The following is a 121,896-nucleotide window of genomic DNA, read 5'->3' as shown; positions in this document are numbered from 1 at the left end:
CGCAGCACTAACGGCTGACTTTTTATTTGCAGTTAATAGAGGTTTCATAGACGCTGCAGCATTTTATAGAAGTTAGGCAAAATTATTACAAACACGTTTTTCCCAGATCGCCCTTTCCCGCAACTGGAAACGAACAGAAGGAAACAAATGCTCTGAATAAGATTGATGGACGTTTTCTTCCCACAATCTAAAGAAGGCGTCGCCGTGAGGTACAGGACTGTTACACGGGGAAACTGTTGCCACTACAAAAGAACTACAACTCCCGAGAGCCCCCGCGAGGTCTAGGAGAACGTTAGCCCGGGCAGATCGAGCGCGCGAGGTTTTTTTTTTTTTTTTTTGCTGGGTTTCCGGAGCTGCGGCAAATTTAACTACATCAACAAAGCTGAGCAAGGGAAGGCGCGGGAAAGCAAAAGCCGAAGGATCGGAGATCCCCGTTCTTCATGCATCATCACCCTTTTGAGCATCATGCACAGGTAAAGATTAATGGATGCAGCTGCAAAGAAAAGATTAGGAGCGGCGGGATTGGTTTACGCGCCTTGTTTGCGGGGTCGTTTGGTGTTTCGGCTAAACGCGGAATGCAATTCACAAATCGGGCATGTACTTTTCAGGTGATAACCGCACATCTATTTACTGCAGAGGATCCCCAAGGAATCCGCATAATAAATATTTGCATGAGAAGTGCAAAGAAGTTAGGAAAGTTAGGAGACTGGCGCATTCTCCATATGCACCCTTGGCACAGGTGGATAGGTGTGCTTAGCACATGGATTTGAACAATGCCTGAACAGACCTGTGCAGGTGTGCATATGGACTGAATATGGGGACTCTTTGTCTTTGAATGCAGTTAAAAAGGTACATACTGATGGGAAATCGTCTCATAGTATTGCAAGGGGTGTTGCTAAACTGTATTTGGAAATGCTGTATTTGAATGCAAAAGTGCTTTATACCAAAGGCTGTTGCATCTATGTACAATGATGCAACGTGTCATTTAGATATTGTCAAAGGTTCAGACTTACAAAACTGATCAAGGATAAAAGAGACTCAGATTTTTATGGTAGTTGAAATATGTGGTATGATTGGACCCAGAAACGATGGGAGAGAGACAAAGGATAATGTTGGATTATAATTTTAGATGATTGTATATTTATGGTAATCAATAAGTATTGGAAAGATAAATTTGTATACAAGAATCTGTAAATATTTTCTATTTTTACTCTCTGATTACTCGTGTATATATATATATGGATATTTGGCAATGTTACACTGTGATAGAAAAATTATTATACATTTGTTTTTGATTTTGATTTTTAATGCTCTAATAAAAAAATTATTAAAAAAAAAGATATTGTCAAAGGTTCCATTGAGTGCAACGACATCAACTTGTCCATTGATATTCTTGTAAACAGGATCCGAGGGTTTGTAGTTGCCATCATCTGGCTCTCTACATAGGTAGTCTTCAATTTACAATCACAATTGAACACAAAATTTCTATTGCTAAGCAAGACAATTCTTAAGTGAATTTTGTCCCATTTTGCAACTTTTGTTAAGGGAATCACTGTAGTTGTTAAGTTAGTAAGATGGTTAAGTGAATCTGGCTTCCCACCTTTGACTTTGCTTATCAGAAGGTTGCAGAAGGTGATCACATGACCTCAGGGCACTGCCACTGTCATAAATATAAATGGGTTGACAAGCATCTGAATTTTGATCACATGACCATTGGAGATGCTGCAATGGTCGTAAGTGTGAAAAACAGTCATAAGTCTTTTTTTCAGTGCCCTTGTAACTTATGGTGACTAAATGAATAGATAGAAGCCAAAGACTATTTTAGTCTTCTGTTGAAACAGGGTGTTTTATTCTTCCATGCAGGACTTCCATCCATCCAAACAATTTCTGATGATAATTATAACAAGCTGTCAGTCTCCCAATCCAGTATATCTTTTTCTTTCTTTCTTTCTTTCTTTCTTTCTTTCTTTCTTTCTTTCTTTCTTTCTTTCTTTCTTTCTTTCTTTCTTTCTTTCTTTCTTTCTTTCTCTTTCTTTCTTTCTTTCTTTCTTTCTTTCTTTCTTTCTTTCTTTCTTTCTCTCTCTCTCTCCCTCTCTCTCTCTCTCTCTCTCTCTCTCTCTCTTTCTTTCTTATCTATCTATCTTATCTATCTATCTACCTACCTACCTACCTACCAGAGGTGGGTTTTACTTACCTTTACTACCGGTTCGCAATGGGGCTGCGTGTGCTCTCTCGCTTCATACATATGCGTGCTCTTCTGCGCCTGCGCAGAAGCGTTTTCATGATGTCAGGGTCAGTGGGCGGAGCCACCCGCCGGTTTTACTATCAGTTCTATAGAACCGGTGCGAACCGGGGGCAACCCACCACTGCTACCTACCTATTAATCTAATCTAATCTAGCTATCAGTCTGTCTATCTAGCTATCTAACAATCAATCAAATCAAATTTATTCACCGCCCATCTTACCACAGAATACATTTATGTACTTGGTATGTATTTTGATGGTATTGTTTTGGTTGTAGGGAATCTCCTTGGCTTAATTCATCCATCACACAGCAAGCCTCGGTTTATTCAAAAGCCGCAATTATTTTGATTTACTCACATTGTTAAATAATACATCTGTTTTCTAAGTTATAGTGTTTGACTCCATACAATATGTTGAATAAAAAATAAATTTGAAATCACAACATATGCCAAAAAAGGTACTTGTGACCAGGTTCAAAGTTCCAACAGCTGCCCCCACCCTGCCAAGTGATCAAATTTTGAGTGCTCAGCAACTGGCCTGCATTTACAGGCATTTGCAACAGTCCATGGTGGTGACTGCAATTATTTACAATTTTTTTTTTTTTTTTTGGTCGGAAACCAGCATTTACTTTCTCTTTCTGGCAATAATCACCTTTTGCAAACAGTGACTGTACTTGATGACAATGTTTGCTTAATGATGATGCTGTTTGCGTTAGGACCACAGTGTTTGCTTAATGACAGCTGCAAAAAAACAAAAAATTGGACATGATCATAAGCTGATCTTAACGACCAGAACAACATTTGACTGTAATTCCAGATTCAATTACGGTTGTACATCAAGAACTAGTAGTAATGTACATAGTAATGTATGAAGGCATCCCAGTCAAGTAAGGAATAAACGTATCGGGAACTTTTAGCTCTCTTCTTCCATAATAATAATGATTCTGAGTCTTAACTACTTCAATTATTGACACTGCCTTACTAGGGCAGTGTTTATTGTACCAATTATGCAGTTTTCTGGGAAAACAGCTACTTGCTTTGTGAATTCCTAGTACAGGATCTATTCAAGCAGAACACAGTCTTAGCAGGCTAAATTTCTAGCAAGATAATTTTGGGCATGTCCAACTTGCATAACACACACACACACAAATCATTCTTCCTAGATTGATATGCTTGTCATTTATTGAAATCTTTGACCAATCCTGTCAGGATAGAACAATCCCTGGCCTCAGCAGTTTTCTGGAAGAGAAGCAACTATCTGTGCCTCTCACATCATTTTTTAAAGGTGTAATTTTTAAAGGTGTAAATTCTGAGTGGCTCAAGGTTGACTCAACCTTCCATCCTTCCGAAATCGGTCAAATGAGGACCCAGATTGTTGGGGGACAGTATGCTGACTCTAAATCGCTTAGAGAGTAAAGCCCTGTGAAACCAGGGATGAAATGCTACCGGTTTGCTCCGGTTCAGGCGAATTGATAGTGATAAAAACTACTGGTTCAGGTGAGCCAATAGTTAGCTACTGGTTCGGTTGAACCTGTAGTTTAAAAAGCTACCGGTTCCTCCGAACCAGTATTTCCGACAATCAGCTGTGCCTCACTGTTTAGCCTAAATCATGCGGCACAGCTGATCCCTCCCCTTGCTGTTCTACTTACCTTCCCAAGTCTCTTTTTGGTGTGTGCTGTGCATGCACGCGTGCAGCGCGTGTTTGGTGCGCATGCACAGCGCACGCTTGAAGTGCATGCGCAGCCAGCAAACCAATAGCCAACCGGTTCAGATTTCACCATTATGTGAAGCAGTATATAAGTCCAAGTATTGTTGCTATTGCTATTAAGTCTCTGTTCCTGTGTTGGCTGAAGAGCTATTATGGGTTGCATGTAAAATGGTAGCTGTGAGGCCTTTGTATCCTTGCAGGAGACATCTTCAGGAAATTCCAGATTTGGGGAGCAACATCACTACAAGTGTCCCATGGACCTGGCATCCCAACAAGACTTCAGATCTCCTTGCAGGCATGGGAGTGTCTGCTCTTAAACTGGACAGTGAGAACACCCCCCAGGATCTGTTGATGTGTGTGGGTCCACCCACCAAGCGGCAAAAAGTGAGGGAAAGCAAATTTCTGATTATCCACCAGCCTAGACTGCTTCAAGAGATAGTAGCAGGTAAGACCCTTTCTTGCTCCCTCCCCACAAAAAAGCTATTCAAAATTCTACCTTAGGATAATGATAAAGTCCAAATTGCTAGTACCATTTTAATTTTTTTTAGCTATAAAAGCAGGTTGATTTATTTACGGGACCACCTACTACCACAAACAGCCTCCCACCGGCCGGTACGCTGTCATAGAGAGGGGCTCCTCCGGGTGCCGTCAGCCAAGCAGTGTTGACTGGCGGCCCCCAGGAGGAGGGCCTTCTCTGTGGGGGCATCCACTATCTGGAACGAGCTCTCCCCGGAGATACGGAGGATCCCGGATCTGTGCATTTTCCACCGTGCTCTTAGACCCTCCTATTCCAGCAACCCGGCCTGGCCTAATTTTCTCCCCTTTCTTTTAAATTTTTAAATTGAAATTTTAATTTGTTTTAAATTATTGGGATTTTTAATTGTCTTGGGCTAAATTATTTAATTTGGTTTTAATTATGTTTCTAACTTTTGTATTTAGGTATTTTATTTTGTGCCTGTTCACTGCCCTGAGTCCTTTGGGAGTAGGGCGGTATATAAATTTAATAAAACAAAAAACATAAAACAAACATTTGTTGGATTCACCTATTATAGATTAGTTTTCCTTAATCTTGGTTTGTTGCCAAGAAACAGTTGCCTAAAGTAACACAACAGACTTGCTGTAAACCATAATTTGCAAATCAGAGTGACTGAATTCATTCAGCACACTGACTGACTGCAGGGTATGAGCAGGGCAGGGGTGAAATGCTCCCGGTTCGGACCAGATCAGCCTATCCGGTAGCGATGGCGGTGGGTGGTTTGGAGAACCAGTAGCAAAAATCCCTGGGCCCCTCCACCCATGCACACCCGGTCGCCCGCTTGCTGCTTCTTTTAAAAAATGCTTTTAAAAGGTTAAAAAAAAGGCTCTGACGATCACAGCTGAGCCGTGTGATCGTCAGAACCTTTTTTTTTTTTTTTTTTTACTTTTAAAAGCAGGGTGGATAAAAATCAATGATTTTTTTAAAAAAATCAAAAAAATCAGATTTTTTTGATTTAAATCGGATTTTTTTATTTAAATCAGATTTTTTTGATTTTTATTGAATTTATTTTAATAAAAAACTTTTGGGGTAAAAATCTATCGTAAGATAGTTTTCTATTTTAGATACATAAATAATTTAGTTTATTCAGCATGAAATGGAGCTTAGTTATGCAGCACAAGGCTGTATATTCTGCAACACTGGGACTATCGGTGAGTCAACAGTGGGTCAAAGGAGTAGCAGAGATGACAGTTGCTCTTTAAAAATTATGATTTAAATCGAGTTGATTTAAATCAAGCCTTTTTACTAGTGATTTAAATCATGATTTAAATCGACTCGATTTAAATCAAATCCACCCTGTTTAAAAGTATTTTTTTTACAACCTATTCGTCCGAATAGGTTGTAAAAAAAATGCTTTTAAAAGTAAAAAAAAAGATCGCGTGCCACAGCTGATCACACCCCCCCCGCGCGCGCACTGTTGTATTTACCCCATGCCTCCTTTTGGCGTGCACTGCATGCGCACACCTCGCATTTGATGCGTGGTGCGCACTGCACTTATGCACGCGCAGCACGCATGCACAGCCAGCAAACTGGTAGTAAACCGGTTCAGATTTCACCACTGGAGCAGGGTATTTCTTAAACTGGCTGACCCCACATCTTCAAAATTAGATTTATATTAGTCACTATTTGCAGATAAATATATTTATCAGTTGGGAATATTGAAAAAGGCAAGTTAATTTAGTAATTTAATACCCTGGCTAACATTCAACTGTTCCATTTTCTGAAAACCATGTTTCATTTTTTCAGACTAGTTTGCAATCCCATTGTATTTACCTTGAAGTGAGTTACATGGAACTCTGTAAACTTTGATTGTTGAAAGCTGTTTTGGATTCTGTTGTATGTGTGTGTTACTGTGGATTTTTGTTTCAAACCATGTAAGATCCAAAATTAATGATTTGAAGTCAGTGCTTCAATTTGTTTTATGAACAATGTTTATAGGCGCTCTAAAATAGATTTTTGAAAACCTGACCACTAAGAGTACAACATTCATAGTTTTGAAACATATACTACTTAAGAATAAATTACTGCAGAATCACAATGTGCATAATAAAAACAAATTAAGATTAAGCAGCCCAAGAAAATTGAAACGGTTTTCCCTAATGCTAAAGTAAAACATGTTAGGCACCAGACATTTCTCCCACCTGTAGTTTATTTATTTAGGAGATTTATATTGCCCTCTATTCACACATGGCGACTAAAGACAGCTTACAAGAATATAAAAATATATAAAAAAACAATAAAACCAATAAAAGAGAGAATCGTATATAATAAAATAAAATACCCGCCCCCCCCCCCCTTCGCAACGACAACACATCATATATCCAGGAGCCTGGATAGCTCTGCAGACTAAAGTACTGTAATTTAACACCAGCTGTCTGCAATTAAAGTAAGTTCGAATCTTGCCAGGCTCAAGGTTGACTCAGCCTTCCATCCTTTCTAAGGTAGGTAAATTGAGGACCCAGTTTGTGGGGGGCAATAAGCTGAGTTTGTATAAATATACAAAAGTATGAAGGCTATTGCACTGTAAGCCGCCCTGAGTCTCCGGAGAAGGGCGGCATATAAATCAAATTAAAAAAAAAAATAAAATGAGCCATTTTATGGGCTCCATCCTGTTCTGGGTTTCCCAGGCCTACTGGCAGAACCAAAGAGTGGGGGCCATTCTAATCTCTGCGGGAATGATGTTCCAGAGACACTTGTGTGACAGGTACATTCTTTGCTGAAAGGAAGAAATACAGTGTTCTCCATGAGTTGGAGACCACAAGCTGGCTTTCCAGTGCAAAAGATGCTGGAAAAATGTGGTTTATCAGTCAATGGACCAGTTAAAGCAATTCTGAATCTTGGCAGCTTCAATGTGTGGACTTCAACTTTCAGAATTCCATTCCAGAATGTGGAAACCCACACATCTTGAAGCATCAAGCTTGACTCATAATAATTCTTTCCTCTCATCCCCAAAAGGTACCAGTATTTCTTGGGATACTTTGCCAGATGAACTGCTGTTGGGAATCTTTTCCTATCTAAACTTGACCGATTTGCTGAAAGTTTCCCAGGTTTGTCAGAGATGGCATCGCCTTTCGTAAGTGGCTGTCGATTTCTAAATAAAAGTGTATATATACAAAAGCATTCTCCTTTCCACTATTTGCTGAATTGGTTTCCTTTGAGCATTGATATGATTTATTAATTTCAGTAGGAATTCAGTGACTTAGGAGTTTCACTAGTCATATCTGAGGCAACAATACACCGCATTCAAAAATAATAGCATGATATTGGGATGGAATTTTAGAATAGAATAGAATAGAATAACCGAGCTGGAAGGGACCTTGGAGGTCTTCTAGTCCAACCCCCTGCCCAAGCAGAAAACCCTACACCACTTCAGACAAATGGTTATCCAACATCTTCTTAAAAACTTCCAGTGTTGGAGCATTCACAACTTCTGCAGGCAAGTTGTTCCACTGATTAATTGTTCTAACTGTCAGGAAATTTCTCCTTAGTTCTAAATTGCTTCTCTCCTTGATTAGTTTCCACCCATTGCTTCTTGTCCTGCCCTCAGGTGCTTTGAAGAATAACTTGACTCCCTCTTCTTTGTGGCAACCCCTGAGATATTGGAACACTGCTATCATGTCTTCCCTAGTCCTTCTTTTCATTAAACTAGACATGCCCAGTTCCTGCAACTGTTCTTCATATGTTTTAGCCTCCAGACCCCTAATCATCTTTGTTGGAGATGGAATTTTAATTGCAGGCTTTGGAATTGTTGTAATATTTTCTGTCTCAGATCTGAACGGATTTATCACTTTGGCTCTCTCTCTGTTTTTTTAAATGAGGTTCTGTGCAGATTTTGCCCAACGCACATAATATTTATTCACTTTTCATAGTGTCTGTACTTCTTGACACCATTGTTTCCCATATATGTATAAACATATGCAGGGGTGAAATGCTACCGGATTGGACCGGAGCGGCCGATCTGGTAGCAATGATGGCCGGTAGTTCAGAGAACTGGTAGCAATGGCAGCTGGAGGCTCTGCCCACCCACCCACTCCGGAGCCGCCGCCTTCTCGCCGCCTGCCTCAACCAGGTCGGGGAATGCACCATTCCCCAATACCAGCCCTGCCCTGGAGCCGCTGCCTGCTCGCCCTTTGCCATGCGGTGTATCCTACTGCTCACCTTTCTCCCGTGGCTGGCTGTCAGGGAAGACAAGCACCCAAAAGTTACCGAAGTCGCTCACTCTCCTTCTTGAATGTGCCGCCACCATCGCCGCTCTGGTCCATGCGCCGGCTGCACAAGCGCACACCGTTTATTTAATTCACTCATCAGTGGCAGGTTGGGTGTGTGCTTGCGCAGCCAGCATGTGGACCAGGGTGGTGATGGTGGCGGCACATTCAAGAAGGAGAGTGAGCGACTCTGGTAACTTTCAGGCGCTTGCCTTCCCTGACAGCCAGCCGGGGGAGAAGGTAAGGACACGCCGCTTGGCGATGAGAGAGCGGGCAGCGGCTCCAGGGCAAGGCTGGTATCGGGGAATGGTGCATTCCCTGACCTGGTTGAGGCAGGCAGCGAGCAGGCGGCGGCTCCAGGGCCCCAGGGAATGGTGCATCCCTAGGCCCTGGCCCCTGACCCAAAGCGAAGAGAGAGCGGGTGATGAGTGGGTGGCAGAATAGAAATTTAAAAAGTTTTCCTACCGGGTTCTGTGGGCGTGGCTTGGTGGGAGGGGGTCTTGTGACTGAGTGGGCGTGGCTGTGAGTGACATCGAATTGGCCACGCCCACTCAGTCACAGGACAACCCACCCCCCCCAAGTCACACTCACAGAATCGGTAGGGAAAAATTTTAGATTTCACCCCTGTATGCATGTACAGTATGTCAACTTACAACCACAACTGCGACCAGAACTTGCATTGGTAAGCAAGGTGATTAAGTGAATTGTGACTGATTTTTATGATTTTTTAATGAATATTGTATAATAATTGGCTCATGACCACCTCAGTTATGCTAATATTTTTGCTTCAATTGCTGTTAAATTAATTCCTTCCCCCCCCCTTTTTTTTTCTTCTTTTTTAAAGGCTTGATGAGTCGCTCTGGCAAAGTCTTGATCTTGCAGGTAAAAATCTTTTGCCAGGAGTGATTGGCCAATTGTTGCCCTTGGGAGTGATCGCCTTCCGCTGTCCAAGGTCCTGCATTGCGACACCTTTGTTTAAAACAAACAGGTAAATGCACCAAACTGAGACAATATCCTTTATTTTTACAGTTCCTGTCTGACTACTAATACTCTGTTGTATGTTTTGCAAAATGAAAAGAACAATTTTCAAGTGAACTAGGAAACTTTGTCAGCTGACCTAGACTTTGGCACTGGACATCAGTGCAGTGCAATGTGTGAATAGACAATCTTTTTTTTTTTTTGGCTGAGAGCAAAAAATGTTCACTCTGGTAGAGTTGTCTACTGAAAAGACAAGCTGTCGTGATGGGCGTGGTTAGGCACAAAACAAAATAACATTGCGGCTATAGACTGATGCTTTGTTTTGGATCATCTAGCCTTCATATATAAAGCTATTCCTTGATTTACGACCATAATTGAGCCAAGAATTATGGTTGTAAGTCATTGTAGTCATAAATTGGGGCACCCATTGACCAGAAGTAATTTTCAGATTCTTTTCGTGGTGATCATTAAGAAAATGCCTCGGTTGTTAAGTGGACACCGTGGTCATTAAATGAAACCATTCATTTGAATAGGTGTTTTTTGTTGGAAACTGGGGGGGGGAATCGCGAATCACAGTCATGTGATTATGGAACATAAAGCTGACTCCCCTGATTTGCGATCACATGATGAAGGGAGGGTGGAGCAACCATTTATGACAGATGGGAGGGGGGTTCTTTACATGCTGTAAAGTACCCATTCTGTCACCATCGTAATGTTGAACTGTCATAGAATGACTGGTCATTAAGTGAGGACTCCCGAGCTCCGTTTTTGGCTGACACAGCCTCCTGCAACCCTCTGCCAGTGAAAATGGAGCTTGGGAGGGCCGCCCGAGCTCCATTTTCACTGGCAGAAGCACTGCAGGCCGGTCCTTCATTGTTTCCAGGGTGGTCCTGTGGGCCAGATTTAAGCATCACGCAGGCCGGATCCGGCCCTCAGGCCTTGAGTTTGACACCCCTGCCTTAAACTATATAATTCAACAATTCTATGATTTTGCTAGCACTGTATTTTGTTTTGTTTTGTTTTAAAGAAATGTATTCCACTGTTTTCCTCACATCCTTGCTTGTCTTTTCTTTCTTAGGGCACTTTGTGTGCAACATCTGGATTTATCAAATTGTACAATAAATGTTCTAGATCTCGAAGATATCCTTGGCAGATGCCAGAGTCTGCAGAATCTCAGCCTAGAAGGTCTCGTACTTTCTTCTGATATCGTTAGGTGAGCAATTAAAAAATGTGTTAATTTTTGATGTTGACTTCAAGAAGAAAAAGTCGTAAGAAATCCTTGACAGAGTTCTTGCTCGGTTCACAGACCTGGAGTTCATGTGTTGGTGGAAGCTCATTGTTTTGATTGCTAGGATTGTATTTCTATGGACTATTATCTTTTATAACTGGGTTCCCGATGTTTCTAGCTTTGCAGACTGGCGCGGGGGTGGTAGTAGAGGGGATGGTTCCGTGCGAGTGGCCAGCAAGCGTGTGCGCACGCACAGATCCATTTGCTCGAGCACGTTGTGTGTTCACCCACTGCTCACACTGAGGATGCGTACTCACCGGCCCTTTCCACGGCCTGGCTGCAAACTACTCACGGTCCACTAATAGGCCGTGGCCAACAGGTTAGGGACCACTGCTTTATCAGGCTTTGTTGTGTTTTTGTTTTAAATTATATTTTGGGTGTTGTAAGTTTTCCCAGAGTCTTTGGAAGTGGGCTGGTTATTATAAATAATAATAACAACGTAAGGTGGAGGTATGTAGAGGCAGGCTCAAAAGCTTTGCAGATTCACAGAACTGTTGAAGATCCTGTGCCCCTCAGCTGTAAATCACAGGAAGTATTGTGTTTACCTCCTCATCAGTTTATTTCCTTCCCCTTTGTGTCAGTGATAAAAAATGTAAGAAATAAAATAGTCCCCAGCTCAGCTGCAGAATCAAAAATTAAACAATTTTTGCATACAGGTAGTCCTTGCTTGAGGGGATGCGGTAGCTCAGTGGCTAAGGAACTGAGCTTGTCGATCAGAAAAGTCAGCAGTTTGGCGGTTTGAATCCCTAGTGCCATATAACAGAGTGAGCTCCTGTTACTTGTCCCAGCTTCTGCCAACCTAGCAGAAAGCACGTAAAAAATGCAAGTAGAAAAATAGGGACCACCTTTGGTGGGAAGATAACAGCGTTCCATGCGCCTTCGGCGTGGAGTCATGCCAGCCACATGACCACGGAGACGTCTTCGGGCAGCTCTGGCTCTTTGGCTTAGAAACAGAGATGAGCACCACCCCCTAGAGTCAGGAATGACTAGCACATATATGCGCGGGGAATCTTTACCTTTACCTTTTTAGTCCTTGCTTAATGACCTCAATTGAGACTGGCAACTCTTTATGACCAAGGGACATGGTTGTTAAATCGGACATTATGTGACCACGACTTGTGAGTTTACTGCCGGTTTCTCCATTAACTTTTTGGAAACTGGTTGTGTAGTGTGCAAATGGCAATCGTACAGCTGCAATTGTAAATGCCTACCCAGTTACTCCCAAATCTTAATCACATGACTGCGGGAATGTTGTGACACGCAAGGTCAGGTCATAAAATTACTTTTTCACTGTTACTTCAAACAGTCATTAAACAAGGAAGTCATTAAGCAAGGACTATCTGTACTCATCTTCTGTCCTGTAACCTGTGCCAAAAGAGTTTTATGGAATCCTTTTTTCTACCTCCATTACTTCCTTGTCCTTCTCTATAGAATTGATCTGTCCATTCATCAACTTAACAAACTTTTTAGTAGTAGATCAATAATAACTCATTAATCAAGAAGCAATATTTTAAAATTTTCTGTTTATTTTGAGGGTAAGGACATAAAAGGCGGTTTTCTCTTTCTTTTTTTAGAAGTATAGCACAAAACCCCAATTTGGTCCGGCTAAACTTATCTGGATGTTCTGGATTCTCTGCAGATACCGTGGAAGTGTTGTTGAAAAGCTGTCTAAGGTAATATGATTTACATGAGAGATTACCTTGAATTTAGCACTAGTGTTAAATATTCTAAACTGGATTTGTTGATGGAAACTCTTAATAACAATCCGGAGTTCAGGTTAGAGGGACAAGTTGCTGTGGGGTTGAGTGGTCATCTAGGCATTCACATGTTGAGTTGTGCACAGGTGAAAGAAACTAATAAATATGATGCATAACAAAAAATATCTTGGAATAAAAAGAAGTAGCACAAGTAGCTAGGTGTGGATGATGTGTAAGGGAAGCCATAGATCAAGTTGTATCATTTTTTACACCATGGTACCAAATGGGATGGCTGTGGAATTTCCTCTAAGATATTTGCCAATTTTCTCTTTTTCTGCAGACCTGGTACTGCTTTCCCTCTTGGTCAAAGGTTGCCCAAAACCCCACAATAGATTTCAGGGACATTAGAAGAACTAAAATTTTTAAAAATCCATCACAGCCCAGTTCTGCTAATAGAAATGCTGTTATGGAGAACAACAAATTTTATACATAAGAACTGGGTTCACATATCTTGCTAATCTGTAGTGTTTATTTGAATTTAGTTTAGCATGTTAATTTGAACCCAGTTGTTGTAGGATGTAGCCACAATTCAATGCAGTTAGTGAAGCCAGCATTCTGGTTTAACAAACCTACATTAAATTATGGCTTAGCACAGCGAGTGAAACTTATGTATTGTGATTGATTTTTCTTTTTCACTTCTGAATCTACTGGCCTTCATTGCCATAGTGTTTCGTTGTATAAAAAATTAAATGAAGGTGAGACATTATATGTTCGAATTTCAAATTAGAAGTGTTTTACATTTGTATTTTTATACAATTTCTAGATATTTTGATGCTTTCAAAACTCAGTTGATATGTATTCATCAAATTTATATCTCATGACAGATGATTTTGGGAGGCGTACTATAATTGGTAGATAATTATTAGAATGTATTCTTTCTCAATTTAGGTTAGAAGAATTGAATTTAGGCTGGTGTGACTTCACAGCTGAGCATTTGAAGATCGTAGTCAGTCATGTTCCTTCCAAACTATTGCAATTGAACCTTAGTGGATACAGACAGAATCTCCTGATCCCAGGTGAGTTTTCTTTTGAAACAGTGGATTCAGGTAACCTACACCATTCCTCTTGTGATAATTTGGGTTGAGGGGGGACTCCACTGTAATTGAACAGGAGTTCGGTTACACACCCGTTTTTCTCCTTAAAATCTTAAAACCACCTGTTAAAGAAATTTTAATATGCTTTTTGTACTGTGGTTTGACATGCCTCTCAAAGCCAGGTATAGCGCTAATGTCAACAAAATTTTCAGAATCCGAACCTGTGCTGAGACTTGGATACTGCTTTCATCCCGCTTCTACCATATTCAGAATAAATACTACCGTTTACTTTTGGATTCCCACATATACTGTGCCAATACAGTACAACCTCTCACATTCTTGGGGAAAAACTCGATGCATATAAAGGCCAGCAACAGCTATGATTTCCATTTTTTTTGGTCTATATAATAATTTCACTTGAACTCAGTCACATTGACAAAATCACCATCAGTCAATTGCAAAAGGCAGTTTTACTTGGAATATTTTACATCCTTTTACAATACCTTTTAACGGCATTAAACAACATCTGCCTGGTTTTGCAAGATACCATATTTTTCGAAGTATAAGACGCACCTTTTTCCCCCCAAAAAAGAGGGTGAAAATCTGGGTGCGTCTTATACTCCGAATGTAGCCCCACCCAGCTTCTCAAACGGAGGTTTCAGAGGCTGAAAAAAGCATCAGAAACGAAGCTTCAGAAAAAAGCCCCCAAACAGAGCTTCAGAGGCTTTTTTTTCTGAAGCTCTGTTTCGGAGGCTTTCAGAGGCAGGAAAAAAAGTTTTTTCTGAAACAGAGTTTCAGAAGTTTCAGAAGCAGAAAAAAAAGCAAGGCACAGAGCTCACAACCAAGGAACCTGTTGCTAAAATTCACCTCTGGGAACAGCTGATTGGGGGCATTACACCTGCCAATCAGCTTTTTTCTTATTTTCCTCCCCAAAAACTAAGGTGCGTCTTATACTCCGAAAAATACAGTAATATTGCATTGGTGCTTCCATTGCAGTGAAAATTACTGAGACTGACTGTATCCTCAACTTGCTACCATAATTGAGCCCAATATTTCTGTTGCTAAGTGAAACATTTGTTAAGTGAGCTTTTGCCTCGTTTTATGATCTTTCTTGCTGCGGTTAACGGAATCATTGTAGTTATTTAGTAACATGGTTGCTAATGAATTTGACATAGACTTTGCTTGTCGCAAAAAGGGAGCACATGACCCCACAACACTGCAATTGTCATAAATATGAATCAATTGCCAAGTGTCTGAATTTTGATCATGTGACTAGGAGGATGCTGCAACAGTCACAAGTGAAAAACAATCATAAGTCACTTTTCAGTGCCATTATAACTTCGGTCACTAAATGAACAGGTTTATCTGTAGATGTTGTGTTTTCTAGTATGAAAAAATGTGTTAAAACTAAAGTAGCCTTTTCAAATCCTAGTAGAAAATATACTTCTGACCCAAGTAATTTATGGCATTGTTGTAAGGTCATATACTGGACAGTGCCATTGAGTAGGTATGAATGACAGATTATATTTCATTTTTTCATTTTCAGATGTTAAAACATTACTAGAGAGATGCTCTGGTCTAATCCATTTAGATTTAAGGTAAGTACTGCAACTGAATACTAGTCTGCATCTTTGAAAGCTTTGTGCTTTTAATAAAAAAAACAATATTATAGAATGAATTAAAATGCATCATATGCCATGTATAAGCGATAGATTAATATTGGATAATAATACATTTAAGTGCTTAAATCTGTATTAAAAGTATACTATTCTGAATTGGCCCTTTCAACTAAATTACCCATTGCTTGTTAAGTATCTTTGCCACAACTGTAAATAAACCTTGTATCTCTCCCCCCTCCCCCCCCCCCAAATCTTCCCTGAGTCTTCATGCCGCAGGGTGTTGAGTTGGCATTCGGGACTCAGGACCCTGGACAGCACCCCCTGGGGTTCGGGGTGCTGGTTAAAGTTTTAGAAGAGCTTTGGGTTAATGTCAGGGTTCCAAGTAACACCTCCAACGAAAGAAGACTGCGAGGCTAGAAGTTCCTCAAAGTTCCATTTTATTAGAGATGTCATATTGGCACATATTGGGAAAACCCGAATCTGAGAGCTTCCAGGTTTTCCCCACCCAACAGAAATTGCAGGTCCCTGCCCCAGCACCCATATGTCCATCACATGGTCCAATTAATACACCTTCCCAACTGAAGATGCCTCCCAGTCACACCACTCCAGGTGCAGGGCAGGATGTCCTTGACTCTCAAAGAAAAGAACGTTATTATGGCTAGATATCTTTCCACTCCATACAATCCTCCCTCCCAGTTTCCCGCAGCACTAAATGTGGCAGCCCTGAAGATCCAAAGTAAACGATGGCCTCCAGGGCTGACTGTCGGGTCCGGCTGCGACCTCCGCTCTGGCATCTTGCCAAACTGAAACATCTTATTATCTACATCAAGCATATACTCTGAGAACCATTAGCGAGGAGCTGTCTTCACCTTCTTTCTCTCACACAAAGTATCTAGACTGAGCTGCCTCTGGAATGCACTCCCTCCCTTCTGGGAATCCTGCATTCCATCACAAGTACTTAGTCAAGTGGAAGGCTTGAATATGCACATCCAGAATTAAATAAAATATAAGTTTTATTTTTATAAAGACACTCAAATCTTAAATAAATGCAAAATAATTTTTTCTTAAATATTTGCGTTACAGCGACAGTGTTATGTTGAAGCCTGAATGCTTTGCTTGCTTCCACCAACTCAAACACCTTGAACACCTAAGTCTTAGTCGATGCTATCAAATACCTCCCTCTGCTTTACTGTAAGTAATTTTTGATATCCAATTGTTTTTTGTGCTAAAATTGAGAGCTACTCAAGCAAAAGCTTGAGGCCTGGTGGCTCAGCAGACTGATAACATTGTGATTAACACCAGCTGTCTGCAATTACTGTAAGTTCGAATCTCACCAGGCTCAAGGTTGACTCAACCTTCCATCCTTTCTAAGGTAGGTAAATTGAGGACCCAGTTTGTGGAGGCAATAAGCTGACTTTGTATAAATATACAAAAGTATGAAGGCTATTGCTTAACGCATTGTAAGCCGCCCTGAGTCTCCGGAGAAGGGCGGCATATAAATCAAATTAAAAAAAAAAAAAAAGCTACTACAGGTGAAATGTTGTACTGCATAGTGTTTCCTTGTGAACATAAACAATTGTGATAAGTTATTGTCGTTTTTAAAAAATGCTATGTGATTGTTACAAGCTCTTTTAGCTTTATTCAAGTGGCACTTTTTTGTGCTTTGTGATGTGTGGTGTTGTTTAAAAACAAAACAAAATTCTGTTCTTGGTACCAAGAAAGGTTTTTTTCAAGTTGGATGGGGTACAATATAAAAAAGGGGAAGGATATTTGTGAGAAACTGACTAAATGCTACCTTTACTCAAGGATGGGGCTGTGCACGCTTTGAAAATGATTTGAAATATGTACTTTGGACCAAGCACCCATAAGATCCAACACTTCTATTTGGAATCCTCTAGAACAGTGTGAAATGTAAAATTTGTTACTACCGGTTCTGGTGCGTGGCTTAGTGGGGGGTTAATATGACTGAGTGGGCGTGGCCAGCTTTTTTTTTTTTTACTTTTAAAACCATTTTTTCTACAACCTCTTCGGCTGAAGAGGTTGTTAAAAAAATGGCTTTAAAGCTTCTGACGATCCCAGCTGAGCTGCGCGATCATCAGAGGCTTTTTTTTTTTTTTTTTTTACTTTTAAAAGCATTTTTTCGGCCAGAGGTTGTAGAAAAAATGCTTTTAAAAATAAAAAAAAAGCCTCTGATGATTGCGAGGCTCAGCTGGGTAATGGGGGGGGGCAGGGACTTTTGCTACCAGTTCTCCGAACCACCCACCGCCATCGCTACCGGATTGGGCGATCGGTCCGAACCGGGAGCATTTCACCCCTGCTCTAGAGTGTGTGCATGGTCCTACTCGAGTATATTTGTTGTTCTTGTCCCAAAGGTGTTTTTTCAAGAGGCAGCTGGACTTTCTGGGTTTTTTTCTTTCTTTCGAAGATGTTTCATTTCTCATCCAAGAAGCTTCTAAGGTGCTTTTTCAAGAGGCAGATGGACTTTCCAAGTTTCTTTTTTTCTTTGAAGACATTTCGCTTCACATCCAAGAAGCTTCTTCAGAGCTGATGGAAATGGAGTAGCTAATCAAGTAGCTTATTTATTTTTTAACGGTTTTATTATATGATAGGTCCTTTAAATTTTTTAATGCTGTAAACTGCCCGGAGTCCCACATCTAAATGGATATTGGAATGAACACTTTTGCAAACAACTTAGTACTTCTAGAATGTACAGGAGTATTAAATTATTACAGGGTTTTCAACATGCCCTTGAATTTAGAGAATAGCTAAGTCACAACTATGAGGTGTGCTGCCAATCATTCAGTACTAAACACATGAAAAATCAGACTAACTAAATTAAAGGAATTCTTTTGTTGTATTTTTTCTTTTAGTGAACTTGGTGAAATTGCTACGCTCAAAACACTGCAAGTTTTTGGAATAGTGACTGCCAATTCCCTACAGCTCTTAAAGGCGACGCTTCCTCATATAAAGATCAATACCTCCTATTTTTCACCTATCGCAAGGCCCACCATTGGCTGCAAAAAGAACCAAGAGATTTGGGGAATCCAATGCAGACTGAACTTGAGAAATCTGGCTGGGGTTTAATACATCTCGAAAGACTCTGACTTCTACCAACAGCAACATGAGTTCCTCAAGTCTTCACTGTGGAATTCTTGGCATTCCGTTTTAATCTCACAATTTGCAGTTACTGACCTGGTTTTATCAGTTTATGACCAAATGCTATCAAGTATTTTACAAGTTGTATTTTTTTTAATGTTCCACGACTTATACTGAGGCCTATCCAAGAAACGGTAATCATGCACAAATAGTTGCCATGCAATATGCAAGCTCTCCTTGTGGAAATATATATTTTTTAAAAAAGTAGCTCTAGTTAATAAAACTTGTCCAAATGTTCATATTCTGTTTTATCCATGCCAGTTGTTGTTGTTGCAGGGAGTAGGACCTATTTGTGCTGATATACTTAAGATTCTGGCCTTTATCTCACAACTCCTGGAAACATCATAGTTTAATTCTCCATTTAGATCACAGCCCTGGAATTTCTGGTCTTGTATCTCAATGTTCATTGAATACAACCAACATAGCTAAATGTCGCTAATTGTTACAGATATCCCTTATAATAGCATTTAGGATGAATTTACAAAGCTAAGTGATGTTATTGTACAGCACAATGTCACATGATTGCATTGCTTAGCAATGGCGACCCCTGCAGACCAGGGGTGAAATGCTCCTGGTTCGGACCAGATCGCCTAATCCGCTAGCGATGGCAGGTGGTTTGCAAGCGGTAGCAAAAATCCCTCCCCACCCCCATGCCCAGCTGAGCCGTGCAATCATCAGAGGCTTTTTATTTTATTTTTAAAAGCATTTTTTTACAACCTCTTCAGCCAGAGGTTGTAGAAAAAATGGTTTTAAAAGTAAAAAAAAAATGGCCATGCCTCTTAGTCATATTACACACTCCACCAAGCCACGCCCACAGAACCGGTAGTAACAAATTTTACATTTCCCCACTGCTGCAGACCTTATTGCCTCTGTTAAGCGAAGACTGTGGTTCATTAAGTGAGCACCTCTTGCAATTTCCTGATGGCTTCCCACAAGCAAAGTCAGTGGGCTAGTTGGCAGGAAGGGATAAGTCCCAGGGGAATCACAAGCAGATTGGCCGACGGTAAGTGGCTGTCGCTGGGTGAGACAGGGAGTGGGGTAATATGTGGATGACTGGAGAGGCACAGCACAAGCACAGTTAGCCAGCAAAGCTTGGGTCGAATACGGAGGGGCTGGGGGAAAGTGCACAGATGGGTATACTTGCTGGAGTAATTTGCAACATTCTCTGCTGGCTTCCCCACTGAATTTACTTGTGGGAAGCCAGCAGGGAAAGTGCAAATTGTAATCATGTTATTGCATGACACCACAAGAAGTTGGTTGCCAAGGACCTAGATCACGATCACTTGATAGCAGGGCTAGTAGGATGGCTGACCATAACCACCATTTGTTCAACACCATTTTAAGTTTAGACAATGAACAGGAAATTAATAGAGGACTGTCAGTACTACATATAGAAATGCAAATTAAAAAGTAAAGGCATAATACAAATAAATACATCCTAATCCTGCTGTTATTGACCATCTTGTCAAAACATTAAAAATAACTTACAACCAAACCATAAAAATGTGTTTTTCAAAGTCTGCATGTTTCCCTGCATACCTAATTTTTTTTCTGCTGAGAAGATAGTAGCAAGATAAAAGTGTCTAGTTAAAATATAACTAAATTGCCCTTAAAAGAGAAAACCAATAAGGGAAATCCAAGGAGCAAAACATAATTGCAACCTGATTTTTTTCATGAAATAGGATATTAATTTTGCGACATGAAAGACTCAAAGGGCAAATATAGTTGCATTAGTTCTAAATGCACTATGAGAAATTACTATGACATATCCTTTTTCCTAATTCTCTTGTGGCCCTAACAGTACAATATTTAAGAAGAAAATTAAGTCCTATTATCTACAAGATTTTATAAAGATGTGCACGGATTATGTAATAGTGCAAAGATTTAACATTCTAAAATGTATTTCCTGTTATGGTAAATGTTAGTGACATACAAAGCAGTTAAAAAAGCAAGAAAAATTCATTTATTAATTTACTAACCACAGCATACATTATTTTAAATAAAACAATTTTGAAAAAAGGCATAGTTGTATTGAGTTTAATTTGTGCACGTTCAACTATTTTTGACACAGCAATGTTTGCTTTTTAAAAGAAATTTTGGCTTAAAGGCATGTTCTTAAGATAAATCTTTTTAAGGACTGTCTTGTTTCCACCCTATTTTCATTACTGTTAATTATCATGGCCAGAAAATCTATAGTTTGTCTCTCAATTGTTTCTTTGATGCTCATTTAAAAAAAAATGCATTTAGCACGTTTAATTGCATCATTAGGAAGATCCAAAATGTCAGCAAGTTGAAGATTACGAGAGTTTTCTGTAGCCCACAAGCACCTTTCCTTGGTAAGGCATACTGTGCAAACACAGAAACATTTTTTATCCTCTCAAAATGTGACTGAAAATAAAAGTTGACCCTTTCAAAATCTACTAGAGTCTAAATGCTAATTGCCTACAGTTCACAAGCCCTTCCCACTGCTGCTTGACTGGCCAGTAGGGGGACAGATAAAATGAACCCGATAGCACCCTTGTGGTATAGACACTGATGTGATATCAGACAGGTTTGACATTTAGTGTAGATTTTGTATTCCCCAAAATGTCAGCTCCTGGCCCAGATGGCATGAGCCAGATGATAAGGAAGGATGTTTGCTTATTCCCAAAGAGCACGATTTTTTAATTTTTGGCAGGACTCCAAAAGCCCACTATGATATCCTCTGCTTTTTCTTTAAAAAGGCATCTAAGAACACTGCTATACAAAATAGCAAGTAAAACCCAAATTTTAGATCACATCATTTCAAAGGACAGCTCCTTGCATCTTTTATTGTCTTTTTATCTAATGGACAACAGTACTATTCTTAACCTTTCATCACTGGCATAATTTAAGAAAATGGGACATAAATTTTCAACATGATGATCCACTTGCGATGAAAATACAGTACCATTTAGATATTTATTAAGTCCTATCAAGATTCTGCCGTGGGCCTCTCCCTTAGCACTCAATTCCGGCTGGTTTAATTTTTTGTTTTTAATAAAAGAGACACCAAGAAAAGTTGCAAAGCAAAGAGTCAACCTTGACTATCATCTTTACATACTCTTAGCAGCACAGAGTCACATAAGCAATCTGGAAAGTGTGCAATTGCAGCCAAGTGTTTCCTTAGAAATGTCTATACACCTCCACAAGAAACTTGGGTCAGTTTGCCTTCTTGTAAATGACTGGTTAAGGTTGTCAAGGCAGCATTTTGTGAACAGTCACAATCCAAGGCAGATGTTGGTATGGCCTCAACATTCCATATACTTCTTCTGTGGAAACCCACCAGAGACAACCAAGAGTTAGACACAGATAGTTCAGCATGCTGGGGAAGAAAAACATATTCATGTTAAATTACTCCCAAATTAACAATGCCAACTTTAGAACTTGAAGATCACAAAACAAACACTGAGTACATTGAACCCATTTTACATCTTCCTTAATTTCAATTACAGAACATATCCATCTTGGTTTTATTTTGCTCGTGTTTTAAAGATATTTACTTGAAATAGTCCATTTCAGCTTCCCAATAGCTAAAGTCACAGTCATGTAAACAGATAATCTCACATTTTCACTGAAAGACTTAGAAGCTTTCCATGATAAAAGCCTGACATATATATTTCAGTGTCCCCCCCCAGTTACTTTTGTCTTTTAAAGGGTTTATGATCTTTGATATTGCAAATTCAACACAACCTTTGTAAAACTGATTTTCAATTTTCTTAACTCTTCATGTTAAGCCCTGAAGATATAATTTACAATACTTTGTAATTAGAAAAGGGATTCATCATTTATTTCTCTCACATTGCAGGTTAATTATCATTATTTCAAATATAAGCAGCTAATGCATCCTGTAACATTTTCAAAATGTCATTAAAACCAGCAAGAATGATTCTTTTTAGTGGCAGCCAATCTGCAAAGTATCCTGGTATAAGTAATGTAAACTAATATACAGCTGAATACTATCTTTGTAAAGACTTTTGCATTCAACAGCTACCTGAAATAAACAAAGGAAAAGAGGCTGGCAGTGGTCACACACTTCTGTAACTTGTCAAGTAAAATGTGAAGAGGGGAGTTCAATTCTGTATGAAAAACAGTTTCTATGGATAGAACCATGAAAGGGTCAAATAAATCTCTCCATTCTGCACCTCCCAGGCACAAAGTTCTTGGGGACTAGGGGAAACTTCTAGAAATGATTTGGGAGGAATGCAAAGGAGAAGATTCTATCCCTGAGTGGAAAAACACTGTTGGACTTGTTTGTATAATATTGGGTTTCATACACTATTGTGAACAAAATGTTCCCATTATCTTGGAACTGTTCATACATATGCTTTAGAGACTGCAAAGTAGTTTTCAAAATGCATGAATATTTCTGCACTTGATAGGTAAAGATTATTATACTCCTAACACAAATACACAGTTAACTTTTTAAGGAATGATATTGTGTATTTTGCTATCTTAGGACCTACTTAGTGGAGCACCTGTCCTTGGGAGTAGAACAAACAATTAAGCTAGCCAACCCTCAGCTGCATCATTATTTCTGCTTGTGGTAGGCCTATCCAAAGCACAGGCAGGCCAGTTAATTATATTTAAGTCTACATGCTTGGTGCTCGTATAGGATGGGGGAATACTGGGAATTCAATAACCAGTTTGGTACAATACAAGAAAGGCAATGGTAAATAGAAACATGGTTTGTGGATAGAAGTATGAATATTAGACTGTAATAGAAGAACAGTAACGAATCCTACTTCAAACATGCAGGATTAAAAAAATTAAAGTTCTTTCTGAATACAAAAGTATGATTAAAAATTCTTGGATATCACACTGAAGTATGATCAAACATTTTTATATTAACTTTTATATTATTTGCTTTAAAAACTGAAAGAGTTCCAAGGTATTTTGCTGAATCAGTAGTATACTACTTCCATTGAAGTTTACAGTTTAATATTAATACCAATTGTATTTGACTCCACCTTCATTTAAAAAGCATTCTGTGGAATCAAGCTTTTAAGGGCCAATAATTTTGTTGGTCTGAGATACAAACCAATTATATTTCATATTACAAGATGCAATAAATGGCAAAACACTGATTTTTCCAGGAGTTTCTCATTCAGAAGCAAAAAAAGAAGTCATTTCAATCTTTGTTTCCCAAATATCTGTAAAGAGCTATTTCACATTTGAATTGATGCATCTCATTTCTTTGTGAAGAATTTTGAATATTCTCAATGGCATCTTCAGTCTTCTAACAAAACAGTACGCAGGGCATCTTCTGTATTGATTAATATTGATGCTATTGCTCCATCATTAAATTCAAATGAAGTTCCTCCATCTACTACCATACAGGCATCCCAACAACGAGAGCGAATGCAAACTCTGAAAATACATTAAAGAAAAATATTTCTGACAAATAATCAAGTGAATAATTTCAAATGCATAGAATACAGATTAGAAGCAACACATACTTGATAAGACGTTAAAATGGAATAATGTGGTCATTTAATCTGGGGGATGGAATGATGTTGCTAAACTACAGAGAACCCTCAACTTATAACACTTAACTTAATAACCATTTGAAGTTATAACATCAATGAAAAAAGTGATTTATGACCATTTTTCATACTTATAATGGTTGCGGCATCCCCATGGTCACATGAGCAAAATTCAGAGGCTTGACAACTGACTTGTATTTGTAATGGCTGCAGTATCTCAGGGTTATGTAATCTCCTTTTGCAAGCTTTTGACAAGAAAAATCAATGAGGAAGCCAGATTCACTTAACCCTGTTACTAATTTAACAACTGCAGTGATTCACTTAACAACTTGAGCAAGAAAGGTCGTAAAATGGGGCAAAAGTCACTTTAAAAATGTCTCGCTTAGCAAGAGAAATTTTGGGCTCAATTGTGGTCATAAGTCAAGGACTACCTGTAATGGAAAGTCTTCTACTGAACTTCTGGTTTTGTTACAGTTAGGAATGCCTAAGAAAAGATTCAGGTTGAGAGACATTCTTGAGGGAGGATTTCAAAATTCTGTAATATTACAAAAACAAGCAAGCCCCAAGAGAAACGAGAACCGTACTCAATTATAAAAGAAAATTTCTTCAGAACATACTTTTTCCTGTAAATTGAAAAGACGCACTTAATTGACCAAGATTATAATACTATTTTTACAAAACCCATTGTCATTTTGAAGGACATACTTTTTAAAAAACTTTAAATAGTTTTAAATTGGGGTATTTAAATTTATTGGGGTTTTAAATTTGAGCCATTTATTTAATTATTTTAAATTTTATATCATTGTTTTGTTTGTGTTTTTAAATAGGCTGTACACCGCCCTGAGTCCTTCGGGAGAAGGGCGGTATAGAAATAAAATTATTATTATTATTATTATTATTATTAACGGCTATTAGTTTTGTTTCCACTGGAAGAAATAACCTTTGATGCATTTTTCTTGTTTGCTCTCATTTAAGTCAACTATATTTTGCTTTTTGATAAAAAGTGCCCTTTGTGAAGGTCTACAATGCCTGCAAATTTCTTACATTTCTTATACTTATAAAGTGATAACAATTTGCTGAATGCACTTTGCATTCAATTCCAAAACTGATCATCAATGGGCACAAGAGAACGAATATAGCACCTGTCTGTAAGCTTTTTAAAGCAGCTAAGTCTTTTCCATGGTTTGTGTAGCTACCTCCCGCAGCTCCACGTGATCCAATAAAAGATGCATCTGCTTTATTTTTAAAAGTTGCAAACAGGTGCTATATTTACACTAATGTAAACTCAATTTTTTTTTTTGGTATTGGTCAGAACTACTATCCTGTCTTACTGATTTTAATAGTTAATAAAGACAATCAGTTTTGGATTTCCAAATTAAAATTCAGATTCCTATATTGCATTCAATGACCTAGAGATCAACTGAAAGCAATTACCTTCCAGACCTGAATCTAAAATAGCTGCTGCTCAAATTATAGTTAGATAAACACTTACTATTAATACTTACTTTGAAGCAAAGCCTCGTTGCCGACTACTTGAAAAAACACGGTTTGAAATGGGTTCTCGTATACTAAAAAACAACCTGGGTTCCTCTGGACTATAGAGCAGTGATTCATTATATCCATTTGTTACTGAAAAAGCAGAAGACAATCAATCAGGTTCTTTTAAGTAGCGCACTAAGAGTTAGTGCCTAATCATCTTTTTTTATATAGTTAAACTTTCTGATTTTTTTTAAACAGTTTATTTATATATTTTCACATTACATACATAAGTGCTTAATGAACAGTGTATTGTCTGGGTCAATTTATTTATATATTATAATACTTTCCCCACTCCTAATTTCTACCTCTACTATCTAACCATTGGACAGATTGACACAAAAAATAAAAGAAAAAAAAAGACAGAGAGTACTTTCGAACTTAAGCTTTCTGATTTTATGTAACACAGAAAAGCTGTGAAAAGCTTGTGGAGATTATTCTTAAAATCTTGTGGAAATTAACTTGTTTATATCTGTTATTTTGTAAATTACTAAATGTTATGTTAGCCTGTCCCATCAGAGATTGTGGAAATATGACATATTTGAAGAAGCGCTTGATCTACATTCAATTTATTTGATTTCTATTTACAAATGTAAAGAGGAGTCCCTGTAAATTTTAGTCTGCTAGTCGTTGCTGACTATAGAGGGTGGTGCTCATCTCTGTTTCAAGGCCACTGAGACAGTGCTGTCCAAAAACATTTCTGTGGTCATGTGGCCAGCATCACAGTCACATGGTCCAATCAAGGTGCTCTCAGGTTGCCTGGTGACATCATTTTGGTGATGGTGGTGACATTGCTTGGAACCCTGACAATCACGTCATGGAGTGCCGTTGTACTATGCTTTCGAAGGTTGGCAGAAGCTGGAGCAAGAACAGAAGCTCATCCCATCACATGGCACTCGGGTTTTGAATCTGGGCTGCTGGCTGCCATCTTGAAGCCTAGCACTGCCCATTTTTACTTACAGATGTAAAACCTTCTAAATTAATGCATTATATTAATGCTTGTAAGTTAAATGCATGAAATAATGTTGATTATTTCTGTAACTCTGAAATCCTGAGCAAAATGGAAGAAGAAAACAAATTGGTAAACCACAATGTTTAAATATGCTAAAAATAGGCCTCACCTTTCTGTATTAGTTCCTTGTTCAATGGAAGCTTTAAATTCTCATAACTTTTAGCTATTAAACCAAAAGAAAATTGTTTGTTATAGAAAATTATATTTTGCATTTGCATTTGCTAGACAACATGTGACAAAGAACAATACTCAGTTACTCTTACAAAAAAAAGAAACAAAATTCTAAAAGACACTTCCATTTCTGACCAGCACCTGACCAAACAATAAGGGAAATACATACAATATATACTGCCACTTTTACAGGATAATCTCATCTAAATCAAAAGTAAATATTTATGATGGTTATAAATAGGAAAATGGGAAAACAATAGGTTTCCCACCCCTGATAAATTTAAGGGCAGTTTCCCAAAATACATCTTTTGTTCTGATTCAAGATTATTTGTTAAGCAAAATAATCTGGTTTGGTTTAATAAAAAATATAATAAAATACAGACTTTATTTTCTAAAGCCATCTACAGTTCTTTAAAAGCTTTTCAAGTCTTACAAGTGTTCAACTTATTTTCTGTTACAGATATTAGACTCCTACAATATAAGCACAGTTTTAACAGGGATATAACTTTTATATCATTTTGATAGCATTTCAAAATGGTGTTATCGCTATATAAGTGATATTTAGTCTTGAAGAAAGACAATGTACTTTTAAACTATGTCAAGTTCAGATTAAATTAGTCAATACTCTAGACATTTCTTTACATCATTTTCAATGATGAGCATGTCATTAGGAACTCACCAATCTTAAGAATTTCTTCCACAGCCTGATTTGCTATTTTGTTGATATTAAAAGACCTAAAAGAGAATTTAAAAAAATAATTCCTAGATCAACTCTAGTTGGGAAGCCTTTCTCCCTGTCTCTATAATTTTTTTTAATTATTTTAATTAATTAATATTCTAGAAACAAATGTTTGACTTGGAAGCTGAAGAAAAAATAATAATAAAAATGTTGGCTAATAAAGTTTAACAGTAGCTTGAATAAAACAGAAATTCCCAGAACCCATAACGTTGTTCAACCATACAACAAAGTTTTTGATTTAAAGGCTACCTAAACACTGGGAAATCCTAGAAATTATCAAACCAAAAGGAATTTACTTTTAGTTTGTTTTCAGCAAATTATAAATATTTCTTGGGATAATATTAAGCATGCTTAACTCTTTATCTAGAAAAATTGGGGGAATAGTAGAATTTCAGTCAAGTAACCCAGCAGGTTAAAGAGAAATTATGTCTATTTTTGAATGCTTACAGAATGTGTTCTAGAAAACGAACATTCGCTTGAATTCTACAATCATAATATTCCATAAGGATAGTAATGTATGTATTTTACAAGTATTAAAATATGTTCTTAGTACATGAAAATTTATAATCAAAAATCATTATGTACTTAAAGACTAAAATAACAATCCAAAATTCTCTCACAATTAATTGTTGGAGTTCTTTTTATTCTCTAAATAAATATTCTATGATGTATCTGTACCACAAAAGCCTGCTGCAATGCATCCCAAACTTAAAAAAAAAAACAATTGGAAATTTTCCAAAGGCTCCTATAACTCAAAGTAAGCCTACTGACAAATGCAAAGGCATTTTCAATACCAAAGGCTAACCATTTAATTCTATTTATTCAGAGCCAGTAACATGAAGGATGTACAATTAAGTATACCACATATTCATATTCAAAAATGTATAAGGGTTTTAATTTTTACTGATTTGAAAAAAATATTTTATGCCAACCGATTTATATTTTAAGATGTTCAAGTTTATAGCCTTCCAGAAACATGTAAAAATGAGGGAAGTTTCCCCCCCAGAAAGCGTTTGGGGACAGGTGTAGAGCTGATTATCTATTTTCTTATAATCTGATATAAATTATTTTAAAATATATAAAAGGAGGCAATTTGGTGTAGTGATTAAGGCAGAGGTCTTCAAACTTGGCAGCTTTAAGACTTGTGGACTTCAACCCCCAGAATTCTCCAGCCAGCTGGCTGGAGAATTCTGGGAGTTGAAGTCCACAAGTCTTAAAGCTGCCAAATTTGAAGACCTCTGGATTAAGGCATTGGACTAGGAACTAGGAGATATGAGGCTTAGTCACAAAGGCAGGTGGGTGACCTTGGACCAATCATGCTCTGGCTCAGCACTAGGAAGGAGTTAAGAGAAAACCTCTTCTGAAAACTTTCCAAGACAACTGCAGGGTCTTGTCCAGGCAGTTGCCAAGAGTCAATGTTGATTTGAAGGCATATAATTATAATAATTACTGAATTTCTAAAAAAATATTTTATTGCTATTTTAATCGGTAAACCACCTCATAAATAAGCAAATGAACTCTTGTGATTTAACAAGAGTTAAGACTGAAATATTTACATTGTTTCAGATTTATATTTTAGTACATTTGTTGGAAATCACCTTAAATGAATGTTTCTCAGAAAAAAAGTCCCAAACATTAAAATAAGTTCAACAGAGCTTTGTTCCCAAATATTTTTTTCCCCAAATACATAAACAGGGTGACCTATAAAATAGGTAAGGCTTAAAATAACTCAGTAAATATAAACCCTCTACAACTTACTTCTTGTAACAGCCGTATCGCATATTGTATCAAATAAATGTCCTATATATTATGCCTTTTGGAAGAGTTCCACAGATAAGTGATACGACGTAAGCACACCAAACTTACCAAGCTTTTGATCCAGTTCCAGTGCATATATTGAGACCTGAGCTCTTTTGTTTCTCCCATGGACCATCATCAACTGATATTTCATAATAAGAAGCCCTATGAAGGGAGAATTTAAAACTGGGTTTGCAGGACTTATAGTTCACCCTGAATAAGACAGAACACAGCCCGACATCAGGCATGTACCAGTCTAAAAAGGCTAATTTCAAACATGGCTGAAAATTTTACTACTGAATTTGTATGCAGCAGTTTTAAAAAGCAGATTTTAAAGAATAAAGATGTATTTTTGATGGATAGGGTTTTTTAGATCAGTTTTCAAAACTCCAGCATGTGGTTAGTATAAGAGCAAGCCATTTTGAAAGCCTTTTAGAATTTTCTAGTAATTTTGTTTGCAATTAGCAGGAAATCTACTAGTATTGAACACAACAGAAACACATACTAGTTTCCCTTCTACATAATTGTCCCTACTGTCATCAAAATTCAAAATGAAATTCTGAATTCAAGCCGCAAGTGAGCGAAATCCCCTTGTTCCTCCAATCTGTACAAAACATGTCCTCTTTCAGATCATATTGCTAGCAGAACAATGAATCTACAGAACAAATTGAACTTGTTAAAACCATTTTCTTAAATATACTCAGCTTTATCAACTACAACTATTTAGTTTATGGTTTCATGTTTCCTACTATTACATACGTTCCAATTCCCTGATTCATGATCTGACATATCTTCTGATCTACTATTCTACCAAGCACTTCATTCACAGTTCTGTTCCACTGTTATAATTAAATCATTTTTACAACATCGTTTTCTTACATCCTACACTAATGCTTGTGTAGCTGCTCCATGTGCATACAATACGCTTCTAGGAATCCTACATCATATCCTATGTACTTTCAAAGCAACCATGCAAGCTTTCCAAAACATGTGGTTAATTGGAACTCAGTTGAGGTATGCTTCACTAATACTGGTGGTTTGAAAAGTGTAACTTTTGAATGTTTTGTATAGCACTAAAATCTTCTACAGTAAGAAAAAAAGTGTTTCTGTAAATTCTTAAAACAAGATTACTCTAACTTATTTTTATTTCAATATGAAGTTCTGTTAGACAATGCCGGAAAAGGCAATTTTTACATAGCTAATATAGCCCAGTCAGTGGAATCAAAACTCCAATACCAACACATAACATGCAAGGTGCAAATTAAGATGCATTAAAGACCAGCTAATGGTTTTTCTTTCAACAACTCATAATAAAATGAACATGTAAGACTTCTTGAAAAATATAGCACTTAACTGCTTTCTCACAGGCTTCAAAAGCAAAATATTATCATTTGGATTCAGTAATCAAGTATGAATGCAATTCCATAGATTAATCAATAAGAAAGCAAAAGAATATAAAGATTGATTGAAGAGATTATTAATCAAGGTAGTATGGAAATGTTTTAATATAAATAAAAGTATTATGTTTACAGGCTATGCCAAACAGTAATGCTTGCAAGTAGATGTTTAGCATACCTGGATGAGAGAGACTCTCCAATAAAGACTTCATTTAATGATCTTACAGGCAAGAGGTGTGGTTCAGAAATCTGAGATCCTGCAATCACGGGCAAATTACATGGGTGAAATATAGTGCCAAGCAGATGTCTCTAAAAACACACTCAAACATGAAAATGTCTCTGAACTAAAATTATGATCCTTATTTTCAGACTTGATATGAAAACATTTATTTTACACAAATCTGGCTGAATCTATACATAGGAGCTCTGCACTTAATAGAAGCATTTGATTTCTATTCTGAGTATGTTTTCCTACTCTTTTGAGATGGTAAAGTTAGAGCTGAAGATGACGGTTTAAGATTGGGTACTATTAATCATCAATCAGAGTTGAATGCATTTTTGGAGAAAAACAGTACTCACTTTGATCCTGAAATCTTCCATTAACATGGGCCCTACTATGCTGTTCTTGACTCAGTTGCTGTTCATGTAAATCTACAGGGACTGGGTTAATGCCAGTTCCTTCAAGGTACAACCGGATTCGTTGCCTCCATTGCCATCTTTAAAGATGAAGGATAACACAAAAAGTAAAGCAGCTGAAATGGATGACAATTTTTTTCATGAATCACCACTACAACTGACCCATACAGCGTTCAGAAAATTATTAACATTACTTAACTCATAAAGAAATTTAGTTGATGGGAATGAAATTCATACTCTTATCACAGTCTAAATTATTAAATAATTTCTGAAAGTTCTAGGGCAATTTAACTTAAGTATCCCAAAGAGAAAATGTTCTTTTTCTGGTTTTCTGGTGTTAGAAGAGATGAATTTTCAGAATAGCACAAGTTGATTTAGTGTGAAACCAAACAACCTAAATATTATACCACCTATTTAAGGAAAAGAAAAATGCAATTATTGCTTTAACACTTCTCAAAAATATAGTTAATGATCATATTCCTATTACACTCAAATTATGACTTGCTGAATTCATTATTTTTGCCAGATCCATTGTTACATATGTATACAATATTTAGAAGATAATCCTGTAGGTATGTTACCAAAATATAAAATAACCAATTCCATGCATTCCCTTAGGACCCGGGTACCTTCGAGACCGACTTCTGCCACCAATAGCCTCCCACCGGCTAGTCCGCTCCCACAGAGAGGGTCTTCTCAGGCTGCCATCAGCCAAGTTATGTCGGCTGGCAACACCCAGGGGGAAGGCCTTCTCTGTGGGAGCCCCTGCCCTGTGGAATGAACTGCCCCCGGAAATGCGTAAGATCTCCGACCTCCGTGTATTTCGCTGTGCCCTCAAGACCCTGCTGTTCCACCAGGCTGGGCTATCAATGTAATGATTTTAAATTAGGTGTTTTAAATTTGGGGGGTTTTAAATTTGAGCCGAAACTATTTAATAATTTTAATTATTTTTAATTGATGTTTGTCTTTGTGCTTTTAATAGGCTGTACAGAAATAAAATTATTATTGTTGTTGTTGTTGTTGTTGTTGTTGTTGTTGTTGTTGTTGTTGTTGTTATTATTATTATTATTATTATTATTATTATTATTTAATCTTTAGTGAGATTCACAGCCTTTGAGGCTGGTTAATAGTTCAGCAGCTCGAGTCCTAACCAAGGACCTAGGAACTGTTAAGGTATCGTCGGAGGATGTAAGCTGTTCCGAGTAAGATGGTTTTTTGTAGAGTCAAAATGTTCAAGTCAAATTTAGAATTTCTAAATAGCGGGGTAGCCCTTTGGGTATTGCTCCAAGGGCTCCAATTACAATCAGGACAACACATGATTTCTTCTTCTTCTTCTTCTTCTTCTTATTAATAATAATAATAATAATAATAATAATAATAATAATAATAATAATAATAATAATTTACTTTAATTATTTTTAAAAATATTAGTTAGCCTCTCTAACAAATATTAAGGAGAATGATAATATACCAGCTATTGAAGAATGACTGAAAGATTTGACAATTATTGCACACAATGATTGGGAATTTATTATTATCTTAACAGAATTAAATTTCTGGTTGAGCTACAGTATATGATCAGCCTTAACAAACATACATATCTTTTAAAAAATGCTACTCTGATTATTCTATTTTCTTCTAATATTTATAGAGCCTTCTCTCATCATACTTTTCAAAATAAGGAACTCGGTGAAAAAAAAAGTGTTTTCTAACCAATTCCCCATTTCAGAACCTATATGATTTGTACCACATGTAGGAAAATATGATGGGTGCTACCATGTGAAATAGGGAAGGGAAGAAAGGATTCACCATTATTTTCAAGTTTATTCATAATTAAAACCTGTCTTAACATAATTACATGAATTGTCCGTACTGAAGATTCAAGCCAAGCCCATTCCTCCCACCATTTTTCCCGCTCTGACAGACTTTTGGCATGTTGGATCCACTGAGTACATTCAGCTTCTTCTGGCTGTTGTAAGAAGAGATATGTGTGCCCCATTAGATCTTTGTCCATTTTATTCAGTATTTCTGCAACTCTGTAATAGCTTCGTCAGACAGATTAGCACCCTTTTATCTCTCAGTGGCCTTCTTTTTTAATGCCGGTACTGTTACCACTCTCTATTTAAAAAATAGTGAGTTTCATCATTAATTAATTATAGTGTTGGATTACACTGATTTCTCCCAAATTATATTAGTCGTCATATCATAGTTCCTGCCCATTTCTTGACAATATTTTGAGTTCATTTAAAACTGACTTCAAAATATGTATATAAGTGCAGATTAATCATTATTTTGCATTCAGTGAGTCCTATACTTCTACATTTATATAGGATGGGAAAAAATAATCATTAGGTTTTATCCCCAATACATGTCAATGACACTTAGACAATATTTGTCTAAAATCTAAAAATATTTTTAAAGACAAAGTTCTCTAGAGATTTAAGTTTATATTACCTGAATTCACCACTATAAAGTTTCTGCAAAGCATCTGGAAATGAGTGCGTATATCGTACAGGTAAACACAAATGGCCCTCAGATCTGTATATAAAATAACAATGGAAAAATAAAACATTGTATTAGAAAACTCAGTACATTTTTCAAGCAAAGATTTATTCCCTCTCACCCATTCTAAAAGAGGAATGTGTCATATAATAATGGATTATATTACTCTGTATTCTGATGCATTTTAATTGGCAAATATGAGGAACTGAGCAATTTATCAACTATTTCTCACAGACATGTCAAATACACCAAAATCTTTTATTTCATAACAATTTTTGTTCATTACTTAAATTTAAGTATTTAAATTTAAGCAGTGAACAAAAGCAACAACTCTCAAAAACAAACACACACACCCATCCCACTATTACCTGCTGAGGTATGCAGTGTTAGCAAACACAGAATGGTAATAGGAAATAGCAAGCAACAGAAATTAAAGGCATGAGACATTTCTAGAAAAAAAAACCAAAACAGCAAAATACAGCAATATCATTTAATTCACTATTTCTTTTCATAATGTTCCACCTCTCAGTACTAAAGATGCTGCAGGGTTCAGAATGAACAGATGCACACTGAATACAAAAGTGAGTGACAAGAAAGAAATACATAGAATGCAGGGGGTGCAAAGTAATTCATGTTTGAATTCAGGCACCAACTGAATGTCACATGGTATTTTGGAGTCAGCATCTTATTTTCCTGCAATTGCGAGTCCACTTTCCTGTCCTGTTCTACTCCACTTCTTAAGTATTCCATTATGACTGCATTCAACTTATTTTGATATTTCTCTAGACCAGGGCTGTCAACCTCCCGGCCCATAGGCCGGATGCATCACACACTGGCCACGCCCATGCCTGGTTTAGCGAAGGGGGGGAAGTTCCTGATATGTCATGTGACGCCGCGGTGATGACTTGAGTTTAACACCCCTGCTGTAGACGAACTAAACCCCCTGTTCCATATAACAAAGACGGTAGCAACATGCTCTTATACAGAAGCAGTTTTGCAAATAGTAGAACCTCTGGTCACAACCATAATTCGTTCCATAACTTTGGTTGCAACCCGATTTGGTCGTGACCCGAACCTAACCAAAATTAATGCAAAATTAATGCAGCAGCCACACGAAGTCACTGTTGTTTGGCACTTACAAAAAAAATGGCACAGAAGGGGAAATCGGCCACGGCGTATCTGATCGTCACCCGAGTATGCATTTGTGACCAGATTCAAAAATTTTGTGAATTTTTTGGTTGGAACCCGATTTGATCGTGGTCAGAAGCATTTGCGACCAGAGGTTCTACTGTACTTGGCAAATATTCATTCCTTATAAAAAGTCACATTTTTATAATATCAGCAATTTAGGGAAATACATCTATATCTTCAGTGGAATAAGTACTACTATCTAATACTACTTGCTCTCTGAGTATATTTTTACAACTATTTTCCTATAGTCTTTATCTCTTCCTAATTTTTGCTGCAAATATTTGCTTATATGCTATATAAGCTTACCCATTACAGAGGCTCGCCATTCCACCAAGCACCCTTTTTTTCAATATTACCTATTAATACTTCTCCAAGCACTTCAGTGGCACCTCGTGACATAATTCTTTTCATTTTATTTCATCGTCTTCCCTCACATCCACTTTTCAATCATTGTTTGGAGATTAATTTATCTTCTAATATTTATTCATACAGGATTTTCTCCTCCTGCTGTAGTTGTTCTTCCCCTCTCATTTCTTTTACTTCTTTTCCTCTTCCTCCATGTCCATTTTTCCCCAAGATTCACTCGACACTACCAAAGTGAATCAAAGCACCTCATCACCCAAGCATCTTTCACCAATCCTCTTAATTTTTCTTCATAAAAACAACTAACAATTTTACATGTGAACTGATTTCTTTATGTTTACATATAAGTTATGCACAGACCACTTACATCATGTTTCTCTGTATGTATCTGCCAATTGCACAAAATCACTCAGATCTATTACATCACACCCTTTTCTTTTAGTTTCATAGATATGTAAAACACGTTTAGGTTCATTTTTATTGCACACCATAACAACTAGACACAAGGACAGTTTTCCCCCGAATACCCATCACTCTGCTTAACAACTAATTCCCATAACACTGTCAAATAATTTACTAAGACTGTATTACTATTATTCTTCCTTCCTTACTAGTATCTATCTCTTCCCACTTATTATTATAACCATGTTGCTTATATCTTTCAATTATATTGTTTTTATTTGTTTCCTAGTACGATTTGATAGCTTATTAGTAACCTTGACTATCACTAAGTGTTGTATCTTTTTATTCTTGATGAATGCATTTTATTCTCCTTATATACACTGAGAGCATATACACTTGACAAATTCCTTGTGTGTCCAATCACACTTGGCCAATAAAGAATTCTATTCTATTCTATTCTATTCTATTCTATTCTATTCTATTCTATTCTATTCTATTCTATTCTATTCTATTCTATTCTATTCTATTGCAGCCAAAGTCAATTAAATGAACTTTTTACAAGTAGAAAAAGAAAATATGATTTCTGTCATTTGCTTCTCCTGCATAAGCCATGGTTAGCACCATACCGGTCCAAAGATATTGATCTCCATTATCCATCATGGCTTTGATCTATCAAGGCTTTCATGTAATACTTTTAATAATATAGAGAAACTGAGACTAAACTATCATCTTAATTATATCTATGCCATATGCAGCTTTCTCTGCTCATACTAACAATACTAGTAAATTTTGACACATTTTGGACAGAACATTGTAAGCAACTAATAACCAGCTTTGCATGGTATTAAAAATACATAAGTTTTTAAAATAGATTAATGTTACTATTTTCAGATTAGGTGTTGCTGATTAAGAGAGCCAGTTTGGTGCAGTGGCTAAGGCTCCAGGCAAAAAACTGGGAGACCATGAGCCCTGCTTTACACACAACGTCAGCTATGTGACGTTGGGTCAGTCTCTCTCTCAGCCCTAGGAAGATGATCATGGCAAACCATTTGTCAAGAAAGGAATCAAAACTGATTTGAAGGCAACCGTCCCAATCCCACAAATTACAGCTTTAGAGACAAAAAAAGGGAGGAGAAAGTAGTACATGATAAATATTTAAAAGTGAAGACTTTATAGTCTAATGTAGCAACATACAAGAGACAGAATTCATTTTGCTTAAAATGAAATGCCATTTTAATATATAATCAATGAATGGCAGTACATTGGTTAGCATTAGGTGTACAGCCAAGTGGAAAGTACCACTACTTCAAGATAATCAAATGCTATAATCAAGTTTAACACTAATTTACTCTTAAATAATAAGATTTAGGTAAAAGCAAGATTCACAAGCATACATTAACTCCAATTATCCCTGAAATCTGCAGTGAGAATTCAACTATTACAATGAAAAAACTACTAAAGTTATAGCATTAAAAGAAGAAAAATTTTAAAAGGCAATAGTTTTTGTTTTGTTTTTTTTTTAAATTTGATTTATATGCCGCCCTTCTCCGAAGACTCAGGGCGGCTTACAGTGCGTTAAGCAATAGCCTTCATACTTTTGTATATTTATACAAAGTCAGCTTATTGCCCCCACAATCTGGGTCCTCATTTCACCTACCTTTGAAAGGATGGAAGGCTGAGTCAACCTTGAGCCTGGCGAGATTCGAACTTACAGTAATTGCAGACAGCTGGTGTTAAATTACAGAGCTCTGTCTGTTGAGCTATCCAGGCTCCTGGTGATGTTGATTTTAATCAAAAGACTCCCAAAAGATGACAATGCAATGTTTACATTATAATGGACTCAGGATATATAATTCATGAGCTAAAAATGACAATGAATGCACTTCTAATGAGAATTATATTAGCTATCAGATGAAAATTTCTTTTGATGCCGATGAATACTAGTGTAGTATTACTGTTGGATTTGGATCAGGAAAACAATATTCATACTTAACCATGGAGTTCATTAGCAATTTTGGGGCCTGTTACTATCTCTCACCTCAACCTATCTTACAGACTAATTGTGGAAAAAAATGAGAAAAGCAGGATGTAACTCTAGTAAGTAAATAAAATATATTGATACTAGAACTCGTAGAACTCAATTTAGAACATCTGATTTATTTAGGCATATAGATAGACCCAGTTTGGTTTAACGATTAAGGCATCAGGGTTAGGTTAGGTTAGGGTTAATAGTCTAGTAGCTAAGGCACCAAACTAGAAAGCGGGAGATCATGAGTTCTAGTCCTGCTTTAGCCATGAAAGCCAGTTAGGTGACCTTGGGCCAATCACTGTCTCTTAGTCCAACTTGCCTTACAGGGTTGTTGTGGTGAGGAAAATAGAAATAAGAAGGAGTACTGATTATGTTTGCCACCTTGAATTATTTGTAAAAAATAATAAAGGTGCGATACAAATAAATAAATATTTGACATTTAGATTTTAAAAGTTACATTTATGAACCTACAGTAATACTTTATACACTTGCAGAACAATTCTGTTTTTCCCAGATTAGCATAATACTGCTACTGAATTAAGCTTTGACTATTTATGTTTCTGAGGACAGGTAAAAGGTAAAACTAATGTGGGGGGAAAGTTGAATATAAGATAATATTTCAGAAGTATCTATGGGGCTCAAATTGTTATAATGTGTAAATATAATTTATTTATTTGGCTACTCAACCTCATCATAAAATGCCAGCAAATCTTAGGCTCACCTATCTGGATCTGTATTTATTCCAATAACTGGTTTTAATTGATCCAGCACCTTACTGGCCGCCAAAAGCATTGTTCCATCACCTAGGAAAAATATAGGGTTTGGTATCAGAGCATGTTTATATAAGAATTTTTTAACATTCCAAAATGAAGTATTGGTCAAACATCTCAAGGGGAAAAACGGGACTGGTATGTATTGATATGTGCCTCAATGCATCTGGGGCCTACTAACACATCTTTGAAGGTAATCACCTGAAAGAGCATACAGTATGTACATGCTCTCCTGAAGAGGATAATTCTTGATTCAGGATTCAGATTCAGTTAAACTGATAATTAATTTTCATTTGGTAAAATATTCTGATGGATGATTGTTAGATTCCCCTGGATGGAGAAATATGCATCTCATAGTCCTATCAGAGATACATATATCAGGTCTCAGCAATGTTCCACAGCACAGTATCTTTCTGACTACCTACAAGATTTGGAAGTCAGAGGTATTATTTTGCAAAAGTGCATTTGAACAGGCAACTCCAGTCAATAATTATAAGGGAAAGTCATCAAGCCTGTGGTTACTCCAATATGGAAGATTCAATAGTCCTTTTGCCATATTTATTATTTGATGTATTAAGTGGTATACAGTTGTTGAAATCACAGTATAACAATAAAAGACAGTAAGAAATTATAGTAAGAACAATAATCCATTATGATTTTCTTTAATATAGTAATTTTTTGTATCAGTGGCCGTTGGGTTAAGGTATTCTCGCCAAATAATAAATTCACCCATAAAACAATCCAAATACACTATTAAATTATACAATAAAGTACAAATATATCATCTAGCAAATTCAAATATTCAATCAGAGCATAACCTCTCTTCCTATACTTAATGGAATAACTGGATCTTTTCTGAAACCCAGGAGATAAGGATTAAACCAAATGTCTGTTGAGAAGGATTTTTGGAATATTGGAGAGGTAACTGAAAATGCCTACTTTTAAAACCTCATCAGGTGGCATATTTGTATAGATGGGACTTAAAAGGAAGTTGACCCTATTTGACTTGTTCGCATGGGCAGATAAAAGTGGACGCTCAGATAACCTGGTTCTGAATCACACAGGATCTTAAAAGTGACAACCAGCATCCTGGCAACTGGAACTATTTTCCATCGCTAGGCAATCTGGCTGTAAAGCGCAGCTGCATTGCTTAGCAGCAGCAATCCCTGCAGTCCAGTTGCCATGATTAACTGAATCCCCCAGTAACTGAACAAAGCAACTTCCTGTGGACTTCCCACAACCAAAGTAAGTGGAAAAGTCAGTGGGAAGTTGCAAGTCCCAGGCTGGCACACAGGTTGCTGCTAGATTGGAGAGGGTGCATAAGAGTACACAAAGCTGTAATAGAGTCACAATGCAAGGCAGGTGTGCAAGAGGTGCAACAAGGTCAGGGAAAGTATGTATGAGTCAGGGAATATATGTGAAAGGCATGACAACGTCCGGGAGGGTGGATGAGGGTGTGGCATGCATTGAGAAGTGTGCACAAGGGTGTATCGGAGGCACATGTCAAAGAGGGTGTGTAAGTGACTGGTGCAAGCTGGGAGGGCTGGGAGATGATGTGAATTTGGGAAAACGTATCCCACAGGGAAGAGCAAGAGGTTCAGGGTAATCACACACTAGAATTTCTCAGGATATATCAGTGGGTAAGAAAGTAATAGTTTTAGTTTGGCAATATTCTGTTAATTAGTTATAAGAAAATAAAGGATTGGACTTGATTGGATCTTGCAGTCTCATCAGTGCCTGGCAATTCACCAACATTTTAGCTTAGACTTAGTTGTATATTGGCAAATTTGGTTTTAATATTTCTGCAAAAGTATTTATTCAAGTTTTCAATAACTCAAAATACATTTCCCCACTCACAAGTTAATACCTCCTGCTGCTATAACAGCATCTGCCCACCGAACAGTCTCTTCGTCATAGTCTCTCCGTTTCACAAGCTGAACTTCAATCTTCTCATTTCTACAGAGAGATATTGAAAAGCAAGTGATTGTTTTGGTTTTCATGGTTAAGAAACGCAAAAAGTGAGGTCAGTCAATGCCTCCTAGGAAAAAAAGAAAGTGAAAAGTAAAGCCTATACACTGACAAAATTTATATGAACTACTGACAATCTTGTGAAACAGATCAAAGCTGAGTTATCAGTTGCGTGAAAATATCCACTTATTGCATTCAACTCTCTCACATGTTAAATCCATGTAATCCATGCGTCTGCAAGGATTAAACAACAGTATCAGAATTTTGTTGCTGCTTTATTAAGGTGAACCCACTTGGAATCAGAAAAATGTAGAAACCAGTTTGGTTAAGGCACCAGGCTAGAAATCAGGACACCATGAATTCTAGCCCTGCCTTAGCTCTCATTCCTAGGAAGAGGCAATAGCAATTCACTGCTGAAAAAACTTGCCAAGAAAACACCAGGAGCCAACACTGACTCAAAGGGACCAAAGAACAACAATAACAACAGATATATTACTATACATAACATGAAAGAAAGAGCAAAATTATCTATTAGGACTTCAGATTTTATCTGCAGAAGTGTTCCAAAGCATTCAGGATCTCAGCAAAGACATTTCGGCTTTAAGATATTGCATCTGATACATTTGTGTTCCCATCCACTCAGAAGTAAAAGTAAAAGAAGTAAAAGAGCCTTGGTGGTGCAGCGGACTAAAGTGCTGTTAAGTGCTAGCACTTAGCTGCCAGCTGCCTGCAAGTAGTGCAACTTCGAATCTCAACAGGCTCAAGGTTGACTCAGCCTTCTATCCTTTCGAGGTAGGTAAATTGAGGACCTGGATTGTGGGGGCAATAAGCCAACTTTGTACAGAACAACACCGCTTAGGGGGCCCCAAAAGCCCTAATAAGCAGGTATATACAAAAAAGTATGCAGGCTATTGCTATAATACATTGTAAGCCACCCTGAGTCTACGGAGAAGGGCGGCATATAAATTGGACTAATAAAATAAATAAAATAAGTATCTTTTGATGCTAAATCCAATTTGCTTTATAATGTTCATATACAGGTATTCCTTGACTTATGACAAGTTGCTTAGCGACTGTTTGAAGTTACGACTAACCTCCCCAGCATTGCTTATAATCTGAGTTTGAAGTTCTAATGGTCACACACATCCCTGCAGCTATGTGATTGTATTTTGGGTGCTCAACAACCAGCCTGCATTTATGGCTGCAGTATCCCACAGTCACGTTGGCAGTTCAAATTAGGTGTTGCTGATTAAGAGAGCCAGTTTGGTGTAGTGGCTAAGGCTCCAGCCTAGAAACTGAGAGACCATGAGTCCTAATTTGTGTGCAAAGCCAGCTACATGACTTTGGGCCAGTCTCTAAGGCCTAGAAAAAAGGCCATGGCAAACCACTTGCCAAGAAAGCTATAGGAACTTGTGCAAGCAGCCACCAGGAATCAAGACTGACTTGAAGGCAATCCCCCCAACTCCCACATGATAGCTTTAGATGTGATCACAGGTGATCACATTTTGGGTGCTCAGCAACCAGCCTGTATTTATGGCTGTTTGCAATATCCCACGTTTATATGACCACAATATATGAGCTTTTTGCTGAAAATCGGTGTTTACTTCTGGTTTCTGGCAAAAAAACACCCACTATGAACAATGGATTTGCTTAACAATTACTGCAGAAAAAGTTATAAAATTGGGAGTGGCCTGCTTAACAATTGGCATGACTTATGACTGTAATTCCAGCTCAATTATAGTTGTAAGTAGAGGACTACCTGTACTACTGAATCAGAGTCATTATCTAATATTTTTAAAACAGGGAATATAAGAATAATGTATAAATGTTCAGAGCCTCTGCTCACTGACATTATTTCAATTATAATCAAAATTCTTGATATATACCCTTACCTTAGACTATTTACAATATGTTCCACATTTTTGGTATGAATCCGATGCCGCTCTAATAGACCACTATAATTAGATCCTTTTAATGCAAGCTGTGAAAGAGAAAATTGGCAAAACAAATTGAAATAACACAGGCATTTTAAAAAGGTAGAATGCAAAGAATTAGAAACTTGAAAATTATTTTCCACTAATTGAAGTACACTGGTAAAAAATATTTTAAAATTAAAAAACTGTAAGAATTTGCAACACATTACCAGTTTAGGCTATAAGCCTACAGACTTTATATATAAACATTAATCGTGTTAATCAAATTTTATCTTAATGAACTGATCACTATGCCATCACAAATAACTGCCTCACATCTGACCCCCCTAAGTTTCCCACCTTGCTCAAACTAAGAAACGATGGTTAATAACTTCAAAGCAAAATAGGAAATGAAGCCATGATTTTAAGTGGGCTTCATATTCCAGTTATTAGGAAGCTATCATCTACAGTTTCCCAGTTCAAGATGATATGTTTTCCTCTGTCTGAATTTTATTTTCTGACTTCATTTTTCCTGAGTTTCAGTGAATATGACACTACTGTAAATATGTTTTACATAGAAAAATACAACCTAGAACAATCATGTTAGTTACTTGGATCATCTCTATATTCCTAATGACCAGGCTTTTAATACTAGTATGAAATAATTTTCTGAGAACAGTCTATTAATCTCCTGGACAGATCATTCTTATAGACTTCCCATCCTGTAGAGAGGAGTAGTGGATTAAGTCTACCCCTCAAGACATAGTTTTATCATTACAAGAGAATAGTTGCAATACTTTTGCATACTAACTTCCTACTACCTAGTAACTAATACACAAACTCACATTAGACCCAATTTCATGAATATGGCTGTCAACAAATTGGAACAGCTCCAAAGCTGTCGTGTAACCACACGTTTGAGTTATTTCAATCAGGTTACCAAACAGAAAATAGAATTTAAAATAAACCTAGTAAATCAATGAAAATATAGAACAAATGGGAAAACAGAATCAGCAATATTTTTAACAGGCACCATTTTCAATAATCACTTCATTACAATTCTCTACAGCCCTCAAAATTTTGGCTGCATTCTCTGTATTCATTGTCAGACTATTCAGCTGATTGAACATATTTTTAAAGATGCATAGAAGTGTTTGACTGACTAAACTGAAAGAGTATTGTCTGAACATAGTCAATGCTGCATGTGTAGAGATAAACTAAGTATATTCTTAATATACAACTTGTGTATATTATAAATTCACAACAAAGTGAGCAAAAAGCTAGAGAAACAATGCTACATTTCATTTAATTTTAATTTAAGTAGTCAAGTTAATACAATGATGCATCAAAAAAGGAATTAGAACATCAACTCTTTACAAAATTACTCAATATACCAGACTATAGTTGGTCAGAAATAACAAAAAAGATATAGTATTTCTATATTAATCCGTGCTCAGAGCACTTCTCAATGGATGTAACACACATATTACATTGTGAATGCTGTGTGTGTTATTTACCTCCAGGAATTCTGAAAGACCATGTTATTTTTTTTTTAAAATCAGGACATTCGAAACCTTTAAAAATAAGCATATCAGAAGTCTAAAGTAAAAGACCTTCACACCAGGTCATAATTAGAATGGCACAATTGCTGCTATATCTTAGTTTCACAATAAACTCATATGTACATAAGTCACATTGCAAGTGAACTCCTTATCCGAGCTAACTGAAATGCTCAACTCTGCTCTACTTAATAACAACACAGTTTAATATGAGGTATTAACCTGTTATGATTCTAGAGCCTGATGTGTGACATCCTTCAAAAAAAATAATCTATTGAAAAGTTGATGATTTATGGATTTGCTTATAAATAAGGAATGGTTATAGGAAGAAGAGATATGTTCAATTTTACAGGGGGTGAAAAGCTACCAAATTTGTTTATACTTGTGATGAGGAGTGGAACTAACTTCTTTATATGTTTATTTTCTTTTTCTTTATTTCATTTTTTTCTTTTTTCACCTTTACTCTTTTCTTTCTTTCCAAGTTTACTTTGCATTAGTTTTAATTACAGCAATATATCTACCGGGATATATCCATCCTATTAACACCTATTAACTACATGTATCAAAAGACAATGTTTCAATCCAGTCATACAATGAAACCAACTTAGTTCACTGAAAATGTTTCTTTAACTAAAGCTAATGTGTCCAAATGTCTGACCTTTGGATAATGCTATCAGAACATGTTGTAAATACTCACTATCGGAGTCTTTTTCAGAGAGACTGAAAAAGTCAACAAAACCAATCTCATTGGGTTAAGAATGTCCTACCAAAACTACATTCCAGGAATAAAAAACTCTGAAAAAGATACTATATAGGTGTTTCAGTCTTTATATTCTAGTCTACAATTTATTTTCTTAATGATATTGATAACTGGAAGGGTTACAAAACTCCCTTAAATATGAATTATTCTAGGTAAAAAATAAAATTTACTATTATCCTATTACCCTGAAGAGATATTGAGGGTGTCTAAAGAGCTGCAAGAAAGAGAGGGAAATTATTTCTATGACTGTCAGATACAATTCTTCATCTATGGTAGATTACCAACTTTATTTAGTTCCAATTTCTTAATTTAAACACACGAAATGAACATTTCAGCAAAACTGGACCAACCAAAAAATACAAGTTATCTAGTTTAATTTTACTAGCAGTTAAATTTATTTAGTTATCAATAATGTGTGTGTGTGTGTTTGTGTGTGTGTATACAGATACACACACACAAGTAAATCAGATTGACAAAGTGGGGAAGTGTGAGTTTTGCAAATAATTTCTGCCTGTGTTTCTAATATTTTTCTATCTAATCTCCCTTTTCTTTCAAATTCAGGGTCATTTTTGTTTAGAATAAATACAATAGAAAGAAGCAAAAACCATAACAGTGTTTAAAGAAGTTATTTAGTAACTATTTTATCACTACTGAATAGACAAAAGTGTTTCAAATGAGTACCAACATTTCTAAATCCTTGGGAAAAGACTGAAATGTTTTGCTAATTAATAGAATGAATACAAGTGATCAGGAAGCGTTGCTTCCACAATCAAAGCATCCTGTGCACATAAGATCAGAATCAGCAGTGACACCACTTTAAGGAGCCACCACTGCTGCCATCTGAAAAACAGAACAAGACTTGAATGATAAGTAAGAGCTTAACAGCATTATGTTCCATAGACAAAATCTGGCTCTACTCTATTCCCCAACAAATCACTGATGATTGTGTGAAAGTACTGCTCTACAGTAAACCACTTATTCTGGAGAAACTGTTTTGAAGTTTAGGGGGGGGGGAAACAGTAGTCTAGCAACTGTAAACAATACATCCACATGGCTCTAAAAAACTGCTGCCAAGAAAAAGTAAGCTGGATAGAATGGGAATAGAACTAAAAAAAAAATGTTTACCCAGGAGCAAAACAAATGCTTTTGGTGGAGTATATTTTCTGTCTGCATTGATCCAGTCCACTTCAAAGCGTTACAGGATGCTCAGGACAGATCTGGGGGACCCAAAAGTACCGAATTTTATGTCATTCATAACCCCACCCACCCACCCACAAGTACAGAATCTACTTTTTCTTGATCAACCAAATGATAATCCATTGGTTGCGCAGGAATTGACCAACAAGCCAGGAATTGTCACCTGAGCCAGTCATTGTGGGCTGAGTGAGTGACTGGCCCAAGGTCACCCAGCCAGCTTTCAAGCTTAACCTCTACACCAAATTGGCTCTCATTTTATTTCATTGATATTTATTTACTTACTTGCTTTACAGTATGCATGTATTTAAAATTAATTAAAATTAATCACAATGGCTAACATTGCATTTCACATAAGCATTTTTTAAAAAGGTAATTTCAGCATGCTTAAGAAAGAAGAATTAACAACTACAGTAGATAACTGAAGTATCTAGCCAAGATTCTCCAGTTTGGACTACTACCTGGAAGTGATAGAAATTGAAATCAAACATACTTAAAGCCTCTAGATTATTGAAGACTGAACCAGCCGAAAACATGATTAAAGATTGAACATCTGAAGAATGTAATGTTCCATGTTACCGCTTAACTGCTTATCTTTAGCTCTTCATTTGCATAATTCTAATACTATGAAAGAATATAATTTCTTTATTAATGGCTGAATGGAATTCATGAACTTAATGGAGAACAAGTATGCTAATTGGTATGTCATAAGAGCTATTTCTAATATCAAAAGTGGTATGTTTCTAAAGGCCAGTTGTTCTGGAACAAGTAAATGTTATTGAGATAACATTCTGCTTACAGGAACATAATGACCAACTAGACAGAACTTTAATTTGATCCTGTGAAAATGTTCTAAATATTGCTGAAATAGTTACAGCATACTGTACAACTCTGAATAGAAGTATGAGCCAAACTCATGTGCTTCAACAGTCTTCCCTAAATGACCCCTGTGCTACAATCTCAGAATTATTGTATCAATCATCATAACTGAATTCTGAAACCTGGGCTTCCAAAACATCAGAAGACTGTACTGTACCATTTGTAGTAAGACCAATGAGCTGCTTGGAAGTGGGTAGGTGCTATTTCTAATTGATATTTCTTGGACAATAAAAAGAGTTTAGCAACCAAACCTTACAATAAAAAAGGGGCTGGTTTTTCTATGTCAACTGTTGCTGCTCTGTGTAACTGAGAACAGATAAATTATAGTTGTCTCTTCCCTGAATTAACTAATTACATTGTAAAGTCATCTGATTTAAGTACTGGCTACAATATATTGATTAAAACGTAACTTCTTTAACTGTAAACTGGTTAAAGAAAGCAAGTTATGTGAGAAGAACATATGTAGCCCAACTTTCTTTCTTGTAGCCCAAGGTCTACTGGATCAGCCTCCATATTCAATCACCAAGCAGTACGATATGAAATAGATTTGTTTCATCTCTATGCTATCTAATCATACCTGTGTATATCAAGGCCTAAGGAAAAGCAAGATCTGGATGTACTACTGCAAAGAGAACAAATCTTATACCAATATTGAGATTTGTTTTGGTGTAACTTTTGTAAAACTTCTTCAAATGCAACCAATGGACTTGGACCAAGGATTTATTTATTCCACAATAACCAAAACTGGCTCTAGGATGTTAAAACAAGCATCCTTTGTTTGCAACTCCTTCCTCTCCAATAACCCACTTTTCTTCCCCCTGGAACTCAAGGCAGCCTGGATAAAAACTCCAGAACTCAGATCAAACCTTTATTAAAATAGCTCCTCCACGTGCGTGCATAATATGCAGACATTATCAAGCCCTTCCTTTTTTTTTTTTTTTGTCCTGCTACAAGATCCCTGCCATATATAAAAAAAGAGACACACAGACCAACCAGAGATTGTTACGTTTCTCTTAAGTTTTCAAACGATGCAAAGGACCAGGTCTGGGAAGCTTTTAAATGAAAGCCTTCCTATAGCCTGAGGCCGGCCAGGTATGCTGCAGGACGTCTCCCTCGGGGCCCCCCAACCACATCGCCTGGGATACCTGGTGAGGGGGGGGGGAGAAGAAAGGTCGGCAGTTCGGCGGTTCGAATCCCTACTACAGGTCTCCTGCGTGAGCAGGGGGTTGGACTAGATGACCTCCAAGGTCCCTTCCGACTATGTTACTGTTAAAGAGCCCCCCCCCACCGCCACACCTGCACCCCCACCCCACCCCACCCGCCTCTAGGCTCCTCCGTCTCCTTTCCCCGTTGTGGGGGGGGGGGGGACGGGACGAACCCACCCGAGGCGCCTCAGCCGCCGTTGCCGCCGCTCACCAGCTGCTTGAGATCCTCCTCGGAGAGCCCCGCATAGCGGTACCGCTGCTGCTCGAACTCGTAACGGGTCGTCTTGGCCACCACCACCACCCGGGATGGGCGGAAGCCGCTGCCGGCCTTGGAGGACAAGCTGGAGCGGCCGCCGCCACCACAGCCGAGACGCCGCCGCGAAGGGGAAGGAGAGGGAAGGGGAAAGGAGGGCGGCGGCGACGAAGAAGACGACGGCTCTTCTCCCGCCAGTGCCAGACAACGCAGGGGGAGCCCAGCTGTGGCGGCGGCGGCGAAAGAAGCCGCGGGCTCAGCCAAGCGGACGCGCGGGACGGCGAGCTGCCTCCTTGGCGGCGGTTGCTGCGGTAAAGATTTGAGCAAGGCGCGGAGGGTGGCCCCGGGATTGCCGCCACTCACGTAGCTTGGGAGGCAGGTCATAGCCCGGGCTCGGGAGAGTCCTCCGGGTCCGGGAGCCACCGCCGCTGCCGAAGGCTGCCTTATAGTGAGAAGGCGAAAAGAACGGAGCGGCGACCTTCCCTCACGGTTGGTGGTTTTTTTTTTTTTGTTTGGGTTTTTTTTTTTTTTTTTTTTTGCGCCTCAACGGCGCGGCTCGTGCTCCCGTGGCGGAGGCAGCGTCCCTACGCGCACACGCCTTCGCTCCTGCGTGCCACTTGACACCCGCGCGCACAGGTGGCTGCGTGCGCGCTCGACTAGAGCGCTCCAAACCCGCGGTGGGGGCGGGAGGCGGGGCGGAGAAACAGCAAGGCACCCTCCGCGCACGCGCGACTCAAGCCCCTCCCCTACCTCACCGACTTTTCCCTTTCCCCCTCCCCTCCCATCGGAACGTCCCGTTCCTACTCGTCCGCAGACTGTCATTTTGCCTTCTGCGCCTGTGCGGACGTTTGACCAATCGGGGAAGGAAAGAGCTTCCCCCCCCCTCTCTCTCCGCGACTTTTGTGCGCAAGCGGGAGTGTTGCGCCGCTCTTTTAGCGCGTCGTTCGGCTTTCCATACCTTCAAGCCCGTTTTAATCGTAGTGAACTGCAACTCCCAACGGTTTTCAGGGAAGAAACTGCATGGAGTGCGGTCTTAATTCCGCAAGACTCATCTTTGAGTCTGTGTGTCTGTTGGCCGGACTCATATTTATGTACTAATGAAATGCATAGCCTTAATATTTATTTATTTTATTTTATTTTTTTTTTCAATTTATATACCGCCCTTCTCCCTGAGGACTCAGGGCGGTGCACAGCCAGAATTAAAAACATGAAATACAAATATTAAAAACAATTAAAATCTATATAAATTTGGCCCAAAATTTAAAAAACCACAAACCAATTAAACATTTAAAAATTTTAAAAAATTTCTTCCTAAGCCAGCTTGCTGGAAAAAGTGGGTTTTAAGGGCACGGCGGAATATATTCTTCCCAAGGTAGTTGATTGCGAAATATCCAAAAAACTAGACTATCCCCAAGATGAAAACTTGTTTGCTTTTGTCAATTAAAATCCATTTCCAACCCTCTTTTAATATTTGCACTCCTATGTGGAACTACCAAACTCCATATAGGAGGTTCCATTCAAACATAAGTTGCTTTTTAAATGACAAATGAACTCTCTTGTTGAGAAGGCTATTTAAATGATAGAGACATTGAATTGGAACATATCCTGGGAGATTCTGGGAGCATAGAGGAATCCAGAAGCACTTAGCTCTTCAAGAAGCCATAAAAAAAAAAAAAACCAACCTCAGGCACGTTTTTAGATTTGCTGTATTTTTATTAGTATTGTGTACGCATATAAATTTATTATTTATTTATTAATTCAATTTGTATGCTGCCCCTCTCTGAAGACTCAGGCTCACAATGCATTTAAAATCATTATAAAAAACATTCGGATCTTTTAAATTCCCAAGTCACACAGGACACACACAATGCCAATTTTCAATGAAGGAAACTGGTTTATATTGAATCTGGCCATGGGTGTATCTAATCCAGCATTCTTAGTTTATGCTGATTGACCAGTGGCCCTTTAGGATTTCAGAGAAGATTTTCTGCTGGTGTACTTGGAGTTGAGAAATGCAGTTAACTAGTATTTATATGTGCAATGTATTTGTTTTCCCACTGAATCCCCACCCTATCCATTGCATCACTAAAATCACTTCTTTCATCATTTCAGAGACTTTTTTTAAAAAATTTGATTTATATGCTGCCCTTCTCCGGAGACTCAGGGCGGCTTACAATGCGTTAAGCAGTAGCCTTCATACTTTTGTATATTTATACAAAGTCAGCTTATTGCCTCCATAAACTGGGTCCTCATTTCACCTACCTTAGAAAGGATGGAAGGCTGAGTCAACCTTGAGCCTTGGAGAGATTCGAACCAGCAGTAATTGCAGGCAGCTGTGTTAATAACAGGGTGCTTAGACCACTGTACTACCAAGGCTCTGTACTATCAAGACTTATTTTCCTTTTCAGCCTAGCAAATTTTCTTAAAAGGCTTGTACATCAACAGATGCACAGACTAGGATGCACAGAATGATCTAGGATTTCAATTAGTCAGGGGGAGGAGAAAGGGTTACTGGTTATGTTGATTACAAATGAGATGGGCTGCAAGTACCTGAAATGGGTTAAAACCTGGTTGTGTTTGTACTTTAGATCTTTTGAGATAGCCCAAAACCCCTTTGATGATTCTGCAATCTTTCAACCATGCAGCTTTCCCCCCCCTCCCCCCAAATAGTCCCTTTGGGATCTGCAATAGAATTTTCTTCAAGACTGAAATGCTTTGACATTTGTTGGTAACAAACCCTTTCTGATTTTTGGCTACCACAGTACGCTCTCCTCCTACAGGACCTTGGCAAAGGTATGCTAACTGGATAATCCAATAACCTGTATTACAATATAATACAAATAAGTCAAATTGTCTTACTTATGAGCAATATTTTCTTTATACTATATGCTTTCTACTTACTGCAGAAAGATAGTTGATGAATGTTTATCCAGAAATTTGATAAATTAAAGAAAATAAGTGCTATACACTAAACTAAACTAAACTAAATGTGCTATACACTCAATAGTCCCAGGAGGCTGTTTAAGAGATGGTTCTGATTGGCAACGCTTTGTACTCGTTAAAGCAAATTCAAAGTGTCCATTACTGAACTTCAAAAAATTAAGATATAAAATTGCTGGCAGGTAAATATTGAGTTGCTCCTAATTAGTGCGTAATAACTGAACCAGGGCCTCATGTGAGAAGCTATTTAATTTAAAGTTTATGGTATAAAATAAATATTTTTTAGTTTGTACACGTTTACGTCTTACAGATTTTGAAGCATCACTGAAATACTGCCATACATAAAGGTTAAATACAATTATGCAGAGGAAAGGAAATGTACATAGATTGATGTTAACTCATTGTAATTCATAGAAAATGTGCAGATGTTGAAGTTAAAAGATATTTATTGGTGCAAAGTAAGATTCATTTTAGATTCATTTATGATTAAATAAATTTGGTAAATATGCACTGAGGAAGAAACTGCAAATGATCCACTAAGATAAAAAGCCAATAAATACAGGAAATTTTATTTCTTGCTCTATTTAGTACACAATAATATTTAAAGCACCTATATATGAAATACATATATAAGCAGTAATATGAGAAAGAATACACTTTAGGTTTTTTGAATCTACATGATAGTGCAGTAATAATACATTATATAAAATACAAGAATATAAAGGATAAATATTGATTCTAGCAAAGTCATATGCCCTTTTCATAGTGTTTTCCCCATTTAATAAAATAGGAGTAAAAATATTTGTATTTACAGGCAACAGAAATAGCTTATTTGTACATCCTTCAACAGCTAAAATTATTTTTAATAATTTTAACGTATCTGAAAATCTTTTGAAATCTATTAAGGTCAGTTTAGATCACTGTACACATTTTATGCTTAAAGATTTACATCATCATTATTATATATTCTGCTTTTTCTCAGAGAGCTCAAGGAGACTGGCAAGGGATCTCTCTTAATTTTATTTCCACAATACCCCTGTAGGATGGGATGGTGTGACTTAGATTTATTAGCCCAATGTTACTGAGTAAATACCATAATTTAAATTTCGGTCTCTGAGGTCCAAACTTTTAATAACTACTCATCTTAAAGTGGAAATTGTGGGATTTTTAAAATTTTTCTCTCTGAATAGTGAGCCAAAGTGCTACTTTTAGAAAAAAAAACACTTTCATTTTAAAAACAATACAAGACCATCATCCTATGGACCATCATCCATAGTATTTTGGATCTTGCAATCTGTAATTCAAAGTAAGATTACCCAGGATCTTGATTGTGTAATCAATACATTTTCTCCCACAGGAATAAATGCTATTATGTGAATTTTAGAAAAAGAAGACTCATCGTAACCTTATTGGGAATTATAGTTAGCAGCCATCAAAATTATATCTGTGACAGTGCATCATTATAACTAAAGGAGCTGAAATTTGTAACGTCCCTATGTTTTTAGAACATTTATTTTAAGACATTTTGCTCAACTAAAAGACCTTGAATTGGACTAGATTATAGTGGAGCAATAGATCAAAGAGAAAGACAATCGGTGGGACTCATTCTCAGTACCATCAGTTGCTAAATAATTGACTGTTGCACTTTACAAACAGATAAGCAGTATTTAATAACTTACCCATTTGGTAATGTGTTCAAACTTTGTTCTGGAACTTACTTGCTTATTATGGGTGCATTTGTAACTGACATGGATGGCAGAATTATGAGAATTGAAGTCCAGTAAATTTAGAGCACTGTTTTTAAAGTTCTGGAAAAATTCTGGGAGTTAAAAGTCCACACATCTGAAATGTGCCAAGTTTGAAAAAAATGGATTTAGAAGAGGATAGGTTGGAAAAAGTTGATTTAAGATATAGTACACAGGTCTTTTAGTATCCAAGGACTTAAAAAAAACAAAACAAAAACTTGTTCAGAGTTTCCAAGGATGGCAAGGGGTTTAACAGTGACTTCCCTCTGTTGGAAGAAATGTCCATCTGGGTTCAGTTCCAAGTGGGGAAAAAGACACTGGATTCATAGAAGTTGCTTGGAAAGAAGGTTTATTGATGAACAGGATCACATGGCTTGAGATCCTGGGCAAAAAGGGCAGAGATGCTGAGATTGCCTGGGTTTTATCCTTCTGTTGGGTTTTGAATTTGATCTTGTGTTCTGATTGGTTGTCAGACTCTCATGGGGCCATGCAGGTGTAACTTTGTAGGTTGTCTTTTGAGTACCAGGCTTGGTTGACTCTTGCTGGGTGATGATGTAATGAAAGGGATTTGGGCAATTCCTACTATGGTTGTGCCTGAAGGAGGTAGATCTTTTTTTAAAAAAAATTTTTTTTTGATTTATATGCTGCCCTTCTCCAGAGACTCAGGGCGTCTTACAATGCGTTAAGCAATAGCCTTCATACTTCTGTATATTTATACAGAGTCAGCTTATTGCCCCCACGAACTGGGTCCTCATTTAACCTACTTTAGAAAGGATGGAAGGCTGAGTCAACCTTGAGTCTGGTGAGATTCGAACTTACAGTAATTGCAGACAGCTGGTGTTAATCACAATGCTTTTAGTCTGCTGAGCTACCAGGCCCGTTCTTTGTTATGTAGATCTTTGTTATGTAGAATAGTCTGGCCCAGGCCTTAATGGCCCATTGACAAAGGTGGAGGGGTGTGTGTGTGACTTTCTGTCTCCCTTTTAGGGGAAATATTCTGCCCTTTTAATATTTCCTAAAATATCTCATTTTCCTAGGAGAGGGGTGGGTGCTAACTTCCTACACCTGGAAGGAGCCCTTTTTAAACTTTATTTTATGTTGGGTGGGTTGGTAAAGGAGGTGCCTCCAACTTAATGCACCTATTTTATATTTTAAAAAACAGGAAACTTGTCGTCTTAGAAGTAGAGAGTTAGCCATTCTCTTGGTAGAAAGGGCATAGTTGTAAAATCTGACAAATTCCATTGATAGGCTCTGAATTTATTTTTCAGTCTAATGATGCTATTCTTTTATTAGTTGGAGATTATCAACGGAGTTGAGTGCTTTCAGAAACTGAGGTTATTTCATTGTTGCCAAACATGATCACTGTCACAGAGTTGCCTGTCAAATATTTCATTAGTTTACATGTATAATATCTTCAAATGTAAATGAGAACCACAACATCCATGGGATCCAAGTGGGTCAGACTGACCAAAGCATCATTATGAAATTGTGGTACAAGCTCTGCCCTTTTTCTGCCTACGCTGTGACATTGGGCATGCAAACTTGCAACGTAATGCTACAATGCTGCCTTTTAACATTCTAGTGAAAAGCATCAAAATCCCACAGAGGCCACTGAGTAACAGAGCTTCAATAATTTTGGTTGAATTATATCTAGTTATGAGATCCCAGTTTTTAAGCACTTCTTTTCTGTAATCTGCTATAACTTCTTGAAACCTTAACAAGGGGGACTTCAGATTCCCTCAGGTTCCCTTCATCATTCAGATACAATGAAGAAGCTACTTCGCAGAGAAGTTGTCCTAGGTACCTGAAGTATCTCTTCTGAATGAATAAAAAATGCTGCTCTTGGCAGTGCAACTTTATGAATTTTCTAGATTAATTTAACTTCAGCAGATGGCAGCCCTTTCTGCCAGAACAGCCCTGGTTCATATTTGGATGGGGTACCAACAAAGGATTCTGGGACTGTTGGCTAAACTGGGAAATTGAAAAAAAAAAATATCCCAGAAGCGGTCAATGGCAAATCACTTCCATAACATTGCTAAGAAAGCTGCATGGATGCATTCACCAGGAGCCAAGTTCTGCTCAAGGGCACCTTTATGGATCTTCAAGCAGATTTGTACAATTTTGTGACAGCATTCTTTAGATCTGGAGAAATATTGGGCCTCATAGATTATTAAAGGATTCACAATAGTCCTTATTTGCCTAGCACATACATCCCTTAGCAGGAAGAGGAGGGAGGGGTAAGACATATTTAGTAGGCATTTAGTATTCAAGAACCCAAGCTGGAGGCTAAATAGCATAAGTATGTTCCTTTCAAGAAAAGACAATTTTAATAGGATTTTTCTCAAAAGATAAAGCCTCAAGACAAGTTCAGCAGGGAAAGATCTATACATTTTTCTTGTAAGTAATGCGGAAGTATTGCCATTGCCTTCTTCTGAGACTAAGAATGATAAAAGGTGTTGAAACAGTCTATGAAAAAAAGAAGAAGAAAAAAGTGATGTAGGAGAGATTTGAAGCTGTATATTAATAGGCTTAATATGATATTATTAGGCTTAATCCTACATCTGCTTGATAGTTGGCTAAGAACTGCTGAATATAGTAGGATTTAGTTCCAAATAAATATTCCAAGGATTACATCATACAGCCCACAGAAATTGTATAATATTCAATCATACTTATATAAATATGGGAAATAACAGCATGTTTTTCTCCTTTAAAATGATTTCTTTTCCATCCACATTTGATGAATTCATTGATACCACCTGTTAACTTTGGAAATACTCTTTGGACTGCTAAGTGTACTGTTTTGAGAGATACACCCTTAGCAAACGTACTAGCTTTTAGTAGTTAATAAAACTTATCATCTTTGGCAGTAAAATATGTCACAAAATCATCAGCAAGATCTCAGAAACTTTTCTGTCACATCTTTTAAGGCATACAAGAGAAATTAATCTTCAATCTACAGTAAACTTAGTATCTGCTGGAGGCATAATCCTAAAATAATGGATGATTGTCCAAATGAAAATATAAAAAGACAGGAAGTTGGCAAAATAAAAGAGGGAAAATGTACTCACATTCAAGAATCATTAGAGTACCATAATAATTAAGATGAAGGACTCCATTCTTTAAAAATATTATGAACTGGAAATCAGAAAAGGAGGCAGACAGACTGTTGGATAACAAGGAAGTTAAAGATGTACTAAAGGAAGATGCGATTACAAAGAAAATGAATGAATTATTTGGCTTAATCTTGAAAGACACAAAGCAGATACTCATTCCAAAAATAAATAGGACATTCTGAATCAGTGTAGCATCTGCAAACATAAATTTTGTCTCACTATTTTGTGAGCTTTGTGATAACATGGTGCCATCATGTTTTAACCATGGTTTTAAAATAAACCAAGGAACTATGACCCATATATAAAGTATAATTTTCTGAGGCATAGTGGACCATGAGTTCTACTTCTGCCTTAGGCACAAAGCCAGGTGGGTGACCTTGGGCCAGTCACTTTCAGAAGGAGACAAGCCACTTCTGAATTCTTGCCAAAAAAACTACAGGGATTAATGTAGACCAGGGCTGTCAAACTCCCAGCTTGCGGGCCGGATGCGTCATGCGCTGGCCACGCCCATGCCTGGTTTAGCGAAAGGGAAAAAAGTCCCAATATGTCACATGACACTGTTTGACACCCCTGATCTAGACAGTTGCCAAGTGTCAACAGTGACTTGAAGGCACCAAAAAACAAAACAAAACCCACCAATCCAGTCTTTGCCTACTTCTTTTATGCAGCCACTGGCTTTATTCCCCAAATCCTCTGAAACAGTCTCATGCTTTTCCTTCCTGAGAGCTCTTCCCCAACTATCCAGCATTCCCTCCAGCCAGCTAATCTCCCAGACATAAAAATTTGCCGCTGCCAATGAGAAACCGTCTAACCATCACTCCAGAAGAAATGCTAACATTGCAGCCAGACAATGCGGTGGCGATTGAAAGAAATGTGCTCCCAGATCAGTGCAACCTGCTAGCGGAAAGAATAACAATGAAGTGATGACCCTTGGTGTAATTTTCCTGGGATGATATAAAAATCTGTTTTTTTGGGGGGTGGGGGAAGTTGTTTGCATTTATGAATCCAACTCGCATGCAAACAGCAGGTCTGGGAAAGCTTGTATTACCTATCTGTTTGCAAAATTTTTGTTTATGTTCAAGACTGCATTCATTGCGTAGAACTGGGGAGATGCAAATATCCGCTTACAATATTAAGCTATGAAGATTAATGCAAGTTTAATAATAGACCTAAAATAGATTAATATTTTATACTGTACACACACGTATATATACACATACATACACATGCTTTGTAAATAATTACTGCTCTAAGTAGATGGAGCAATCATTCGTAAAGGATGAATACCATCATGGATCAGAATTACTGTTTTCTTTAAAACAGTTCTTAAAGCTGTTCATCCCCAAACTGAACTGAAAACTACTACTTCTGAATAATTCGAAAAGAACTGAGGCCGATTTTGGATTCCTGTTACAGGTACTGATGTCGGGAACCTTTAAAGTGCTTCTTTCACATGTTCTCTGCTTTGTTCCTTAATCATATACCACATCCTGTGTGGTGTCTTCATTCCAACATGGTGTGTTGTCTCTAATGTCCCTTTAATGGGATGTAGTGAGTTGTCAGGAACAGACCACAGGTTGTCTGCGAATCCATGGAGAATGCTCTGGAAGAGAGTTTGTAAAGCGTTACTTAATTGCCTTAAGCAAACCAACATTTATTTATTTGTATTCCACCTTCATTAGTTTTACAAGTAACTCAATTTGGCAAACCTTCAGTACGCCTTCCTCCCACCTATTTTCCCCACAGCAACAATAATCCTATAAAATGAGCACAGTAATTTGCTCAAAGCTTAGTCATGGCTAAGACATGGTTAAATTCAAGTCCTGTCTTAGGACTTGAACTCAGGATCTTCTAGTTTCTAGCCTGGTGCCTTAATCAGGCTAAAAATTCTTTAAATTCTTTTTTTTTTTTATCCTTAAAACTTCGGACTTGTTACACTTGTCATATTCAATCATTATTTGTGAAACATGATGGACAAATAATATGACTGTTCACCCACCTAACCATTTTTAAATGCTTATTTTGGTCCTCGTTAAGTTTTGTTTTGAGCAGAAAGGGTGATATAAATTAATAAAGTAAGGTTAATAAACATTTGGGAACAAGAGCAAAATGTTCTTTTTCCTTTGTTCTCAACACCTTCATGATAGAAAAAAGAAGACTTTTTTCTGCTATGTATTAAAAATGGACTCTTATTAATATACATGTGTGTGTGTGTGTATCTTAAGAAGTTTTCAACCAAATGTCAAAAACTTCTGTCCAGTTGGGTTTGAGATAAACTGGGGCCATCTTCAGCAATAGGAACAGATACAACTTTTTCCTAAGCTAAAGTCTCGTTTTATTGTAAAGAGGGAATTCCTTAGAGAATTATTTGACCCTCATCTAGATAACTGCATGGCCTTTAGCATATTCTGTCCATACCCAATGAAATCTATCAGTTGGTGTTGGAGTAAATAGCCCACCTACTCTTAAGTCCATTGGGTAGAAGTTGGAGATCTCAAATTCCTTCCTCGGAAGCCTTCAAGGTCTTTGCATTCTAGCCCTGCCTCTTGCTTTGGGAAAGCAACACCTGCTTCCTGCTGTACCATCCATCTTCCAGAGGTATCTTACTTGGTGGCTAGCTACTTAAACCTGGCACATGAGAAATAGAACCTGTGCTTCAATTCTGGTGATTAAAAAGTAAAAATGAAATAATTCCTGAGGCGTCAAGAAGCATTGCAAAATGAGGTCAAATGGACCATATCTCTGGGTCAGCTGTGAAAATTTTGGGAGATTCCATTTCTGTTCTTTATTGATAGGAATCAAGTGCCAGACAAAGACACCAAGCCAAAATGTAGTGTGTTTGTTCATATGCTCTCTCTCCCTCTTCCTCTCTCCCTCCCCCTCTCCCTCTTTCTCTCTCTCCCCCTCCCTCCCTCCCTCCCTCCCTCTCTCTCTTGCTATTTATCTAAAGCAAGGGTGTCAAACTGGCAGCCCACTGGCTGGCTGCGTCACATGACATGCAGGCCAAGCCCACCCCAGGCCACACCACTCCGCAAAGGGGAAAAACATCACAAAACATCACGTGACGGCAATGTTACACTAAGACTTTGGCACCCATGATTTAAAGGCATCACATTTGTAATTTGTTTTCCATGCAAATACATTATCAAAATCCAACCAAGACTGCCTTAATTAACCATGTCCTGCTTAAAGGTACCAACCTAGGCAAACAATAGTTAATTATAACTATGAAACAAGGCAACACCATGCTACATTTTTGGGAATAGCATTTAACTAACAATAGGTAAGATCTCAGTTTAAGCTTCAGACAACATACAAAAATGTGTTTAATCCAACAGGGAAATAGAGCTTTCAGATTTTGAGTCACAAGAGGAGAGAGCCATGCCAGCGAAGGGTGAAACTATGCTTGTTCTCATAATGCTATAAATAATAATTACAGAGAAATAACCACAATCCTTTTCAAGTTCAAGGCACAATTGAATATTTATCTTGAGGAAAATTTGACTTCTGAATACCACTAACATTAAATGAAGTGAAGGATGATTGTTTATACATTTTTAGGAAGGGTGTTTTGCAACTAAATGCCTGACTGATTTTTCTGTGGGAACTTCTAGCAATGAAAGAAAAATATATGATCCATTTCCATATTGCTGTCAAGATGGACATCGCCATATAGTCAAGCACGGTTTACTTTGTTTCAGTGAAACCTTTGCTTTTTAATGAAAGTTACAGTAGTCTTTATGGATTCTCATTGAAAATGTCTGCATTAAATTCAAAGAGATGTATAGCTCTTTCTTGAGATCCCACCCTATCCAATGATACGGTATAGCAGGGGTGTCAAGCTCAATGTCAACTTGCAAAGCTTTCAAGTTGCCATGAGCAGGAGGGAGGGAGAACTGAAGTGAATTCCATACATTTTTCTGATCGCAATCAGAAGGAGGGTGTTAGGTTTCACAGCCAGCCAAAGTGGTTAATTGGAGAATGTGATTTATGACATGGCCAGGGGGGAGGGGAGAGACAGGGTCATAGGGGAACGTAAATCTATGTGGGGTCAGTCCTGACTGCATCCGAGTATTGCCGGAATGGTGCTCCTAATCACTATATTTCCTTTGAAGTTTGGATCATGGCTCATGAATTAATTAGGGCATCTTTCGGAAACTTGACACTTGATTTCATTGAGGGCCACATCGGGATTGTGTTTGACCTCGAGGGGCTGGAGTGGGTGTGGCCAGGGTGAGCATGGCCAATTTGACGTCACTCGTGTTGGTGGTGCCTGTGGTGGCCTGAGCGCTCTGCCAGCAAAAACGGGCTCCCGAGCTCCGTTTTCGGCTGCTACAGCCTCCTGCAACCTGCGTGCGGCCCTCCTGAGCTCAGTTTCTGTTGGCAGAGGCAACATGGGCCAGTCCTTTGTTGTTTCCAGATCCGCAGGCCAGATCTAAGCACCCTGTGGGTCGGATCCGGCCCCTGGGTCTTGAGTTTGACACCTCTGCTATATAGGTTAGGAGTATAGATTTAGCTTACTTGGCCAGAATGAGGTTCCAGTCAAAAGGTTTAAAATGGGCCTGGTGGGAATTTGCTAATTGCCAGAAACTGTAATACTTTGCTAGCAAAAATAATGAGAATCCATCCAGCAGCTCTTCTGTGAACCTAATTTCTGGATTCTATCTCCAGTTCCCATACTACCTGATCTAGTACGGCTGACATTACCAGCTACTAGGATTTTTATTTTAACCGTAGCCAGAAAGCCTAGCCTGGACCTATGTTCACAAATGGCAAGCTCAGTCTTGGTATGTGGGTTATGTCATTCTCAACAAACCAGAGGACACCAAGAGGCCTTTATATACGGTACCTGATGGCCACATTTAGACTTTGAGAGCACAATGTGAGTGCTCATATAAAATGGCAGTTGTGGAGTCATAAAACTGCCATTTCATCAAGAAGGAATTTGAATGGGCTTATTCCGTGCCAACCCTAGTAAACTACTTTTTATTGTCGTCTGTTATCATTGCTTCCCTTTGCCTTTTTTGGGGAAGGGAGGAATTGATAATATTTCAAATCAAAGCATTGGATTTGGGTCACTCTGACTCCCATTGTCTAATAATGTTTGGTGAACCATTAAAAGAAAAAAAATCAAGTGAGCCTAAGCAAAAATTAAGGCTGGAAGGCAAGGATTACTGACACTGAATGATACAGAGAATCTGATGTTTGCCATCTTGCCTTTGTCTATGATAGATATGATGTGTGGCAATAAAGAAATCTGTGGTTGGCCTATATTCATGCCCCTTTGGGAGAGAGCCTATAGTCTATATCCATGATGGCGAACCTATGGCATGCATGCCACAGGTGGCACGCGTAGCCATATCAGTGGGCATGCCTTCTGGGCTCACCAGAAGTAGGGAAACAGGCTGTTTCCTGCCTCTGGAGACCCTCGGTGGTGGTGGTGGGGAAGGCCCGTTTTTCTCTCTCTCCAGGCTCCAGAGCCTTTCTAAGAGTCTGGGGAGGGCGAAAATGGCATTCCCCACCCCACTGGAGGCCCTCCAGAGGCTGGAAATGGCCCATTTGCCAACAGGTGAGTCCCAGAGGAAGTTGGCAAATGGGCCATTTTCGGCCTCTGGAGGGCCTCCGGGGGGGTGGGGAATGCCGTTTTCGCCCTCCCCAGGTTCCTAGAAAGGCTCTGGAGCCAGGGGAGAGCAAAAAATGGGCCTTCTGGTCCCACCGGAAGTTGGCAAACGGGCCATTTTCGGCCTCTGGAGGGCCTCCGGGGGGCCTCCGGGGGGGGTGGGAAAGGCTGTTTTTGCCCTCCCCAGACTCCTAGAAAGGCTTTGGAGCCTGGGGAGAGAGAAAAATGGGCCCACCGGGCCATTGTGTGCCAGAAGCGGGGGGAGGGGGGGGTCATGCGCACATGCGTGGGGTGGGGCACAGAATTATGGGTGTTGGCACACACGTGTGACCTCCCCCCCGCACTCCTCCCACTCCTGGCACGCGATGGCAAAAAGGTTAGCTATCACTGGTCTATATTATCTTCTCCATAGCTTATTCACATGACCTATGCTGTAATCATACATATATTTCATAAAAATAAATAAAATGGTGATGCCTTCAAAAGAATTTTAACAAAGAAAGTAGTTCCTTCTGGAGCATGGGCATTTCTTGAATCAATCCCTGGAGGTGGTTCAAAACTTTCCAGTTGGAAAAAAATAATTCTTGAAGGAGACTATTGTGAATATGCTCTCCTGCTAGTTTTTCCAAAGATGTTCATTCATATATTAGCATTTTAAAATAACATAATTATTATAACAAATACTGTACATTTTAAGGCAAAAAAATATTTGATGATCACACGAAGACGGCATCCTGCTCAACTGATAAAATTAGCTTCTAGTCTGATACAGATTATGTCACAATAAATCAACTAGTCTGTAGGATGATGTGACCCGTTCTTTTTGTTGTAACAATCAGACACATCGATCACAATGGAAGCTGTTTTAGGCGAAATCCTCTAAGTTCTGATCAATCAAATCAGCTGAGGAACAGCCAGCATCAATATCATGATCTAGAATAAAATGTAGGGCTATTTTTCAAAGTCACTGCTAATGTATGATTAGCTAAGCAATGGATCACTTCAGGCTTCTAAAAAAAAAAAGAACTATATTGAGAAAGAAGGAAGGCTCAAACAATATCTAATACTGATCCTTCTTTTAAAATAGAAAGTGAGTATGCAGCTAATTCAGCAAATAAGCATATGTCCTAATTATTTGCCTGTTAGATTTATAACCTGGCTTTAATTTAGGAGCAAAATAGCATGCATAGCCCTCCCTCCTTCTATTTTTATCCATAATAAGTCAGCGCATTGTGGAATTTTCTGAAAAAGAAAAGGAAAAATTACAATGGCCTTGTGCCATTCAGAGCAGTACAACAAACAAGAAATTCAAGAAATGCAGAGAACATGCAGGACGAGAAGAGCACCTACTGTACTTAGTTCTACCTGTCACACCACTGCAAAAGTCACAGTACGTAAATTAGCCATTCAGAATGACAGGAAAGAGTTTTGCAAATTCTTGGGAGCAAGAACAGCAAGACTGAACTACAAATCTTTCAAGGATCAATCCAGAATCAACCTACATGGAAGATGACACTTCCAACTCTGGGAATTTTTAAGAAGAGATTTGCACATACATTTGTCTATTCGCCAAAGCACCTGAAGGTAGGGCAAGGAATAATGGGTGGAAGATTAAAGAGAGATCCAACCTAGAAATATAGAGAAATTTCCTTACAGTGAGAACAATTTGCCTCCAGAAGTTGTGGGTGCTCCATCACTGGAGGTTTTCAAGAGGAGATTGGGCAACCGTTTGTTCTGAATGACATAGGGTCTCCTACTTGAGAAGGGGTTGGACTAGAAGACCTCCAAGGTCCCCCCAACCCTGTTAGTTTATGTTCTATGAAATAAATAGAATGAAGTGAACCAGGGGTGGGTTCTAACATTTTTTACTACCGGTTCTGTGGGCGTGGCTTATTTTGTGGGCATGGCTTGATGGTCATGTGACAATTCTTTAGGGTTTAGCAGAGGTACTGGTCTACCAGGCTTTTAACTGCTTGCAGAGCTGTACTGGTCTACTCATTTGTTTTTGGAGGCCCCGGTCTACCCATTTGTTTTTGGAGGCCCCGGTCTACCCATTTGTTTTTGGAGGCCCCGGTCTACTCATTTGTTTTTGGAGGCACTGGTCTACCACCACACTGCCTTTTAACACTGATCAGCTGTAGGGCGGCCCTTTGAAGCCCCGCGGCAAGAGTTTAAACAGTTTTTTTCCTTCTAGCCGATCAGCTGGGACTCGGGAGGCAGCAATAGATTGGGGATGGGGCCAAATAAAAGTAAGAATAACGTGGGGGGCGGGAGGGCCCAGCTCCCGAACAAAGAGAACCGGTTCGGTGACGTCATATCGTCACCACTACCAGCTTGGCCGAACCTGGACGAACCGGGAGGAACCCACTACTGAAGTGAACCAAGTCAAAATAAATGAAGCAGAAACTGTCAGGAGGTCTGCCAAAGTGCCTTCATAAGACATGGGGCTAGCATAATGTCAGCAATATCCTGGAGACAAATGAAAGAAGAGTTTAGCTGACAGACTTCAAGGAATCCACATTTTTTATCTTGAACACCAATTGCAAATGTGCGTGCTTATGTGTGCATGAACACCCATGCACACATACTTATGAAGCCCATCAACAGAAAAGAAGTTGCACCACAGCGTGGAAGATTCCCAAGGACTGTAAACTTAGCAATCATTGCCCAGTAACCCTTATCTCTTTTTCCCAAATCTGGGTCAAGGGCCTTTGCTTGTCAATGGATTGTTTAACTTGCAAATCAGCACACAGATTGGATATTGCATTCAACTCGATAAACAGATTTGAGCCTTTTATTATGTTCCTCTGCAAAGTCACACAGAATTTCGGAGGAATGGTTCGGTATGAACACTGACTGAAGTGGACATTGATTAAAGAAAAGAGTGAATTCCCCAATCTGATATCCCCACAAAAGGTTGGATTATAGCTCTCATATTTTTCTACAAACATCTGGGAATAATGCAGGTTTTAGTCCAATCTATCTGAACGGCATGAATCTGGGAAAGATCAATCTATCTCTACCGTTTGAAAATCTAAAGCCCAATTCTCCATGCTTACTGACACAACAGTGCCAGAATAATTATCTTCATGTTTATGTTGAAGTAAATTCTACCACGGTCAATACAATTTACTCCTAAAAATAAGTCGGTAGGTCATCAATATTTAGAAGTGTTCCAAAATCTGCAAATTGCCTCTTCTTTTCTTTTGAAAATGACATTAATAGCAGGTGGAGCTGCATGTGGATTTAAATGCTTCAAATTAGACTCAACATAGTTAAACAACAAAGAACAGAACCCCAGTTTCTGCCCCAAACAACCACAGAATGGCCTTTCATTCTGCTAAGTGGAATGCCAACTCCCAAAAGTAGCCAACTTGTTCTATCTGATTTTGTAAAACCTCAAATTGAAGAATATTGATTCAGAACATCTCAATCTCTTACATACTTTTTTCCATGGAGCAGAAACAGTTTTTTCCCCGAACGCCATCACTCTGCTAAACAAATAATTCCCTCAACACTGTCAAAGTATTTACTAAGTCTGCACTACTATTAATCTTCTCATCCTTCCTATCACTCATCTCCTCCCACTTATGACTGTATGACTGTAACCTTGTTGCTGGTATCCTTACAATTTATATTGACCGTTTCCTAATATGATTTGATTGCTTATTTGTACCCTATGAGTATCATTAAGTGTTGTACTTTATGATTCTTGACAAATGTATCTTTTCTTTTTATGTACACTGAGTGCATAAAAGACAAATTCCTTGTGTGTCCAATCACACTTGGCCAATAATGAATTCTATTCTATTCTATTCTATTCTATTCTATTCTATTCTATTCTATTCTATTCTATTCTATTCTATTCTATTTAGATATATACAAGTAGGCACATTCTAGCCAACCAACCAGCTCTCCACCAGAATGATTGGACTTCTTTTCAAATGAATGAGTGGGTCTCCATTCCAGTCTATTAGGACTGAAGCCTCAGACCATTATAATTAATAAGAGAGTTTAATAAATAAACTCTCATTTAGTAGCTTAATAAATAAAATATTGTTTAAAACAATTGGTTGTTTGCATAGATGTTCTCCTCCCAAATATGTTTCACTGTTTCACATATATTTAAGACAAAGGATGTTTATGACAGAAAATTCATTAAAAAATGCTGTCCTATTACACAAACATTATATGATGTTTAGAGAAAAAATTTCTAGAATGCTGTTAGAAAGCTCAAAAAGAGAGGACAAAGGTCTTTATTAAATGAAAGCTTTTTGTTCCTGTTCTTGAGCAGCTCCCAGATGTTTCAATGAGGCTGATGCCAAAGAACGTTCCAGAAGATTGTCTCCAATTTGATCAGACCAAAATGAATCAGATGTGCATGCACAGAGAATGAAAAGGAAGTTAAACTTTAGCACTGGAACACAATTCCCTTTATCTCATTTGTGCAGCGTTTCTCAAAGTAAAACAAACGGACACAAAGTTCAGTTGCATTACACTCAGCATAAATGGAGAAAAAATTACAACATGCCAAGATAGTGAAGGTTGTAATGCAATGCACACTTTACATGGGAGGACATTTGCAGTGACTTCAGCTTTTTATAAGTTGACATATAACAGTTGTAAAATGAAGGTGCAAATTAAATACAAATGAGGTAAGATTTGTTGGAATTATTTGGATGAGAACATGATGGGAATGGATATCAAACCTGCAGATGTCACAAAATTGGTGGGATAATTAATACTCTAGAACAGGGGTCTCCAATCTTGGCAACTTTAAGCCTGGAGGACCTCCAGGCTTAAAGTTGCCAAGGTTGGAGACCCCTGCTCCAGAAGACAGAAATAAAATTCAAAATTCATAGTAGGTTTGCAAAATGGGTGTGAACAATAGAAAGAAATTTGACAGACAAAAATCAAATGCACATGTAGAAGGAGGGATATGTGGACTGGCAACAGTACTTGTTAAAAAAAATCCTGAAGTTGTAGTTGATTATAAGGTGAATGTTGTCGGCAGCATTGTAGCTGCAAACAAGGCAAATGTAGTTACGTTATATCACCATAATACACTAATTGATACATTTTATTCTGCTTTGGTCAAATCCTACTCAAGTTCTGGGTGCCAACATATCTTAAGGATTCAACAGTCTGGAACAGTTTCAAAGAAGGACAAAGAGAGGGAAGGAATTTTTTTTTTAAAATTTGATTTATATGCCGCCCTTCTCCGGAGACTCAGGGCGGCTTACAATGTGTTAAGCAATAGCCTTCATACTTTTGTATATTTTTACAAAATCAGCTTATTGCCCCCACAACTGGGTCCTCAATTTACCTACCTTAGAAAGGATGGAAGGCTGAGTCAACCTTGAGCCTGGTGAGATTCCAACCTGCAGTAATTGCAGGCAGTTGGTCTTAATAACAGGGTGCTTTAGACCACTGTATTACCAAGGCTCTTTGAGAAATTTGAGAAAACTGAAGAGAGAGTGACAATCAAATGACATCTCTCTACATCTCCACTTGAGAGTCAGAGAATTAGGAAATGAAAGATCATCTTCCCATCCTGATCATAGTTATATTGATTTTATTGTTGTTGTTATTAGTCACATAGTCAGCCAGGTGTTTAGACTGGATTTGATTTTTTTAACCACCTATCAAGTCCTTTCCAAGGACCTGGGATAGGCTGTTGTTTGATGGTATTAAAGCAGGGGTGTCAAACTCATGGCCCGCAGGCCGGATGCATCACATGTTGGGCATACCCACCCCCAGTTTAGCGAAGGGGGGAAAAGTCATGATACGTCACGTGACAACAACATGGCGCCACAAGTTTGACACCCCTGATCCACACAGAGCCTTGGTAGTACAGTGGTTTAATGCACCCTGTTATTAACACAGCTGCCTGCAATTTCTGCAGGTTCGAATCTTACCAGGCTCAAGGTTGACTCAGCCTTCCATCCTTTCTAAGGTAGGTGAAATGAGGACCCAGATTGTGGGGGCAATAAGCTGACTTTGTATAAATATACAAAAGTATGAAGGCTATTGCTTAACGCATTGTAAGCCGCCCTGAGTCTCCGGAGAAGGGCAGCATATAAATCTAATTAAAAAAAAAAACAAAACAAAAAAAAAAACAGTCCATCGTCAGGAGATGTAAGCTCTTTCCAAGTAAAGCCACCATTTTCAATTGACTGGTGGTGATTTCGTCAATGCCAGTGTTGTTATTATTAATACTATTATTCTATGCACATCCTGTTGCAAGGTACTTCAACACTGCTCTTTTGATGCTCTTCTAATTGTTTAAGCTTTCTGTTGTGGTCCCACTAAATCCAGGGTATCAGATCAGGGAAGACAGTACTAATGCATCTTGCGCAGTGGTGGGTTGCCCGCAGTTCGGTCCGGTTCTTGCGAACCGGCAGTAAAACCGGTGGGAGGCTCCACCCTCCCACCCAGATGTCATTGTGGTCGATCTGCACATGAGCAGAAGCGCGCAAGCACGCAATCTCATTGCAAACCAGTAGTAAAGGTAAGTAGAACCCCCCCCCTGATCTTGCGGCAAGGAAGAAGAAGGTTTAATTGCATTGCTCTCTGGAAATGCTCATTCTGCTAGGAAAACTGGGGCCAATATCACAGGGAAACATTTCAACATATGAGGTTTTGCAAGTATTTCCTTCAAGCACCACAACCTAAGTATTTCCTCAGTTTCCTCGTTCTTCGTGCACATATAAAAGTCATTGCATAATCATAATTTAAGCTATTAAATTGCACAATGGGTTTAGTGTGATTGTTTGATTGATGGTCACATTGTCCATAAGACACCTTCACTATAAACACTTGTAAGAAGGTATTACACCACAGAGGGCTGGATTTTGGAGCAAAGTTTAATTGGAACCACAGTATAAATTCTCCCTGTAAGTGTTCTGAATGTTAGGCTTCACCAGGGGTGAAATCCAGCAGGTTCTGGAGAACCGGTAGCAGAAATTTTGAGTAGTTCGGAGAACCAACAAATGCCACCTCTGGCTGGCCCCAGAATGGGATGGAAATGGAGATTTTGCAATATCCTTCCCCCAGGAGTGGGGAGGGAATGGGGATTTTGCAGTATCTTTGCCCAGGAGTGCGGAGGGAATGGGGATTTTGCAGTATTTTCCCCCAGGAGTAGGGACAGAATGGGGATTTTGCAGTATCTTCACCCAGGAGTGGGGAGGGAATGGGGATTTTGCAGTATCTTCGTCCAGGAGTGGGGAGGGAATGGGGATTTTGCAGTATCTTCCCCCAGCAGTAAGGATGGAATGGAGATTTTGCAGTATCCTTCCCCTGCCACCCCCACAAGCCACACCCACAGAACCAGTAGTAAAAAAATTTGAATTTCACCCCATTTGGGAAAGTTCACAAGAAATTAAGGAACTATAGATAGAAAGGATTTATTGAAGGTAACAGGAAGCCACAACCCAATTTCATCAATTACAACAATTCAATAATATATCTTACATAATGAAATAATGTTCATCCCTCTTTTGTTTTGTTTTCCTTTCCGCCTATGTGATGGATGACTTGGTACAACTTTCTGGGCTTCCTTCTGCCCTTTGCAGCCATCCCATTTCCTATCATAATCTTTTCTCCTCCATTTTTGTTAAATAGTATCCAGTGAGCAGTCAATTATATTTATACGTCAGCAATTTTGCTATCCGTAAGAACTATTTATAACAGGCAATACTCAATGCCTAGAACAGATCGATATAGCCATAAGTGCATAATGGATTCTAATAGAAATGACCTTTAAAATAAATTCAGGGTAATTAAAAAGTTATTAACCTGAACATTGCACTTTAAAAAAAAAAGCAAACTTCTGAGTATGGTGCATGAAAGCAAAAAAGCAGATACTGAAGTTATGGAATCTCTTAGAAAAGTCCTGATTTAACAGAGATTAACAATCTAAATATTACTGGTAATCTAATCTCAGTTATTTTGCCAAGAGAATTTAAAGAATTTAAAGTAATTTTGTTATATAGAAAACCCAATTATTGAACGGTAAGAAATTCCAGGGTTTAGCACACATCCAAGTCAGGTTTCTTTTACAAAGGGATCCTTGGAAATGTTATGCCATATATATCTGTTATATATCTGTTTATAGGTACAGCAGCTGTGCATAGTGGAGGCCAAAAACCGGGTGTTAAGGCATGTGGCTATCATAGGTGCTCAAGAATCCGATTTCTAGAGATAGGAGAACTCCAACGATACTTTAAGGCTTAATGAGACTTTTTCATTTGCATGGGTACATGCCAGAGGTGGGTTTCAGCAGGATCTGACCAGTTCTGGTCAGATAGCATCTCTGACTGGCCCTGCCCCCATCTATTCTCTGTCTCCCGAGTCCCAGCTGATAGGGAAGAAATGGGGATTTTCATTTTTTTTTTCATTTATTCGAATTTCTATACCGCCCTTCTCCTTTCGGACTCAGGGCGGTGAACAGCCAGATAAAAAACATCTATACAAACATCACAGTTAAAAAATAAAGTTAAAATAATTTATAAATTTGGCCCATAATTTAAAACTTGTCAATTAAAACAAATATTAAAATTTTTAAAACTAACCCTAAAATCAGGACAGACCGGCTAGCTGAAAAAAATAAGTTTTTAGGGCCCGACGAAAAATCCGGAGGTCGGAGATCACTCGTATCTCTGGGGGTAGATTGTTCCATAGGGTAGGTGCCACCACAGAGAAGGCTCTCCTCCTGGGGGTCGTCAGCCGGCATTGTCTGGCCGACGGCACCCTGAGGAGGCCCTCTCTGTGGGAGCGAACCGGCCGGTGGGAGGCTATTGGTGGCAGAAGGCGGTCCCGTAAGTACCCTGGCCCTAAGCCATGGAGCGCTTTAAAGGTGATCACCAACACCTTGAAGCGCACCCGGAAGTCCACCAGAAGCCAATGCAGCTCGCGCAGGAGAGGAGTCACATGGGAGCGCCCCGTCGCTCCCATAATCCCCCGCGCAGCCGCATTCTGCACCAGTTGGAGCCTCCGGGTGTACCCCAAGGGGAGCCCCATGTAGAGAGCATTACAATAGTCCAGACGAGAAGTGACGAGTGCTTGAGTGACCATTCGTAGGGAGTCCCGGTCCAGAAAGGGGCGCAACTGGTGTATCAGGCAAACCTGACAAAAAGCCCCCCTGGCCACGGCTGTCATATGCCCTTCTAAAGACAGCCGCGCATCCAGGAGGACACCCAAGTGGCGGGCCCTCTCCGTGGGGGCCAATGATTCGCCCTCAATAACCAGCGATGGCATCAGCTGGCTATACCGGGACGCCGGCAGCCACAGCCACTCGGTCTTGGAAGGGTTGAGTCGAAGCCTGTTTCTCCCCATCCAGACCCACACGGCCTCCAGGCACTGGGACATCACTTCCAAGGCATCATTGGGATGGTCTGGGGTGGAAATGTACAGCTGAGTATCATCAGCGTACTGATGGAACTCCACCCCAAAACCACGGATGATCTCACCCAGCGGCTTCACATAAATGTTGAACAGGAGGGGCGAGAGGACCGACCCTTGCGGCACCCCACAAACAAGGCGCCTTGGGGTCGACCGCTGCCCCCCTGTCAACACAGATTGCGACTGGTCGGAGAGATAGGAGGAGAACCACCGCAGAACGGTGCCCCCCACTCCCACTCCCCCCACTTATTTTGCAGTAAACGTCCCCTGGAGTGGGGTGGGAATGGAGATTTTACAGTACCCTTCCCCTGCTATGCCCACCAAGCCACGCCCACCAAGCCACACCACGCCCACCAAGCCATACCCACAGAATCAGTAGTAAAAAAAATTTGAAACCCACCACTGGTACATGCCAATGTCTAATCAATACCGAGGGACTAGCCTAAGTTCTCAAAAGTGGAATTCTTGCTTGAGCAACTGCTCCAGAAAAATATTGTGAAAAGAGTTGGAAGTTCTTTTCTCTGCAACCATGAAAGGAAACTCCCCCTTCATCCTATCTTCTGGTTCTTTAGAATTCCTGCCCAACTCCTAACCCTATTATTCAGTGTTCTATGTTGGTATGTTCCCACTATCTTCCCAACTGTCCTAGCATGGCTGACTCAGGAATTCTGGGAGTTGAAATCCACAGGTTGTAAAGTTGCCCTAGTTCTGTGATGGCGGATCTATGGCACGCGTGCTAGAGGTGGCACGCAGAGCCTTCTCTGTGGGCACACGCGCTGTCACCAGCTGCTCTTATGATTTCCGGCATGTGCATGCATGCCAGCCAGCTGGTCTTCGCATGTGGCGGAGTGCTGGAAACCCAAAGATCAGCTGGCTGGTGTGCATGCGTGCGCTGGCCACCTGGTCTTTGGGTTTCCAGAGCTTGCACGGGCCCTTGCCACCTGGTCTTCATGTGCGCCAGAGTGCTGGAAACCCAGAAACCCAAAGACCAGCATGTGCACTGGCCACTTGGTCTTTGGGCTTCTGGCGCTTGGGTGCGTGCGAAGACCAGCGGAAACCCGAAGACCAGGGGGTCAGCACGCACATGCACGCCAGCCAGCTGGTCTTCGGGTGTCCGGCAGTCTGGCGTACGCATGTTCCAGTTTGGGCTCTCGGTGCCGAAAAAGTTCGCCATCACCGTCCTAGTTACTCACTCCTTTCTTAGATGGTACGGTTGCCATTCCCTTGCTCAGCAACTGGTTGGAGGAAAAGTACTTTCCCCTTTTTCTAGCAAAAGACTCCAAAATGGCCACAACCACCTAGCTACCATTGCTTTGCTCCCTTACCCTCCCTATGGACTAGCTGGAGGGATCAGAGTAGGGGGTGGGGGCAGCAGTGAGAATGCTCACATAGTTGTGGACTAGTGCTGCAGAAGGTATGAGAAATGAAGCTGCTGGCTCCTGTGGAAGGCCCTGGAGATTGGAAGGGTAAACCCTTAACTGTTTCTGGAGGTGGAGAAAGAGTCAGAACCTCTCTCAAAACTATAGTGAGATTATTTGCAAATTACTGTGCTGAATGTTCATATCAATATAACACAAGTGTTTGCCTATCAGTTTGGAGGTACCAGAGCAAACCAGTCCAACAGGTTTGCCCAATGTTAAGAAGTTCCTATTCTGTCCAGTTACTAAATCTGGAGTGTTATTTCCCTTCCCACCTCCTGCCTGTCTTTTTCTTGTGGTAAATCTCTCTCTCTCTCTCTCTCTCTCTCTCTCTCTCTCTCTCTCTCTCTCTCTCTCTCTGTGTGTGTGTGTGTGTGTCTGTGTGTTTATCTGTCTCTCTGTAGGTACGTGTATATGTTATATTTAAGAATAATGCAGACAATCCCATAACAATTCCTTTTCCAATTTTACTCTGCCATCTTGTGAACCTCATGTTTTAGATGTGTGAGTTTTTAACCTTTTAAACATGCGCTTTCTCCTCCTTAAACATTATATTATCCAACCAGATTTGCAAACTAAGCAGCAGCAGAAATATTTTTGCCAATTCTTCCTGCAGTGAACTTAGCCTGCTATATTCTGGGAAAGTAAATATTGAATTATAATTGGCATGAACCAGAGTTTATGTCAACCTCATGAAAGCTTTTTTTTTTTTTACCTGATCTATTGTTGCTCCCTGGAGATTTTTTTTCATTCTCTTCATCATCACTGTCACAAGATATTGGCTGAACATCTAGCTTGTATTCCACTTGATTTACACCACATTCCTGCTTTGTAAAGTTTCTCAGAGCAACCAGACGGTGATGGATGGCTGCATAGAGGGATTCAATGTCCTTTGTGCTGGCCTATGTGATAGACAGAAAGCATGGATCCATGAGGTGTTGTATTCCAGAGCACCAATGAAAAGGTGAATAAGCAACAACAACAACAACAAAAAGAACCATCTAGCACAGGGGTCTGCAACCTTAAATACTCAAAGAGCCATTTGGACCTGTTTCCCACAGAAAAGAAAACACCGGGAGCCACAAAACCTGGGTAGGCGTGGCCAACTCGATGTCACTCACTTCCACCAGTCACATGAAACCCCCCCCCACTAGCCACGCCTATCCAGCCAGTCATTAAGGCAGAGAACCAGTTGTTAAAAAACACCGGGAACCACACAATTCTTTTGACATATCTCTCTCCCCCCTCCCTCCCTCCCTCTCTCTCTGTATCTTTCTGTCTCTGCCCTGGCCGCTTCTCCATCCCCTGCCATCGCCCTTACCTTCTCAGGCCAGGCGAGGAGTGACTGGGAGGAAAGGGCAAGGGGTGGGGCCAGTCAATGGTGGGATCACTTGACAGGGAGCCACAGCAGAGCGCCCAAAGAGCCGCATGTGGCTCTGGAGCCACAGATTACTGACCCCTGATCTAGCAAGAAGAGAAAGTGACTGACTCCTGAATGATTCAGAGACTTTTAAGCAGCAAACTTGTAATGCTTTACAAGATCAAAAAAATTTAAAAATTATAGAGGAGACCCCCAAAAGAGCTTTAGTTTGTATGGATGACTCTATTAAAAATTAAAATTGATGCATTTGCTGCTACTACTGTGCCTCATAACTGTTTGATGGGATTCTAATATTGTATTACTTCTCAATAGAGGCTGGCAAACAAATTTGATTTTGCAGGCCCTTGAGAGGGCCACTTTTTAAGAAAAACTAACTTAGAACAACACAGCAAAACATTCCTTAGGTAGTGTTAACCAGCTCTTAGCCCAACAGATTATTTTAAAGGAAAGACTCTATTATTAATTTATGTATTTTGTATACTAATTACCACTATTCAGGTTTTCCACAAAGCAGTTTTATGATATACAAACTGAGCAACAAGTAAGACATCTAAAAATGTCACTGGGGTTTTACATATATTCTTATTTGTGTGTCTTATTGCTTCTTAAGTGAAGGCATCTGTACCTCCTTGCCAATATTTCTCTGTCCAAAAAAAAGGAAGGTCAGGAATATCTTGGAATAGCGTGCAAAGGAATGCTGCAGAATATTGATAAAAATTCAGGAAATACCTTCTGGTTCAACTAATAGTTTTTTAAAAAATGCCTTGAAAATCAAAGTGTAAATCAATTAAAATGGAAAACTTAAACTTCTTATCCTTTTCTAGGATCACATAATGTAGAATAGAATAGAATAGAATAGAATAGAATAGAATAGAATAGAATAGAATAGAATAGAATAGAATAGAATAGAATTCTTTATTGGCCAAGGGTGATTGGACACACAAGGAATTTGTCTTTGGTGCATATGCTCTCAGTGTACATAAAAAGACAAGATACACTCATCAAGAATCATAAGGTACAACACTTAATGATAGTCACAGGGTACAAATAAGCAATAAAATCATACTAGGAAACAATATAAATTGTAAGGATATAGCAACAAGTTACAGTCATACAGTCATAAGTGGGAGGAGATGGGTGATAGGAACAATGAGAAGATTAATAGTAATAGTAATGCAGACAGTGAATAGCTTGACAGTGTTGAGGGTTGATATAGTTTGACAGTGTTGATAATCAAAATAGTTTGACAGTGTTGATAATCAACATTATCAATGTTGATAATGTAGCATTATCATCACCACCACCCATCCAATGAATATCTCAGACCTTTATTTTCCAACAATTCAGATTTAATCCCAGAGTCTAGGAACCATGGGATTCGTATTCTTACTTGTATTAGGAAAACTTTGACGGATCCGTCCTCCAGATCTGTTGCTGTGATGCACGCACTCTTCCGGTTTGCTCTTTCTATCACCATCTGAGTCCACAGCTTGGTGTTAAGAATAAGCCTCATGCTTCCTTGATTTCTCATGACTGCAAGCACGAGAAACAATATCAAAAAAAGTAGGTGAGGAAATTGAAACACGTCAAACCTGAAGCAGATTTTTCCTAGCAATTTTGGGAATTTCCATTACTCATTCTCATGGGATGCTAAAGGGCTTCCGTTTTTTTCCAAAGGGAGAGACAAAGAAGATTTTCTATAAGAATCTGGATTTAGCAGCCTCCAAAGTAGTTGCAGAAAATATATCTTTCTTATGTATAGTATACAGTAGTGGCCAAAATTGTGGAAACCTTTTGGGAAAAGTGTATTTTCTAAAACTAGCTAATCACACCACTTTTTTTTGGAGTAGTACCATAAAATTTTATATCAATGGAAAGATAATTTAATCAAGAATGTAATGCAAGAACTTTTATGAAGAATTTTCTATTAGAGTAGCAGTTACAGTATAAAGAAGAAAAGTGAAACACATAGAAAAAACGATATACAAAAATTATCACCATAGAAAAAACGAGATATACAAAAATGATCCCGTCAGTTAATACTTAGTTGGGTAACCATTAGCATGAATTACGGCCTTAAAACGTCTTCCCATGGAGTGAACCAAGACTTTTAATTCTGTAGTTGTTATAATGTGAAACCAAGATTGAATTATTGCTTCTATTAACTGGGTTTTATTGCTGGGTCGCTTCTGACTAACAAGTTTCTTTAGTCGGCTCCATAGATTTTCAATTGGGTTAAGGTCTGGGATATTCCCAGGCCATTCCAGCAGTGGAATATGATTATCTTGAAACTCCCCCCCAAAAAAGTGGTGTTATTAGTCATCAAACCAGTGGTGAAATCTAAAATTTGTTACTACCAGTTCTGTGGGCGTGGCTTGGTGGGGGGATAATGTGATTGGGTGGGCGAGGTTGTAAAAAAATGCTTTCAAAAGGCTCTGACAATCCCAGCTGAGTTGCCTGATTGGCAGAGGTTTTTTTCTTTTAAAAGCCTCTGCCGATCAGGCAACTCAGCTGGGATCGTCAGAGGCTTTTAACAGCATTTGTTTTATAACCTTTTCGGCCGAAGGGGTTGTAAAAAAATGTTTTTAAAAGAAAAAAAGCCTTTGCCGATCAGGCAACTCAGCTTGGATCGTCAGAGGCTTTTAAAAGAAAAAAAAGCCTCTGCCGATCAGGCAACTCAGCTGGGATCATCGGAGGCTTTTAAAAGCATTTTTTCTATAACCTCTGAAGAGGTTGTAGAAAAAATGCTTTTAAAAGCCTTTGACGATCCCAGCTGAGCCGCACAATCATCAGAGGCTTTTTTTTTTACTTTTAAAAGCATTTTTTTGGCCGAAGAGGTTGTAGAAAAAATGCTTTTAAACATTTTAAAAAAAAGCCTCTGATGATTGTGTGGCTCAGCTGGGCAATGGGGGAGGGTGGGGCAGGGATTTTTGCTAACGGCTCTCCGAACCACCTGCCTCCATCGCTACGGGATTGGGCGATCCGGTCCGAACCGGGAGCATTTCACCCCTGCATCAAACCTCAAAAATACACTTTTCCCAAAAGGTTTCCACAATTTTGGCCACTACTGAATGTGTACATAACTGCATTGACCAGTCACAGCAGCATAGCAATTGCAATTGCAATTGCACTCATATAGTGCTTCATAGTGCTTTACAACACATTCTAAATCTAAGTGGTTTACAGTTATTTGTTTGGTGGATTGGCTCATTTGCCCTCCTTTTTCTTGACTTGGCCAGTGATTCTCTACAAACTTGGCAAACCATTTTAATTGTAAAATAAACCTGAAAAATATAACAATCCAGATCCAAGCCAGATGGGTTTGGATCTGGATTGTATGGTGAGAAGGATTAAGAGATGGAAAACTAATAACAACAGAACAGAATAACAGAGTTGGAAGGGACTTTGGAGGTCTTCTAGTTCAACCCACGGCTCAAGCAGGAAACCCTATATATTATTTTAGACAAATGGTTGTCCAGTCTCTTGTTAAAAACTTCCCTAGGAAGGAAGGGCTCCCTAATGCTCAAGTTAGGACTTCCAAAAGGCTACTGTTTGAAGTCGACAATCTTGACTTTTTAGTCTTTGCACTCGTCTTCAGAACTATGGTTTGAATCCTATACAAACTGAGTAATTAATACACATTTATTTATTTATTTTATTTATTTATTTGTTAGATTTTTATACCGCCCCCTCTCCCGAAGGACTCGGGGCGGTGCACAGCCAAAGTTAAAAACATACAATATAAACTATTAAAATACGTTTAAAACAGAATTAAATCTAAAATGGCTCCCCAATTTAAAATGCCTTACCCATACCCCTATAAATAAGACGAATTTAAAATTTAAAAATTTAAAATTTCCACATTTAAAAAGGGGGAAGATTTAGGCCAGGCCAGCTTGATAAAATAGAAAAGTCTTAAGCGCGCGGCGGAAGGTGCGCAGATCCGGGATCCTACGTATCTCCGGGGGGAGCTCGTTCCAAATCGTAGGTGCCCCCACAGAGAAGGCTCTCCCCCTAGGGGCCGACAGCCGACATTGTTTGGCCGACGGCACCCGGAGGAGCCCCTCTCTATGGGAGCGTACTGGCCGGTGGGAGGCTATTGGTGGTAGCAGGCGGTCCCGTAAATAACCAGGTCCTAAGCCATGGAGCGCTTTAAAGGTGATAACCAGAACCTTGAAGCGCACTCGGAAGACCACCGGGAGCCAGTGCAGCTCGCGCAGGAGAGGTGTCACATGGGAACTCCATGTCGCTCCCATCACCACCCGCGCGGCCGCACTCTGCGCCAGTTGGAGCCTCCGAGTGCACCTCAAGGGGAGCCCCATGTAGAGAGCGTTGCAGTAATCCAGACGAGAAGTAACGAGGGCATGAGTGACTGTGTGTAGGGAGTCCCGATTTGATTAATTGTCAAATCTTTTTCATGTGAAAGCCCTGCTAAAATGTTTACGTAAAGATTAAAATATTTACTCTTGGTGATACGTTTTTGCAAATGGGTTGCAAGTGGATTGTATGTGCACATCCTTTTAATAAGTGAGTTTATTACTTATTAGTAAACTCATTTATTAGTGAGTTTATTATAAATGAGTACATGGGAGACCTCCAGAGAGTACCAAACTGTAAGATAGATTGAGAAGTCAAAACAAATCCTAAAGAAAAGCAGTGATAAACCAAAATTGGTCTTGTTGCCAGAAAAAAACTATATAGTTGTATCAATATGATTCCTAGGAATTCTTTATTCCTAGGAATCATATATATATGATATATATACTGTATATAAGCCTTACATTTATATATATAGAATTTCAAAATTAATTTTTACCCAGTCTTGACTGAAGCATTCCATGCTGATTGCTGGAGGTATCATTAAGTCTCAAACAGCCACTGCCTCTTTCAGTCCAGCATAATAGAGCTTTATTAAATAAAAAAAGCCTGCAGTTGATCTAAGACAGAAGAAATCATCATCATTATCATTATTTCTATGATAGCAAATGTTGAATAACAATGGTCAACTGGCTTGTAGGCTATTTCTATAGTTGCTATCAATTAAAAGAAAGAAAACTGACAACTAAATGATCTTAACTGAATACTGCACACTAACATTTAAAAAGAAGGGGAAAATAGAATTTCTTGTCAGAAATTGAAATAGATAATCTCTTCTTAGAGGAAGATGGTTATTAGTGAACTTGCAAAATTCTCATCTCCTTGTTCTTATGGCAAGACTAGAAAAATCCTGCTGTACGAGTAATTTTCATTTTTTTTTTAAAAAAAGGATTTCTTTTCTAAGAGCATGTTTACTTAGCAAGCATGACTGATTATGCTAATCCAGTGTGTGAAAAAGCAGATTTCACTATGCAGATCACTAGCTGAATGATAAATTATAGCCAGATTGAAGTTCATATGCAGATTCAGCTAAGAGGGTTTCTGCACGTATCCAGCCTAAGTCTAGTAAAAATCAGTGACTCTGTCTACTGTCAAAAGGTTGAGGGGGCAGCCCCTTTCCTGCTGACTCAGACAATTGGTCAACATAACATTTGATCTTTGACAAAAGCTTCCAACCTGGGCAGTTCTAATTGCTGCACTTGTAGACAACTGGATTAGTTTTATGATTTAGACAACTACAAAAGGATTTACATGGATAATGAAAATACGTTTCCTGAACATTATCTTGCCCAGCATTGAAGTAATTGCTTTATTTCCACCTGATTTTTCTAAAACAACAACACACGTACAAGACAGAAACATGTGAAGATATAATTAGGTATAGGTAAAGGTAAAGGTTCCCCTTGCACATATGTACTAGTTGTTCCTGACTCTAGGGGGCGGTGCTCATCTCTGTTTCAAAACCGAAGAGCCAGCGCTGTCCGAAGATGTCTCTGTGGTCATGTGGCCGGCATGACTAAATGCCAAAGGTGCACGGAACGCTGTTACCTTCCCACCAAAGGTGGTCCCTATTTTTCTACTTGCATTTTTAACATGCTTTCGAACTGCTAGGTTGGCAGAAGCTGGGACAAGTAACGGGAGCTCACCCTGTTACGCGGCACTAGGGATTCGAACCGCTGAACTGCCAACCTTTCGATTGACAAGCTCAGCATCTTAGCCACTGAGCCACTGTGTCCCCCTCAGAAGATATAATTGATATATAATAATATAATAAATATAATAAGATATAATTGGTCTTGTGTAATTTAGGACCCAAAATGAATTGGAGTGGCTTTGATGCTTTTTAGTGCTCATGGCTGTATTTCCATTTTCTTTGTGACTAGTTTGATAACTCCTGAGAAACTGTTCTGGAATTCAGATGACTGTGAAAACTGATAGTTACAATTAAATAACTTTTGAGGAAGCTATGTTTAAGAAAAAGAACAGATGACATATACATATATGGAGATTCTCAGTCATCCAGGTCATGGTTGTCCCAAAGGTGCTTTTTCAAGAGGCAATTGGATTTTCTGGTTTTTCTTTGAAGACGTTTCGCTTCTCATCCAAGAAGCTTCTTCAGCTTTGAATTCAGCCCTTCCGTTCTCCACCATCCAGTCAGAGCTGAAGAAGCTTCTTGGATGAGAAGCAAAATGTCTTCAAAGAAAAACCAGAAAATCCAGTTGCCTCTTGAAAAAGCACCTTTGGGACAGATGACAGATATGTTGCATACCAACTATTGTTAGTTCTCAATTTACAACCCAACTGAGCCCTGGATTTTGAACATAAGACATTGCAGTTGTAAGTTGAGTCACCATGTGACTGGACTCAATTTTTACAACAGTTCTTAAAATAGTCATCAAGCAATTCAGTAAGCACATTGCATGATCATAAATCTGAATCTAGCTTAACCAATGGGTGTTGTTGGCCAGTGTTTGCCAAAAAATGGCAAAAAGAGTTGTAAAACATGATCGTGTGACTGAGAGACGCTGCAATCAGTCACAAATACAAACCAATTGCTAAATATCCAAAATATAATCATGTCACTATTTATTTATTTATTTATTTTTTTCCATTTCTATACCGCCCTTCTCCAATTAGGACTCAGGGCGGTGAACAGCCAAAGTAAAAAAAACAGAACATACAAAATTTAAAAAACAGTTTAAAATAATTAAATATTTTGGCCGTAAATTAAAACAATCCGATTTAAAATCAATTTAAAATTTAACTCAAGCCAGCCCAGCTAGTTGAAATAAATAGGTTTTCAGGGCCCGACGGAAAATCCGGAGGTCTATTATTGTACGTATCTCTGGGGGGAGGTTGTTCCAGAGGGTGGGCGCCGCCACAGAGAAGGCTCTCCCCCTGGGGGTTGCCAGCCGACATTGTCTGGCGGACGGCACCCGGAGGAGGCCCACTCTGTGTGAGCGTACTGGCCGGTGGGAGGCTATTGGTGGCAGAAGGCGGTCTCGTAGATACCCCGGCCCTAAGCCATGGAGCGCTTTAAAGGTGGTCACCAGGAAGACCACCGGGAGCCAGTGCAGCTCGCGCAGGAGAGGTGTCACATGGGAGCGCCTCGTCGCCCCCATAATCCCCCGCGCGGCCGCGTTCTGGACCAGCTGGAGCCTCCGGGTGCACCTCAGGGGGAGCCCCATGTAGAGAGCGTTGCAGTAGTCCACTATGGGGATGGTACAGCAGTTGTAGGTTTGAAGACAGGATGTAAATAACTTTTTTTGAGTCCGTTGCAACTGTGAATAACTGTGAATAACCAATAAGCAACTACAGTAGTTATAAGTTGAGGATTACCTGTGGTTACCAAATGAACTAAAATAAATTGCTGACACTAAAATGAGATAATATTCCTCATTCAGTAACTGCCTTCAATTCAAAAAAAAATCAGCAGCAGGCCTAACTCCCATTGACATATCTGTTACAAAAACCATAAAGCTACTGTGTTAAATCAGTACATGAACAACTGTTCAGAGGGAGATATTATGGGAGCGACCCAGCGCACCCTTGTAACACCTCTCCTGCACGAGCTGCACTGGCTCCCGGTGGTCTTCCGGGTGCAAGTCAAGGTGTTGGTCACCATCTTTAAAGCGCTCCATGGCTTAGGACCTGGGTATGTACGAGATCGCCTTCTGCCAATGATAGCCTCCCACCGGCCAATACGCTCCCACAGAGAGGGTCTCCTCAGGGTGCCGTCGGTCAAACAATGTCGACTGGCGACACCCAGGGGGAGAGCCTTCTCTGTGGGGGCACCTGCCCTCTGGAATGAATTGCCCCCGGAGATGCACACGATCCCCGACCTACGTACCTTTTGCTGTGCCCTTAAGACTCTATTGTTTCAACAGGCTGGGCTGGCTTAGAAAATGAATTTTAATTGGGTGTTTGTAGTTTTTAATATAAGGGCCAAATTTCTAATATATTTTAAACTGTTTTTAAATTTTATAGGTATACGTGGTTTTAATATGGCTGTACACCGCCCTGAGTCCTTTGGGAGGAGGACGGTATAAAAATTCAATTAATAAATAAATAATAAATAAATAGATATACCTGCAATACGTTGTGTTCCTCTTCTTCTCCTGTTGTAATTTCTATTTCCTCCAATAAATATCTTTGTGCTGTTTTGCTAGACAGGTAAGCAGCAGCTGATTCTGCTAGCGTTGAACCCTTAGCAAAATGAGGTGCTATTTCACAAGAAAATAAGGAAGAGAAAATGAAATTGCTATGGGAGGAAGGTCTTACAACAGTATTGAATATTATAGATATTAAATACATTATCTCTAAATTGACTTCAATTCAAAATGAGCTATTATTAACATGGAATTAGACACCTCTGTGGCAATGAAGCTGGTGAGATTGGATGGATTAATTGGTCTCTCTCTCCCTCTCTCTCTCTCTCTCTCTCTCTCTCTCTCTCTCTCTCTCCCTCCCTCCCTCCCTCCCTCTCTCTCTCTCAGGGGTGAAATTCACTTACCTTCCCTACTGGTTCGCAAATGTGTGCGCATCCACACATGCGCAAAGCCTTCTGCGCATGCACAAAGCCTTCTGCACATGGGCAGAGGCTGAAAATCATCACAAAAAAGAGACATATGACATCTGCACTGGTGGGCGGGGCTTCGCACAGTCGGCCCTACCATATTGCACGATCCGGAAAGAACCAACTGAATTTCACCCCTGATATACAGTGTGTGTGTGTGTGTGTGTGTGTGTGTGTGTGTGTGTATCTGTTTTCTTTTATTTTCGTAGGCCTTTATGTGTATTTCTCTTTAGCCAGGTTCTTCCTACGTAAACCAAGATTTTTATGCAGCCCTAGTTCAGTGAAATCACAATCCACTAGTTTCTAGGTTTTTTTTTTTCCTTCAGGCAGCCAGCAAGCACCCTGTCCTTGGTCTCCCAATGGGCAGCAGGGTGCTTGCTGGTTGCCTGAAGGAAAAAAAAAACCTAGAAACTAGTGGATTGTGATTTCACTGAACTAGGGCTGCATAAAAATCTTGGTTTACGTAGGAAGAACCTGGCTAAAGAGAAATACATATATATATATGTGTGTGTGTGTGTGTGTGTGTGTGTGTGTTTATGTATGTATGTACACACACATATGTGTGTGTGTGTGTATATATATATATATATATATATATATATATATATATATATATGTGCATATGTATACACACACATACATACATATATAATACATATATACAGATAGTCCTTGACTTACAGCCATTCATTTAGTGACCGTTTGAAATTACTAAGGCAGTGAAAAAAGTGACTTATGACTGTTTTTCACACTTACGACTGTTGTAGCATCTTGATGCTCATGTGATCAAAATTCAGAGGGTTGGCAACTGGCTCATATTTATGACCGTTGCAGTGTCCCAGGGGTTATGTGACCACCTTCTGTGACCTTCTGACAAGCAAAGTCAATGGGAAAGCCAGATTCACTTAACAACCAGGTTACTAACGTAGTAACTGCAGTGATTCACTTAACAACCGTGGCAAGAAAGATCGTAAAATGGGGCAAAATTCACTGAACAAACGTCTCACTTAGCAACAGAAATTTTGGGCTCAATTGTGGTCGAAAGTCGAGGACTACCTGTACATACATAGGTTGGACATCCTGTGTGAGAGGATATGAGGATTCCTGCCTTGGGCAAAGGGTTGAACTGGAAGACCTCCAAGGTCCTTTTTAGCCTTATGAGTCTATAAAGTTTCAACTATATTTTTTGTACAGGTTGTGCCTCCAGAACATGATCACACAGTTGCAGACAGTATTTTATCTTTTTTGATATAACCTGTGAACATCTCTAGCTGGGAAATAAATTACAAAATACTCTTTGAGTGGGATGGGTGGTTCAGAAATGTGAAAAGTAAATACCGTATTTTTCGGTGCATAAGACACACTTCCCTTCCCCCAAAAGTGGGTGGAAATGTCTGTGCATCTTATAGAGCGAATGTTGCCACAGCCCCACCCACCCGCTGGCCCCCACCCTTCGGCCTCCCAGGAATTTACCTCCTTGCAGCAAACAGCAAACAGCAAACAGCCTGGTCAGCTTCGGCACAGCCTGATTTAGCACGAGCAGCTGATAGGTGGTTGGATCTGCCTCCCGGAATACCACCTATTAGCTGTTCCAGGTTGCGGGGATCACCACTGGCCATTGCCGCCGTTGCCACCCATCGCCGCCACCTGGAATGGGCTGAAAATGGGGTGCACGGAAGCTGAAAACAGGGCACGCAGAGGTGGTGATAGGCAGCAGTGGCGATGGGCGGCAGCGGTGCCAATGGGTGGTAGCGATCCCCGCAGCCTGGAACAGCTGATAGGCGGTATTCCAGGAGGCAAATCCAATCGCCAATCAGCTGCTCGTGCTAAATCAGGTTGTGCTGAAGCTGACCAGGCTGTTTGCTGTTTGCTGTTTGCTGCAAGGAGGCAAATTGCTGAGAGGGCAGGCAGAGGCAGAGGCAGATTTTTTTTTCTTGTTTTCCTCCTCAAAAGCTAGGTGCGTCTTAAGTCTGGAGCATCTTATAGTCCGAAAAATATGCTAAATTAGAGAGGAATACATAAGGCTAGAAAGACGAAGTAGTCTGATATGATATATGACATGTTCCTTTCTGTCTTTGCCTTAAACCAGCCATCCCCATTCTGGACTCTTGTAGATGTAACTCCCATCACCATCTGGGAGAGAGAGAGAGGCATTTTTGCAGGGGATTATGGAACTGTCAACTTGTTCTGGTTGGGGAAGGCCCAATTCTCAGTGCTTAATACAATAACCACATACACAATGTCATGAAAGGGCAATATCAATTTTATGCCATTGTTTTCTAAGAAACAACACCTACTTGCCCATGGGGGAATGGTATGGAAATCTGGGGCACAGATGAGCTCGTTTTCACTGATATCCTTTGACTGCAATTCTGGGGATTTCTCAGGTTTCTAGAAAAATAGGAGAAAAATCTGATTTGAATTAATAGAATTAGGTCTGGAAAGATAACAAAAATACTGTGAGCGGACTTTTAAACATGTGAAAGGCATTGTAAATGTACACAGTGGCATAGGCTAAGCTCGGCTCGGCTAAAATAGCATTAGGTAATCTGTGGTTCAGTATGTGAGAGAACTCAGACATTGTGTTAAATAATGTGCAGGAGGACATCATTATTAGTCTATAATATAATTTATTTGTTTTGGAACAGCAGGTTATGTGAATACATGACTGCGGTTTGTTTAACCTGTTCTTAAAATTCAGTCTGTTGCATGAACTAAGGCAGTAAGTGGCAATCCCATGATTTCTCATACAATAGTGAGAAATGGGTACATTCCTATCCTGTCTTTAATAAAGCAAGTTAATGTGATTTTATTTTTACAAATATCTTGCTATCTTATATAAGTCAAGTGGAAATCTTCTTTCAAAAATTAAATTTGATCCAGATTTTATCCACAGTAAATAGATTCTGGTGCCCTTTGACTCTAAATTTATTATTTATTTTGCTTATTAGAATTAAATATACCGTATTTTTCAGAGTAGAAGACACACTTTCCCCCCCTAAAAGGGGGTGAAAATTTGGGTGCGTCTTATGCACTGAATGTAGCCCCTCCCACCCACTGGCCCACACTGAATGGTGTGTCATTCCCATTTCCTGCAGATCTGTTTGTTGGAAACACTAATTGAATTGCACTGACTTTTCAGCGCCTAATGGGATCTACTGACCACAAGGGGGCAATAGAGTGTAGATAAAAAGTTAAGGAAGTGTCCTATGCCCCTTTCCATCCCTTTGTTTTTCTCAGATATTTCATTACCAAAACTGGATAAGATCATCACTGCATTGTACAATGATAATGTTACCTAGTTTGGGTAATGAAATGTCTGCGAGAAAACAACCAAGTTTAGAGAGCACCAAGGACCCCTCATTTCAACCCTGAGCTACAAGTATTCTCTTCTATCGGTATCACTAAGGATTGCCCAGGTCTTGGGGATCTTGCAATCAGCCACAGAACATTTCAACTCCAAACAATGTTGAAGATATGATTTGTTTAATAGCAACAGATGTAAAGAAAATAGCAGGTGAAATATATAATGGGTGGGATTGGGCTATTACCTGCTGATTGGTGCAGCCGAAATGATTATTCAGAAATTTTTGAAATAAATATAAATTTTATTATTGGATCAAATGCTGTTTAGATAGTATACTAGAATAAAATGATTTTTTGTAGCCTAGGAAAGAGCCAAACTCATAAGCAGTCAGTTTCAAAATGATAATTTATTGTCATTAAGAGTATTGCAAATATTATGAAATATATGTCTGAAATGACTGGACTGAGAAAAATCTCTCTTTAACTGTTATTTCCTGATTATCTAGATTTGAATTTAACAATGGGAAATGCAAATGACTATACCCTTCAAGCTTAAATTCATTAATAAATTCATTGGTATTAAAGCATTCATTAATACTTACCAAAACTCTTTCTACTATATTTTCTCCAAATACAAAATTAGAATGCTCACTTTCTGAGACAGTTCTGTCTTTGGTTAATCGATTGCTTGAATAAAAAAAAAGGAATATGTATTTGTTTACTTACTTAATTACAAAAATATGTACATTGCTCTAAACCAAACAAGGCTCTAAATGGCTTATAAAATATTATGAACAGTGATGATACATGAGAGGCTGAGATAGACAAATAGACAGTCAGACATCAGCGACTGTTCCTCCCAGGGTTATTTTTGACCCCATTTCAACCTGCACATTCTGTTTTGTAACTCTGAGCTGCCATACTGATTTATAGTAAGACCAGTTTATTCTATCCTTTACTTTGTTACTATTATGACCTAACTTTGAAAAGAGCTTTCCTTCCTTCCTTCCTTCCTTCCTTCCTTCCTTCCTTCCTTCCTTCCTTCCTTCCTTCCTTCCTTCCTTCCTTCCTTCCTTCCTCCCTCCCTCCCTCCCTCCCTCCCTCCCTCCCTCCCTCCCTTCTTCATGAAAAAAGCTTGTAAAATTCTCTCTATAATAATTCTATTAACTATCCAAGACTTGACCTTTGTTCTTTATGGTGGCATCCTTCTCAAATTTCCTTGTCTCTACTTCAAAATCTGAAAGTACGCCCCACTTTTTCAGGTTGCAAAGCGGCAACCCCAAATTATAATTCAAAATAATTAAAAAGGTTGACCAAATGACTGAATCTTTCTTTCTTTCAATCATCATCATTTAAATAGATTTCAATTTCAATTTCAAGAGCCTTGGTGGCACAGCAGACTAAAGTGCTGTTAAGTAGCACCAGCTGCCTGCAATTATTGCAAGTTCAAATCTCACCAGACTCAAGGTTGACTCAGCTTTCCATCCTTTCAAGGTAGGTAAAATGAGGACCCGGATTGGGGGGCAATAAGCTGACTTTGTATGAAAAAGAACACCGCTTGGGGGGGGGGGCGAAAGTCCTACTAAGCAGGTATATACAAAAGTATGAAGGCTATTGCTTAACGCATTGTAAGCCACCCTGAGTCTCCGGAGAAGGGCGGCATATAAATCGAACCAATAAATAAATAAATAAACTTACTGCGTTGTGCTAGAGCTTGAAATCTGTAATGGGTGAGGAAGCTTTTGGGAGATATAGGCATCTTCAGACATCTAAAAATAATTCATTAAATCAAATTTCTTTCACGTGCACTCTAAAACACACAGATTGTGATAACCTCCCCGTCTGTTTTATTTTACCCACTACAACATTAGCTTCCAGAAGTAAGAAACCTGTATTGTTAAGTTCCCAAATTTGCCCTTTTCATAGGAACTATTTCTCCCAAAAAACAGAAAAAACAATTTTGTTGGATTTGGCTAACACATTTGCCTAAAGAAGGCTTTGAAACATCCCAAAGGTGCTTTTCAACAGGCAGCTGGACTTCCTTGGTTTTTTTCCCCTTGAAAATGTTTTGCTTCTCATCCAAGAAGCAAAACTTTTTCAAGGGGAAAAAAACCAAGTCCAGCTGCTTATTGAAAAGCATCTTTAGAATATTTCAAAGCTTTCTCACATGAACTGAACTTCATGGCTGCAACAATAAGAACACGTACTCTTGATGGTGCATTATATTTTACCTGATTGTCTGTTTCATGATTCTCCTCCAGAAGATTTTCACCAGTTTTCTTCTTTTCTATTCTATATGTAGTCACCTGTGGCGGCTGCAGTCTGGCAGGCCTTAAAACCTCTCTTCGTCTGTTGCTTGTTGGAAGATCTTGAAAAATAAAATATAAAAAAGAAATTTAATTCATCTATTCTTTCCTGATGACAATCTTCTTATATTTGGGTTTCTTAAAAGTTGCTCTTCCAAGTGAAAAAATAGAATTTTGTGATTGCTATAGCGCCTGGATATCTCTATTATTATTCTTCCTCAGGGACCATGGCAGCTAGATTTTCCTCAGGTTTAGCAAATATTTCACAGTTCTCATTTTCCCTGCACCATTTTAAATCTTTCATCTTTGAAGATATAGATAGTTGGATAGAAGTGATATACCTGCTTAAATCAAGTCTTATGACTCGCGTCCATATGGATGTTTAAGCACTGAACTTTCATGCATCGTGTATCAGAATTGCCTGCCTGCCATACAGTCTATAAGGCTCGCACGCAAGGACACAGTTCTTGATAAGCTAGTTTTATGACAGATATCCGAAAAGCTATAATTGGAATAGAAAACCAACAACGGAAAGCTCTAAAACTGAAATCATACCCAGAACAATCACAAGGTTGAAATCTTACTGTACATCCCTTTCTTCTGATGGCTTATGACAAATGAAGAGCTGGTTGTTCCTCTATAGGAAGAGTGACTGACAGCAGCATTCACCATAGCAACAAAATGTTCCTTCTGATAAATCACTGCATCTCAAACCTTTTATACATGTGTTGTGCAGTAGGCCTATGACTGTAATTGAAACCACAATTTTGGTCATAAGTCGTGGTGTGCAGAGGTGGGTTTTACATAATTTTACCAACAGTTCGCCACGTACCGAAAATGTGAGCGCTTGCGTGCACGCCTTCCGCACACGCGTCCAACCTTTCACGCATGTGCTTTTCTCTCACGCGCAGCTTGTATGCGTGCATGTGGCTTATAAAACGTGGCTAAATAGGACAGCAAAGCGCCAGGGCAGGTGGGCGGCCCCAGGCTCACCCGCAGGTTGCCACTACCGGTTTGCCCGAACCAGTCTGAACCGGCTGAATACCAACACTGGTGATGGGTAGTAAAGCAGGCCAACATTTGGCCATATCTGATTCTATGACCTTTTTTGTGGAGGTTGTAATGCCACAATTGTTAAGGGAATCCGTTGTTGGCTATGGGACAGTGTCAGGGTTCCAGTTAACACCCCCAACAGAATCAAAACTCCGCGGCAGGCATATTCCTCAAAGTGTAGATTTATTAGGCATGTCCTATTGGCACATCTGGGGAAACCCCTATTGGGTTTCCCCCTTAATTAAAAGTATATTTTTCCTCCCCCTGTCCATGCATTCCATCCCATGGTCCAATCAGGTCACAGTCCCAAGTTCATCTGGTCTCTCATCCCGCATCCCGCCTCCTGGCACCTGGTGGGAACATCCTTGGTTCTCAGAGGAAAGGATTTTGTTTTGGTTACAATCCCCTCCCTATCTCTACCTCCCCCCTCCTGTTCCCACAGCTCGATTGGCCTCCGCTGTGGCAGCCCTGGAGATGTCAGGAGAAAATGGCTCCTGGGCTGATAGGCAGACTATGAGGCAGAGGTAAATCCCAGCGTGTGGCAAAAATGTAAATTACAGTCATGTGACTATGGGGCTCTACCGGTTCTTTAGAACTGGTAGTAAAAGAGGTGGGAGGCTCCGCCCACCCACCTGGATGTCATAATTGACTATCTGTGCATGTGCAGAAGCTTTTGTGCATGCACCGAAGCGCACATGCATGCGATCGAAGAGCACACATGCTCCCATTGCAAACCAGTAGTAAAGATAAGTAGAACTCACCCCTGGGCTCTACCAATGGCTATAATGTAGGCCAATTACCAAAGCATTTAAACTGCATGACTGCTTAGGGGGGGATTTTGGAATTTCAAATCTGGGTTGTAAATCCCCTTTTTTGGGCTACACCATAACTATGAACAGTTATTAAATGACTGTTGTCGTAAGTTGAGGACTAACCTATAAGGTCAAACTCATAAAAAAGAGATACAGTGTTCAGTACAGCACAATAGTACAACACTACTTGATGAAAAGAGCTGTGTCAGTCACTGATCGATAAATTAGGGTTGCCAGGTGTCCAGTATTTGAGCGGACAGTCCACTTTTTTCACATTATGTTCACTATTTTTTTTCATTTTTTTTTATTCAAAAGCTTTATGATGAAATGGTACGTAATCTAAAGCTGTACAGTCTAAGAGAATAAGGATAGGAGAATCGCGTCTTGTCTTTTTTTTCATAAGTTAGAATGAGACAAAGATCGAATGCTCATTGCAATAATCACATTTTACACAACAGCGCAAAAAATGCATTAAAGCAGTTATCTTTTGATATCGAAAATGTAGTGCTGAAGGTTTTTGCCGAATTTTCGAATTCTGCGAAGAAACGAGAAGAGTTGAAATCATTTTTTGAGTTTTACGAGTCAGAATTCCATGAAGTTTTGTGCCATGTTCCAACACGTTGGTTAAGTTTGTTTAAAACGGTCGAAAGACTTCTTTTAAACTGGATACCTCTAAAATCGTATTTTATTTCTCTTGGATCTGATGAGTGCCATAAGGTTATCTGGAACCTTATTTCGGATCAGGAAAATGAACTCGCAAAGGACGATGAACCAACAATTTCAGAATTTTATTTATATTTCACGCACTTCTTCATGTCAATAATGCAAGACATCCTACTGAAGCTGGAAAGCAAGAAAATTCTTGCATGTGATCTTCACATTATCATGTGTAAGCTGCGTGATTCTTTGCAAAAAAAAATACGATCAGCAGTTTTTGGGAATGAAAGTTTTATTTCCCTTACATAAAAAACATTTGCCTGAGAATGCCATGCAAAAGTTCAAGAAAGAAGCCATCAACATGTATCAAAGAGACATTGCGTACCTAGAAAAGTGGTATAATTTCACCGATTCAGTATATGAGACGCTAAATTGTTTCAATCTAATTGATCGCAATAATCCTCCAACTTTAGAAGAAATGACGAACATCTGGTTATTATCACCATGGTGAGAAGAACTTCCACCCAACACTCTCTTTGATGAAATTTCTGCCTTAGAAAAAGTTTATGTTCATCTGCAGGGCGATTCATCCCTTGATAAGTGGACGTACTTTTTCAAGAAAGAGCCAGCTCCAAGTTTACTGAAACTGTTCTAGTATTGTGCATCAATTCCGGTATCAAATGCAAACGTTGAACAAATTTTCAGTGTCATGGGAAATTTGTGGACTGACGAACGTAACCGACTGCTTGTATCAGTTTGAAGTGAACTTTGTATATTTTTTAATATTTCTCAATGTTGTACTGAAATTAAAGAATTATTCTTTAAACACAAAGAATTGATCAAAGCTGCGCAGTCAAATAAAAAATACACACGACAGCAAAGTAAAATGTAATTTAATATTTTACATATTATTATAATATATTTGATGTTTTGAATTATAAGTAAAGTTTTGAAGTGATTATTTTAATACGTGTTAAAATGTTTGTAAGAAAATATATAATTTAATTGTAATTTTTTTAAAAAATTTTTTACTACTTAACACCCCCCCCCCTCCTTGTCTGCTATTTTTTGGAAGCAGACCTGGCAACCCTAATCGATATCTATGCTTTGCCAATTTTCCTCAATCTTTTACCTTTTCTATTTCCTTCTCTACCAGCTTTTACACACCAAATGGGCATAAGATTGTTATATTTAAATAATTCTCCCTACCTTGTTCTGTTGCTTTCACATCAATACAATCTTCTGATAGGCCCGAAGTCATGAATACATTGTTCTTCTTTACTGTAAAACAAACATTTTCCAAAATATTCAACAAAATTTGTGTTCTCCCCCCCCCTCCCCATATGTTATATTATACCCAGCTTTTTCTTCTCAAGTTTTTCCAAGACTTTTAATGGGGTTTTTGTTGTTGTTGTTGCAAGAATGGTATCCAGTCCACTTAAACTCATCAAAGCTCTCTTACAGAGATAATTGACTAAAGGGACCAGCCTGAAGATACAGACTAGCCCTTTGCAAAAGATAGAAGGAAAAGGAAGCTGGAGCCAGCCAGAAAGGATTTGTGATATAATAATTTAATTTATTTTAGCAGGAGTCTAGTACTGATATGCCTTTTTCTGTCAGAACAATAAAGTGGCAGAAGAATTAAATTAATTTGAATGAGCCTAATTTGAAAAATGCAATGAGAGAGAGAGAGAGAGAGAGAGAGAGAGAGAGAGAGAGAGAGAGAGAGAAGAAAGGGATGGGAAGAAAATAAAGAAAAAAGGAAGAAAGAACATTTACGTTTCCATATCAATTTTATATATTCACTTTCTAGATCAACTTTTAACTTACCTGGCTGAGAAGGTGGAAATGTTGGAATGATGATAAAGGATGAGGTTCTTGCTTGTTTCTTGGAACATACAGTTTCTGGAAATGTAAGTATTAAGTGTTTTTTTTTCCCCAGTAGCATTTTACATTTCATAATCTTAACACAGATATTTATAGTTGAATGCTGATGTAGTTATAGTGGTACTTATTTTTGCTAACCCAACAACCCAACAACAATCCAACAACACTGTCAAACTAGTTACTAGGTCTGCATTACTATTAATCTTGTCATCGTTCCTATCACCCATTTCCTCCCACTTATGACTGTTTGACTGTAACCTTGTTGCTGGTATCCTTAAGATTTATATTGACTGTTTCCCTATGACTATCATTAAGTGTTGTACCTTATGATTCTTAACGAATGTATCTTTTCTTTTATGTACTCCGATAGAGTATGCACCAAGACAAATTCCTTGTGTGTCCAATTACACTTGACCAATAAAGAATTCTATTCTATTCTATTCTATTCTATTCTATTCTATTCTATTCTATTCTATTCTATTCTATTCTATTCTATTCTATTCTATTCTATTCTATTCTATTAAGAGGGGTTTTGGTATTTTGTTATACATATAATTTCCCCTCACTGTCATTCTGCTGTCATTTATTTGAAATGGTTAAAAAATAAAAGCATGACATTCAGCGCTTAAGTCCAGGATGTAACATTTCAAACTAAATTTTGGAAAGCTGTACTTGCCAGTGTAAACGGAATATAAAACAAGCGGTTAAGAGAGAAGCCTTACCTCTATAGGACTCTGACTCAGAGGGCTGAAAAGAAAAATATGAAGCTCTTGCACGTTTTCTGGGTCCACAGGGAACTAAAGGCAGAAAAACAGAACACATGATAAGCAGCACAGGGGCTTCGTCAGAAACCCACCACCACTATTTTATATAACAAATGTGGCAAATCCTTTGCACTGCTTATTTCTTTCCCATTTCGTAATAAACTGACTATGGGCCACACAGTTTATGGATTGTGATTTTAGTATAGTTAGACCATGTATAATTGACAGATTGGATTTTATCATAAATTTTATCTATTATTTATTATTTTATTCTAGAATTTTTAATTGTATATTTATTGAGGGTTTTCCTTTGTTCTAGTTTATGACTGTAATAAAAATTAATGAATGATAGGAACACATGATAATCGTATAAACTCCAGCCAATCCCTGTAATATACAGGTAGTCCTCAATTTACAACCATTCGTTTAGAGACTGTTTGAAATTACGACACTGAAAAAAAAATGACTTACAACTGATCCTTCCAACTTATGACCATGGCAGCGTGCCCATGGTCATGTGATCAAAATTCAGACACTTGGCAACTGGCATGTATGTACGATGGTTGCAGCACCTCATGGATCATGTGATTGCCATTTGTAACCTTCCCAAATGGCTTCCGACATGTAAAATCAATGGGGAAAGCTGGATTCACTTAACAACTGCATGATTTGCTTAATGGCAACACTGATTTACTTTTTTTTTTTATTTGATTTATATGCCGCCCTTCTCCGGAAACTCAGGGCGGCTTACAATGCGCTAAGCAATAGCCTTCATCCTTTTGTATATTTATACAAAGTCAGCTTGTACTTGATCTCTATAGCAAAAAAGGGACATAAAATCAAGCATGACTCACCGCCTTGCTTAGCAAGAGAAATTTTGGTCTCAAGTGCGGTTGTGAAGTATCCATGGGGTGTGAGGACTGGTTGTAAGTTGTTTTTTTCAGTACTGTTGTAACTTTGAAGGGTCACTAAATGAATGGTTGTAAGATGAAGTCTACCTGTATTTGGAGTCGGAGGCCCAGTTCTAATGTTCTAACCAACCCGGGGTGAAATCCAGCAGGTTCTGGAGAACCGGTAGTGGAAATTTTGAATAGTTCGGAGAACCGGAAAACACTATCTCTGGCTGGTCCCAGAGTAGGGTGGGAATGGAGATTTTGCAATATCCTTCCCCCAGTAGGTGGGAGGGAATTGGGATTTTGCAGTATCCTTCTCCTGGAGTGGGGTGGGAATGGAGATTTTACAGTATCCTTCCCCTGCCACGCCCACCAAGCCACACCCACAGAACCGGTAGTAAAAAATATTGAATTCCACCACTGAACCAACCCCTTCCACAAGTTTGACTAGAACGATTTCTGTACAGAAAGCCTGATTACCGTTTTCAGTCTTGTGCAATGGATCTTCCGCAGGCCTCTAAACAAAAAGAAAGATTTAAGGTTAAACCTTAAATGAAAAGCTGTAGATGTCAAGTTTTTTTTTCTTTTTTTTTAATAGATAGGATGGACATTCAGACTGTCATGCTCCTTTTGCCAAGCCTGTCACTGATCTCTTGACCCAGTACAACTAAACCAGTTTCCTAGGCAAGAAACAATTTGTTTATGTAAGTCTAAGTATTGCAAAAAAAAAGAGTGAAGCCAAAGAAAGGAATTAGTTGGTGGCGGTCAGCATAAAGTTGCAAGTGCCTTTTTTAGTGGCTCAAATCCATAGCTTTTTCTTCCTGCTTTTCCATGAAGTAATAGTCTTTGCACAACACTTGGTAGTCTTGAAGCCAAGCCATCATTGAGCCTTTGCACAGTGTGATTGTTGAATGTTTATATTCTACGTGACTGTCCATATCAATCAAAGTCTTTGAAAGTACACTGGAGATTATGCCAGATTCCCTTGTTCCTTAGATATATGAGCCACGGTGGCGCAGTGGTTAGAGTGCAGTACTGCAGGCTACTTCTGCTGACAGCCGGCTGCCTGCAATTTGGCAGTTCAAATCTCACCAAGCTCAAAGTTGACTCATCCTTCCGAGGGGGGTAAAATGAGGACCCAAATTGTTGGGGGAAATATGCTGACTCTGTAAACCACTTAGAGAGGGCTGTAAAGCACTGTAAAACGGTATATAAGTCTAAGTGCTATTGCTATTGCTATATAGCAGTGGTGAAATGTAAAATTTGTTACTTCCGGTTCTGTGGGCGTGGCTTGGTGGTGGGGGTAATGTGACTGGGTAGGCGTGGCCAACGTTTTTTTTTTCCTTTTAAACGCATTTTTTTCTACAACTTCTTCGGCCGAAGAGGTTGTAGAAAAAATGCTTTTAAAAGTCTCTGATGATCCCAGCTGAGCCACACGATCATCAGAGGCTTTTTTTTTTTTACTTTTTTACTTTTTTTAACAAAAAAAGCATTTTTTCAGCCAAAGAGGTTGTAGAAAAAATGCTTTTAAAAGTAAAAAAAAAAAAAAAGCTCAGCTGGGCGTGGGGGGGGGGCAAGGATTTTTGCTACTGGTTCTCTGATCCACCTGCCACCATCGCTACCGGATCGGGTGATCCGGTCTGAACCGGAAGCATTTCACCCCTGCTATATAGGCTTCAGCTCCCCTAATTCCTAGTTAGTAAGGCTAGGCTGAAAGTTGAATTCCTACACATCTGGATGGTACCTCCTGCGGAAGATAATTCCACTTTTTTGGATGAAACCGTATCTTCTCCTCTTGAGCCAAAAAAGAACAACAGTTCACCATACACACAACAAACTTCATTAATCTTATTGTTACTTTACATAATGGAAATTATGAATATGTGTTTTCCATTCATACTAGGCATTCAGTGAAAACACTTTTTCTGGCTGCACTATGGGATGCCTGAGTTAGTGTGACGTGAACTGGAAGGAGCTTAATTCAGACATTATTCTTAATTCAATTAAAGGAGAAAGAGCAATCAAACCTGATGGCACCTTCATGCTTATATGCAGAATAACATTGGGGGGAGACCTATGTACGTACAAACATGTACCTCAGTGGTGGGTTTCAAAATTTTTTACTACCGGTTCTGTGGGTGTGGCTTGGTGGGCATGGCATGGCTTGGTGGGTGTGGCTTGGTGGGTGTGGCAGGGGACGGATACTGTAAAATCTCCATTCCCTCCCCAATCCAGGGCAAAGTTACTGCAAAATCCCCATTTCCTTCAGATCAGCTGGGACTTGGGATGCAGAGAATAGATGGGGGCGGGGCCAGTCAGAATTTTTACTACCAGTTCTCCGAACTACTCAAAATTTCGACTGCTGGTTCTCCAGAACTGGTCAGAACCTGCTGAAACCCACCTCTGATGTACCTAAATAGGATATCACATTAATCCATGTTTTCCCAATCACACTATCATAAATAGTTTGTATGTGTGCAGATGATTCACAAAGATAAAAAGGGGTCTATGTCAATTAGTATTTCTCTTTCTGAAGATACTGTTTCTATGTAGACTGTCAAGGTCCCGACTGATGAACCCAACTAAGCAAGCAGATGTGAAACTTTCCAGTCTCTTTGTACTAAACTTTATTGGATACCTCATATCAGCATGAATCAAAGCAAAACCAACTCTAATTAATCCCCATGGTTTTCGCATAAAGAATCAAATTCCCCTCCCCTCATTATTTCGTGTCACATTGTCCAATTAGCAGTCCCAATATTGTTTTAGCAACAGCAAAAACTTTAGCCTTAATAACCCAGATGGCTGAACGACCTTGGTTCCCACAGAACCGGATTCTTGTTGTTGTCTGCTGTCTGGAACTGGCATATCCCCTCCCCTCCCCTTCCCCTCCCCACCCCAGTCTGTGTGGCAACTGAGAAGCGACAACAGTTGAAATCAGCACAATTCCACGTTGAAGTTGACACAGACATTCAAATAAACTGGCAATCCCACTTCACCCACCATCTGGATCCACGTACACCGAGTAAATTATCTTAAACAAATTCCAGAAGGATGGGACGACTTTCAGGTCTTACCTTGCACGGTCGTTCCTTCTTGAAAACAAACATGGGCTGCGCAATCACTGAACTATCTGGAAGTAGAACAGAAAATCCCAACATGAAATCATGTAGACCAGTTTGTTGTCTGCAGATTTCTATTTTTTTTTCTCTTTTCTCTTGAAAATGCAATTATTTGGTCTTCAAAATCATATTGTCTTCAAATCTGCAAGAGTCACCTTTTCTATTTAGGAACACAGATATAGCAATAGCACTTAGACTTATATACCGCTTCATGGTGCTTTACAGCCCTCTCCAAGCAGTTTACAGAGTCAGCATATTGCCCCTAACAATCTGGCTCTTCATTTTACCAACCTTGGAAGGATGGAAGGCTGAGGCAACATTAAATCGGTGAGGATCAATCCCCTGGCAGTCAGCAGAATTAGCCTGCAATACTGCACTCTAACCACTGCCCCACCACTACACTTATTGAAAATGTAGAATTTGTGTACAAAAATGCATATGTGATTCAGCTACAGACTTCTAATTTGAGAAAATATGAAAACAGAATCCCACTATGCTTTAGAACCTGAGAATATAGTTATTGCTGCTCCTGGATTCAGACTGCCAGTGTGTTCCACAGACAGTCTGTAATTAGATACAATCAATTTTTATTATTACGTGTAGTTTCTATATGTCAGGAAGTATTGCTATCATAGATTAGGCAAAATCTATCCAATTTGTCTAATATTAACTATATATATTGTTTGTTTGTTCCTTTCCTTTAGTGCAGGGGTGTCAAACTGGCAGCCCATGTGCCAGATGCGTCACATGCAGGCCATGCCCACCCCAGGTCCACAAAGGGGATAAAACGTCGCGATATATCACATGACGGCAACATGACACCACGAGTTTGACACCCATGCTCTAGTGGTTCATCTTCTTCTCCACTCCATTTTCCCGCCAGACAACCCCATGGATTGAGAGAGGGGCAGGCCCAAAGCCCCTTCTGAGATTTCATGGATGAGGGCGGGCTTCTTCGGGTTCTCCCTGGTCTTAGTCCAACATCTTCACCACTATACCGCTAAAGACATCTCCCTCTTTCAGTGGAGACTAAAATATCCAGTGAACAGCAACATGACGCCATGGGTTTGGTCATCTTGAAATTAAAGGATTATTCTTTGACATTTACTAGAAGTAACGTTAGTGTGAAAATCCAATAAACATCTATGTGTAATCATACACCATTTTAAAAAGGCCATGCTGTTTGCTTGTACACAGGACTCAATTTATAAGAACATAATAAAATATTTATCCCAAATTATTAATAATTATAGCCCTGAACTGCAGAAACATGGGTAGAATTCTATTCCTTCAGGGAGCTATTGAAAACTGAACTGTATATTTAAAGAAAACAGATTAACATAGCTCACAAAGCTATAATTTAAGCCCAGTTTGAATCATCCCTCAAGATTCAAATAACATGTCTTGAGTTTACCTCAAGGAAAATATATGAACATATTAGCTGATTCATCACACTTATATTTAAGATATTTAGAGATAACTTGGGCTTCATTGATACATTTATTAATGCTATAATATTCTGAAACTGTTCGCAAGTGTAAAACTGGCACTTTACAGGATATCCTTTGTATGTGAGCATATATATATAAACACATGTCTTCCGAAACTTTAAAAAGATCATAATTATGGTACATATCCTTTACTATACAAATATTTCCAGTTCTCATCTAAAGGTGGGTAAAAATGTAAAGAACTGGTGGAACAATCCTAGGAAAAGAATTATATAAGGGAGGAAATTGTTCGGCACCCTGTCTTTGTATCAATCAAAAGTATGACACTTTTCTGCACGATTACAGATGAAAGATAGCATTTTCTGGAAGAAAAAAAACATCATTCCCCCAAATGTTGTATCTGGGAGCATCTTTAATATTAGAAGCTGCACGTTTTATCAATTCTCAACTCAGTACAGTATCTCTGGAAGGGCACCTCTGGAAAATAAAAATCCAACCCTATTTCAAGGCCTCTAGTGAAGGAGAAAGAATACGCTCCCGGCCCTCTCAATTCCTGGCAAATAGATGGGAAAGAAATGGAGGTAGTGACATTTTATTTTCCTGGGCTCCAAGATCACCGCACATGGGGACTACAGCCAAGAAATTAAAAGATACTTGATCCTGGGGAGGAAAGCTATGGCAAATCTAGACAGCATTCTAAAAAGCAGAGACATAACCCTGCCAACAAAGGTGCGTATAGTCAAGGCTATGGTTTTCCCAGTTGCAATGTATGGCTGTGAAAGTTGGACCATAAAGGCTGAGCGCCAAAGAATTGAGGCCTTTGAACTATGGTGCTGGAGAAGACTCCTGCGAGTCCCTTGGACTGCAAGGCGAACAAACCGGTCAGTCCTAGAGGAGATCAACCCTGACTTCTCTTTAGAAGTCCAGATCCTGAAGATGAAACTCAAATCATTTGGCTACCTAATGAGAAGGAAGGACTCACTGGAGAAGAGCCTAATGCTGGGAACAATTGAAGGCAAAAGAAGAATGGGATGACAGAGAATGAGATGGTTGGATGGAGTCACTGAAGCAGTCGGCGTGAGCTTAAATGGACTCCAGGGGATGGTAGAGGACAGAAAGACCTGGAGGAACATTGTCTAAGGGGTCTCGATGGGTTGGACACGACTTCACAACTAACAACAAGTGAAGGAGAACCAGTCCTGCCATACTGGCAGCCTGTTCCCCTGGCTGATGGTTCGTATAGTCAGAAAAGTCTTCCTCAACTGCAATCTGAACTTTCTTCCTTGTAAATTTTATCCCCTGGTTGAAATCCTGCCCTCTAAATCAATAGAGATTAAGTGCATTCCCGCTTCTCAGGAACAGCCCTTCAGATATTTATATAACAGAATAGCAAGAGTTGGGAGGGACTTTGGAGGTCTTCTAATCCAACCTCCTGCTCAAGCAGGAGACCCTGTGCCAATGGCATTCCAGACAAGTGGCTGTCCAGTCTCTTCTTAAAAGCTTAAAAGTTAGATCCTTTAACTGTTTTACATAGGATTTCTAGGACCCTTCCCCATCTTAGTAAACCTCATCCTAATTTGCTCCATTGTCTCTTTTGAATTGATTTATAAATGTAGTTACAAGATTTAAAAATTAGTAGTATGATTGAATATAATTACTCTATTAGTATAATTCTAATACCATTCTAATTCTAATAATTCTAATTATGTTTCAGCACAGTGAGGAAGGTATCTAGAGTTGAGAAAGCTCTGTGCTGGCTTTTGAACGAGTCTAAACAGCGATGGGATAGAGTGGGTTAGTGATTATGATGTTGGGCTGGAATATGGTTCAAATCCATATTCAGATACAACATCTACCTGGATGGTTTGTGCTTATTATGCCTCAGCCTAACCTCCCTTGCAGAATCATTGTAGTGGGAATAAAAGCGGGGAAGAAGAATGACCTTGAGCCTCTGGGGAAAAAAAAAAAGCAGAATAGGAGGAGGCAGGAGAAAAGATTTTGAAAAACAATACCCCTGACTCAGTGTGATCAGATATTGATAAATCGTTGTGTACCAAAGCTTCAAGGCCACTGAAAGTTGGCAAGAGTCAAGCATTTTTCTATACCAAAATTAGAAGCAATTTTTTAAATAGCTAAAGCTCTGAGTAGGGAGGAACTGAGGATGTGACCGTGATTGGTTGATTTCTGAATGGCAATGTACACGAAGGGACATCACTGTATTATATTAAAGAACAACAGACTGGTTCCTTTGGCCAAAGTGGTTAGGAATACTGGGAGTTGATGTTCAATAAATCTGGACTGACCCATTGATTAAATGGGTCTATACTGGCAGTAGCTCACTAGTCTAATTGCCTAGTCAAGTGATGCTCAAATTTTGCACTGCCTGTACAACTCCCTAAAATAATAAATAAATAAAAATAAAACAAATGATTGTTGTTGTCATTAAGGTTGGCCATGAAATAAATGTGCCATTTTTAATAAATAAAAACATGTTAATCTCTATATCAGAGAAATCCTCAAATTCTGCTCTATAGGTTTGTACAGATGAAATCAGAATGTTAGATGGAGTTCCCACATTTCCTATGCAAATCTGATTGGGTTTTTAAAAATTGTGACCTCCCAAATTATTTGCAACTCTTCCAAATTGCTTGCAACATCCCATAATTTGAGAACCTCTGGGCTGAATAAAGGCTCCCATTAGAAGTATATCTATATTTCCATAATACTTTTGACATAGATATGGGTGGCCAGAATTCCATCCATCTTTTATTATGTGGGAAGATTCCAGATACCATGGAGGAAAAAATCATAAGAAAATCACCTTCATCGGAGAAATGTGCATAACATGTTCCCCCCTTTTACTAAGTAATGCATGGGAACTTGTCTTTCCTGCAAATATCCATTTTTTCAATAATTTCCTCTCCCATCAGCCTCCTTTCTCATTTTGAAGCCTGGGTGAAAGGAGAAAAAATTACAAGACCAGGAAGAATTTGGAGAGAGTATCAGCACTGGTGATGAAATTGTTTATTTCAGTTCCCATGGATTTTTGTCATTCCAAGTGTGCATACGCCTCCTCTGCATCAGTTTGACAAGAAAACGTTTTTTAAATAGTTTTTTACATACTTTCTTGCACATTTTTCCTTATCCATACAACTTGGTTGCACATACTGTATGTCTTTTGGACAGCGGTGTTCCGTTAATGTACTGTAATTTTTCCACATTCTTCCAAGTTAGATATCAATGATTGTGCACCTCCTCAACAGGAAAGATGAATTTTGGACCAAATTCAAGAACAAATTAAGCACAAAACAAGAAATTATTTAATGTGTGAACAGCAATTTACTCCTCAGTTAATTCTTTCAGCCTCTTAGCAGCATTATTAGAAAAATATGGACTTGAGACCTATTCTATTCTATTCTATTCTATTCTATTCTATTCTATTCTATTCTATTCTATTCTATTCTATTCTATTCTATTCTATTCTACTCTTCAGAACTAGAGCATATAGTTCTACTTTAATTCCAAAAATATTTTTTTTTATGAAAAAAAAACTGCACCCATTCATAGGGAACAAATGGTTCTGTACACCTTAAATTCAAGGAAGAACTATTCTGACCTGTAGAACAGCTTACAATGGTTTTCTGTAAGTTTGCCTTGTATTGTTGGCATGCAAAACTAAAGAGTTGGTGAGAACTTTGTTCATAAATGCGGTTTCAGAATTCATCAAGTTCATTTCTAATTATTGCATTCCTCCAATCCTTCTCTGATTCGTATTTAAATAGCCCAGATATTCTCTTGCATCATTTCTACCTACCTGATTGGCTACTACTGGCATGAGATGGATGGATGACGTGCCTGTGCCTCTCTTTCTGCCTATCTCTCTTTTCCTGCTAGCATTTCAGGAAGAAGTTGGGAAAGAAGGAGCGAGAAGTTTGAAGGGTTATTGATCCATGGTGGTGCAGTGGTTAGAATGGGGTACTGCAGGCTACTTCTGCTGACTGCTGTTTGGCAGTTCAATTCTGACCGGCTCAAAGATGACTCAGCCTTCCATCCTTCCAAGATCGGTAAAATGAGGACCCAGATTGTCGGGGGCAATATGCTGACTCTGTAAACTGCTTGGAGAAGACTGTAAAGTTCTGTGAAGCGGTATATAAGTCTAAGTGCTACTGCTATTCCTGAGGCAGAAGAAGAAACTCCAAAGGTTGAGCTTTGGAGCCATTGGCAATTGGCATAATAAAACCCCATAGAGAAGCAGTTCAGCTTCTTCAGAGTTAATTGAATTCAGACTTGAAGAAACTTATTCTTTACTGTAGAAAACATGATCCATTCATCCATTCTTTGGAGTCTAGAAAAGCATTTTATTTCAGAAAAAAAAATGCAAGGAGAGAAATGTAGAGAAAATTAAGGGCTCTTCCAGACAGGCTACACTTCCAGCAAAGGATTGAGCTATTTCATCCATTCGATGGTTCATTTATTTGTTCATTCATTCATTCATTCATTCATTCATTCATTCATTCATTCATTCGCTCAGATTTGGCATGGCCTGGACTCTGATTGGATAGTTTCAGACGGGATGACGGAGGCGAGTCTCGAGACTGTTATCTGGGAGGAGTTTGATCCTGTGACTCCTGAGGACATGGACAGGATTTTGGGGAGGCTTAACGTTACCACATGTTTACTGGACCCGTGTCCCTCCTGGTTGGTACTGGCCTCCCGGGAGGTTACACCAGGCTGGTTTCAGGAGATTACCAACGCTTCGCTGGGTGAGGGTGTCTTCCCAGCCGCCCTGAAAGAGGCGGTGGTGAGGCCCCTTCTCAAGAAGCCTTCCCTGGACCCGGCTGTTTTAGCTAATTATCGTCCTGTCTCCAACCTTCACTTCGCGGCGAGTCGAGAGTGTGGTGGCGAGGCAACTTCCTCGATTCCTGGATGAAGCTGTCTATCTAGATCCATGCCAGTCGGGCTTCAGGGTGGGTTACAGCACGGAAATGGCATTGATCGCATTGGTTGATGATCTCTGGAGGGCTCGGGACAGGGGTTGCTCCTCTGTCCTGGTCCTCCTAGACCTCTCAGTGGCTTTTGATACCATCGATCATGGTATCATGCTGCGTTGGCTAGAGGGGTTGGGAGTGGGGGGCACCGTTTTACGGTGGTTCTCCTCCTTCCTCTCTGACCGTATGCAGTCTGTGTTGATGGGAGGGCAGAGGTCAACCTCGAGGTCCCTCACTTGTGGGGTGCCGCAGGGATCGGTTCTCTCGCCCCTCCTGTTTAACATTTATGTGAAGCCGCTGGGCGAGATCATCCGTGGCTTTGGGGTGAAGTGTCAACTGTATGCCGATGACACGCAGTTGTACATTTCAACCCCAGGCCACCCCAAAGATGCCCTTGACGTGATGTCCCATTGCCTGGAGGCTGTGCGGATCTGGATGGGGAGGAACAGGCTCAGACTCAACCCCTCTAAGACTGAGTGGCTGTGGTTTCCGGCGTCCCGATATAGCCAGTTTACACCATTGCTGACTATTGGGGATGAGATCTTACCCCCCTCAGAGAGGGCTCGCAACTTGGGCGTCCTCCTGGATTCACGGCTGTCTTTGGATGATCATATGATGGCCGTGGCCAGGGGGGCTTTTTATCAGGTTCTCCTGATTTCCCAGTTGCGCCCCTTTCTGGATCGGGATGCCTTGCGCACAGTCACTCACGCCCTCGTCACTTCCCGTCTGGACTATTGTAACACTCTCTATATGGGGCTCCCCTTGAGGAGCACCCGGAGGCTCCAACTGGCGCAGAATGCGGCCGCACGAGTAATAATGGGGGCGACCCATCGCTCCCATGTAACACCTCTCTTGCGCGAGCTGCACTGGCTCCCAGTGGTCTTCCGGGTACGCTTCAAGGTGTTGGTTACCACCTTTAAAGCACTCCATGGCTTAGGACCTGGCTATCTACAAGACCACAATCTGTCACCGATTGCCTCCCACCGACCAGTACACTCACACAGAGAGGGCCTCCTCAGGGTACCGTCAGCCAAACAATGTAGACTGGTGACCCCCAGGGGGAGAGCCTTCTCTGTGGGGGCCCCTGCCCTCTGGAATGAATTGCCCCCGGACATACGAAGGATCCCCGACCTCCGTGCCTTCCGTCGTGCAGTGAAGACACTGTTATTCCAGCAAGCTGCTCTGATGGTATAAATGGTTTTAATTTGGTTTTAATGGGGTTTTAAAATTGGTTTTAAATGAGAGTTTTAAATTCGGCCTATGATTTAATTATTTTAATCTGCTTTTAAATTCTATTTTGTACACTGTTTTATTATGGCTGTTCACTGCCCTGAGTCCTTCGGGAGAAGGGCGGTATATAAATTAAATAAAATAAATAAAATAAATTATTTTTATAAATAATTTAAGATGGCAAATAAACCTAATACTCTTCCCATTTCCCCCACAACAACAATACTGTGTTGTGGGTTAGCTGAGAGAAAGTGCCAGACCTAAGGTCACCTAGTTGGCTTTCATGGTTAAGGTGGGACTAGAATTCACAGTCTCCTGGCTTCTAGCCAGGTGCCTTAACCACTAGACCAAACTGGCTATGCCTTCTGTTCAGAAGCTGTGACTGGATCCTTATGAGTGTAAGCTTTCTTGGATTCCCCTGTTCCAATCATAACTTCTCTTCTTACGAAGAAATCCTGTTTCAAGCAACAAGGGCCATTGCAGAATATAGAAGCACTTCACAATAATAGTAGAAAGCACAAGTGGACAATAGTGAATACTAAACAATTGTTTGTGCTCAGCTACTGGTCAAGGTAGGCAATTGCTGATTGGCTGTTTATCCTTTGTAAGCTCTACCATGTTTGTAAACATGCTTGGGCAATAACATTTTGAAATCCATGGCCATGAAAGTAGACTGAATCAATCCCAACTGTGTTTTAAAACATATTCAGAAGAATTCAGTGATAGAAAAACTAATAAGAAGACTGTAAGAAAGAAAGATGGGTAGATGGTGGATGGGTAGATGCATGTGGAAGTGAGCAATGTCCTTCTAGAGTTACAAGCTTGTTAATGATGTAGACCTATCAGACTTGATTAAAATAAAGGTATCAGTTGGTGGCCTCTAAAAATTGACACATTCTCACATGATGTCAGTCTTGCAAAGTACTCCAGACAAGAAACACACCCAGAAGTCTTAGCTTTACATTTATTATAAGGTTACATTACTTTAAGAGAATTTTCCAAGTTTGAAAGTACAATTCTCCTTCGTCTTTATGCTCCAAGAAACTAGGGAGGCTCCATTCTGAGTCATTTAACATAGCTTCATTGCTTCTGTGGGCTCAGCGGCCTCTTATCTCACTGTTGTCTAATCTGCGGCTCTCTCTCCTCTCGTCTCCCAAGGTCACTCCCACATATCATATCCCATGGACTGTTCTTATAGGTCATTGGGTGGCTATTCTGTCACAATAGGGGTGCAAAAATAGGGACGTTCCAAAGAAAGACCACATTGTTTGAAGCTTTTGAGGCAGCAGTATCTGCAAGTTTCACCTAAAAGCACCCACTGGCAACATAATGGATGGAGAGAAAAGTAAAAGAAAAGTAAAATTTTACATTTAGGCAAGAAAAACCAAACGCACAAGTATAGAATAAGGTGGTACCTGGCTCAACAGTAGTAACTGCAAGAAGGATCTTGGAATCCTAGTGGACCAGCACTTGAATATGAGCCAGCAGTGTGCTGTAGCTGCCAAAATAGCCAATGCAGTCCTAAGTTGCATTAAGAGAGGGATAGAATCAAGATCACATGAAGTGTTAATACCACCTTATAATGCCTGGGTAAGGCCACACTTGGAATATTGCATCCAGTTTTGGTCACCACGATGTAAAAAAAGATGTGGAGACTCTAGAAAGAGTACAGAGAAGAACAACAAAGATGATTAGGGACTGGAGGCTAAAACATATGAAGAACAGTTGCAGGACCTGGGTATGTCTAGTTTAATGAAAAGGAGGACTAGGGGTGACATGATAGCAGTGTTCCAATATCTCAGAGGCTGCCACAAAGAAGAGTGGGTGGGGGGAGGTTTCAACCTATTCTCCAAAGCACCTTAAAGCAGGACAAGAAGCAATGGATGGAAACTAATCAAGGAGAGAAGCAACCTAGAACTAAGGAGAAGTTTCCTGACAGTTAGAACAATGAATCAGTGGAACAACTTGCCTCTAGAAGTTGTGGGTGCTCCAACACTGGAGATTTTTAGGAAGAGATTGGACAACCATTTATCTGAAATGGTATAGGGCCGGGATGGCGAACCTATGGCACGGGTGCCACAGGTGGCACGCATAGCCATTTTGGTGGGCACGCGAGCTCATCTCCAGCGCGCATCCACATGCTGGCCAGCTGATTTTTGGGCCTTCTGGGCCTACCAGAAGTAGGGAAACAGGCTGTTTCCTGCCTCCAGAGGGCCTCGGGGGTGAGGGATGGGGAAGGCCCATTTTTGTCTTTCCCCAGCTTCCAGAGCCTTTCTAGGAGTCTGGGGAGGGCGAAAACGGCCTTCTTCCCCCAGAGGCCCTCCAGAAGCCGGAAACGGTCGGACAGGAAGTTGCCAAACGGGCAACTCCTAGAAAGGCTCTGGAGCCTGGTGAGAGAGAAAAACGGACCTACCAGGCCATCGCATGCCAGAAGCAGAGGGAGTGTGGGGAGGGTCGTATGTGCAGGGGCGGGGTGCATAGAATTATGGATGTGGGCATGCACGCATGTGAAAATACCCCACTCCCCACTCCTGGCACACGATGGCAAAAAGGTTAGCCATCACTGGTATAGGGTTTCCTGCTTGAGTACGAGGTTAGACTAGAAGATCTCCAAGGTCCCTTCCAAATCTATTATTCTATTGTTCTGATGGCATCCTGCAGTTTTTTTTTGGGGGGGGGGGAAGGATGCACGGAGAAGCATAGGCAGTGCGGGGCACCGAGGTAGAGGAAGGGTGGAATAACCTGACACAGCAGCCTCACCTCTCCTCCCTCCCTGTCCTGTTCAGAAACTACAGCAGGTTACATGCTCTGACCAGCTGATGTGGCAGAAACTAGTTATAACTAGGTTGCGCTGGTCTGAGGCAGCTCAGTCCGTGTTGTGACTCAGAGACTGCTGGACAAGTCACTACTGAAGCCTGCCAAGAACAGGAATAATGCAGCCCTTTCTGCCAAGAGTAGATTGGGCAATAAATTTGTCTCCCAGCTTCATAAATAATGACTACAGACTGAGCCTCTCATTTTCCTCCTCACTTTTTTAGGTATGTACAGAACACTCTGGGACTATAGCAGAAACCAATTTGTCCCTTTCTGTTATGCATAATTGAAGCCGGGCACAATTTACATATTTTCCCCTCTTTTCCCACATTTATTTCCCTGATGGTAGTTATTTCTGCCCCAAAGAGGCCCACCAAGCAACTTTCTTTTAGCTATTTTAACAAAGTTAAACACTGGCATTTTTTTTTTGCTTTATAAGGATACGGCTAAGTATGTTTTCTTGCATGGGACAATTGCCCCCATTGAGTCTGGGTAAAGACAAACAAGCTGCCATTTGTAGCTGGAATGAGAAAGGATCAACGTTTGCTTCACTGGAGGTAAATAATCCCTGGTCCGTTAACACAAATGGAAGAAAATTTATACATTAGAAAAGCTTGGAAGGTAGTTATGCACTTCTGGGAAGAAGTCAGAAACAAGTTCTCAGGTTGGAGTCGTCACTGTAAGCTAAGAAGGGGAAAGCTGATAATCTTATAATTTTTGAAGTCAAGAGATCTTAAGGTTGTAGCCTTAGCATATTTTGGAAATAAATACTTTAAAGCAGGGGTCTCCAACCTTGGCAACTTTAAGACTTGTGGACTTCAACTCCCAGAACTCTGTGAGTTGAAGTCCACAAGTCTTAAAGTTGCCAAGGTTGGAGACCCCTGCTTTAAATAACTTAAGCTTGGAATTAAAATAAAATAAAATTTAATTTAAATCATTTTGAAACACGTCTTGAAATATTCATGAAACATACAACTTTGAGTGCAATTTTTTTCTAAAAAAATAAATTAAATGGACTTACTAATAAGTAGGTGTGAATCTGATATAGGCTGGAAACAGACAATTTTCTAGAGAGAAAATTGTAATCTGTGTGCAGTAGATAAGGCCAACTTGCAACAGGAAACATTCAATTGGTTTGGTTCATATTTTACTGCGAATTTACTAGATTTGCATTTTCTGAATGTTGTATATAGTAGTATGGTAATATTTGCAATTTCTAAATTTTGCAAGGAGGTTGGTTTTTTTTAAAAAAAAATAGGGGAGTGTACGAACAAAAATGTATTTACATTAGTGAAAAAATGTGACAGAGTGTGCGTGTATATGTTTCTCAAGTAGATTAAACTTTCTTTGCAGTCTTAATATATAAACTAATATGGAAAGAAAATGAAATAAACCATAACAGAAATTGAAAAAAAGCTGATTCAACCATTCCTATTCTATATCTAAAATGTTTTGATGGGTCAACCACAATTTCTTGTTCATTTATACTGTTGGGACTACAGCCACTTGAATTCCATATCCAACATAATTTTATTTTTATTTTTTTTAATTTGATTTATATGCCGCCCTTCTCCAGAGACTCAGGGCGGCTTACAATGCGTTAAGCAATAGCCTTCATACTTTTGTCTATTTTTACAAAGTCATCTTATTGCCCCCACAAACTGGGTTTGTGTAGACTGATAATGATTTATCAATCTACAGAAGTCTTTTGTAAGTTCTCTAATCACTTTTACAGTATCTATAATGGTTTTTCTATGCCACCAGTCCCCTACTTGTCAATAGTTTATGAAATAGGAGATGTTTAGCTTGATCCCCTGACACCAATATTATTGCCAAGAAGCACTGAAGCCACAGAGCTAAAAACAGGACTTGCCTAACCCTGTTGAAACTGGAACAATGTGTTTCAAAGCAACATCACCACTAAAGATGGTGTTGTTTCTTATTGAAGTGTGACTATGCTGTTGATTACATCATCTTTGTTGATTTAAAGAATATTGTGCTAAATCAGAACTTGGGGGACTCAAGGAGGATATGTAATAAAGGAGATTGTTAATATGTTCTAAAAAGAAAAGATGCTTTATGGCCACATTTTGGCAACCTGATGCTCTCTCAGAATTTCCATTGTAGTAATTTGTTTGAAATGGTATAGGATCTCCTGCTTGAGCAGGGGGTTGGGCTAGAAGACCTCTAAGGTCCCTTCCAACTCTGTAATTCCATATTCTGTTACTTACAATGCTACTGGTGCCAAACTTCAGCAAATGCAGAAGACTGGGAAGTGCAAAAATCCTAAAGTCATTCCAATGTCATCCAGCAAAATTTCAAGAACGTATTAAAATATAGCATCGATTAAGATGAACTTTGTGCAGGAAAATAGGGGAAGGCATCATAATGTTCAACAATTTGGACTGATTTCAGATTGTTGTGGTTATGCCAGTTATGAAAGGGAGGTCATATTTTTAATTTTTTCAGACATTTGGATTTGTTTTCCCTTTTGAATTTATTTTAGTGGTTGCATTGCAATTTTTCTATGCTTCTTCACTCAACATACCAAGGATTGTGCTACTAATATTAGGCAACCATGCCTCTAAAATCCAGTTAGGCAATTTGAGGGATGTCCACTCTCTGTAACAACTAAATTTCATGGACCTCGTGAGGTTTGATGGTTTTGGGTTGCCTGTCGGTGATGTGAATAATGATCAAAATCACTTGGATCTAAACACTGGCTTAATTAAAAAGCTCAGTGGATCCATTTGGGCTAACCTCTTCCTTAGATGCAATTATAAAAATATATGCATTGCCCCCACTCTTGGGAAGAAGGGCAATACATGTTTTAAATATATGAATTAGTGTGTCTACAAATATTCAAAATACCTACAACCTTTAACTGACTGCAATGACTGGTAGTAAGACGATAATAGAACCATGAAGAGAATTCTACTTGGGGCAGGTTTAAAGCACTGAATACAGTGGTGGGTTCTCCCGGTTAAGACCGGTTCGCAAAAACCAGTAGTAAAATTGGCGGGAGGCTCCGCCCACTGACCTGGATGTCATCAGGAAGCTTCTGCGCATGCACGAGCGAAGCGAGCGCACCCGTGCAGCCCTGTTGCAAACCGGTAGTAAAGGTAAGTAGAACCCACCCCTGACAGAATACCATGAGAAAAACCTTGAACAAATCCTAAGTATTCCTCCCTTATTTCTTCATACCGCAAATCTTCAAATTGGAGAGGATTTTGATACATCCAACCCTAAGCAATCTTATGATATTTTGTCACTAAAGTATATGGTCAAGTTTTTAAAGCCTTCTGAAAGACCAACAGGGTTTGTGCTTTCTAATCTCTGAAGGGAGAAATTCCACAAAACAGGGGCAACAGCAGAGAAGGCCCATCTTCTGGTCCTTGGGAACTGAAACTCTTTGGCTGGTGGGATCCACAGTATGCCTAATCTGATGGACTGAATTGTACAGAAATATATTCTTGAAAAATCCCTTAGGTAACCTCATTTTTGCCATTATAATAGTTGAAAATTTGAAGATTCCCAAAAATTATTTAGGGGTGTCACAGAGTCCCATGATCTGCAAGCGTTGCATTGCTGACCCATGATATAAAATATATTTTCTACTGCATAGATCTTAAGTTAGAAAGTATTTTATGATTATATTATTTTGTTGTTTGTATGTACACTGAGCGCTTATGCATCAGAGACAAATTCCTTGTATGTCCAATCACACCTGGCAAATAAAGAATATTCTATATTCTATTCTTTCAAATGATTCTCCACTGCAAAATTCTGAATTTTATTTCTCTTTATCTCAAAATGTTCCAGATATAATCAAAGTGATAAAACATTCATACACTCTGTAATAGTACTTGACTGTTACTCCCAACGTTTCCAATATATTTGTCAGGTTGGGAGAAAAATTATTTTTAACGATCAGTTAGAAGGGTAGAAACCAATTGTAGGATATTCAATTCAGTATCAGAATAATGTTCCAAAGACTCTAATGCCTCCCTCTATGAAAAAATTAGAATGATACGGCAAGTGACTTAAAATGGCACTGTAATTTTATTAGCAAATTTTCTTTCTATTGTTCCATTTTTTAAAAATATGAAATCCTCTCTTTGGTTTAAAAAATGTCACCTGAAGCTGCATCAAATAATTAAATATATATATATATCCTGTATATAACAAATTGTGATTGATGAATCAGGTTGTTAGTGGTGAAGGCCCATATTCTAAATCTCTGAAATTTTGAAGTCCTTCGAAAAGCTCAGTGTAAAAGCTACATGTAATCTCTGTCATTCTATCCATCCGGAAGCACATTTTCCAAACTGAGTTTGAAGCATTGTGCGGACCTCCCCTGAATTAAAACTGTATATTGCAATATATGGTAGATGTTGACATTAATTATTAGCTTCAGTCCAGTGGTGAAATCCAAATTTTTTTACTACCAGTTCTGTGGGCGTCGCTTGGTGCGCATGGCAGGGGAAGGATACTGCAAAATCTCCATTCCCACCCCACTCCTGGGGGAAGGATACTGCAAAATCTCCATTCCCATCCCACTCCTGGGGGAGGGATATTGCAAAATCTCCATTCCCACCCCACTCTGGGGCCAGCCAGAGATGGTATTTGCCAGTTCTCCAAACTCCTCAAAATTTCCGCTACCGGTTCTCTGAACTTCTCAAAATTTCCGCTACCAATTCTCCAGAACCTGTCAGAACCTGCTGGATTTCACCCCTGCTTCAGTCTTCTATGATTGCTTCTGAGTTTCTATGTTTGCTGAGAAAGCAGCTCTTCCTACTTAAACATACGGACATTGGCAAATTACTTAAAAGGCTTATTGAAAAATGATGTTAAACCTAATATCCTCCAACCCAACGTAAAATCATAAATAGATAACCTTAATGAATCTTTCCTGCAACCAAGGACAATCATTTGAACGGGTTAATGCAACTTCTCAGGTATTCATGGCTAGGTTGCCCTCAGAGGTTCCAAGTCAGAGCCTACATTGTTCTCAGCACAGGCTCAGTGGTCACCATTCACCAAACCTTTGGAGAAGCCATCAAAAACTAAGCTACCCTTCTCAAGGAAACTCACACAATTCCTAACTTCTCGTTGCAATAAATAGCAGTCCGTTAATTTCAGCTCTGCTTCGCTCATAGAATCTACCAACATTGGCTTCTTTTAGCGCCAGGTTAAGTCAGAGTTTTTTTCAAATGTAGTTTGTTGAGTAAGCCATACTGGCTTCTTTCATAGATAACTTCTAGTCTATAAGGAGTGGATTTGTACATCATTCTTTGTAAATATAATTTTAAAATAAATTGAACACATACTGTTGGGTAATATAATCCGTGTGACCTAGCAGTAACTAGTTGCTCAACTTTGGGAGAAGGGTTGGGCTACTGTAATATATATTATTTATCACAATTCAGAAGTTTTAAAACTTTTATTTTTGTCAGGTGCTGCTTAAAGGCATTTCGAAACAGAGCAGCATCTAAAACACAGTAATAAATATACAAAACTGAATGTTCAACATTTTTTCTACTAAAATATGCTTTAGCACAAGTAGACATCTCCCATTTTTAAATTCAAGGTCATCATTTTTAAATTCAAGGTCATGTTTCCCCTTGTGCCACCCGCACCCTCCAATTACATTACAGATTGAGTGAATCCGACCTCACTCAGTCTACATTACTGAAATTGTTAAACGATGCTGTGACTTGAATTAAATCCCAGGGATTTCAGTGAGTCTGCTCTGAGTAACATCGTTACTCTGGAATTCACTTTATAAATATATACTCACAATATAAAACCTTAGTATTTCCACCCAAAAAGAAAACCATCTTAAAACATAGGCAATATCATTGTCTTTCTTTAAATTTTCAATATGCCACTAGATGGCAAACTTCTGAGGTTAGATTTCGCAATATGTTATGAAGCATTATACACTGATCGTTGTTGTTTCCCCATGCCCTTTGGGTAATTCAAAATATATAAATATATTTTGAGGGTTTTAAGACTGGTGAACATAATTCTTGGTGAACAATCTTTAGGAAATTGATTTATCAAAAAGGGAGCTTTATAGATGCTCAAGATTGCAATTCCAGTATGGAATGGAAGACTCCGAACGGACTATGCTATTATCAGTTCAGATGGAGGTAACTGATATTGAATTTCAGAATATCTAGAAGGTATCGGGGAGGGGCACATGGGATATGTTGTCACTGCGTTCCTATTATTATATCTAGTATAGATACAAAAGTACCTGGGGGGATGTCAGCCTTTCCAAGTTAACCAGACAAGAAATATAACTAGATGAACCAATTCTACTTTATTGTAAGGCTACATTAACAGAATTTTTCAAGTCTGAAAGTACAAGCTTCCCACCATTGCCTTTAGGGCAGATCCATTAGGGCATCTGCTTCTCTTGTCTGAGTACCCAGCATCTCATCCCCTTATTCTCCAATGTCATCCACACAGTCCATTACAGGAGAACACATGATGTAATTATGTTCGTGACATCATCATGATTTGTAATGGGCACCTATGTCTAGAGAGTTTATTATGAATATTCCAGTGTAATTGCCTTTACTTACTATTTGATTTACGTATGAAATTCTTGATCAAGGATGGGACAAAATTCTACTCCAGGTGCATTTTTCATTGTGGAATTTAAGGGAGGCTTCTTTATCCTAGCATCTTCCAGGTAGTTACAGTCCATCGTCAATTATCCATAGGTCTTCTCCAAGACACTATCATCCAAACACTAGCAAGCAATGCCCCCTATCTTAGCAACTTGCATTTGCAACATTCTGTGTGTACATAAAATATGTTTACAACAAAATGTTCAACTGTCCTGCAGATTTTTATCTTTGATTTCTCACGATTTCCGTAATCTGATCAGAAAGTATTTTTCCAAGGAAAACTGATCAATGAAAACAAGGTTGAAGACACATTTAGTTGGTTTTTTTTTTCTTTTAAAATAAAAGAAGCATTCCATGATTTAAAAGAAATCCTAAGAACTCTACTGATTTTAGTCTTGGGAATTACTTTTCTCCCAAAAGTGTAACAGGGATTGTTAAAATGAACAGAGGAAGAAGCCTTAGGGCCTTGGAAAACTAAGACATAGATTTCTTTTTTAGGGACATTTAATCAACCTGGCATGGACTAGAAATTGGCTTCAGGTAGTAAAATAACCCTGAATTTACCTGGGATTTTTTTTTTAAAGTTTGCTTTTAATAACAATTAAAACAACAAATAAATTACATTAATTTCAGGAAACAATGGATTTACCTTCATCTTTGTGTCTGTTGCAGCCAAAGCTGTGGAACACATAGATGTCAGTTTGGGGGTTTCTAGTTTGGTCCATGGTCCACGTGCTGCTTCTTCTTTTGAAATGAGGTGTGTCCTTCATTTGATGTTCAAAGCTAATAGTCAAAGAAAAAGTACTTTTTGTGCAGAAAACTTTTGTGCAGAAAACTTTTACAACCGAAAGCCCATCATTTACTTTTCTAGCAGAGGTTTGCTTGGTTCTCATAATCGAGATCCATAGAGCTCTCAAAACATTCCACCGAATTCTGCAATATTAAATACTTCTTTCTTTTCCTCCTTGCAGACTCTTCGTGAGCAACAACAGCAGTTACAAAGATGTCCTGGGCAAATGTAATTTTACTCCTCTTCGTATTTACTCCTGCCACAATTTTTTTTTCCAGAAGCCCAAAGCAGTTTCTTCTGAATTGAAACTGCAGAAAAACCCACGTTCTAAGACCAGAAAGAAAAACCTGTAGCAGCTTCTGTGAAAAGGAAGCTGCTTTCCTGACAGTTCACACTGGAGAGGCACTTAAGAGAGGCAGGACTCTGGGAGGGGATATGTAAAGTCATCCAGATTAACATAAAGAAGGAATGCAGCCAATGAATAATGTTTCGTTTTTCTTTCGTGGGATTTATTAACAGGAATCTCAGATAGTTGAGTTTCATGTTCCCTACAGATGAGTTGGAAGCAAGATTTTTGTTCAGAAAACAACTGTGCTTTTCTACTCTGAAACTTTTAACAAATCTATAACAGCATGTGTTTCTCTAGTGTCTTCCTTGGATTTACTACAGCAAAATAATTTCTTCAATTGGAAAGGGATGAACTGATCAGTAATGTGCATTTATGTAACCGTAACTGAGAGTGGAAGAATTAAGTTCTCATTAACAAAAAAAAAAAAGAGTAACTTTTTAATCCTTGCGTGTGGTGCTATCAAGATTTTTTTCTGTAGGGAACAAACAAAATGTTAAAAAGTTATGATGTTTATGTACCATAGTTATTTACCAAGCACATCTAAATTATATTAAAGTAACCACAATATTTTTACAATCCCCAAGGCATGTCACAACTTTTGAGCACCCCTAACATTTGGAAATTGAAAGTTGAAAAATGTGACATGCCCTAAGTGTGAATGAAGAAGAACAGGACTAAGTTCAACCTTATTAAAATAAAGTGGCTGGTGGGGAGGTGTTAAGGATTCCCAGGTTTGATTTATTTTCTGCAATTAATCCTGCATGGAGTAGAAACCACTGCCCCCCAGCCCCATGGAGCTGGTATGCAGCCTGGGTTGCCCCTAGACTTTAGTCTCCTGCTCATAGAGCAGGTGTTAGGCATGGCTAGGAGATCCTTTACACAACTCCATCTTTGGCCAACTGTGCACATTCCTGGATTGGGAGGCCCTGCTTGTAGTCGCTCATGTCTCTTGCCTGGATTATGACATGCTGTACAATAGAGCTACCCCGAAGACCACTCTGAAGCTGCAGCTGCCTCCTAAACCAGATAACACAGATATCGATGAACACACTTTGCGAGCACTACTATTTTAGAAGCTACACCAGCTCCCAATAAGCTTCCAGATGCAAGTCAAGGTGCTGGCTATTATTTATTTGTATTTATTTATTTGTTTGTTTAGACTTATATGCCGCCCTTTCTGCGAGAGGACTCAGGGCGGCTCACAACAATAAACAGAAAAATAAAACAAAAACTCCAGGTTAAAAGTTACACATAAAATCCCTAAAATCAATTAAAATCCATTTTAAAACCCCCATCAGTCCAGGCCGGCCAGGCGAAATAGCCACGTTTTTAGTTCGCGGTAGAAAGAGCGAAGGTCGGGGCCATCTGGCGCTCCAGGGGGAGCTGATTCCAGAGGGTAGGTGCGCCCACAGAGAAGGCCCGCTCCCTAGAGGTCGCCAGCCGACACTGTCTGGCCAACGGCACCCAGAGTAGGCCCTCTCTGTGGGAATGCACCGGGCAATGGGGAGCTGTTGCTGGCCGCAGAAGGTCCGTCAAATACCCCGGTCCTAAGCCATTACTTTGTATTACCTACGAAGTCTTTCATAGCACAGGGCCAGGTGATTGGTAGATCACCTATGTTCAATTATTTTGGCCTGCCCTACAAGTTCGGATAGAATAGGCATGTTCCATCTCCCGTCTGTTAAATAACATAATGTGGTGGATCTGAGGAGGTGCTTTTTCTGCCATATCAACTGACATCTCGATCAGTGGTGGAATTCAAATTTTTTTACTACCGGTTCTGTAGGCATGGCTTGGAGGGCATGGCATGGCTTGGTGGGCGTGGCAGGGGAAGGATACTGTAAAATCTCCATTCCCTCCCCACTCCAGGGGAAAGTTACTGCAAAATCCCCATTGATCAGCTGGGACTTGGGAGGCAGAGAATAGATGGGGGCGGGGCCAGTCAGAAGTGGTATTTGCCGGTTCTCCGAACTACTCAAAATTTCCACTACCAGTTCTCCAGAACTGGTCAGAACTTGCTGAGTACCACCTCTGATCTCGATAGCCCCAACTCTTCTGGCGTTTCATATGGCACTGAAAACTTGATATTTACCTCAGGCAGGATGTTAGGTGAACCGGTTTTCAAGGGGCTTATTTAGGTGTACGTGTATATACACACTCACATACACATGTACAGCTAAATAAGCCCCCTGAAAACTGGCTGCATGAGGTTCTAGCCCTGTTTTAGGCACAAAGCCAGTTGGGTGACCTTGGGCTAGTCACTCTCTCTCAGCCTTAGGAAGCAGGCAGTGGCAAACCACTTCCGAAAATCTTGCCAAGAACACTGCAGGGACTGGTGAAGGCATACATACACATTTGTATAAATATATGAATGAAGGATTTTTATATTCTTGTTACCTTTTGTTTTTAACTGGACTTTAGACACTCAGTGAGTGCGCTGGACAGCCATATAAATTTAGTAAATAAATAAACCCCAGCTACCATCAATTCACAATAATTTCAATTACACTGCAGGTACAGAAATAAATCATCTCAGCTCTCCACCATCACCGACATCATGAGAAATGCAGTAAATTGTTTCAAACTGTCTCAAAATCTTTGTATAGTTCTAAACTTAAGTTAGACAGTTTTCAGCTAAGAGTGTTACTGGAAAGTTTGTATTAACATAGCAATGCTTCACCTAAGTTATCAGGCCTGAAAGCCATCTTTGCATTGGATCGTCAGGCCTGCCATATTTAGTGCTGTGGAAAACTGGGAGGGGAGATTGTATGGAGCAGGGGAGATATATATATAGTCATAATAACATTCCTTTCTCTGAGAGTCAAGGACATTTTGCCCTGCATCTGGAGGGCTGGAACTGGGAGGCATCTCCAGTTGGGACGGTGCATTGATTGGGCCATGTGATGGACATGTGGGTGCTGGGCAGGGACTTGGACTTTCCTTTGGGTGGGGAAAACCTGGAAGCTTTCAGATTCGGGTTTTACCAGATGTGCCAATATGACATCTCTAATAAAATGCAACTTCAAGTAACTTCGAGCCTCGGAATCTTCTTTCGTTGGGGGTATTACTTGGAACCCTGACATAAGTTTTATTTTAGTTAATAAATCAGGTTGTTGGTGTTTTTACTCCAAGGCAACCTTGTATTAGCCAGTTGAAATGGCCTCCATTTATATCTGAAGTCAGAAGAAAGCTAGCATAAAATTTGCACCCTTGGATTACTGATGATTATTTGATGACGTCTATGGTGGTGTCCTTATTCCTTTGTATTTCGCTGTGCCCTCAAGACCCTGCTGTTCCACCAGGTCGGGCTATCAAAGTAAATGATTTTAAATTGGGTGTTTTAAATTTCTGGGTTTTAATTTAGGCCGAAATTATTTAATAATTTTAATTATTTTTAATTGATATCTGTATATTTTTGTGTTTTAATAGGCTTTTAATTTTAATAGGCTGTACACCGCCCTGAGTCCTTTGGGAGAAGGGCGGTATAGAAATAAAATTATTATTATTATTATTATTATTATTATTATTATTATTATTATTATTATTATTATTATTATTATTATTTGTGTGAGGTAAGTTAAGAAAGGGGCCTTCCAGATTCTTCTAGGTCTATTTCTGTCTCATCCCCTCAAACATTGTAGCTGATGTAAGAATATTGGTGAGGTAACCCATCAATTACTCTCCTTGAGGTAAGAGGTAAGCCAGGAGAGGAAGTAAGTTTTGGTTAGACCTTTGGGTTGAAATTCCTATTAAAACACTGAGTCATATTTAAAAGTAGCCCAATTAGCAGCTAATGGGGTTATGAAAGCAGATCTTGCAAGTAGGCCTGTGTCTGTCAACTGTGGTTAAGTTCAAGTGGGACGTTCCTTTTGGAGCTTCAAAAGCGTCCTATACTTGGAACAGCTTTGTTCATACTTAGATGAGTTCATTGAGGCAATCTTCCGTGTCTTGTGTCAGATGCATGAAATATTATCCTCTGCTAGCATTATGGTATATCTCATGCCATACCCTTGGGCCCAAAGGGGGGAAAAATACTGACAGTCCTCAGGAAAAAATTGCAATCTTAAAAATAATGATTAATACAATCATGATCAAACTTAGGCGACACTGAAGTCATAGCAATCTTAGGGCAAGACGCTAGAACATAAAAATTAAAATGAATAAATATGAGTTTGAGATTAGAGATCCATAAGAAAGACTTCTTACTGTCAACTGGGCTGCCTAAGAAGGAAGATTTTAGAGATGCCAATTCAATATCTGATTTTCAACACCAGATTCATTACCCTTTAATCCGAGCCAGTAAATTTCACTTATATATGATGAAGGGTACTCTTGTTACCACATTCGCTCAGTTTACCTCAGTACGTTTGCAAAATAAAAAGAATGTTTTTTTCATGTTTCTGAAAGGAAAAGAAGTCCATTCGAAAGGAATGAGTTAATTAGTCAATCCATAAGGTAGGAGCTATCTTTCTAGAAACCTGGCCAGATGTGAGAAAAAAGAAAGAAGAAATAGAAAACCCAAATGTGCTTTTTTCAAGAGGCAACTTCGAAGACATTTCGCTTCTCATCCAAGAAGCTTCTTCAGCTCTGACTGGAAGGTGGGGAATGGAAGGATTTATACTCCTTGCAGACAGCTGGTTATTTGCATTCTTTTAGCGGGTCGTTAATAGAAAAAGAAACGGCATCCATAATTACATCTACTAAAGCACCTTAGGATGTATTTTAATAAGATTTTCAAATTATAGAGATCCATCTACTGTGAAACTGAAGACTATCCAATCAACCAAGCAGAAACTCAAAGGGTTTCGTAGGGAATCAGCATGTAATCTGGCTAGAGTGATCAAGGAAATCTGGACCATGCTGGAGCAAAACAATTTTTTTTAAAAAAATACAGCGGTGTCATTACTAAACCAGCTACCTTCTCACTTGAATCCAACTTGTTGCATTATTAAAAGTAATCTAGAAGTAATCTTTGTTTCATTTTATCAATACTTATCTTATTTTGTGCAGTATGACAAAGGATCCCCATATAGGAGAAAGTCAGGGCAAATTGACTGTAACCAAATTCCACACTGTTTTTTCTCAGCTTGTTTCAAAAGTATGTTGTATAATTATAACAGAATAATTCTCTTCTTGCATTTTTTCCCCCCTACTATTTTCCTGCAAGTGCAGGGTTGACTTTTTTCTTCAGATCAATTCAGTGTTGATCAGTTGACAAAAATTGACCGACCAGCTTTATGCCCAAACTTGATATCATGAGCTGAGGGAGACTTTCATGCCTAAGGCGACATTCGAACTCACAATCCCCTTTGTTCCAGCTTTAGTGCCTTAATCATTAGACCAAACTGGCTCTAGTTCTGTTTTCTTCTTACATTTTATAAATAACTGAGATTTCCAGTGGCAGTTAAAATTGACCCTGGTGCAGGGTTTGGTAATAGGAAAGCCAAAATAAGGGGGTTTAAATGAACATTTTATTCCAGAATCTCTTAGTTTTCAAAAGGTAAAGATTTCCCCTGCCCAGACTCTAGGGGGCAGTGCTCATCTCTGTTTCTTAGCTGAGGGAGTCAGTGTTGTCTGAAGATGCTTCCATGGTCATGTGGCCAGCATGACGATATGTCAAGGGGCACAGAACGCTGTTACCTTCCTACCAAAGTGATACCCATTTATCTACTCACTTTTGCATGCTTTCGAACTGCTAGGTAGGCAGGAGCCAAAGCAAGTAACGGGAACTCCATTGTGCTCTCTCAGGTCTTGAACCTGGGCTGTTGGCACTCTGGCTGACAAACTCAGAATATAACTTTCTACAAAAAGAGGTAATGATTGTGAAGTGATTGGTTATAATATGCAAATGTAGTACACAATAGTACACAATATGATTCCTTTGGAAAAGCCACTGCAATTTTCAAATGCCATGGGATGAAAACATGCTTGGATTCTCTCACCAGGGGAATATCT

At 39.2% G+C, this 121,896-nt stretch overlaps 3 protein-coding genes across 6 annotated transcripts; 1 reads left to right on the top strand and 2 right to left on the bottom strand.

Annotated features, from left to right (window-relative positions):
• The first annotated feature begins 419 nt into the window (after nt 1-419).
• SKP2 (S-phase kinase associated protein 2) lies at nt 420-19,185 on the top strand. The gene is made up of 10 exons (XM_070935947.1): nt 420-473; nt 4,152-4,396; nt 7,442-7,559; nt 9,536-9,679; nt 10,748-10,882; nt 12,532-12,630; nt 13,603-13,730; nt 15,295-15,346; nt 16,451-16,558; nt 18,238-19,185. The coding sequence occupies exons 1-10, from the start codon at nt 466-468 to the stop codon at nt 18,449-18,451; spliced, it is 1,251 nt and encodes a 416-aa protein (XP_070792048.1). The 5' UTR covers nt 420-465; the 3' UTR covers nt 18,452-19,185.
• Nucleotides 19,186-21,302: 2,117 nt separating this feature from the next.
• Nucleotides 21,303-48,917, bottom strand: NADK2 (NAD kinase 2, mitochondrial). 4 transcript variants are annotated; one of them, XR_011600088.1, is made up of 13 exons: nt 48,262-48,917; nt 42,433-42,521; nt 40,440-40,528; nt 38,524-38,605; nt 33,770-33,853; nt 31,259-31,395; nt 30,858-30,936; nt 29,352-29,495; nt 27,426-27,481; nt 26,685-26,738; nt 25,533-25,656; nt 23,714-23,911; nt 21,303-21,866 (listed from the first exon to the last, which is right to left on the bottom strand). XR_011600088.1 is itself a non-coding variant. In XM_070938901.1 (12 exons), the coding sequence occupies exons 1-12, from the start codon at nt 48,685-48,687 to the stop codon at nt 23,773-23,775; spliced, it is 1,503 nt and encodes a 500-aa protein (XP_070795002.1). In that variant the 5' UTR covers nt 48,688-48,917; the 3' UTR covers nt 23,479-23,772. The 4 variants fall into 4 exon arrangements, 3 of the variants coding, with proteins under 3 accessions (XP_070795005.1, XP_070795002.1, XP_070795003.1); XM_070938901.1 differs by lacking the exon at nt 21,303-21,866 and having other exon boundaries at nt 23,479-23,911; XM_070938902.1 differs by lacking the exon at nt 21,303-21,866 and having other exon boundaries at nt 23,480-23,911; nt 29,352-29,447.
• A 23,546-nt stretch (nt 48,918-72,463) lies between these two features.
• RANBP3L (RAN binding protein 3 like) lies at nt 72,464-115,695 on the bottom strand. The gene is made up of 15 exons (XM_070934564.1): nt 115,452-115,695; nt 97,634-97,689; nt 95,037-95,073; nt 93,622-93,696; nt 92,843-92,917; nt 92,222-92,293; nt 88,416-88,552; nt 87,883-87,953; nt 86,787-86,871; nt 85,176-85,269; nt 82,392-82,525; nt 78,742-78,862; nt 75,316-75,458; nt 73,260-73,446; nt 72,464-72,531 (listed from the first exon to the last, which is right to left on the bottom strand). The coding sequence occupies exons 1-15, from the start codon at nt 115,693-115,695 to the stop codon at nt 72,464-72,466; spliced, it is 1,599 nt and encodes a 532-aa protein (XP_070790665.1).
• Nucleotides 115,696-121,896: the final 6,201 nt, after the last annotated feature.

This window comes from Pituophis catenifer, unplaced genomic scaffold, assembly GCF_029215685.1.
Source record: "Pituophis catenifer annectens isolate HBS135680 unplaced genomic scaffold, rPitCat1.0.hap2 SCAF_2, whole genome shotgun sequence".
NCBI classification, from domain to species: domain Eukaryota; kingdom Metazoa; phylum Chordata; class Lepidosauria; order Squamata; family Colubridae; genus Pituophis; species Pituophis catenifer.
Note: the sequence above shows the minus strand (reverse complement) of the source record. Positions and strands in the feature narration are given on the sequence as shown.

Bases quoted from the DNA above. Each gene is read 5' to 3' on its own strand.
- SKP2 (XM_070935947.1), top strand. The intron at 7,560-9,535 runs GTAAGTGGCTGT...TCTTTTTTAAAG, and splicing joins CAGAGATGGCATCGCCTTTC to GCTTGATGAGTCGCTCTGGC. The intron at 10,883-12,531 runs GTGAGCAATTAA...TTCTTTTTTTAG, and splicing joins CTTTCTTCTGATATCGTTAG to AAGTATAGCACAAAACCCCA.
- RANBP3L (XM_070934564.1), bottom strand. From the start codon at position 115,695: ATGAGAACCAAGCAAACCTCTGCTAGAAAAGTAAATGATGGGCTTTCG. The intron at 82,526-85,175 runs GTAGGTGTTGTT...CTTGTGAAATAG, and splicing joins TACCATTCCCCCATGGGCAA to CACCTCATTTTGCTAAGGGT. The intron at 72,532-73,259 runs GTAAAAAAAAAA...TACCTTCTGCAG, and splicing joins AGGGAGCAACAATAGATCAG to CACTAGTCCACAACTATGTG.
- NADK2 (XM_070938901.1), bottom strand. From the start codon at position 48,687: ATGACCTGCCTCCCAAGCTACGTGAGTGGCGGCAATCCCGGGGCCACC. The intron at 30,937-31,258 runs GTGAGTACTGTT...CCGTGATTGCAG, and splicing joins TGGAAGATTTCAGGATCAAA to GATCTCAGATTTCTGAACCA. The intron at 26,739-27,425 runs GTGAGTTCCTAA...TTGGTTTAATAG, and splicing joins GGAAGAAATTCTTAAGATTG to CTAAAAGTTATGAGAATTTA.